Source organism: Artemia sp. Qi Xiang Cuo, chromosome 12 (assembly GCF_049724085.1).
Source record: "Artemia sp. Qi Xiang Cuo chromosome 12, ASM4972408v1, whole genome shotgun sequence".
In the NCBI taxonomy this organism is placed as follows: Eukaryota; Metazoa; Arthropoda; class Branchiopoda; order Anostraca; family Artemiidae; genus Artemia; species Artemia sp. Qi Xiang Cuo.
This window is the reverse complement of record NC_142805.1, coordinates 45,722,532-45,863,338: the sequence shown is the minus strand read 5'-3', so window position 1 is coordinate 45,863,338 and position 140,807 is coordinate 45,722,532. Positions and strand designations below refer to the sequence as shown.

The 140,807-nt window shown below is 35.5% G+C and overlaps 3 protein-coding genes across 5 annotated transcripts in view; 1 reads left to right on the top strand and 2 right to left on the bottom strand.

The window, feature by feature from the left end:
* RFeSP (Rieske iron-sulfur protein) overlaps positions 1–7,509 on the top strand; it is a 23,358-nt gene extending 15,849 nt beyond the window's left edge. Inside the window, exons 3-5 of the mRNA XM_089097846.1 lie at positions 2,268–2,445; positions 3,516–3,664; positions 7,230–7,509. Coding sequence (XP_088953972.1) covers positions 2,268–2,445; positions 3,516–3,664; positions 7,230–7,369 — 467 coding nt within the window. The 3' untranslated portion in view covers positions 7,370–7,509. The remainder of the gene's footprint in view (positions 1–2,267; positions 2,446–3,515; positions 3,665–7,229) is intronic.
* A 13,262-nt stretch (positions 7,510–20,771) lies between these two features.
* Positions 20,772–93,008, bottom strand: LOC148946181 (uncharacterized). Of its 2 annotated transcripts, XM_089098258.1 has the most exons (14): positions 92,982–93,008; positions 75,056–75,231; positions 73,684–73,878; positions 72,356–72,487; positions 63,446–63,607; positions 54,021–54,188; positions 52,142–52,291; positions 48,444–48,561; positions 46,718–46,854; positions 43,236–44,271; positions 39,779–41,179; positions 33,031–33,179; positions 24,160–24,898; positions 20,772–21,342 (listed from the first exon to the last, which is right to left on the bottom strand). In XM_089098258.1, the coding sequence occupies exons 2-14, from the start codon at positions 75,209–75,211 to the stop codon at positions 21,065–21,067; spliced, it is 4,821 nt and encodes a 1,606-aa protein (XP_088954384.1). In that variant the 5' UTR covers positions 75,212–75,231; positions 92,982–93,008; the 3' UTR covers positions 20,772–21,064. The 2 variants fall into 2 exon arrangements, with proteins under 2 accessions (XP_088954384.1, XP_088954385.1); XM_089098259.1 differs by lacking the exon at positions 24,160–24,898 and having other exon boundaries at positions 21,086–21,342.
* A 22,060-nt stretch (positions 93,009–115,068) lies between these two features.
* The window catches only part of LOC148946179 (glucose dehydrogenase [FAD, quinone]-like), a 104,385-nt gene continuing 78,646 nt past the window's right edge, over positions 115,069–140,807 (bottom strand). Inside the window, exons 7-10 of one of the 2 annotated variants that reach the window (XM_089098254.1) lie at positions 135,955–136,260; positions 134,869–135,043; positions 131,712–131,925; positions 115,069–115,377 (exon numbers count right to left, since the gene is read on the bottom strand). In XM_089098254.1, coding sequence (XP_088954380.1) covers positions 115,188–115,377; positions 131,712–131,925; positions 134,869–135,043; positions 135,955–136,260 — 885 coding nt within the window. In that variant the 3' untranslated portion in view covers positions 115,069–115,187. The remainder of the gene's footprint in view (positions 115,378–131,711; positions 131,926–134,868; positions 135,044–135,954; positions 136,261–140,807) is intronic. The other variant, XM_089098255.1, reaches the window with a different exon arrangement.

Genomic DNA, 140,807 nt, shown 5'->3' with positions numbered 1-140,807 from the left:
TCAGTAAAATCAATTTTTCTGACTTCGCCAAAATTCTTTGTTTGGTTAAATAAAGGCCACGAAAATACTGACATGTCATTTGCGGAAATCTCGGACTTGGCTGGTACACGCAGCAGTTTACCGACTCCTGCCGTGATTTTGTAGATGGTGCAAATTTATCAAAATGTCAATCTCGGTTGGGAAATGCGGCAGTTTTACCTTCTCCTGCTGTGATTTTATGTATAGTATTCAAAACAGGCATTATGTTAATTATTGATAAAAAAAAAGAGTCGATAAAAATGACCAGCCAGTCAGTAAAATTTCTTGCCCTGCCCCTCTCCCCAAACATTTGGGCTAGTAACGACCCTGTTGGAGTGATGTATACATTTTCAAAGGAGAAACTCCCAGCCCACTGCAGCTTTGTCACCAGCTAAGCAATTGGTATTTTAATTACTTGAATAGCTATGCACGCTTTTAAAGAAATTCATTAGATAATGCCTTGTTGAGGAAATTTCTAGTTCTAAAATTTTTACAGACAATATCCAACTTATTCTAAATAGCAGCAGTGTAGTAAAGTTTTTCCAAAAGAATACATTTTTATACTTCAGTTTTATTATTAAGTTTATCTTAGATCAGATAAGTTAGTAATACAAGTTATGTAACTGGTGATAATGGTGAGGAAAATGAGGCTAATAATAATGAATGCACGTGCAGATACTGAATTACAGACAAATTATTAAAAAATACAAATAAAAAGAAACCTTAAAACTTAAAATGAGACAAGAATTACTTTGAACGAAGGGAGTTGTTGCCCCTCCTGCTGGGCTATTTTTGCTCCCTTTTTCGGTTTTAATATTGCTCTTTAGCTGCATTAAAAGAAAAGTAATAATTTATATTTATTTTTAACTTTTAAAATTAACATGGTGTTTTGTTTCTGCTGTAAAAGAAAGGAATTACCCTTATCTATTATGACCAATATTTTGCTTTTAATTCTAAATATTTGGCTTTTCTAGAAAGAAGTAACAATCTCCACAAATTACCTATATAATTCATGTTATAATGTTAGGATATACTAGGCAATGAAAACAAGCATATAGGAAATTAAGAACTGATGGTCAAAATTTAGTCTGCTTTATTTTTTTGACATTATAAAAGCAATCTTAACGGTGCATTTTAATCCATTACCCAGTTTGAAATTTTAAGATGTATCTTTAGGAAATCGAATAATAGTTACGCCAGTGTGAAACTACTGGAATAAATTGAAGTAGTGAAAGAGTTTGAAGCCGCATTTAACTTTCAACATTGACAATTACAGCAATCTGGAAAAATAAGAATGTCAAGATATTGTGTCTTATATGCTGTTGCTATAAAAAGCTGAAGTGTTTGTTGAATTACTAGTTGTTTCTGACTGGCAAATCCACTTAGTTCTTAAAAGAGATCAAAGTGGCAGTAAATATCTACCAACAGAGAACGATGTTTCGGCAGGTCCAGATATCATTCGTTGTCATGTCAGTTTTTATGTCTTTTTTCATTTATTTTGTCATCTTATTTATTTTATTCTTCTTGTCTATTGAATTTAAACAGTCAGCCAGTAAAACCGTGGCCCTTCACGCCCTGGTTTTACCAACTTAATTGTTTTACCAACCCACCAATAGTACCAGGGGGTGGGGATCCTGGCAATTATCGACATTAGAAAGATTGAACTTCTCTTGAAGAAGCTTAAAAATGGCCTTCTAGGAAGTACTTTGGCCTAGAGTTAATTTCACATGACAGCATATTGTCAAAGGAATTTCAAGATAAAGATGAGATTTCGAAAAAAATTATTACCTGGAGTCTTAGGAGAGAATTTAAAAGCTTATAAGAAAAAAAGTGTTTTGATTTATTTTGATTAATGTGGTTTCAATTTAATGTTTAGTGTTTCATTTAACATCCACTTACAAAAATTACCAGTAATGCCCTCCTTTTGTTTTTTATCCTCATATTCACTAATAAAGTTTTACAACAATTTCTTATATGAAAATTCCCTCGCCCACCCACAAAACTAAATAGTCTAGCAAAGCCCAGGTTGCCAAGACTTGAAGCTAGGTTCTGAGAGGATTTGAATTTTGCTGTGCTAGCTGCATCTGACTTTTCAATATCAAACCGACATTCTAGTTGGAAATAACAGCGACATTTCTTGGTAGTTTTTGCCAAATAACACTGCAAACTGTCTTCCGTTCGAACTTAACTTTAATGCTAGCACTGCAAATCTTGTACTTTTTTTAATGAGTTATTTATTTATTCTTCAGCTGGCATGGTTGGAACTGCGTACACTGCGAAAACAATGGTCACCGAATTAGTCAGCTCCATGAGTGCTTCTGCTGATGTGTTGGCTTTAGCCAAAATTGAGGTCAAGCTTTCTGAAATCCCAGAAGGAAAAAATATGGTTTTCAAATGGAGAGGGAAGCCGCTTTTTGTTAGACACAGGTTTGTACTTAATGTTTGATTTCTGTCCTTTTTTGTGTTGGTTTCTCTTTGAGATTTCTCTCGTCGACATGTCATATTACTTAAGGTGTGTTCCAGAGTCGCATTAGTATTAACGATCAGACAAATCTGGCTCTAAAAAAGTTTTATAATATTTATCCTTCTTATTAGAAGTAAAGTAATGGTTTGCAATTTTAGCCCCTTCTACTTTTTTAAAGTAACAAGGACAAAAAAAAAATGCTTCATTCGTCATTCTGAGACAACAATACTTGCAAATAATTAGTTATCATGATTAAACAGGCTTCTGGAACAGGCTTTTTCATGGTGATGTGTGTCATGCTTTTACACATCTAAATTCTACCGAAATTTGCATTTTGATTTGTAAAATAGTGGCTGAAAATGACCAGTCTGCTGGTAAGATAGATTAACTGACCATCTTCTGTTACAGAATTGATGCATAGTTTGTATTCTTTAGTGACTGAAGCTAATAATACAAGCTTCAATTAAGTGCTGAACTGCTCCCACTCGTTTTAACATTTGCATTTTGCTTCTGTTTTGCACTTTTGTTCCTATTAATCGCAAGTTCTCTGGAAAATATTAAATGCAGATATCCAACCCCTATGATTCTTTTTCATGTTTAATGAAGATAGCACCTGTCTTTTTTAAGATGGTTTTGATTTGTTCATGATTTGAATTTGCTTTTTAAAAATTTAACATTAGAAAATTGTAGGATGGTCATTGGACATCCTTTACCTAATGTCAGATTGAATAGGACATTTAACAAAATTTTTGTTTTCTTTGAAATTAACTTTCCCACATACAAGATGACACACTTCCCTTTTCCTAGTTTATTTTTGTCTTTTTCTCTCCTCCCCTGCACAAAATCAAATGTTGTTTTTGTCATATCAAATGTTGTTTCTGGTTTGCACTAAATAATTTGTCATATCATATGTCATATCAATGTCATATGTTGTTTTTGTCATATCAAATGTTGTTTCTGGTTTGCACTAAATAATTTGTCATATCAAATGTTGTTTCTGGTTTGCACTAAATAATTTGAGGATATCTTATAGGACGGCTGCCGAAATCCAAGCTGAACAGAGTGTAGATTTATCTACTCTTCGCCATGTCGAGCACGATAATGAACGTGTTCAAAAAGACGAGTGGCTAGTTGTGCTTGGTGTTTGCACCCACTTGGGCTGTGTGCCCATTGCTAACTCTGGTAAGACCTTTTTTTCTTTACTGTTAAATGATTCCTGTGGTTTCAAGAGTTGTATTCAAAAAATTTACTTTTTGAGTGGCTGTTAATCTAGCTGTTTGGTCAATGTACGCACTCACATACGGAAAACTTGTTTTACATTTCGCCGTGGGAGAATGTAAATCGTAAAGAAATTCACCAACAGCTTTCTTTGGAACCTTCTGTCTCCTATGAAATTTTGTGTATTGCGTGTGAATTACAATTAGTCAATTCTGAAGAGTTGGTCTGAATACCCCTGGTGCCTTTTTGAAGATAAAAGCATACAGTCTAATTACCCCTCTCCTTGCTTGTGCAACAATCAAAGAAAAGGCAATAAATATGTAAAATTTAGACCTGTCAGCTTAGTATCGAATTTATTTAACTCCAACCTCCCCCCCCCCAGTTAAAGCTTTGGATCCTCTGTTATTAGGATATGGGCTTAATGTAAAGAAGAGCTTTAAAAGTCTTATTAAAAAAATAGTAAAGAAATAGTAAAAAAATTGAAACTCATTAATTTTTTTCCAAGTATTATTGATAGGTTGTTAAAAATTTAGAGACCCTAGTTACCCGATTAAAAAAGCTGAATTGAAGCATTCAATTGGCTGGCTTTAGAGCTTTTTACTCTTAATTCAATCAAATGAAACATTTGAGCTCTGCCAATAGTATAATCTTGCCAATGCCAAAAAGAGCCTGATGAGCTGCTTGAAATAACATATTTTTTGTTTACTGTGGAGCAAAATAGAAGTTGTAGTGACGTTACGAAAAACATTTTTATGTATTTTTTTTTCTTTTGGTTAGAGGTCTGAATTCCGAACACCTCAGTCCCCTTCTGGCTACGCACTATCTCATTATATAAAAAATGGAGGAAATTATAACCGCAACAGTTAGAAAGAAAGGAGACGCATAACCTGGTGGCTGGTTGGTTGGAATACGAGTAGTGCTTCAGGACTATTTGCCCACTAAAAAGTTGATTAAGTTTCTGGTTTCACTGAATGTTAGATGTAGGCCAAATGGGGACAAAAATTCAATGACGTTAATGAAGTACTACTCCTGAAGTCTTATCTTTTGGTGACCACTTTGGTATTACAATACCAATTCACGATTTTCCACAGACTAATTATTTTGATGCTTCTGCCAATGATGAGGACAGACTGATATAATCAAAATAGGGGATAAAGCATCTTGACAACTATTCGCATAAACAACTACACAATGGTGACCGGCGTTTACCTTCATTGGCCGTTTTTCCTAGTATTAGTACTATTATTAGGTTAATGTAGTGTTTCATTTAAGTGTTTTATGATGATCGCTGATTTAAGTTTATGTTATTTTTGCCTTTCATTTATGTTATTTTGTTGTGTTCATGGCAGTATATTTGGCTTTAAAATACACTGATCTATCTATCTATCTAATATGTAGAATAATTGTACCAAACACATTTTGCATGCAGACTCGCTATACTTTACCCACCCCCCTAATATGTAAATCTGTTGCCCAAATTTATTTTTGAAGTAACGAAAAAACTGGTGTGTTCTAGAATTTTACACAGCGTAAACTTGAGAGAGTGGCGCGTAATACACAAGTACCAAAATTCGTTCCCCCTACGGAAATAAAAAAAAACAGAATTCTAAAATTTGGAAAGCCTTAGTTTACACGGGGGGGGGGGGGGGTAAACGCCTAGAAACTACACAATATATGATAAATGCAGACACATCTGACGAATACAAGACGCTTTAAGATAGAATAGAGATGGATGAAGGGGGAAAGGAATTTTTTTTTAGTAACATTCATATCCGTTTAGTCAGTAACTTTCTCAAAATAAAATATAAACTGTCCGTGTATGAAACACAACCATTAAACTAAAAAACATAGACAATAACATGATGTACAACAGTCTACATAATTTTATGAAACATTTTTTCGCTAACGCTCGTTCAACGCTAACGCTATCCTTTCAGTCAGTAAGTTTAACAAGTATGAAATATAAACCCCAGCATGATATCCAATATATTAGATATGTTTTTTCCTTTGCACCTCTTCATTTATTCTTTGTAAAAAAAATTATTTTAAATATTAATGTAAAATATTTTTTCTTCACTTTTTCTCTTAAACATAACAAATGATTGTTTTTTACCTTTTTTCATCTTCTTTATTGAAATAAAATTATAAAATGTATTGAGGGATGTTGTATAAATCAATTTTTATTAAGTACCAGGGACATCAAAATGAAAATATTCTTTGCACCTGGCTTCATTAATACCTGAAAGTGGGAATTTTCTATAATTTTATTTTGGTTGCTATACAGTATTAAGATTCTCTCGTTGCGCAAATTCTCCTAATAAACAAGTGAAAGTCTTCCTGGCGCATCTGGCCGAATCCATGTGTCCTAAAATAGCTGTATAGAGATTTGTTCAGTGTCATGTGTAATATAATCGTAATACATAAAAGTAACAATGGGTTTATTTAAAAAAAAATATATACATCATCGATTCCCTGAAGCAATGCTTGTGCGGGAGAAAACCCTCCTAATAAATCAAAAAACCAAGAAACCCAAAAAAAGAGAGAAAAAAAAGAAATAGAAATAGAAAAAAAAAAGAAAAAAAAAAAAAAAAAAACATAATTAGAGCTCAACTTACCGGACCCGAAAACCAACGAACCTCCAAACAACACCCAACAAAATTATAATAATTATAATCATATTCAGCTGCAACATATGTGTATTACCATCGGCAACCTGATATGCTATCATAAGCAGTGAATTTTCTTCCACTTAACTAGTATAATTTTAATTCTGGTATAACCTGTCCTAATTCTGAGAATTTTATGTGTAAAAATCAACTAAGATGATAATGATCAGAGGTAGGATCAAACTCTAAAATTGGGTTCGTAGACATATCAGACAGGCTAAGATATTTTCTTCCTCTAGAAATACAATGCCTCAAAATTGCTGTTGCGGTCATTTGTAATATAAATGGTCTGAATGAGTGGTGCCCACTTAGACAGTTAACCATATTCCTCATTACCCTCAACACTAAAATGGGAAGGAACGCAATTTAAACTAATAAGGTAACCAGTAGACTCTAGCCTAGCTAATATAGCTTCAATTGACAGGACTGTACTTCTTTTAAGGAAATTGATATTGACAAGAACTCTAGATGAGGTAGAGCATGAGAACGAAACAAATAACTACCAAAAGAGAAGAAATCAAGAATAAGTTTAAGAGACTCCAAAAAGTTGGTGAGTTAACGATTTTGGGAGCAAAAATATAACGAACAATAATTCACACCAACAAATGCTTTGCTTAGAAGGCAAAAGCTTCAAGGGGAATAATCATTTCCTAACAGCGGCTTTTATATAGAAAATAAATTTCAATGCTAATGGTGTTCGCTTAATCAGTAAGCCAATCTCATTAATAAGCCACTATTGGCGGATATTTGTGATGCTGACGTTGGTGCACTTTGGGGTCCTCATTCACCTTACAATTGATAATGCTTGTTTACTGGGAATCCTGTATGTATGTGTATTTAAAAAATGTTTTCATTTTCTTCAGGTGACTATGGTGGTTATTATTGCCCATGTCATGGATCCCATTATGATGCCGCTGGGAGAATTCGTAAAGGACCTGCCCCACTTAACCTTGAAGTCCCAGCACACACCTTTGTTGATGAAGGCACACTTATCGTTGGTTAATGTCTGGGAGAATGTTTCGTGTTTTCAACTCAGGAAGAAATGTGTACAGATTGGTAAAACTACCAGCTTTTTATGCCAGATTATATGAATCCCCTGAAAGAATTTAAATAAAATCCAAATGTTGTAAACACAATGATTTTCTTATTTTAGGCAACTGAATTATCTTTTGTGAGCAAAGTTACTCCTAATGTTTATAGTCAGCGGTTGGGTTAAGCTCTTTATCTTTCGACTATGGTGTTTTTCTAAAATGACTTTATGTATATCAAAGTATAAACACATACTGAACAAGTACTGACAAAACCTATCCTCTCCACACAAAAAAAGTGACCCTTTGTCCGCGTCTTCGGAGACGATTCCATACCTCTGCGAACCTGGCAACTAAATCACGAGTTCCGTAGGTGATTATACTTGTTTCGTAAAAGCTGTATTAAATTTAATTTATTGGCTCGGAGCGATTAAGTAGTACAACAATTTCCTTCGAGAGGCGCTGAGGCACGTGGGGTCACTTTTGGAGAGTTTTGACTGTACTTGTTCAGTAGATGATTATACTTTGATGTATATAAATACAATTTATTCGCGTGCCAGCTCAGTGGCGATTGAAGGAAATACAAATCAATTGCACAGGTGTTTACAAGAAGAGACTTGATTTAAAGAAACCTTGAAGCACTCGAAAAGAAAGTAAGAAGGCCAGCGAAAAAATAAACTGGTTTAAATTAGCACTCGGTATTTATTAGTAAGTAATATGTAATGTTTGTAAGCCTACATTCACTCATGAACAATATTTACCTGCCATGGCTGTTTAGCTCTTGAGTTCAGGAATTTCATTTGGATTGTCGAGCAATTCTTGAATAAAACATCAAATTTTATGTGGTAGCTAGACAATTTTTCTGAGCAACAGCAACAGCTAGGGAAAACAAAAGAGAGTATTCAACTGTAATCAGCCAAAAAATCCCGCGATAATGGAATACACTCCGTAGAATGGGGAAAACTAATTAGAGAAAGTTCTAAATTATTCTTACTTTCTTTTTATCGGACATGTTCTCAGACTAGAATGAAACATCAGATTTAGAAGATAAGCTCTCTTGTACTCACGGAAATTCTGAATTTTCTTCAAATTTCTTTATGTACAGATTTTTTTGTGATGTTTAAAATAAAGAACACCATCTAGTAGTATCTAGGTTTAATTTAAAGCTGAAATTTCGGAAGGGTAACTACCTCCCGGCAGGTTATGATGTTGGTAGACTCCAGGATGAGAATCTGAGAGAAACATTCCAGGAACAGTCGAATATTAAACTTGAGTTTAGAATTTGACAATGTATAAGATGATTGGAATAATTTTAGAAAAGTAATTTGCGAAGTTGCTGATGGTCTCTTAGGGAAGAAAGTAAGTAATGCAGCTAGGAATGTTAGTGAAAAAGCTTTATGTTTAATTGAGAGAAGGGGCTTGTACAATAATTATCTGAGTGATAGATCGTATAAAAACAAAAGAATGTAAAGAAAGTGGACAAAGCATTTACATGTGGATTAAGGAGCTGTGAAGTGGAGGCCTTGGATAAAATTGCCGAGGATCTGGAAAATGCAGCTAAACGGCATAATAGTTAAATATTGTACTGGCATGTTAATAAATTGAGAGGGAGTCGTAAATCAGGACTTGTCCCAGTTAAAGATTGGAACCGGGCTACAATTAGTGATAAGGAAATAGTTAATGAGAGATTGGCAGAACATTTTGAGAATTTGCATTTTGAGGAAAAATTAACGACAGTACTAAAAGGATTAAAAAATAATAAGGCTCCAGGTGCTGATAGTGTGGTAAATGATTTTCTTAAATATGGTGGTTCTGGGGTTAGAAATAAAATACTGAAGATTATGAATATGATTTTTCAAAAAGGGGAAGTATTTAACGATTTTAGGTAAACCTTAATTAAACCACTGTATAGGAAAGGTAATAAGAGTGAGTGTGGTAATTATCGAGGTATTAGTCTGGTCTCTGTATGTATCAAAGTACTTAGCAATACGATACTTTTTAGACTGAGAGATGCTGTAAACAATGTTTTAAGAGAAGAAGAGTGCGGTTTTAGAAAAGGTAGAGGATGTTTCAACCAAATTCTCACTCTTAGGTTAATAATTAGGAAGTGCAAGAGCTGTCAAAAACCTTTGATCCTCGGTTTTATAGATTATTAGCAAGCGCTTGATTCTGTTGATAAAAGAGCTTTAGCAAGGTCTTATCCTTGTATGTTATACCAGACAAATACATTAAAGTGGTTAGTGCCATATCATAGGCAGCGCGCTAGTGCTGCCTAAGTAAAGAACGATGTGGCCACAATGTGTTTTTTTTTCTTTCTTCGACAGGCACTTCGTATCGAAGGAGTTGTCGTAGAAACTTCGAAAATGGCTCATTAGATTGGAAATTGGGGTGTCTAGTGCCCTTTTTAATAGTCGAAAGAGATTGGAGGGCAACTAGCCCCCCTCCCACGCCCATCATTCCCCCAAACACCTCTCATCAATATTTTGAGATAGCCATTTTGTTCAGCGTAGTTGATTTCCAGATAGAAAATATCTTTTTGAGGAGGACACTCCCCCACAACCCTCGGGGAAAGGGTTTTAAGTTATGCCCTGGGGACATATAAGGTTTTTTGTAGAAAGCGTCATCGTAGAAACTTCAAAACAGGTTCATTCGATTGGAAATTCGAAGGGCTAGTGCCCTTTTTAATAGTCGAAAGTGATTGGAGGGCAACTAGCTCCCCCCCACGCCCATCATTCCCCCAAACACATCCAATCAAAATTTTGAGATAGCCATTTTTTTCAGCTTAGTTGATTTCCAGATAGAAAATATGTTTTTGAGAAGGACACTTCCTCACAACCCTCAGGGCAAGGGTTTTAATTTCTGCCCTGGGGACATATAAGGTTTTTATATAAGGCGTTGTCGTAGAAACTTCGAAAAGGGCTCATTTGATTGGAAATTCAAAGGGTTAGTGCCCTTTTTGATAGTTGAAAGTGATTGGAGGGCAACTAGTCCCCCCCACGCCCCTCATTCCCCCACACCCATCCAATCAAAATTTTGAGATAGTCATTTTGTTCAGCGTAGTTGATTTCCAGATAGAAAATATGTTTTTGAGGAGGACACTACCCTCAGGGCAAGGATTTTACGTTATGCCCTGGGGGCATATGAGGTTTTTATAGAAGATGTTGTCGTAGAAACTTCAAAAAAGGCTCATTGGATTGGAAATTCAAAGGGATAGTGCCCTTTTTAATAGTCGAAAGTGATTGGAGGGCAACTAGCCCCCCCCCACGCCCATCATTTCCCCAAACACATCCAATCAAACTTTTGGGATAGTCATTTTGTTCAGCGTAGTTGATTTCCAGATAAAAAATATATTTTTGAGGAGGATACTCCCCCAAAACCCTCGGGGCAAGAGTTTTAAGTTATGCCCTGAGGGTATATAAGAACGATGTTGGCACAATGTACTATTTTAATTTTTTTTCCTTTAGAGCTGGGCTCTTCATATGGAAGTGGTCGTCGTAGAAACTTCAAAAGGGGTTCATTCGAGTGGAAATCGAGTTATAGTGCCCTTTTTAATAGTCGAAAGTGATTGGAGGGCAACTAGCCCCTTAAAATAATTTATTCAACTAGCCCCCCCAAAAAAATCAAATAATCTACCAAGCGTGAAACTACCACAAATCAGCATCGATAAATAAATGAAACCCAAAACGAACAGAAATTACAATAATTAACCAAGTCAAACTCAAAACGAGCAGAAATTAACATAAGTTGGGCGCAAAACTCCTATGCCTTTCCAAGGCCAGAACAAAATTTGCACTTTACTGAAAAAATACAAATGAATGTGCATTGTCAGTTTAATATACATATACTGATATTTAGTAATCAAAATGTTAATATTATTTGATTTATTCAAGTTATAAAAGTAAAAACATTTTGAGATAGCCATTTTGTTCAGCGTAGTTGATTTCCAGATAGGAAATGTGTTTTTGAGGAGGACATCCCCCACAGCCCTCAGGGCAAGGGTTTTAAGCTATACCCTGGGGGCAGATAAGGTTTTTAAAGAAGGCGTTGTCATAGAAACTTCAAAAAAAGCTCAATCGATTGGAAATTCAAAGGGCTAGTGCCCTTTTTAATAGTCGAAAGTGATTGGAGGGTAACTACCCCCCCCCCCCACGCCCATCATTCCCCCAAACATATCCAATAAAAATTTTGAGATAGCCATTTTGTTCAGCATAGTTGATTTCCAGATAGAAAATATATTTTTGAGGAGGACACTCCCCCACAACCCTCAGGGCAAGGATTATAAGTTATGCCCTGGGGGCATATAAGGTTTTTATTGAAATCTTTGTTGTAGAAACTTGGAAAAGGGCTCATTTGATTTGACATTCAAAGGGATAGTACCCTTTTGCAATAGTCGAAACTGATTTGAGGGCAACTAACCCCCCTTTCACGCCCACCTTTTCCCCAAACACATCAAATCAAAATTTTTAGATAGCCATTTTACTCGACGTAGTTGAAAGTTTTGGAAATTAGGTCTTTAAGGATGACAACCCCTCCCCCACAGTTCTCGGGGCAAGGGTTGTAAGTTATGCCCTGGGGCTTATAAGGTTTTTATTGAAAGCGTTCTCGTAGAAACTTCAAAGGGGCTCATTCAATTGGAAATTGAAAGGGCTAGTGCCTTTTTTAATAGTTGAAATGATTGAATAGCGACTAACGCCCCTCTCACGCCCACCATTTTCCAAAACACACCCAATCAAAATTTTTGAGATATCCATTTTGTTCAACGTAGTTGAACGTTCTGGAAATTAAGTCTTTTAGGATGATACCCCCCTCAGAACCCTCAGTGCAAGGGTTGTAAGTTACGCCCTGAGGGCATACAATGTTTATATAGAAAGTTGTTGTATAAATCATAGGCAGCACAATTGCGCTACCTAAGCAAAGAACGGGGAATCTCAATAGGGAGGCAAGAAACTGGGACTAATAAACTAGGGGGACGTCCCTCCAAAACCCTCAGGGCAAGGGTTTTAAGTTATGCCCTGGGGGTGTATAAGAACGATGTTGGCATAATGTATTATTTATTAAATTTTTCCTTTAGAGCAGGGCACTTCATATCGAAGAAGTTGTCGTAGAAACTTCGAAAAGGGCTCATTCAATTAGAAATTGGAGTGGCTTGTGCCCTTTTTAATAGTCGAAAGTGATTGGAAGGTGACTAACATCCCTCTCACGCCCACCATTTCCCCAAACACATCCCATCAAAATTTTGAGATAGCCATGTTGTTTAACGTAGTTTAAAGTTCTGGAAATTCGGTCTTAGAGGATGACAACCACCATATCAGACCTTAGTGTAATGGTTGTAATTTATGCTGGGGGCATATAAGGTGTTTATAGAAAGCGTTGTCGTTTCCAAAAGGGCTCATTGGATTGGAAAATCGAAAGGCCTAGTGCCCTTTTCAATAGTCGAAATGGATTGGAAGGCTTAACATTTTTATAATAAAGATCGAAGTGGGTATAATGTATTCTTTTTTTGTTGTTGTTGTTGTTTAGACCAGGGCACTTCGTATCGAAGGAGTTGTCGTGGGAACTTTGAAAAGGGTTCATTCGATTGAAAATAAAAAGGGCTGATGCCCTTTTTAATAGTCGAAAGTGATTTGAGGGCAACTTATTCTCCTTCCACTCCCACCCTCCCACACCAACCTCCCCCCCCATTTCTGCTCTTAAAATTTAACCAAATCAAAATACTGTAAGTGTATCCGAGCTATCAAAGAAAGTAAACAGATTTGTTTGCGAATGGTTTCAAGTTTTCCATTTCAGGTCAACTAGAGGAGGTATGAAACTGAATTAAACAGTAATATTTGTGTCCAGATTTTTAAAAGGGTGTATGTTGTTAAAAATTGCTGATAATTTTTTCCAGAATACAATTAGCAGGCCAAACTATAAAGTCTTAAAAAACGAAAAGATTTAAAGTACTATTTTCTTTTTCCCTGAAAAGACTATGTCAATATAAAACGAACAGATATTAATTTAAAAAACCGTTTCCGCAAAATAAGTTTTTCAAAGAAAAATAAAGAACTCTATTAAACAAAAAATGAGCAAAAATAAAATCGAATAATCTACCAAGCGTGAAACTACCACAAATCAGCATCGATAAACAAATGAAACCCAAAACGAACAGAAACTACAATAATTAACCGAGTCAAACTCAAAACGAGCAGAAATTAACATAAGTTGGGTGCAAAACCCCTATGCCTTCCCAAGGCCAGAACAAAATTTGCACTTTACTGAAAAAATACAAAAGAATGTACATTGTCAGTTTAATATACATTTACTGATATTTAGTAATCAAAATGTTAATATTATTTGATTTATTAAAGTTATAAAAGTAAAAACATTTATATTTTTTCAGTAAAGTGCAAATTTTGTATATATATATATATATATATATATATATATATATATATATATATATATATATATATATATATATATATATATATATATATATATATATATATATATATATATATATATATATATATATATATATATATATATATATATATATATATATATATATATATATATATATATATATATATATATTTGGTTTGGTGTTAAATCAGGAGTTAAGCAGGGTTGTGTTCTATCCCCCTTTATATGGATCATTTGATGTTTTGTCTTAAAGAGCACAAGAAATGCAATGGGAGACCATGGATTCAAATCAGGAGAAAAAATCTCCTGGACTTAAATTATTCTGACGATTTAATTATCCTAGATGAAAGTGTGAGCAAAATGAATGAACTTTTAGAGATTTTGCGAGTTCAATGTGCGAGAATAATTTCGAAAATTAATGTTAAGACTAAGTCACTAAGGCTAGGAATAAGTGAAAAGGAAAAGGTGACAACGAAAAGATTAATTAGGTGGGCAGCTTCACTTACCTTGGTACTATTATTAGTAAAGACGGTCGGAGTTGTAAATATATTAAAAGAAGAATCGCCAAGGATCAGGGTGTTTCTTCACGGTTAAAAAAAGTTTGGAAGAGTAGGATAAGTCTGTAAATCAAGATTAAAATATTGGAAGCTACAGTGATGGCAGATGTCAAATATGGCTCTGAAGCATGGGCGCTCCGAAAAGCCAATGAAGATTTTCTAGATGTTTTCCAGATAAATTGGCTACCGATTGTTCTGGGTACCCGGCTGACTGACCGTATTCCAAACGTAGGCTGTACGAAAAATGTGGTTCATTCCCTCTTTCTAGGGCTATAACAAAAGAGAGGTTGAGATGGCTAGGGCACGTTCTGCTGATGAAGGATGACAGATTACCAAAGATTGTCCTTTTGGGTCAACCGTCTAGGGCGAAACATAAAGCAGGCCGTCCTAGTCTGGGGTGGGAGGATGTCATAAAGAAAGATTTAAAGGAAATGGGAACTTCTGTGAGGGGTAAAGAGGGATGTTTTGAATAGATTGGGATGGAGGAAAAGCGTGCGTAGCTGTGTTGGCCTCAGGCGGCTTGGTGCTGCAGTGAGTTGTTAGTAGTAGTAGCAGTAGTTTTAAAGCTAAAGAACATGCGCTGCTTGAATCAGTGTCGCACGGAATATTTTCGCTAGTTAGAAAAATAGTTAAAATTGGTGTTCTTCAAACCGTTGTCATATTTCTATAGGACCATAGGAGTAGAGTACGGGGGGGGGAGGCAGGGGGCTAAGGCCCCCCGGCTAAGCCCCCCTCCCCCCCAATAAATTTTGAATTCTGCCCTGTAAGGTTCAGATTATTAGCACAAGCAGACTTCACAGTTATCTTCTCAGTCTTAAGACTGATTCTTTTGACTGATAATGCAAATCAGTTTCTTTTCCTTCCTGGCGAGCAGAAAAGAAACTTGTCGATTTTGACAGTTACGGCCATAATTAGGATTCAAATTTAATCTTAATTTGTCACGAGCCTCCTTTTCCTGGAAAGTGGAACGAAAGTGAAAATGAAGGGTAGGATCCGCTGGCGAAACTCAGTGATTATTTTAAACTTGAACGGACTGTGAGTGAAAGAAACAGAGGCGAAAACTTTAACAAAGAAAATATTAGAACAATTTTTCTGCTAAGAACTCTAAACAGAACCGAGTTTACGTATGGGAACTCAAATATCGGTATCAAAACAGGACAGATAAACGAACAACCGAGCACTTGTAGTTTTAGTGGTAATGTTCGAGCTAGTGATGTAAGTGAGAAAGCAAATGACCAAGGTTGCCCTAGTAGTTAGCAATGTGTTTAGTGTAGCTCATACAGTCAGTGTCAGCGATGTCGGTAGTAATAGTAGTACTACGAAGGGCAGAACATTTCAAGCTAACTGGACTGAAAAGTACCATTTCTACGACTCGATACAACTAAGAACGGTGATGTGTGTACAGTCTGCACAGAAGCAGTGAATATGAAAATATCAATTCCAAAGACTTCTCGCGATAAAGACTCCTTTTACACATTCTTAAGGAAAGGGTTCAGCAACTGGAACAAGGCGCTCGATCGCTTTAAGTCGCGCGAAGCTTCGGCATTTCACAAATCAGCTATCGCAACCATAGACTCTTTGCACCACGGTAATGACGTGAGTCAACAGCTAAGTGCAAAACATAAACGTGAATCACACGACTCTCAAAGATCAGAAGCTCATATTCTCATCTTTGAAGTACCTTGCCTCCCAAGAAACATCTCTAAAAGGTAAGTAAGAAGAGTCTTCGAACTTCTGATGCCTTCTTGAACTAAGGGCAAATGATGTTCCAGTTTTAGAATAGTGGCTTGTCAGACCAGAAAAGTACAAGTGGTTGTCAACTGACATCCAAAATGAAATATTGGAGGATATGTACCATGCTACGCTTAGACTCCTCATAGATCAAGTGAAAAAGTACAAGTATTTTGGAGTGATGTTTAACGAAACCGCTGATGTTTCCTGTAAAGAATAGATGTCTGTTTGTCTTAGAACTGTTGATGACAAGCTCGACATAAGCGAAACGTTTTTTGGCTTTTATGTAACTGAAAACACAAAGAGTGAAACACTACTTAAGTGCTTGATGGATGTCCTTTGTCGTTTCGGTCTTTCGTTAGTCGTGGACGATTTCGTTAAATTGTCGTGGACAATGCTATGACGGCGCTGCTAACATGTCTGGGAGCGAAAGGGGTCTAAAGTCTTTGGTGAAGGCCCAGGAGGGAAGAGCCTCCCCCTCTTCCCTCCATGTGAAATATGTACATTGCCGTGCTCACAGTCTTAACCTGGTTGCTCAGGATGCGGTGGAAACTAACATCAAGATGAAGAATGTTGTGAACATGGTCCAGAGATTTATCGCTTTTGTTAGAGGTTCCTCGAAACGGTTGTCAAGTTTCAACAGCGTAAAGCTGGATGAAGGGGTGGCACTCCGACCATTCTGTCCAACTAGGTGGATCTTAAGAAAGTCCTCTATCACGGCAATCGCTAGCAATTCCTCCGAAATAATCCACTGGCTTGAGGACTTCAGCAATTACCCAGAAAACCGTAAACAGACAGCCGAAGCTGATGGATTTCTTGAGACCTTTACCAACTTTGGTACATTCTTCAAGCTAGAAATTCTTCGCATTATCTTTACTACATTATAAAACTCCAATACTGCACTTGAAAGAGCGCAGCTCCACTTCAGAGAGGCAGAGGAAATAATTGATTGCCTCCGTAAGGTCTTGGAAGGTATGAGGAACGAACATTGCTTTAAACTGCTATGGGAGGCAGCTGTCTCATGTGCAAACATTTTGGGTCTCAATGAACCAAATCTCCCGAGAAGATGCAAAGTTCCCAGTCGTTTTGATTGAAGCGCTGCTCATTACCATTCGTCTAAGCTTGAAGATACTTATCGCAAAGTTTTCTATGAAGCTATCGATTGCGTTGTGATGGGCTTGACTACAAGATTTGAACCAAGCCAAACAATTCAACATCTGTCTAAAGTAGAAGAGTTCGTCATAGGTCTATCTGACGTTTCGTACGTGCAAAACTTCTATAAAGACGATTTTGAGGACTACGCCCAGTTGCAGCTCCACCCAGACATACTCCTTGATCAAGCTAAAGCGAACAAAAAGGAGATCCAGAAATTTGATGCTGTTCAGTTTTCTGAAAGAAAATGATTCCCTTGCCAAAGTTGCTCACCAGATGGTGAAGTTAATTAGGATACTGTTGTGTATGCCAGCTTCAAACTGTACCTCGGAAAGATCGTTTTCAGACATCCGAAGGCTAAAAACATATCTACGGTCAACCATGTCCCAGGAAAGACTGAATCATTTAGCTGTTTTTTCAGTGCACAGGGAAGTCCTAGAAAGCGTAGACTTCAACAAACTCACAGACGATTTTATCAAGCAAGCTCAAGCTCGGATGAATACGTTTTTACTATCCCATTAGATGTAGCACGCGTTAGAACTTTGAAATGAAGGAACTCTTTGTATTCGACCGACCCGTAACATTGGTGAGTACCAATTATTCACGGCTTAAAGTCGAGGGGAAATTGCGGCACCTTGGGACAGGTTCAGTCTAAACAGAAATATTTCGCAAATTAACGGCGAGATTCTATTCATATAGTAATTTTAATCTTATGCTAAAAGTATCTAGCTATTATCAGAAGAAGCCCAAAGAAGCAAAACAACATTTTTTCTTTACCTCATCTCCGATAAAAAAAAAAAAAAAAAAAAAAATTCCAAGCTTCTAACCCGAAACTCTGTTGTGAATTTAAGAGGCTTACGAGATAAAACTACATGTCAAAATACACGTCCTATCTGACCCACATCTCCCCTAAAGCAAACACAGCTTTTATGTTGCTTTGTTTTTGGTGCAAGGATCCCCCCCCCCCGGAGAAATCGAAATTCTGCGCCTATGTATAGGACATAACTGGGTAAAAATAAAACATGTCGTTATCTAATCCATCCTTGCTGTACTTTCAACTTAACGCCGCATTCGATAACTAAAAGTAAAAACATTAAAACAGTGGTATAGAATTACAAACGGATCATATGAAAGTCTCTGAAAAAATTAAATTCTGTAGTAGAATTCGAAACACTACATTTGGTTCTGAATTCTCCCAATTTCACGAATTTCCTGACCTTTAGAAACCTGGCCGACTTAATAATGATGTATGTCACAACTTTTGGCCTTAAAATAGAGTTTCAGCATGCTTACTGAAGCACATTCTTGCACAAGTCAAGAATGTAGTTAGTTCTTATTCCATCGCCTGCAGTTTTTCGGACTTAGTTGTTCAGAGTTCACTTTTTTCTTGCAAAATTTGTCTTGACTTTTCTAAAAATAAAAGTTTTACAGTTTGAAAAGATACTTTTTTGACGCCAAAATGTTTTGCATGACAATTCTCTGACTTGGTTCCGTTGGAAACACCAATAATTAAATAAGGGATAATATTATCAAAACAGATTCTATTTTTCGCCAATTAAAATAGTCCAGATTTCGCAAGAAAGCTTGAAACTTTTGTCCTTTTAAAAGGGCAATTGAAAATTGAAATTGGGATTTAGGAGAAACTCATTTCTCTACTTCCAAAATGCATTTAATTCGAGTCTATGATCAAAAAATGTCCACGTGTTCTCTTGGTGCTTCAATAGTTTTCCAAGCAGACGTGTTATAGACCCTTCCACAAATTCTAGTTTGTAACTGATGGATGCTTTCAAGAAGAAGCAAAAAAGAAGTTCCTTCACAGAGCATTTGACAGCCCACCTAGTAATTTTACTAATGAGAAGAAATGTTTTATCTTTGCCCCCCCTCCCCTACCGCAGAGGTTGCAGCAAATGCAGACCATGAAAAGGCACAGCTATGAGCCTATCTCTTACTTCCCACCAAGTTTGGTTGGGATTGAATGTCTTCTTCTTCTTATGGAAGTGCTTATGGTAAGGATTAAGGATCCCTCTTCCTCCGTATCATAGGTAGAATCAACCGTATAATCCGAAAAATATATAAACACGACTTTCACTGGTTTAGTTGAGATATAACAATACTTCCAATTATTATTCTGATGACATTGATTTGAGGACCCATGTTTTCCTCTCCCATAGATTTCACATTGAGCCCTGACCCCAAAAGGCATAAGTAAGACAATAGCCAGACTTTCGTTAAGATCCGGCAGTTTAGGCAATCCACCCCCCCCCCCCCTCAAAGAAAAGGTTATTTTATGTACGAAGTCCCAAAAGGTAGAACTAGGACAGTTACTCTCGCCTCTCAGTCAGTTTGGTTAAGTCCTGACAACCCGCTCTAGTATAAGTTCTGGTAAGAAGAATTTAGGGCTCCCCTCTTTCCGCAAAATGTCAAAACAGGTTCCGACCACAAGTAAAAATGAGGGCAGTTACTCTTAATTTCAAACAATTTTGGCTTATTTTTTATAGCCGCTTCTGCTAGTTTTCCTGATCACCAGATTTCGGAAGCCTCTCCTCAACAAATATCTGGTCCCCAAAAGGCATAATCGACTCTAATTGTCCACAATTTCGTTTAGATCCAAAAGCCCCTTCTGATGTCAAAGAGAATTTACGGACCCGTATAACAAATAATAACTATAAACTCTCAACCGAGATTCGACCATTATCTCTCGAAAATATGATCAAAAGAATTGAGGGAGATAATGGATTGTGTTTGGCCACCAAAAAGTCTAACTAAGACACTTCTTGCTTACCGCAAAGGTTCATTGAGGTCCGATAACTCCTTCAGGCAGATATAGTTATGACAAAACCTTAGGGAACTCGCCTCCTCACAGGTATTGGATCATACAGGAAAGTACAAATAGGACGCTTATGCTTACCTTCCACCAGGATTGGTGGGGGCTCGACAACCTTTTCTGTTAGTTGTCCTGATAAAGATCACAAATAAACGAAAGCAAATGTGTTGCATTTTCGTAAAATTATTGCAAAAAGATGGAAACTTGTGATAGTGTTCAATTATAACAAAATTTTTGAAAAGAATAATCTTACAAAAAAGAAGTAACTGACTTTATCTTGGATAAGTCTCACTGAAATATTTGGCTTTGTGGATTAGGCTATTAAGTACAAATCAAGGAGACGTTGGACCTTTGTGTAGGCTGCCATCGTCGTCACAGAGAATGGATTTTGTTTATTAATTTGAACGATCAAAAATCACCGTGGATGCTAAAAAAGAAACGCTATTTGACAAAAAGAAAACTACAGAATGAGAAACTTACAGAATAATATAATTAGGATCCATAGAATAAGTGAAATGGCCAAATTGGCTTCAGAATATTCTCCTCAATATTCGGTTTTTATATCGAATTCTGAGATACCAGGAGTACACTTATTAGGAATTATTTTGCGTATTTTTCATGCACAAGCTCCATAATTGGTAGGCCTACTACTCCTATTTTATTCGTATGGAAAACTGTTCTAGATTTTTATTTAAAAAAAAAAAAAATATCACTTTATTGTCTAATAGAAAGGGGATTTATTTTACATGACTATTTCTAATATACAAGACTACTAATGTAAAAAAAAAAGAAAAAATTCAAACAATTACAAATTGAGGCTACGACTAGCCTCAATTTTCAGTCATAATCAATTATATGTATCTTCAGAATATGAGCTTACATATCAAAAAAACATCGTGTTCTACAATCAAGAAATGGGCTTAACAATTCTTTATATGAATAAACATTTTCGATTAATCCAACAGTTTTGCATTCTTTTTTCTATGCATTTAGAATCTATTCTAAGTACGAGAAAGATTTTCAGCGGGAACAAAACCATTGCTGATAACCTCGGTTGACAGATTGCCCTCAGAGTGGATCAGTTCAGGCCTGATTGACATATCAGTATAATCTTCAACTTCATCACAATGGGTCTCAGGCAGCACGGCAACATAACAATCTTGCGGCATTATTGATTCGTCCCCGTTTGGTCCTGGAGCAATTGCAAATTGAGGTTGCAATTCATTATCTTGTCTTTTATTTTCTTTGTCAGTGAGAAGGTGTAGAGTGTATTCGTTTCCTAAAAGTAGACAATTAGCTTACTTACAATGAAGAACAGAAGAAAGACAAAACATTGGAAAAAGTTTCATATATTTTCTTACTATTTAAATTAATGCTTATTAATAGAAACACATACCAAAGCAAATTGAACACTTTCAACTCGAGTAATTAGTATTTATTAATACCTAAAATAATGTAGGGTCAAAGTTATTAATATATGTCAATCGTGTTATTAATAGATTCTACGTCACTGCAGCTATTATCATAATTTTTATTTTTATAAATGCTATATAATAATGGTGTTTACGCTCAACATAGTAGTGGATTTTCAGGGTCTACTAAAGGCAGAAACAATTAGTTTATCAGGAGTTTTTTTCAAATCCTTATTTCTGAACATTTTGATCAAAACCAAAACTGTTACTGGGGAGTGAGCAATAGTATTCAATAATCATTATTTGGGGATAAATCTCCCATATCTTCCATGCTTTTGCTTCCAGCATGTTCACCAAATAAATACAAGCTCAAAAAGAGGCTTGTAAGTATACTCAATTACTGTCTACCCATTAACTTTTATCTTCAAATAGATACTGGATCCGTTTAGGAAATTTATTGTAAAGAAAGTGGGGTTAATTAGGCAGACATCTTTTAGTAGCAGAGAGGGCAGCTTGTGTGGATATGATTAGGTTTCAGGAGCAGATCTTCTTTGTGGATATGAATAGCCAATATCAGTAATTGCATAATTTAACTTAAATAAATACGCGGGTGGCTGGAGATGTGTTTCAAGATGAAGAGCAAACATACACAATTTTAACAATCCATTATATGACCACACACGGTAAAGAAGCTTGATTAGGAGCAATATGTTACGAGCAGGCATGTACACAGGATTTTCTTTTGGGGGGGGGGATAGGTAAAGAAGATTATTTGATAATCAGGATAAGAAACGCCCATAAACTGGAAACTTTTAAGTTTTTAAGGAGGGGGGGAGTACCGCTAAGATGACTTGCCACTTATGGAGAATTAGGTCCTTTCGACTGCAATTAAATATCGATAAGTTCGTTGGCACATCGCAGTGAAGTTACGATGGCCAACTGTTATCATAAAACAGTATTCCGATATGGCAATCAACATCGACGATCAAATGGAAAGTATAGAATATGAAATGCCTAATTCCGTACACAAGCCTATCACAAGGAAACAAAAACTAAAGAAGTCCGAAAAATAGACCGATACCGATTATTTCTTGGGGCGCCTCCGATTAAATTACTTGGGTGCCCTTGGCCAATCAAAACAGTCCAATCCGCCACCAAGAGCATTTTAGCCACGACTTTGGGGACAATGATCAACAAGGCAAAGCTAATTTTGCTATCAATGGTACATTTGTGGATTTAAATTACATTGATTCAGCAACTTTTATTGTGAAATTTCACAATTTTATGATGGATAGTTTCACCTTTTCTTTCTTAGCATTAACAACAATTATCGGATTTAATACACTAGTTTATACTCCAAAATTATAGAAATATTTGTTTTATTGAGAATACTCAAAGACATAAATCTTGAAACATAGGAACCTTTTACTCGCAATGCGTACAGCAAAATGGCATTTTAGCCTACGAATGCCATTCCTAGTGATTCTTCATGCTCTAACGATATCTAATGTTTGTTTTTAGCAGTAGCTTTTCTTGCCGTCTTGCTTGGTCTTTTCTGTAATGTCCTTATTCTTTTGATATTCAGAAAAGGTAACTTGCATTTGTTCTGGAACGGAAACGTTGCTTTTTTGCAGAAACCGTTCAAAAACTTGTGAATGAGATGGTCTTCTCAGAAAAAAAAGTCCAATAGAAACGCAACTTTAGTAGGTTTATGTTTTTACTGGTTTTCTCTGGTCAATCCATTTTGGACGATATATTTTGTGATTTTTTCCCTAGCTGGAATCCTTTTTCTATTATTAGTATGTTTTTCTTTTAATAAGAAAAATATGCCTCTAATGATTTTGTTTCTCAATCTTAATTAATTGATACATTCCAGAATTCTATTATCGTGTCCCATAATCAACTATTGGTACTGGTGCGTTATATGGTCACTTTTATATATTTTACAAGGAAACCAGTCACGAAAAACCCGCCAGACGGGTTAATTGCAAGAGACCGCTATCGAGAAATGCAATGCAAAGTGTGTTTTTCATTGCCTTTACGATATTTAAACTGTTGTTTTTTGGGGTTTAGGGGGAGGAAAAAGGTACCTAAGTTAGGTTAGGTTACGTATTTAATATATGCTATGTTTTACCCCCTTCCCCCCAATGTGCAAATAAGTAGCCCAAATTTGTTTCTAAACTTATATATTCATCCTATTTTATTTTATTTTATTAGCATTAACCAAACTTGACTTTTTAGATGTGACTATATAATGCACCAGTATTCAACTATTTGTTACATTCACAAAAAAAGAAGCAAATTACAAAACAACCAAAAGGTTCCTCCGAAATGAGATAAGGAGGTACATCCTCCTCCCCCCCCCCTCCCCATAAAAACGGTACAAAAGATATTTTCGCGCGGAAAATGTGAAATTTTAACCTCAGAATACATTTTTTCGTAATTCTAACTTTTACCTCCTGTCCCCTCCAAATGATCAGACCTATGTGCATCCATGATTGTATGATCTGGAAATATAACCTCAGGAAATATGGTTGCATTCATCGGTGCAAATGCCTCCACAAGAAAAAATCCCAATTTATGGCGAACATTTAATTAGACGGGATCGTTCGGACCAATCAGATAATGGGAAGGATAATTTTGTAGCTCCTATCTGTGCACCTGCAGTGTTTCTTTGTACTTACCGTGTCCGTTTTGATGAGCTGGTACGTCAACTGTGTATTGACTCAAATTCATAGGCATTGCATTGTAATCACTAGCTGTATGATGACCCAAGTTAAATTTGTACGGTTGTGCATTTGCGTCTTTATCTGAAATAGCAACTAATTCACCTGGAACTGCAGCAACAGAACTACCAGGCTCTGAAATAGTCTCCAAACTATATGTCTCCAGTTGATTTAATGACTTTTCAGCTCTAAGGGGCTGATAATGATCAGATTCTAAATGAGACAAGCATCTTTCTTGAAATATAGAATCACTTTGCATGTCATGTGATAAAGGTTGAGTAGAATCGATACTGTGAAATGCTAGATGGAGGGAGTAATCTGCAAAATCACTAAATTCAGCACCACAACTGCATTTTCTTGGATACGAACAGTCTTTAGTGTGGGCATTGAAAGTGGCATATGAATAAAAGGCAGCTCCACAATATTTGCACTTAATGTCTGGCGTTCTATGCACATAATTCTTCATATGCTTTAAATAGGAGCTTTTATGACGAAAAGTTCTGCTGCATATTTCACAAAAATAGTCTCTGCCAATGCCGTGCCTCGCCGTATGACGCTCAAGGTCACTCAGCTTCTTGAACGAGGAATTACAAACAGAGCAAATATTTTTCTTCTCACTAGCTAGCGGTAGAGAAAATTGGAGCTGAGCTGGCACAGAGGCAATTTCTTGCTGAGGGATGGATGGTATTTCTACAGTCTGAAAAATAATTCAATGTAATTAGAAAGTGACAAGTATGTAAGAAGTATGTCAGATTAACAGTAATTCTAATTGGTTTTCAAGGAGCATTAACATGTAATGAATAAAAAGCTGCTTAAACTGGGTATTGGCTGATATCAGTTTCAAGAGGAGAGCCTGGAAAGAGAGCAGCCAATTGCCGGTGTTTTAACATATGTCTGATCCATGACAGAACTAAGAAAGCTCAAAAGAAGTTAAATTTCAATTTCTTCTATAGGTGTTTATCTGGATATGACCTTCGATTTACAGGTAGCAGGCTCACTTTTATTTTTTATAGAATAGTTAAGACTACCAGGCCAGGATTTACTAATAGGCCAACTAGGCCCGGACCTAGGGGCGCAGAAAATTATCACAGAGTGATTTTTTTTCTTAACAAAAACTGGATTGCTGTGATTTATCGTCAAGTGCCAGATGCACTCCACCGCCGCGCTGCCTATTCACAGAACAGTGATTTTAAAACGACACAGGAATTCCGTGGACCCTTATAAACTGTTAGATGTTTCCCAAGAATGGCAGCTGAGAATTCAGAATCACTCCTCTCTTTCATTACTTTTGGCTACTCAGTTGCATTCTGTTCAGCGCTTCCACTATCCCCCGAATGTTCGGGGATTTCCCCGAAAATCATATAAACTGTTAGATGTTTCCCAAGAATGGCAGCTGAGAATTCAGAATCACTCCTCTCTTTCATTACTTTTGGCTACTCAGTTGCATTCTGTTCAGCGCTTCCACTATCCCCCGAATGTTCGGGGATTTCCCCGAAAATCATATAAACTGTTAGATGTTTCCCAAGACTGGCAGCTGAGAATTCAGAATCAGTCCTCTCGTTCATTACTTTTGGCTACTCAGTTGCATTCTGTTCAGCGCTTCCACTATCCCCCGAATGTTCGGGGATTTCCCCGAAAATCATATAAACTGTTAGATGTTTCCCAAGAATGGCAGCTGAGAATTCAGAATCACTCCTCTCTTTCATTACTTTTGGCTACTCAGTTGCATTCTGTTCAGCGCTTCCACTATCCCCCCAATGTTCGGGGATTTCCCCGAAAATAATATAAACTGTTAGATGTTTCCCAAGAATGGCAGCTGAGAATTCAGAATCACTCCTCTCTTTCATTACTTTTGGCTACTCAGTTGCATTCTGTTCAGCGCTTCCACTATCCCCCCAATGTTCGGGGATTTCCCCGAAAATCATATAAACTGTTAGATGTTTCCCAAGAATGGCAGCTGAGAATTCAGAATCACTCCTCTCTTTCATGACTTTTGGCTACTCAGTTGCATTCTGTTCAGCGCTTCCACTATCCCCCGAATGTTCGGGGATTTCCCCGAAAATCAGATAAACTGTTAGATGTTTCCCAAGAATGGCAGCTGAGAATTCAGAATCACTCCTCTCTTTCATTACTTTTGGCTACTCAGTTGCATTCTGTTCAGCGCTTCCACTATCCCCCGAATGTTCGGGGATTTCCCCGAAAATCATATAAACTGTTAGAGGTTTCCCAAGAATGGCAGCTGAGAAGTCAGAATCACTCCTCTCTTTCATTACTTTTGGCTACTCAGGTGCATTCTCTTCAGCGCGTCCACTCGCCACCGCATGTTCGGGGATTTCCCCGAAAATCATATAAACTGTTAGATGTTTCCCAAGAATGGCAGCTGAGAATTCAGAATCACTCCTCTCTTTCATTACTTTTGGCTACTCAGTTGCATTCTGTTCAGCGCTTCCACTATCCCCCCAATGTTCGGGGATTTCCCCGAAAATCATATAAACTGTTAGATGTTTCCCAAGAATGGCAGCTGAGAATTCAGAATCACTCCTCTCTTTCATTACTTTTGTCTACTCAGTTGCATTCTGTTCAGCGCTTCCACTATCCCCCGAATGTTCGGGGATTTCCCCGAAAATCATATAAACTGTTAGATGTTTCCCAAGAATGGCAGCTGAGAATTCAGAATCACTCCTCTCTTTCATTACTTTTGGCTACTCAGTTGCATTCTGTTCAGCGCTTCCACTATCCCCCCAATGTTCGGGGATTTCCCCGAAAATCATATAAACTGTTAGATGTTTCCCAAGAATGGCAGCTGAGAATTCAGAATCACTCCTCTCTTTCATTACTTTTGGCTACTCAGTTGCATTCTGTTCAGCGCTTCCACTATCCCCCCAATGTTCGGGGATTTCCCCGAAAATCATATAAACTGGTAGATGTTTCCCAAGAATGGCAGCTGAGAATTCAGAATCACTCCTCTCTTTCATTACTTTTGGCTACTCAGTTGCATTCTGTTCAGCGCTTCCACTATCCCCCCAATGTTCGGGGATTTCCCCGAAAATCATATAAACTGTTAGATGTTTCCCAAGAATGGCAGCTGAGAATTCAGAATCACTCCTCTCTTTCATTACTTTTGGCTACTCAGTTGCATTCTGTTCAGCGCTTCCACTATCCCCCCAATGTTCGGGGATTTCCCCGAATATCATATAAACTGTTAGATGTTTCCCAAGAATGGCAGCTGAGAATTCAGAATCACTCCTCTCTTTCATTACTTTTGGCTACTCAGTTGCATTCTGTTCAGCGCTTCCACTATCCCCCCAATGTTCGGGGATTTCCCCGAAAATCATATAAACTGTTAGATGTGTCCCAAGACTGGCAGCTGAGAATTCAGAATCACTCCTCTCTTTCATTACTTTTGGCTACTCAGTTGCATTCTGTTCAGCGCTTCCCCTATCCCCCCAATGTTCGGGGATTTCCCCGAAAATCATATAAACTGTTAGATGTTTCCCAAGAATGGCAGCTGAGAATTCAGAATCACTCCTCTCTTTCATTACTTTTGGCTACTCAGTTGCATTCTGTTCAGCGCTTCCACTATCCCCCGAATGTTCGGGGATTTCCCCGAAAATCATATAAACTGTTAGATGTTTCCCAAGAATGGCAGCTGAGAATTCAGAATCACTCCTCTCTTTCATTACTTTTGGCTACTCAGTTGCATTCTGTTCAGCGCTTCCACTATCCCCCCAATGTTCGGGGATTTCCCCGAAAATCATATAAACTGTTAGATGTTTCCCAAGAATTGCAGCTGAGAATTCAGAATCACTCCTCTCTTTCATTACTTTTGGCTACTCAGTTGCATTCTGTTCAGCGCTTCCACTATCCCCCCAATGTTCGGGGATTTCCCCGAAAATCATATAAACTGTTAGATGTTTCCCAAGAATGGCAGCTGAGAATTCAGAATCACTCCTCTCTTTCATTACTTTTGGCTACTCAGTTGCATTCTGTTCAGCGCTTCCACTATCCCCCGAATGTTCGGGGATTTCCCCGAAAATCATATAAACTGTTAGATGTTTCCCAAGAATGGCAGCTGAGAATTCAGAATCACTCCTCTCTTTCATTACTGTTGGCTACTCAGTTGCATTCTGTTCAGCGCTTCCACTATCCCCCCAAGGTTCGGGGATTTCCCCGAAAATCATATAATCTGTTAGATGTTTCCCAAGAATGGCAGCTGAGAATTCAGAATCACTCCTCTCTTTCATTACTTTTGGCTACTCAGTTGCATTCTGTTCAGCGCTTCCACTATCCCCCCAATGTTCGGGGATTTCCCCGAAAATCATATAAACTGTTAGATGTTTCCCAAGAATGGCAGCTGAGAATTCAGAATCACTCCTCTCTTTCATTACTTTTGGCTTCTCAGTTGCATTCTGTTCAGCGCTTCCACTATCCCCCCAATGTTCGGGGATTTCCCCGAAAATCATATAAACTGGTAGATGTTTCCCAAGAATGGCAGCTGAGAATTCAGAATCACTCCTCTCTTTCATTACTTTTGGCTACTCAGTTGCATTCTGTTCAGCGCTTCCACTATCCCCCGAATGTTCGGGGATTTCCCCGAAAATCATATAAACTGTTAGATGTTTCCCAAGAATGGCAGCTGAGAATTCAGAATCACTCCTCTCTTTCATTACTTTTGGCTACTCAGTTGCATTCTGTTCAGCGCTTCCACTATCCCCCGAATGTTCGGGGATTTCCCCGAAAATCATATAAACTGTTAGATGTTTCCAAAGAATGGCAGCTGAGAATTCAGAATCACTCCTCTCTTTCATTACTTTTGGCTACTCAGTGGCATTCTGTTCAGCGCTTCCACTATCCCCCCAATGTTCGGGGATTTCCCCGAAAATCATATAAACTGTTAGATGTTTCCCAAGAATGGCAGCTGAGAATTCAGAATCACTCCTCTCTTTCATTACTTTTGGCTACTCAGTTGCATTCTGTTCAGCGCTTCCACTATCCCCCGAATGTTCGGGGATTTCCCCGAAAATCATATAAACTGTTAGATGTTTCCCAAGAATGGCAGCTGAGAATTCAGAATCACTCCTCTCTTTCATTACTTTTGGCTACTCAGTTGCATTCTGTTCAGCGCTTCCACTATCCCCCGAATGTTCGGGGATTTCCCCGAAAATCATATAAACTGTTAGATGTTTCCCAAGAATGGCAGCTGAGAATTCAGAATCACTCCTCTCTTTCAGTACTTTTGGCTACTCCGTTGCATTCTGTTCAGCGCTTCCACTATCCCCCCAATGTTCGGGGATTTCCCCGAAAATCATATAAACTGTTAGATGTTTCCCAAGAATGGCAGCTGAGAATTCAGAATCACTCCTCTCTTTCATTACTTTTGGCTACTCAGTTGCATTCTGTTCAGCGCTTCCACTATCCCCCCACTGTTCGGGGATTTCCCCGAAAATCATATAAACTGTTAGATGTTTCCCAAGAATGGCAGCTGAGAATTCAGAATCACTCCTCTCTTTCATTACTTTTGGCTACTCAGTTGCATTCTGTTCAGCGCTTCCACTATCCCCCCAATGTTCGGGGATTTCCCCGAAAATCTCGCAAAAACGGAGCGGTAAGAACGCTTGGGCAAAGAAGGCCAAAGGTTTAAATCCGGCCCTAAAAGTTACGTTAGTGTTTGAAAAATAGGTCAGCTAAAAAAAACAAACATAAGAAAAACTAATGTTTCTATTTGTGCTTTTATAACTAACTTTGTTATTTTTTTGGTAATGCTAGGTGGCATTGGTTGTACATGTTCTTAGGAACAAAATTAGTTTCCCCTCTTATCAGTTTCTCATACTGTTTGGGTTTCGATCATGAAATCTTAGAAAGGGAATTACGTTTCGTGTCAGAAACAGGGTTATAAAGTTATAAGCGTACAAAAATTAGTGGTTTCAATGTTTATTAGAACAAAATTAAGACTAAATTAAACTTGATACGTAAGTACAACAAGTAATTGCTTACTAATTAATAAAATTATATCTACTTGTTAGACGCTGATCAGGACTACCAGATATTTATGTGCCTCAAAAACTTGAGCTCGAAGATATACTTACAGTTGGAGCAGATTTGAATTAGAATTTTGTTAACTACCACAAGTGCTAATGTAGAGAAATATGTTGGCTACTACACCTAATAGTGCAGAGCATCTTGAGTCAGTTGAATTGTGTTTGAGAATAAGCATTTTTTAAAAACTGATTCCAGCAATTCAATTGTAGCTAAACTCCAAAACAGTAAAAAAAAAAAATTGCTATAAGAAATCTACTTTCGGGTATAGAATCCGGTTTGTCAGAGAAGAAATATCCTTTGGATTAAGATTATTTTAACTTGATACATCCCGTAGATATACCCCAATTTGGTGTATATCCCTTTGAACACTTCTATTTTTAAGTTTTTGGTTTTTTACTTCTTGTTTGCTAAAAATAAAGAGAAAGAGAGCTAGAGAGAGAAAGAGGGGGAGAGAGAGAAAGAGAGAGACAGAGAAGAGAGACAGAGACAAATTCCACACCATTATGGAAAATGCGCTCGGCGTACTTTCGAATTTAAGAAATCAAGAAGACACTAGCTAAACTACAACAAATTGATCCTACCCAGAATGTCCTAGATCCTAAAACAAAAATCAGTACATCAAACCAACGAAACGCTCTGACTAGTTAAACGCCAAAGAAGGAAAAATATATTCATAGGCTATAAAAAAAAAGAAAAAGAAAATATAGCAAAAGCCCCTACGGTTTTCACCGTGACATGAAGCGGAACCAAAGGCTGCGCAGTTTTCCAAGACCTCAAAACCAAATGAGGGAGTTCGAAAAAAATTACAAAGAAAAACAGAACAATATGACATTACTTGTGATAATTTGAAATCCAAGTTGAACAAAATTTATACAACACAACTTGTGCAAACTAATGGAATCAAACATAGGTCTTTATGAAGACAGAATTCACACGATGAAAGGGCATATGAAGTAAACATTCAGCGCAAGTCACAAGATTCAGCAGCACAACTGGATTTGAAAAAGAGGCCGTTTCAAGTAATTGAATTGAAACTAGATTCACAATCAGTAACAATAATTTTCTGCAAAATCTGTGTTATTTATCACAGATAAAATCACTTGTTCATAAAAAATTCTTCTTGTGTCTTAATGTTTTCTCTGCTAGTTTTTGGTATGTTATTTTACTGCCGTTTACGGTTTTTTTCTTTCAATGTAAGACGTCAACTTTGCAATCCTTCAATAGGTATGATTTAGCTTCATCCATCACTGCGTTTTTGAAATTTGCTTTAAAATTCTTTTTGGATTGTGCATTTGGTACAAGTTTCGGCTGTAGGCTTGTCGCAAAATCGCGTGTTTGATGGAGTTTCCTTGACTATTAACAAGGCACTACCTATAGGCATGTCAAGTTATAATAGACTACAGACAGCTTGTGTTCTGACGTCGTTACACTTTTTCTTTCATACCACCAGCCAAGGCCGTACCCAGAGGGGGGATTCGGGGGGTTTGAACCCCCCCCCCCCCGAAATGTTTGTTTGACTTTTAAAAATGTAACAAAATAGGACATAAATACATTTTGTATGTATTTTTTGAGTTTTTTTTTGTGTAAACCCCCCATTGAAAAAAAATCTTTGAGTAAAACCCAATCCGAAAAAAAATCCTGGGTACGGCCTTGCCAACAGGTTCCCAATTAGGTTGGAGCATATTGACAGAGGAGCGAAACCGGTTGCTTCGATCTGAATATCTAATCCGATTTGCTTCTAGCATTTATTTTGTCATTCCTATTAGATGAATGGCGGCTAATTACCTATTCGTGAACTGTAAGGTGTTTCTATACTATATGGGACCTATTCAGGTAATACATCTGTGATATTGTCAAATCTTCTTGGGAGACAATGGGGCCATTCAAATAAATTTTCTTCTCTTGACCCAAACTACATCAAAATATGGCAGAATCTTACAATAAATTCCCGTTCGTTTTTTTCCAGGCCGAAAACCCTTTTTAATTACAATGTTTTCTGTCCTCTGTAATTATCATTAAAACTTAGTGGTTCTTCATTTTTATTATGATTTAATTACGCTAAATGACCATTTGAAACTAACACAATCAAACAATTAGAGTTTACATAATTAATAATTAACTGACTGTCTAATTGGCAATTAGACTCTTTTTTCTACTTTTTGTCCACGGCTAATTTCGATATAAAAATTTGGAAAGTCAAATTATATAAAAAATAAAGGGAAGATTGGAGATTCCGTTAAATCAGGGAGCCTCTTGCCTCCTTCATAGGTACTAAAAATGTTGCGAAAATTAACAAATAAACCATACCTTTCTCACAACTCCAGGCACGTCAAAATAGCATGATTTTTAGCCGGTGCTTTGCATACTTTCATCGCCAAGTTTTACGAAGCTATTGAACCCTCACTAGATGGGATCAACACATACTTTGATGACCCCCCCCCCCAGAAGACAGTTCCAGATAGATTTGCAGTATGAAACAGGGTCAAGCATTATAGACACTAGATAAACATCTATTTTATTCATGACCTCATTCACTGTGACGAGTGACTCATTTACTTGATGGGGAAAAATATACTAGTTTTCCCAAACAGAAGACAGACTTATATCTCCAGACAGGAACAAAAGAAATTATTTGCTTTGTAGACTAAGAGGTATAAAGGTACGAAATATGGTATGAGCTCTTGTAGGGTCATAGATGCACAAGTTAAAATGAAAGGGTTAAAATCTACTAAAGAGAAATAAAGCGAAATACTCACAATCTACTAAAGAGAAATAAAGCGAAATACTCACAACAACCGTAGGTCCCGGTTCTTCTTCTGCAGCATGAACTGTTAAAAAATGTTGAGAAAAGCCTTGGTAGTCCCTAAATGCTTGTTCACAACAAGTAAAAACCTCAGGTCCTTCTTTATGTTGCTCTTGTAGATGTTTCTTAAAGTCACCTAAATTAGTAAATTTGAAATCAAATTGAAAACCAAAGCAAAATAATAGTAATAAAAGAAAGTTACATGAATATGCGCGCGAATATGTTACTGATTTCAGTACGCAAAGCTGATATTACAGGTAGGGGACATATGATTATATATAGACTAATATATATATATATATATATGTATATATATATATATATATATATATATATATATATATATATATATATATATATATATATATATATATATATATATATATATATATATATATATATATATATATATACATATATATATATATATATATATATATATATATATATATATATATACATATACGTATATATATATATATATATATATATATATATATATATATATATATATATATATATATTAAGACCGTATCTAGGGAGGCTTGGAGGGGGGGGAAATGTTTTTCTGACTCGTAAAAACGTAACAAAAATGTATATAAACATTTGTTATGAGTTTTTTTAACCCCGCCCCCCGAAAAAAAAATCCTGGATACGGCCCTGATATTAAAGTTGGGTTAGATTATGTAAGTTTAGATTAGGTTAAATTTGGTTCTAAATATCAGAAATGGGTTGTAAACCTAACTTAAGCTAACCTAAACCAACCTGACCTCGGCTAACCAAATCTAACCTAATTTGTCATAATCAAACCTTGCATTCAATTGGAAAATTGACTGGCAACGCTGACTAAATCCAAGGAGAGAAAAAAAGGTATTTTTGAATATATATATATATATATATATATATATATATATATATATATATATATATATATATATATATATATATATATATATATATATATATATATATACATATCTATACGAGGGACGTTCAATAAGTTCGTAGAGCGGAACACTTAGAAATGAAGAAATAAGGTCTAACCCTGCATGCATGCTTATCTAGGTAAATGATATTCACAGCCTGAAAACTGTTCATTTTGCTTTGTTCTTTCAGATATAAGAAGACTCCAAAGTCATTGCATCACTGTAGAAATGGATTTGTCACTGATCGAGTACAGAGCAGTGATCAAATTCCTTGTCAAAGAAGGTTCTTCGGCTAAATAAATCACAGATCGGTTGGCCAAGGTGTACCAGCAAGATGCTCCCAAGTATTCCACGGTCGCCAAATGGGCCGCAGAGTTCAAGCGGGGCCGTCAATCCCTGGAAGACGACCCAAGGTCCGGTCAATCTTTGGAAGTGACGACCCCGGAGGTCATCCGGCGTGTGGAAGACCTTGTCATAGCTGATCGTCGTTTAAAGGTCAAAGAAGTTGCAACCGAAGTTGGCATTTCCGAAGGGAGCGTTTTCAACATTATTCACGACCATCTTCGTCTTTCCAAAGTGTCCGCCAGTTGGGTGCCTTAAAATCGTCAATTGCAAGATCGACAGCAGCAGATGCAGCTCAGTTCACAACTTCTCAAGCTCTACAGGCGAGACCCAGTAGACTTCTATTTGTGACCTGTAACTGGAGACAAGACATGGGTACACCACTGGGACCCTGAGAGCAAGATCACCTCCAAGCAGTGGAAACACAGTGACTCGCCGCCTCCAAGGAAGTTTCGGACCCAGTCCTTTGCAGGCAAGGTCATGACATCAGTCTTTTGGAATTCGATGCTAATCGACTACTTGCCCAGAAGGTCTACCATCACTGGTGCCTATTACTCGGATCGGATGGTTAAGTTGCGTCAGGCAATCAAGACTAAGAGGTGAGGAATGCTGACTTGTGGTGTTCTCCTTCTTCATAACAATGCGCCGGTGCACAAGAGCCGCGTGGCACAAGCCACAATCAATCATATGGGCTTCGAACAGTTGGCTCACCCACCCTACAGTCCGGATCTGGCCCCAAGCGACTTCCACCTGTTTCGTGCCATGAAGTCCGACCTTCGTCGAAAGCGTTTTGGTGACGATGAGGAGCTGATATCTGCCGTGGATCAGTGGTTCAATTCCCAGTCACAAGACTTCTTCCAAGCTGGAATTGCGGCACTTGAGCACCGGTGATCTAAGTGCGTTGAAGTTAAGGGAGACTATATTGAAAAGTAGTGATGGTTTTGTTTTTATGAAATAAGGTTTTGTATGCAGTTCTACGAACTTTTTGAACGCCCCTCGTATATATATATATATATATATATATATATATATATATATATATATATATATATATATATATATATATATATATATACTACTACTACTACTAACAACTCACCGCAATCTTTCTTTATGACGTCCTCCCACCCCAGACGGGGACAACCTGCTTTCCGTTTAGCCCTAGATGGTTGGCCGAAAAGAACAATCTTTTGCAATCTGTCATCCTTCATCCGCACAACGTGCCCTAACCACCTCAACCTTTTTTTCATTATAGCCCTAGAGAGCGGTATTGAACCACATTTTTCGTATAGCCTATTGTTTGAAATACGGTCAGTCAGCCGGGTACCCAGAACAATCCTTAAGCAATTTATCTGGAAAACATCTAGTAAATGTTCATCCGCTTTTCGGAGCGCCCATGCTTCAGAGCCATATTTGACCACCGTCATCACTGTAGCTTCTAATATTCTAATCTTAGTTTGCAGACTTATCTTCCTATTCTTCCAGATTTTTTTTAACTGTGAAAAAACACCCTGAGCCTTGGCTATTCTATTTTTAACATCTTCACTGCTCCTACCATCTTTACTAATAATACTACCAAGGTAAGTGAAGCTGCCCACCTGATCAATGTTTTCATCACCCAACGTCACCTTTTCATCTTCACTTATTTCTAGCCTTAGTGACTTAGTCTTCTTAGCATTTATTTTTAAACCTATTCTAGCACCCTGAACTCACAAAACCTCTAAAAGTTCATTCATTTTACTCACACTTTTATTTAGGATGCTTAAATCATCAGTATAATCTAAGTCCAGCAGACTGTTTCCTCTCTATTTGATTCCGTGGTCTCCCATTGCCTTTCCTGTGCTCCTTAAAAAAAAGTCCATCAAAATAATCCATATAAAGGGGGATAGAACACAGCCCTGCTTAACTCCTGATTTAATACAAAACCAGCTGCTAACCTCATTTCCTACCTTATTCGCAGCAGTGTTATTCTCGTACATAGCACTAATCACTTTAATGTATTTGTCTGGTATATCATACAAGGATAAAACCTTTAATAAAGCTCTTCTATCAACAGAATCGAACGCTTGCTCGTAATCTATAAAACTGAGGACCAAAGGTGTTTGAAAACTCAGGCACTTCTCAATTATTAACCTAAGAGTGAAAATCTGGTCGTCACATACTCTACCTTTTCTAAAACCGCACTGTTCTTCTCTTAAAACATTGTCTACAGCATCTCTCAGTCTAAAAAGTATCATATTACTAAGCAATTTGCTACTTACAGAGACCAGACTAATGCCTTGATAATTACCACACTCACTTTTATCACCTTTCTTATAAAGTGGCTTAATTAAGGTTTTCCTAAATTCATTAGGTACTTCCCCTTTTTCAAAAATCATATTCAAAATCTTCAATAATTTATTTCTGAGCTCAGAGCCACCATATTTAAGAAACTCATTTACCACCCCATCAGCACCTGGAGCCTTATTATTCTTTAATCCTTTTAGTACTGTTGCTAATTCCTCCTCACAAAACAAATCTTCCTTCACATCCAAAGTATCACGAACTTTATCATTTTCATCTATATTTTTTCCTGCATCTCTAGCTCGGTTAAGCAAGTTCTCAAAATGTTCGGCCCATCTCTCTTTAGTTTTTTCCTTATAGCTAATTGCGACCCCATTCCTATCTTTAACTGGGACAAGTCCGGATTGACTACTCCCTCTGAATTTCTTAACATGCCAGTACAATATTTTACTGTTATGCTGTCTAGCTGCATCTTCCAAATCCTCGGCAATTTTATCCATGGCCTCCACTTCACTCCACCTTACTTCATACTTTACTGCTTTCTCCACTTTCTTTACATTCCCTTTATTTTCATACGATCTATCACTCAGATAATTCTTGTTCAAGTCCTTTCGCCTTTCTATTAAACATAAAGCCTTTTCACTAATATTCTTGGCTGCAGTTCTAGCTTTCTTCCCTAATACACCTTCAGCAACTTCACAAATTATTTTTCTAGAATTATTCCAACCATCTTCTACATTGTCAAATTTGAAAATCGCCAGTTTAGTATTCAACTGCTCCTCGAAAGTTATTGTCAAATTCTCATTCTGGAGTCTACCAACATCATAACTTCCCAGGACGTAGTTACCCTTCCGATATTTCAGTTTTAAATTAACCATTGACACTACTAGATGGTGATCTTTACTTTTAACATCAAAAATAGCACTCCTATATACCCTAGTATCTTGTATTGATCCTGCCAGTCTTCGGTTTACTATAACATAATCAATAAGGTTTGCTGTCTTACCATCACGTGAATACCATGTTAACTTATGAGCCATCTTATGACCAAATACTGCATTTGTTATATCAATATTGTTTTGCTTAAACAATTGCAAAAGTCTGCATCAATTGCTGTTTTCTTTTCCTATCCCAAATTCACCTCGACTTTTATAACATTTATCTCTCTTTCTACCAGCCTGGGCATTAAGATATCTCAGTACAAACATCATATTTCTACCAGGGACCTTGTCTATTTGCTCCTTTAACTGTACGTAAAATTCATCTGAGTCCCTAGTATCTCCGTCAGTCGGTTCTACGGGGACGTATACTACTATAACTGATACCCTGAACTTTTTAGTCACAATATGAGCAATTGGTATTCTATTATTAATACCTCCCCAGCCTAAACAAGACTCCGTAGCTTCCTTATTCATCATGAGCCCTACTCCCTGCCTATGTACCCCATCCTTCCTGCCTGAGTAAACAAATTCTATATCACCTAATGTCATGCTTCCTACCCCTGGGATATGAGTTTCTGAAATTCCTAATAAATCTAGTTCGAATCGTCTGAATTCGTCAGTCAAAATGTCGATACGATAGTCATTTTTTAATGTCATAACATTCCAAGTTCCAATTTTCATGTTCTTTAAATCATTGAAATTATTTTCGCCTCAGGAAAAGCAATGATCCCGGATACCAGTGCAGGACGGGGATCACATATCTTTTCAAGTCTACACCGAAGTGCTTAAGCCGGCTTAGAACCGGACAGCAAAAAGTCCCTGGGACCTCCAGTTGAATGCAGGCTTTGTGTAATCTTGGGCCCATCTTCATCAAGACATGGTCTTCAGCACTTGGCGATGCTCTCCTATAAACAAGATTCGAAATCCTGCACAGACATTCTCAAGCCTATTACCTCCGACTCATTATATATTCATGCCTACAAGTATTATGCTACTACGGGGAGGCAGCCCATAGTAGATGAATTAGCTATGAAGATGTTTTTCAGCCCAAAGATACCCATTGAAACATAACAAGCCCAGAAGAATTGTCCATTAATCAGAATCCCGTCCGAATGTTGTGTCGTTTACAAAGCTGTAATTTCCTCGAGGGGCGCCACTCCTCAAGTGGGAATAGAGTTGACCGCAAGGTCCCTAGTCTTGCAGGTACCCCGAAAAGGTCGAGCCAACCCTTTGCAGAGGCCGTTGTCCATAGATCTGGATCTGTTAAAATGTTTACCTTCCCTTGTAGGAAGAAAACAAGAATAACTGAATCTAATACGATTTTGTATTGGTGCCTGTTTAAAAAAATGAATAATGGAAATAATACATGTCAAATTAATCAACCACAAAATCGTGAAAAGCATTCTAACAATGTAAAACTATCCGGATGATGTTCAGTATGAGCCTGATTATGAATCATAAGGATTACCATTTGTACATTTTTTTAGTTTTCCTTTGAAATAGTTCTAGCTCATAGCACTTGGATAAAAATTCCCTCTTAAGTTTTAGGTTGATTATTCTGCACAAAAAGCAATTTTTAATTTGGCTCATTCAAGATACTGCTACCGATGCTTAGCAATATGCTTGGTGCTCAATACATAAAATATGTGATTTTTTTCAGAATAGCACTTTTTTAACTTGCTAAAGATCATACTCACAATTCTCACTTAAAATCAAATATTGCACTCTTACCGAATTCAACCAGAGGAAGTATATTGATTTTTTAGGAGGCGAGGGAAATTGGACATGATTGGGAAAATAAGTTTCAGAAGCTGCAGCTTAAAAACTATGGGACATATTCCATTGTAAAGCCACATTATTCAGGTACAAACCTGAATCCTTATTTTGCTTTATATCTATAGATACTTGAAAAAAATACAGTCCCCACAAAAAGCTCAAAAACTTCATTTTAGCTGCCCCTTAAAATTTACCAATTACCAGTCACAACCTTTAGTTGGCATAACATTCATCTCATGATTTATTTGGTGGCACCCGGAACACCAAACATTCACGATACGAAATTAGTCCTTTACAAAATTTCATTTTTAGACTTATACAGCAGTCAAATTCTTGCTTGAAGGATTCAACATATTACTTTGATGAAAAAGAACTCCAGGAGATGAGAGATTCCCAAGGGAGATGATTACAAGGGGAATGAGCAATGTCGAGCGAAACTATGCACTATAGAACAAAAGAAAAATTACCAGAATCAAGGAAATCCATGAAACATAAAAGACACTTCTTAGCCGCATGTATTTTATCTTGATGTTTCGTAGCTGCAGCACGTGTCTTGAACGACAATGAACAGAGACTGCATGCAAAAGTACTTTCCAAGGAAACCTCTTTATCCCCTTTAAACCGCTTACTATCAGAGATTTTCTTAGTCTGCTTTGATTTCATTTTACGCGATTTTCTTGACTGAGTGATCGACCAGGTTTCATCTAACTCATCATCTTCAATGCATATTATATGCTTGTCAACTTGAACAGGCTCTAAGTTTTGCTGTACAACAACCAAGCTGTTGTCACGAGTATATATATGTTCTTGAGCATCAGCCTGATCATTATCACAGACAAAAACAATTCTATATCCTTCTTCGCTCTCGGTCGCATTATTTATTGCGTCCCTTGGGTTTGAATGTGATATTTGAAGAAGCTGTTCCCGGGAAATCCACATTAAAGATTCAGCTTCGTTATTTTCATTTGTACTATTTTTATTAGAGCCAACAATTATCAATTCTTCCTCTTCTTCTTCGGTGTTAACTTTATTGTTTCTTAGCTGAAGTCGCTTTTTCAAGGGAAAAGCTCGGAGCAAACTCGGTGAGTCCATTCTTTTCAATCCAGAGCCGAGATTGTCAACCGTTTCTTCTTGATTTTCAATTAGATTTCCAGGATAGTTAATAGTCGGCACATTTACTTTATTAATGGGTGGAACATCAATGTCAGAGTATTCACAATCCTTGAGAAGTTGACCATCACCACAAGACAGATGTCTTGATAAATTACTACCCGAATCCAAGGTGTCATTGCATTTGCTAAAACTATAAGTTGCATTTATCTCAGACTGATCAGTACTATCACGGACACCAACACCTACCCTATCCTGCCGATAGTTGTTATCATTACTCAAACATTGCATTGCATCATGTGTGGACGTTTGTTTCTGATATGTGGCAATAGCCACTTCGTATTTAGCTTCCGAGCAAAGTTTGTCATCATTATCACTGAGAGCACTTTCAAAAGGCCTGCCTTTCTCAATTACTTCACCTAAATGAGTCATTATGTGCTTTCGGCAGCCAGAATAAGTTTTAAACATCTCTTGGCAGTAAGGACATAAGTAGTTTCTCAAATTATGTTTGTCCATATGTTTCCTTAAAGCTGTCTTGGTTCCAAATTTTTCACCACAGCCGTCGTTGGCACACACATAAACTTCATTGGAGTTATGAAACGTAATATGCGCAGTTAATTCAGCCTTCGACAGGAAGAATTTGCCACATTGTTGGCATACAAATATACCTCCGTCTTTAAGTTTCAAATTTGCAGAATCGATAGCGGTCGAGGAAACATTATGCGCAGTTCCAGTCTGAATAGTAGCAGAAATCGACCCTAGAAAAAAAAAATAGAAAGTAAGAAAAAACAATACAGCAAGACCAGTTTTATATCGACAATGGCTGTGTTCCCTCGCTTCGCAATAATTTTCCTTCTTTTATTCGAAAATGAAACTAAGTGTGAATAACATTACTAGATTAAACATTTAAGTGTGTTGAACACTAAAAAAAAAAAAAAAATCCGCATCTCACCAATGGTCTGCGAAGCGCAGGTGCTGCTCTCCTGATTCTCTGCGTTCGACCGGGAGTGCAATGCGTTGCATTTACGAACAATTCGTTTTACGTAAAATTCGTGAAAAGACTTAAACAAATTTACGTAAATATAACGTTGATACTTGCTATGAATCAGTTAGACACTTGAGTTTCTTCCTGAATTCTGGAAAGAGTCGGACTCGTGGCAAATTAGGTAGTTCCCTTACCTGAATTTAGGTAGCAATTTCCTTGTTCTTGCACTAAGTTTTACTTTGGCTGAGTCCACCAAGGGTTTGTTAAACGGTTTATTGAGCATCGTAACTCAATAGATAAGGCTCTAAGGTTTTTGTTCGTTTCGGAAACCTTCGCTTCGAAATTTTCCTGAAACTTTCGTTTCGGCTTTGGCAGAACACATTTTCCACAACCCTGACTACTAAGTACAATTTGATTATGCCACAGCTATTTCTAACGTCAGGGGCTTGACACAATTGGCTAGATAATCCATTAAAATAAAATAAAAAAACACATCTTTACTAGTTTTTCAATACATAGAGATACAGTAATTTAAACATTGACTCGACTTATGACATTCTTCTTAAAAGTGAACCCATAGCTAGTAATGTTAAAAGGTTTTACAAAATCACCAGGAGACTAGTTTAAATATAAGACCAAGGAGACTTGCAGCAGTGGAACCAAACAGAAGGATTATTTCGCAACAAAATAATTAATTTTATATTCATTTTCTTTTGTTTTAGCCAGACTCGCAACATTGAACAAACTCGCAACTGTGCATACAAATTCTTCTGTGGTGCTCAATCGCAGTAGTATCAATTGCATAGATACATATTGGTTTGTTTTATTTCTCGCAATTGTGTATAAAAATACTTCTGTGTTCCTCAACCGCAGTAGTATATATATATATATATATATATATATATATATATATATATATATATATATATATATATATATATATATATATATAGCTATAGATTATTTTAGATTTGATCTTTGTTTTTCGTCTATATTTAGCTTTGAAGACGCCTTGTTCTATACAGGTGAAATACCCGCTTCGTTTTAGTTTGTTTTTTTCTTCAACTGGCCGTAGTCCCGTCTGTTTCTTCATCTTGAGATTTTTGTTTCTCTCTTCGTTTTTGTCATGGCTGACCAGTTCAGCTTTAGATCTTTCTTTCGTTAAGTTAGCTCTATAGAAACTCATATACTATACAGCCTCGTTTAACATCACTGTAGATGTATCATATTTTCACTGAGAATAATTTCAGTTGTTGAGTTTTTCCAATTTACTTCACCCAGACTTTTATTGAATAGCAGAAAATCGTTGAAAAAACAACTTGAATGTATCAGTCCCGCGTTAGACATGCATTGACACTTTTTGAGATTTTAGAATCAAAGCCAATCATTGACTCTTTTCATTGACTCATTGACTCATTCCATGACTCATTGACTCATTGGCCATTCAAAATTTTGTTGTTTTTAATTGAACAGCAAGCCGCTTTTAATTTTTTTTTTTTTTAGCCATGCGTCATTTTAACCCAGCGTTATAGGGAACATTTTCTATGCTCAAGCCAATATAGTACTTTCACAAAAATTATGCATATTTCCCCCCACCATATGCTTCATGATTGTAGTGGTAAATCAAAGCCAGAAATAAATTTTCTTTTCGTATGTTTGAAAAATGTTACCTGAAAAAAAAAGGGAATTAAGAAAGGGAAATCTTTTTCTAACAAATAATCGACTGACAAAACTTTTAGGGATTTGAGAGTAACTTTTTAATCAGGGTTGTTTAAAACCTAATTTGGAAAGTTAGTTCTATGTCAAAGCGCTATTGGAAAAAAACTTACCATTTTCCGAATTATCTTGGATCCTTATGGGATTTTCTAGCATTTCATTCGCTTTGGCTTTATGCTCCGAGACATGATTACAGAATTCAGCTTTATCTGGGAAAGAGACTTTACAGATGGAGCAGGGGAGACTCTTGTTATCGTGTTTCAAACTATGAGACCTCAGAAGCCGCTTATAAGAAAACTTCTTTCCGCAAATATTACATTCGTAACCAGGTTCTTGGTGTATATGTACATGCTCTTTCAACGCACTATTATTCGAAAAAGCAGCATTACATCTATTACAATGAAATGGCTTTTCTTTATTGTGTATTCGAAGATGTCGGACTAAATCATTCACTTTTTTGAATCGCCGGTTACATTTTAAACAAACAGAATATTTGATCCCATCTTCAACTAACAACCCTGCTTCATGAACTTTGTTTGTATGAGTGTCTATCACTGTCCGAATTTCTAGTTTTTTTGACACGGGTCTCAAAGGTAACGTCTCTTTTTCTTGCATTAAACGGTCTAATATAGCTATTTCATCTTTATGGGGTAATGTGAGCATTCTAGTGACATCCGCATTGAGATCAGAAACATCTAAATGTACTTGTTTGGAAGATGGGCCATCGACCTTTTTTTCTGGCGACCATTCAGCAGAAACTGCAGTTCCGTCATGTATTTTGGACTTCTTAGCGATAACATTAATTCCCTTGACTTGAACATTGTCCAGATTCTCAACTTGGTTTACTATTGGTCTATTTTGGGAAACTACCCCAGAATCACCCTCAATAGAAATATTTACACTAATTTGATCCGGGATTTTTCCTTTAGAATTTACCAATGTTTCACTTGCATATGTTTCACTTAAAAGCACGGAAGAAGAATCACCTCGCAAGTTGTTTCTGTTTGCATCATTATGGAACTGGTCAGCGTTTTGAACGTTGCTGGCATTCTTAACTGGCATATTCAAAGAGCCAGGCAAATTGAACGAATCTTCAATACCTTTCATCGATCCCAACATATTTCCTGTTCCCATTGCTCCAAGATGCCGCTAAAAAGAAGAGATAAAGAAACAAACAAAGGAACGCGGTTATCTACAATCCTGACGAAAGCTGAGAGAAAAAGGGGGAATATTCTGGTTTAGTCTACTAAGCAAAAACGTCCTGGGTTCAAAATCTTAAGTAGAGAACAAATGACTTCAAAGTTTTAGCCAAGACTGAACACACCTCCGACGGAGGGACAAAGTTACCGATTCTTGAACGAAAATGAGCAGTTATTGCATTCGCTTTATATCCGTTCCATCGTATTATATCGTAGCCATTTTCTTTCATATTGGCGCATAAACTTTCCCCCTATCTTCAATAAAAAATATTTATTTTGTTCTTTTATAGTTTTCATCTGCAAACAAAAAAGTTTTGGAGGTTTAACATAATAATGTCTGATAGAGCATTTTCCCTTACTAATTGTAACTTTTTCACAGTAGGGCATAGGCACAATATATACACAATCAAATGTAGGTTTTCAATCGAATAGTCATCGCTAAAGATACACTACGCATAAAGGATTTTTCTTTTCAACAACGTGATGCACCATGCTGTATGACTTTTTGCACAGATTTATCGCTCCCGATTTTTTTTCTAATAATCTTTTTGAAAATTTTTACATTTATATTTAAAGTGCTAACTATAAGCAATATACAAACCCGTCCACAATTACATACATAAAACAAACAAAAAAATTTCAAACAAAAATGAAAATCGACATTAGAACTTAAAAGGAACAAAAATTTTCTTGTATATGAGGGGGGACTACCCCTTCTTCCTTCCCCTCACTTGCTGCACCAAAGTTTTATTAGTGCTTTACTCAAAGAATTTTTGAGTGCAACGAGAAACAGGGCAATTAACTGAAGCTTTGACTTTCACCGACGTCTTTGCGTTCATTTTGAAAAATATTCCCTACCTTCTCCCTTCTCATGTACAAGAATTTAGACCCAAACAGCCAGGACGCCCCAAAGAGTTATGTCATACCCAGTTATGTCGACGCTCATATAAAATCCTCTTTTGCGCCCCATTCGATCGCCAACTTTGATATGGGTGGGTAATAGTTTGTCTATACCTTTTTGATCATTTATGATAATCTCCATTGACAAATCCCAACTTATGATCATTTTTAGCATTGAAAAATATTTTTACTCCGTTTTTTCATTCTTTCTATTTATATTTTGATTTTTTTTGTGACGTGCTTATGCCAGCTGCTTGCTATTTTAGCGAATAATTCGGAGTTTTTCGCGAATTTTTTACGTCATTCGTATGTCTAAAAACACCAAGGACAATCAATGTTACTTAGAGGATATGTAATCTTGGTACGCTGATACACAATATTTATATAACTAACAAATGATATAGCTTCACCGACACTCTAGATAGCCAATTTATATCACCAGCCATACATATTTAAAATCTTTGCAGGGTTCCAGCTTTAACAAGGTGTAACATGTCTACCTTTCTACTAAAATATATCAATGAATATATAATTCAATGAATGAATATATAAAATACGTCAATGGTCAATTGCATGTTTCGAAACCCTTGCCCCTGGGGCTGCATAAATCGTTTTACCCACGGAAATTTATTTTCGATCTTTCTGAGTGAAATGAATATCTTGAATTTTGATCTGATGTCATAGGGGATTATCAGGGTGTCTGGGGCCAAAGCAGGACTGGCTGCTCCCAAACCATCTTTGCCTTTAAAAAGAACAATAAAACTTCAGACCGAACAAGCCACCTTTCACGTTTTTACGACTACCTCTTCCATACAAAGCTACGGGGTGAAAGAAACACGGGAGACACATCGCTCTTTCGCTCTTAAAACACTCATCGCTAGTGTTTTAACTCCGATGCGCTTTTTAGGAGGGCTAAAATTTTTAGTTGCAGGTTTTTTTTGGAGTGCACTGCTACAAAGAAAAGTCATATCTTGCTTGAGAGTGATTTAGATAAAATAAAATGTACCACGGTTAAAACAAATTGATAGCTGAAAAAACAGGCGTTTTTTTTTTTTTTTTTTTTTTTTTTTTTTTTTTTTTTTTTTTTTTTTTTTGCTAAGCATGGGAGAATCGACGACAACTTAGTTTTACGACTTCGTGCTTACATCACGAACATCAAGTCAGAGAGTTTCAACAATAACGATGACATTTTTTAGGATCTTCATGCTCTTATTCCAGCCGTCCGCGAGTTTCTTTTCGTAATTACAAATTACTGTCCGGTTGAATATGAAGCTAAATTATTATTTTCAAAAGAGTATTACATGCGAAATATTTGTCACATGACAGTTTCTTTAAAAACCGGTTTTCCTTATTTTGGGCTACTATGGGCTGTGTTTTTTTTTTTTTTTTACCAGGTTTTAGCTACTGTTGCAACCCCAATGTTTTGATTTTGGATGACACATCTTTATTTAACTCATTTATTCGGATTCCCTCCCCATTTTTTCAAAAAGTCTTACCAAATGTGAAGGATGTTCCTTAGTACAGTGGGCAACTAATGAATGTTGAGCCTTGAAAGCCCGCTTACACACATCACAGATCAGGGGCTTAGTCTTGCAATTTAGATGAACACTGTTGATATGAATTATCAAATTAACTGAAAGAAGAAGAAATAAAAGCACAGGTGCACTCACTTCAGGCCTTTCGGGAGGGGGAGTGGGTACCATAAAATCTTCCCTGGGATCCAGCGGGATCGAAAAACAACTACTTTTTCGGCCTCGGATTTATATACATCCTCACATTCTTCTTGATTAAGAGTTAAATGAGGGTCATACAAACTAGACTTAGGAGGATATTCCCTGTTTGGCTAGGTTTCCCAAATTTACTTGTACTTGTGTTTTTTCTTTATTTCATAGCATGTTTTTGCGCTATATTCATATTTTTTTTGTCCGTTGTTGCTGATTTAAATATTATCCATTTTTGCTTTTTTAGTACCGAGTTACCGAAAAGCCCCATTTCAGCATAATAAATTAGACAAATTAACTGTTCATGCAAAAAAACAGCTTTTAATATGCCAAATTATATGAACCAAATAGGGCACTGTCGGAGAGTAAAAAAAGAAGGGATAGCACTGATACGAATATAAGTTAAAGGGTAAAAATGATACTGACAACGGTTATAAATAAAGAATAGAGTAGCTGTAGATTAATAGTCACAAATTCAAAGATGAAATTGAGTGAAAGATAGCACTAAAAATAAAGTGAACATTAAGTAGCCAGCTTTGGTAAAATTGGAAAAATTCTGACGGCAACCCTTTGATTTGTTGATAATTATAAACCTGGAAACTTCCTTAGTCGTTCAATAATTATTTTAGATGGCTTTGCATTTTTCGGTGTACAATCTGACAACTTCCCCACAATGGGGAGGGGGCAATTTTTTTTTTTCATTTTTTTTTATGAAAGTTCCAAAAAAATGCATTTTTCAATGAGAATACCCTCAAAAAAGGAATTTTTCAAAATTTAGAGGAGAGCAAAGAATCTGAGAATGCATACGTGCCGCTTGCGAGCTAATGATTCCTACAGCAATATGCCAGCTTACAATCACCAACTTTGTTTTATCAAATTGGTATAAGAGTATGCTATAACATTTTACTTTTCTTTGGAAAATAAATGATACTGAATTTCTTAAATAAATCTTGATCCAGCTCGAGTTCTTCCCGTTTGTCTATGTTTCACTCCAGCTAGTTTTTAAATGAGCAAAAAGTCATTTTCGCTAAGTTTTTGTTTTAACATAAATTCTGTTTTAATATGTCACAACTAGAGTTGTTGTAATTACTACAAGCTCGATGCTCTGTCAACGGTTATATACTCCTTTTTTTTGATATTTTTGATTTGATTATCCTTCTGATTTATCCTTACTTCCAACGAATTTAAAGCTAGGCGCTTTCCACGATCCAAAAGCGATACCTTTTAATCTAGCAAACAATTCTGCGGTTCCAAAAAATTTGTCTACCTCATTTTCATAAATCAATCCGTGCTTCAGCTGACTAATTAGGGATTTTCTAAGCAGCAAATGAAGCAATGACGAAACGCTATTACCTTCTTACCTACTTCTTGAAGACCAGAACTGCAACAAATAAAAAAAGAAAGCATTTAACCTTTTTCAGAAAGTTAATCAGCTCTATGTAAAAGTGAGTTGATCTTTTATGACAAAAATACACACTGATGGATACAAAACTGAGCTTACCTTTCTGAGCAAAAGCGGAAGGACATTTATCACACTTGTAAGGAAATATTCCAGAATGTAGCCTCATATGAAATATCAAGCTATTTGACTGACTAAATGACTTCCCACATTCAGAGCACTGAAAAAAGCTTAATTTTCAAAAATATTAAGAATACATAAGAATCTTTAACTTAGTAGACCTTCTAATTAATATTTGAACTTTTCTTTGATCTTTACTGCTTCTTAGATAATGGGTTCCACCCAAATTTTCTGTATTATCATCGTTTCTAATTATTAGGGCCTTAAATGTAACTTCTACAATAAATTTGACATAAGCTAAGTAAAAATGAGCCAAAAGTAACTGTCCTACTAACTCATACTTTCCCCTCTATCAAGGTCACTTCTATTCATCTTACCTTATTCACCGCAAACTTGCCCCAAATAATGAGAAGAAAACTAATTATTATTAAAAAACGATTGGCTACTTTCATTTGTCTTTGGTTTTGTTATGTAAAACGTATTTGATTATTGAATATCATTTCGTCTCTTACCTTGGGATTGTGAGCTTAGTATTTTGTGTTCTATCTATTTCATATGAATAAACTTGTAATACATAATTTAGACGTTTTTTTTGACGTTTTATACGTTTTATTCACGCTTTAATTTACTCTGGACTTAGGATACTAAAATCACCAAATTAGAGCATTGATTCTCTTAAGCTCGGCTTGACGCTTGAAGACGAGCTCTAAAACCTCAGCAAAAGTTTGTCAAATTTAAAAGGCCGATCGATGCCGATATTCTCAAATAAACTTGGCTAGTACCGTAATGGTTTTAAAATATAGATTCACTTTCGACAAATTTTTACACTCAAAGTTCTCTTGAAAACAAGACACACTTTATTGAAAAAAATCCATTTATTTTCAAAATCTTTCTGTCGCACGTATTATCCTTCCCACAGCAGTTCCCTTTTCTTCTTTATTTCTCTGAATTTTGTCTCTATATACACTTGTTTTTGAGTCTAGATAGGAAGCACTAATTCAGCTTAAGCATCATGGAAAAAGAGGTTTAAAAATTAACTTAATTTCATCTACCCATTAGAAATGCCTTTCTTTAAAAATTCGTAGCCTGTTACAATTCTTCACTTTCCGTATGTCATCATTGACTCAGTTATAATTTCAATTATTTTAAAGAATTTCTACTTCCCTTTGAGACTGAGATTTAACCCCGTCAAAGAAAACAAATGCATCAATGGAAATATTCATCTCAGAGATTTATAACTAGAAAACATGGTCTTTTCTAACCTCTGGCAGCGTCTACAGCGCGAAATTCCCTTTTTTTTTTTTTTTAGCAAAAGACAGAGTCCTCCTGTGGCAAAGTACCTCATATTGCTGAATTATATTTGTTAAGACTATGCATAAAACTACAACAATAAATGAGATTACTATTAACAAACTAAGATAACAAAAAAAAAGAAACAAAATTATACTCAAATAATTCTCTATTATGTCAGTTTACTTGTATTTTAATTTAATAATTCCATATTCAATAATTCTTCTTCAGAGATGTGACCGATTACTCGGACACAACTACGAAAAGTCCATGCCGTTCAAACTAGACACCTGCGGCAAATAGAAAATAGTATGGCTTCAAATGGTATGACAAGATCCGCAAAACTGACATCCTCCTGACCTTCAAGCTGTAAATCTCTCTACTCAAGCAGAAGCCCGTTACCTGAGGTGGTACTGCCATCTACTCCACTTCCCGCCAAGCACCCCTGCAAGGATCATCACGGATTTCAGCCCATCAGAAAATGGCTGGCGCGGTTCTAGAGGGAGACTGCGCACGAGGTGGGCTGATGTAATAAACAAGCGACTCCTCAGCCGCAATATCAACCCAAACGAGGCCCCATCACTAGTCCGGGACAGGATCACCTGTAGAAGACTGACGGCATCGTCAACTCCTTTCCTCTACGCTAGCGATCCTGCTGAGCAAGAGCGTTAAGTCAATTTAAGTCAATATTCTGAATCTGAGTTTTCTGAATCTGAATCTATTATCAATCTGAGTTTCCTGCCCCTGATCCGATCATAGAGCAATCTTATGAAGTAGCATTGGATGAGTTTCTGGATGCTCAACTCGATGAAGATTTTGTGGTGATTCCGTGTAGACAACTTATCCCAGTCAAGAAAGGGACCCGTCAAGGAGTGTCATCTCTCCCGACCTCTTTAATAACTATATTCTGGAAGCACAAGATTTGTGCCCTCCTTCTCTAATTTTGTCTTCTGTTAACCTTTCCTTAATATACTATGCTGGCGATATCCTAAACCTTATTCGAACTCTTTAACGTATCAACTAAAATCTTGGAATCCTTGAGGCAGAATATCAGAAAAGTGGGCTTGAATTCAAGTCCTTCAATTCTGATATTGTCCTGTTTAACTGGAAAACAGAATTCTCTGCCCCTTCCATCCTGCCTGGATCTAGCTCTGTTCTACCTATAGATCACCTTATGTACTTATGTCTGCCCATTGCTTCTTCTATCCAGCACACCCAAAAACTTCTTCTTCAACAAATCAGACGTATAATCTCAGCAGCTTACGCTTCCATTGTATCTTGTAAACTTCGATTCAACCGCCCTCTTCTAGCAAGTCTATATAGTGCTGTTGCCCTTCCCCATATCCTCTACACCGCATCCTTCTGGAAACTCCTAACTAAAACAGATAAGAGTAAAATCCGATCCACGTTCTTTCGTTTTGTCAAGTATCTGCTTCATCAGCCTCCGTGGTACAGAAATTCGCTCACTATTGCGAAATTCAAGGGTGTTGACCAAGAGGTTGCCGTCGCTAGACGGATAGCGAAACACAATCAAAAAATTGATGGGAATTTAAATGATAGGCCCTACATTCTTAAGTAGTGATGTACTGTCTTTTTTTCCTATGCTCCGTCTTGTTGCCGTTTTTTATTGTGACAGGTTTTTCAATAATTTGTAATAATAATAATAATTTAATTCTTGTATGATTGTTTAACGTTACTGTTCTGCAGCATATATAGTAGGTCACGATATTTTGAAGATTTTTTTTTGCACATATATTATGTAAATTAGATGGTGCTATTATCGTTTCTTAAATTATCGCCTTCGGCTCCCACCTTGGACCCGAAAATCGTTCTTGTTTATTTGTTATAATATAACTGATTCATCTACTGCCGCTTTAACAATTATTTTGAATTTTAACGATTAATTTGTCACATGACTGGAGACACATCTTGCAGTGGCAAGATAATGGGCACATTAGAAAGTAAATGTTCGTGTTTATACTCGTTCGCTTAGAAGTCTTTTTTTATTCTGGTTTCTTTCATTAATTTGCTTGTCTTATGTTTTGCGAAATGTTTAATTGTTGTCTTTATTGTTTTATTATTTTGGTTTCTTTTAGTGCTCTGTCTTCTTGCTTTTGTATGACGGGTTTTCAAATAAATACATAAATAAATTCTGATTTATCAGAAAGATCTTTAAAAAGAATCAAAACAAATCTTGACTGCGGTTAGAGATCTGGACCAATCATAACTGATCAGTCAGCTATAAAAATTACGTTTGAAAGTTGAGTAATGTCCAGACCTTTTGGATGTAACAGAGCAAAATTATTTTTTATCCATAGTTCTAACGATAAAACAATTCTAGAGTTTTAGGCTAACATTCAAACTATTTCCTAACCAGAATTTTTTCATACCTTAAATGGCTTTTCTCCCGTATGAATACGCTCATGGCGTATCAATAAACTTTGTCGTTGAAACTTCTTGGGACAAAATTTACATACCAGATTCTTTTTGGTACCTTTTTTAGCTGGTTTGGGTTTCCTCGCTAGTGCTTCTTTTGCAACCTAAAAGGAATATGAGTTGTATAACCTAATCATGGTTGATTTTCTTTTCTTAAGGATGCATAAAATATCATCACGTCCCTAAGTATTTAAAAAGTGAAGTCAACTGATCTTACTGGTGACCTAAGAAGGCAGCATCCAACTGCAATGCTGAGAGGTATCAAGCTCATATGTTCAGAAAAGAATTTCGTTTCAAAGAATTTCGTTTTAAGTTTCAAAAAGAATTTCGAATTTATTATTATGAATGGACTAACCAAATTGTCCCAAAGCCCAGGCCAAAATGGCCCATTGCTTCAACACAGAAAAAAGAACTGTTTGGGGACTAGGAGCAGATTTCCCCGTCCTTATCATATGTCCTGCCAGCTTTCAGACATTACACTCCACAACGACGTCCTCCAGCTCAACATCCAAAATGTGAAGTAGATCAACCCGGTACCTAGTCTCGTCTGGACTTTTTTTCAATTAGACGCCTTCTTGTTTCCACGTCAATCATTTGACACCTTTGACAAAATGGGAAACCAGCTTTTCTATTTCGAGTGAGGTGACTCCAAAAATTCCCAATCCCTGTAATGGCTTGAATATATTTTAACATTTGAATTATAGCGTTATCGATTTAATTCAGGAATTTATTCCAAGCTCTTTGTAATCCTTCTGAATTTATAGTTAACACAAAGGATAGGCAGATAATAACTTTACAAAATCTACTATTAAAAATCTAAGGGTCAAAGCGTGCAAGTTCAATTTTCCTCAATCTTATGAATCGGACTCGAAATTGAGAGGAGTATATTTAGGTTCGGTTTACATTTGAGCAGGACACCTGCTAATAGACCTTACGGCAAATTCTGATTTATAGTTTCAATTGACGTTGATATTCAAGAAGAAGCGGAAAATTACGAAAACATTCTAAAATTGAACTTATAAAGATGGAAAATACTCATCAGAATGTTTATGTTCAACAGAACTTGAACGACGAGTAACAACCTAACGGAACAGAAATAAATCTTCACAAGTTTTGCTAAGTTTCATTGGAATATTTAATCTTGCCTTTTTCAAAAACGCTTCAGGCTAAGATAAGGAATTGCGGACTAGGATTGTCTGAAATTTGATAAAAATATATAAATGGATCTTCGAGTTTAAATATTGAATTCCGCCGAATAACAAGTTCAATTGTCAACATTCCTAATTTCCCATCAGTTTCTCAAACATCACTCTCTGATCACACCCAAACTCCTTGTCCGATTTATCATTTGATCAATGTAATGTGAATAAGTCTAAAAGTGACAAAATATATATGTAGGCGTCCTTTTGCCTTATTTATACATGATCATGTGTTCAAATAGTCTAGCTTAGAGAGGATTATGAAAAGCTAGAATGCTTTTAAGCTCCTTCAAAGTATGCTGCCTTGAATAAAATATCCAGAATACCCATTCCTTGTTGATGAATCTGAAAAGCAGTTGCACTTGTTGTATCACATTCACCACGATCAGCCTTTTTTTTTTTAGGAATCATGTTGACGTATCTGTGATTCATCATTCTCCCACCCTTCCCAGTTCCCCTTTCGTACCCATTATAATGCTGCCGACAGATAGAAAGTTCAATTTCTTCCTTTTCCTGAAAAATTGGCATTTATCAACGTACGAGATATGCAAATAGTAACTGTAATATTGACATGTTACGTTTAATTACCTGTGGAAATATGTCAAAGTTTTAGAGAAAGGGGTGTAAAATTTACCAAGCTATGTGTGCCAAGATGATCTCGCAGAGCCTTCTGCGTTGAAAACGATTCATTGCATCTGACACAGCCATATCGAGATATCTGATTGAGTTGAGGATTTTCTTCCGCATTATTGCCATGTGACTCTTTGCCGTGTTTCAATTTCTCATGCACCAGTCTATCAAACTTAAACAAAAGGAAATTTTAACTTACCAAAAACAATTACCAACTTACCAAAAGTTGGTAAATTTTAACTTACCAAAAAATTAATATTAATGACGAAGAACTAAATTGAAAGAATGGTTAGATTATAATGGCAATTTGGGACACACTGCAAAACGACCACCCAGCTTGTAAAAAAAAACCGTTTTTGAAATAAGAATTATAATATTATCAAAAAGAAAAATACGGTGGGGTTTGAGAATCAGTAACCATTTTTTCAGAGCAAAATACAAAGCCTTCACCGACTTTTTCGATCTTGCCACTCTACTTCAAAACTTGAGTGGCGTACCATAGCATCCCCTTGAATCGTCAGAGCATTTAAAAATCAAATAATTTAAAAATTAAATAAGAGTGAATATATAAATACATAGTAAGTGCGAGTTCTTCTCTAAAAAAAAAAAAAAAAAAAAAAAAAAAAAAAAAAAAAAAAAAACTTCGCAGTAGCATGTTTTTGCTAGACCCCGTTAGTATAGTATACAACAAAAGCATTGCATCCGGTACAAAGAAATGAGATTAGCAACTTAATCTCCCAAGAAAGTAAAAGTAAAACTAAAATGGGGTCTTACAGTAAACCAAACTTTTTTTCCAAAGATATTTTTTTTTTATTAATCCAGTACCTCTAAAATACAAGAGTTAAAATTACAAAAAACAGCTATTTATTCTCACTACTCACTTTTCTGTGATTTATGCAACGTTTGTGGTGATTATCAATTACATAGCGATTATTTGTGGGACTTCTGATAAATGAAATTTAATCATTAAAAAGTTTTGATGTTCATTAATTTTAACACCAACAAATTAATGTAAACCCAGTTCAAGTAAATATTTTCCCTCCTATTTACCGCCACAGTCCTTTCTTCAAACATAACGACCAAAATGAAAAGAAGGTCTTTTCAAATAAAAAAGTTCAATCCCAACTAACCAGCCAGATGTCCAAATTAAATTCACTACTACAACTAATTTACTGCTTGCTAGTAGTAAGAGGTCAATGCAATTACGCACACTTCACCTCCACCCCATTGAACTCAGAGCTTAACCACAGAGAAACAGAGTTTATTCTTAAGAAATGTTTTGACTAAAACGCTTTCCGTTCTTTTTACTGGCTTCAAATTTCACACAGAAGAACCAACGAGGTTTTGCGTTCTTTCGATCGGCTCAAAATATGACATAGCAGCAAGGGGTATACACAACAGTGGGTATAAAAGGCGAGGTTAAATGCCTTCCTTTCTAACAACCGCTTAAAGAATAATGCGATTGGCTAACGAAAATACGCTACAAAAATAAACCATTGAGCTACACTTTTCAATACAGAATAATACAACAGAATTGTTAATTTGTCTTTTACTTAACTCATTGCTCCCTTTCAGGACTTTCTCCCTTTGCTTAAAATGTTTCATTATAACCTCTTTGTACTACGACTCAAAGACAAATGGACCTTTCCTGAGAACCTACCATTTTTCATTCGTAAACCGTAACCTAAGTATCTTAGTCTTACTTTTATTATTGACAAAGACAGCAAGATTGACCCTTATTTTTCCAACAGCTTCTTATTTGAAGAAGATTCAATGGAACTACTATATAAACCTTGTCTTTGGAAAGTTCTCGTAGAAAGAATCTAGGACATCTTCTTCTACTTCCTGAAGCACCCACGTCTTAGAACAATGCGGAATAGCCGTCACTAATGTGGCTTCTAGTATCCAAATCCAACTTCTGAGATACATCTTCCTTGCCTTACAAACTTTTTACAACATCAGACAACCACTGTGTTCTGGCTATTCTACTTTTTGTGTTTTGCCCTGCAATAGCCTTCTTTGCTAAGGCAGTACAGCTATGTATTTATTATTTATTTGTATTTATGTATTTATTTTGTATAATGAATGTATATATTTATAACCCATCGCACAAAAAGGAAAATGATGGAGTACAATTTAAACAAATAAAAAAAATTAACACTAAAAAACAACAACAAAAATTAGTCCAATGCATCAAAAATGGCATTTTGTCATTCATGGCCAGTTTGCTTACTGGATATTTGAGCGTTAAGCTCACATAGCTTAGCACATGGATCAGACAAACTATATTTTCTCATGAGGTACGTGTTACGGGTCCATGGGGGGGACTCGCAGCAGAAACTTAGCATATCTAAAAAATACACGTTTCATTCTAAGACGATCTGATTCGCTAAATATTCGGTAAAACGACACTAAATAAAAAATATGTGGTATGGCTACACTATCATAAACCCTTGCAATGGGGGCTCTATTCAAATGGAATCTGGAACTTATAATCTTGCCATAAGAACGACGGATTTACGGGTTTACTCTCCACATTTTCCAACAATAGTAACTTAGTTTTCTCAAGATTCTTACCAATGTGAAGACGATGATATGTCAACTTATCACAAGGCTAACTTCAGTACTATTTAAATCAATAGTTATATCATCATCTCTAGTTGTACCTTATTTTTAATTACTAGTATAGTTGACTTTGATTTTTAAACCTACTCTTGCAACATGAACTCTAATGACCTTCAAACCATCACTGATTTTACCAGCACGCTCAGTTAAGATATTCAGATCGTCAGCTCAGTGTAAATCCAAGAAATTTTTACGTTGCCATTAAATACCATATTCTTCCCCTGTCTACTATATTTCCTAGGACAAGATCCATCAAAACAATTAAACCGTTGCTAAAGCTTTTCTACCTACTGAATTAAATGTCTGTTGATAAGTTATAAAACTGAGAAATATAAGGGTCTAATAATTCTGATACTCCATAATTCATAAACTATGCGCAAAAATGTGATCGATATATCCTTTTCCCTCGCTAAAGCGTCGGTTTTCCTTACAACTTTATCTACATTGTCTTTTACTTTCAAACTATCGTTCTGCAAAGCAATTTGACTCCACCCAAAGTCAAGCTGATGCGTCCATAATTACAATATTCCCTCTGGTTATCTTTCATTTGCAATATCTTAATTAAATTTTTACATAAATCACTAAATACTTACCCTTTATCGAAGACTTGTTGATAATTCCAATATCTGATCTCAAACCTTGTATCCGCCATTTTCTAAAAACCCATTTACCATACTGTCAGGATTTGAGGTAATAACATTTTTCAAATCCTTCAATTTCTAGTCTTAATCTTCTAAGCTTTTTATCTCTTTGACAATTTTTAGAATAATTCTTCTTTCCTATCAAGAATTTTGCAATATTTTCTGTCCTGTTTCCTAAAACTCCATCACTATTTACTCTGTTGAAATCTTCAGTCTATCTCCCCTTTACACTTATCGCTGATAGGAAACACCTTTCTATCGTCGATTGGGACTCGCACAGATTGACTTTCTATAAATTTACAAACATGTCATTGCAACATCTAAAATTTATTCAGTCTAGCTACATTTTCCAGAACCTCCGTAATTTTCTGCCCATGATCTTATCTATTTGCTCCTGGAACAGCATATGAAAACGTTCCACTTTATCTCTACCTCCGTCAGCTGGCCCAACAGGAACCGCCATGGCCGAAACTTTGCACTATTTAATCATAAAATATAGGTCTATAAATTATACTTTTGACTCCATCCTAAATAAAAATTTGACTAGGAAAAGCTACCTTATTCATTCCGAGTCCCACTCCCTGTCTAAGAGCTCTATTCTGCTTAACAGGATGAACACACTATTTCGCCTAGTTCTATGCTTTCTAACCGTGCAAATTATGTTTCCGAAGCTCATAATAAGTCTAGTTTTAAATTTGTCAGACAAAATGCCAATATCATGATTGTATTTCAGTCTATTTGCGTTCTGAGTCATAATATACACATTATTTGAATTTCAAAAAAAAATATTGAACACAAGAAAAGTATGACGCCACACTAGTGCAAACAAGGACCTCCTCCTTAAGTCTGCGCAAAGCGCACTAACAAGCTTTCAGTCGCACAGCAAGAAGTCCGAAGTACCCCCATTTGAATGAAAGCTTTGCAGATCAGATAAATGTCCTTTTTTTCTTTTCATACCCCCCCCCCCTCTTTCTTCAACTTTCATTGCCCTTTTTCGTAGTGCATTTTCCTGTCTTTTCACGTAACAGCTAATTTAGTATGGTTTAGAACAATGCACCTGTGTATAATTCATTCTGTATCCAGAGAGATTTTTCATCCTTTTGGGAAGATTTGACTACTCGTATGACAGGGCGAAAGGTGGGAAGCCATAGATTCTTTTTTTGGTGAGGTAACTACCTTTCCTCCACGATTGGTCCGAACGCCAAAACGTACACCCTACAGTAAAAACTATAAAAACAAAAGTATGTTTGACTTTTATTTAGTATGTTTTGTGACTTGGAATCAATAAATAAGCTCTCTGATTGTATTAATGAAGATTCGTTTTTACCCTAATTATAGACTAGAGGAGTGAAATAATGAGATTTATACGTGATATATTTCTCTGGGAGCATTAACCTCCCAAGCCGAGTTAGGTATATCTTGAATAGGAGGGTACCCAGAAGTCGGTCATTGTGGACTGAGGTAGTATCGCCAAATATTTATATTTTCGTTCGGTTACATCCGTGGAGTACGTTCTTCTCCAAGCATGGCAGCCTCAAGTGGCCGAGTCAAAATAGTACCAACTCAAAAGGATTCTGAGTTTGAGTTTCTCAAGACGATTTTAGTAAGGCCGTATCCAGGAGGGGGGGTTACCCGTTTTGAACCCCCCCCCCGAAATGTTTTTCTGACTCATAAAAACGCAACAAAAATGGATATAAACAAATTTTGTATACGTTTATTTTTATTTTTTTTGTGTAACCCCCCCCCCTCCCGAAATTTTGTTTTGTGTAAAACCCCCTCCAAAAAAATAAATTGAGAACGGCCTTGGACTTTAGGCCATAAAAGTAGCCAATGGTTGTAATCTCTATACACAATTTCATTTCGATCATAGCGTGCGCCACAGTAATACTGCTGGCACACTTACATCCTAAAGACACTGTCTTCGGCCCTTGTCGGTGTACTTCAATTAGACCCCGGCGCCGCACCGATGAGGGAAGACCGGCGGCGGCGGGGCAAAACAGCACGCCGCCGCCGCGCCGCCGGTAAGATATCGGCGGCGCGCCACCGGCGCGATCAATGTTGACCGCAAACATTAATGTTTTCATCAGTCTTTCTCAAATCACAGCTTAAATTTACATCAGATTCGAGCCTATTCATGAGTTCAAAAATTCACAAGTCGCTGGCTGGAAACTGGTCTTCTTTGTTATTCATCAAGAGAAGTGGAAATCTGGTAGAAACGAAATGGCTGTGACGTTTCAGAACCCTTGCATAATACGAGTAGTTGAAGTATCTATTAGCTATGTATTCTTAACATAAATAATTATCAAAATTAGTAGTTTTTTTCATCAAGCATTATTGCATACAAAACTTCAAATACCATATCACAAAATTCGTCAGTTATCTGTGTAAAAACTTTGAACTTAGAAGCTTAATTTTTTCATAATGCCCTTTGCCTATATCTGTTCTGTCACCTTTAAAACAGTTGAAATGGGCGACTTTGATATTGGTTGTTCTTTTTTGCTCTTTTGGATTCCTAAAAAGCCTTCTTGTATTAAAAACTGGATTTTAAAAACAGTGTTAAAAAATGCATTTAAAGTTTTTTTTGGCTTCTTTATAGAATATATGTCATGTAGGCTAAGGCTGAACTGCTGCTTTTTTATTGCTTTTGGCTGTTCTTTTGGATATTATTCATTTTTTTCTTTTGGGGATTTATTCCAAATCATAAACTCATAAATACCTAATATCAGTCAAATTATAAACTGCATCTAAAAGGAATAAATTTATCAAATTTAAAAATACATGATGAACACTTCACATGAGAACACTTCAATTACAATGAAACAAACACTTAATGGTTTATTCGGTATGAAGAAAAAATGAAGTGCCAGCTATTTTCTTAGGTAAAAAATGAAAAGCTCATCCGTTTTAAATGTAATTAAATGAAATAATATGCAGACTGAAGTAGCTTCAGGAAGATGTTGAGATTTTCTTCCTAGTTCGTCACTTTTAATCCAAGCAAACTGTTAGGACACTTAGTATCAGTTATTGAGTTTAAGGTTTGATTTCCAAATGCTCACAAAAATTACCAAATTTAAGAAAGTCGCAACAATAAGTCACCTGTGGTCAAAATACTCAAAGAGTCCTTTTTGATCCCCACCCAGGCTCAAAGCTTCTGCTATGGTTATATCCATGGAAATCTGCAAAGAGTTTCTTTTTAAAATAGCTTTCAAGTGTAGTTAGGGGTATTTAGCCTTTTTTTCTTTTCTTCAAAGCTTTGAAAAAAGTGTTATAATATTCCAAACGTTACATTTGTTATATTTGTGCATATTTTTGGTCATCATTTGTGGGGTGATTGAATTTTTTAAACAACTATCGATACGTAAGAACGTTGCAACATCTAGTGCCCTGAGGTCATAAGACTGTCAAAGACTCCTTCTTGAACCTCCCGAATTGAAAGCTTTTATTATGACCCGGCCTTTTAGTGTAACTTGGGCACTGGACCAAAGGCGCCATTGTCACTTGAGCGCAACATTAGGTGGGGATGTCAATATCGCTGTCGTCACACCAATTCGTTTTAGTGTGAATCTGCCTGGTACTTATGAATGAATGTTTTCAAAGTAAACCAGTTTCATCAATAAGAAAAAAAACGGGTTGGACGCATATGCCCCTTTCCGTTTGGACGATAAAACCATACAAGTGCTGTATCAAGTATATCTCACGAAAATCTTGTTAATTTTTGCCAACTTTTCAACTTTTTGGCATCCCTGATTTCAATTAAAAAAAATCAAGGTACTATCACTTAAATATAATACCTCCCTATGCATCCCCCTCTGGATACCATCTTGATAGGATACCGTCTCTGCTTTAAATAAAAAAAAAATTAACTTTTTGGCACCCCTTCTTTCAAAAAAAAAGTCGAGGTATTATCATTTAAATATGATAGCTCACCCCCCCCCCCTCTCTGGATACCACCTTGATAGGATGCCGACTCTGCTTTAAATTTAAAAAAAATTAACTTTTTGGCATCCCTGCTTTCAATAAAACAATTTCGAGATATTATCATTTATATGTAATACCCCCCCCCCCTCCCTCTGGATACCACCTTGATAGGATTCCGTCTCAGCTTTACATTAGAAAAATAATTTACTTAATAATTAACTAGGTCACTATATGGTTCAAACCAAAACGCAAAATAACGTTAAACAGCTTAGTGTTCCTTGAAAAAAAAATTGAGGGTATGTGTAAAGGGGTACAAAGACAACAACAAAAATGTCAAAATTATTCAGATATACCTCAAATTATTGGAAAACTGAGTCATAGATTCGCCATGGCATTCAATAAGATCCAAAGAATCTAATTAAAAGGGAGCACACACAAAAGCCGAATTAGGCCAGTAGCCTATGAGAAATTGCAAAATACCCAAGACAATGAACGAGTCCCAATGAGGGGCCCTGGGTCTATCAAAATATTTCAATGGTTTCATTTTCTTCTGTCTCCACTTTAAATGAAAAAAATAATTATCTTTTTGGCATCCCTGCTTTCAATAAAAAAAATGAGGTATTATCATTTTAAAATGATAGCCCCTATCCCCCCCCCTATAGACAATAATTTACAATTTATTTGTGAATCATATTTTAGGGGTAACTTCCGTTTCAATCTTTAATTCCCCAACCTTGTACATAGCTCAGTCTATAGCTAAATTTTGTCTCAATAGAAGGTTTTTTTTGGGGGGGGGGGGGGGTAAAAATGTTTAAGAAAGAATATTTTATTTTCTATAAGGTGTTAAACAATTGAGTATTAGACATTTAAAAAAATATTATATAAAAACTGCAAAAGAAAAACTAATTCTGCAAACTTACAATTCAGCTGTAGAAACAATGTCAGCTATCAATTCCAAAATCTAACTGAAGGCTGAAGCTGTATAGTAATGAATGCGTTCTATAATTCTATTCAACTTGAAAATAAAATTCTTGACTATGAATGATGTAAGAAATAGTGATTGGAAAACTGCATTCGAAATGATTTAAACTCATTTCATAAAAAAGATACTTTTTTTGTCAACATGTGAAGAACTGTGTATATTGCAATATTTGCAATTGCATATTGCATCTTCCTGGCTTTTATGCAAAGTAACAAAAACACGAAAATTAACGAGCAATAGAGTAATGAAGAACTATGGTGTGCAAAGTAATATTTGGCAGGGAAACTTACTGGTGATAAATCGCTAGGGTTGGCATCGTGATTGCGTGATTTTTGGGGATTCGGGGAACCAAATTTTTTCGGGGTGACGCGTAGATTTTCGGGGAAATACACAAAAATTCGGGGATAGTGCAAGCCCTGCTTGATTTTTAATCAGGAAAATTAAAATACTAAACCACACGAGAAGGAAAAGCTCCGACTTTGCAGTTGACGCAATAAAGAATTGCCGCAAAATTAATTTAAAGTCGACCGAACGCCGCCGCCTCTGCCGGCGGCGGCGCGCCCGCGGCGCGCCGGTGGCGTTACGACACCTCGGCGGCGTTCGACTGGGCCTCTCGTCGGCGGCGTTAGGTCGATCCGCCGGCGCGGCACCGGGGTCTAACTTCAATCATCACAAGTCGATATCCTGCACATACAAATCCTATGCCTACGGTTGCAATTGCAGTTACGACCCCGAAAAGCAGGACTTCCCATTTGAGGATAGGGACACAGAATGGAGTTATTTTTTTCTAACAGAGTAGAGACCTGGAGAAATCCCTACAGCTTCACCAGCTCTTAGACGGATTAAGATTAATTATAGGTTGGGACTTTTTAAATTCCTTTTGGCAGTTATTTTTTCCTAGTAAATAATCATCAAATTAAAGTTCCGATTGAAATAAACTAAAACATAAATAAATATATATATTAAAAATCAAGATATCTGTAAAGATATGTTCAATAAGAGGTTTTTCAAATAAAAGTAAACAGCCATATTAAAACTTAAGAAGATCAGAAATTAAGTCCAATAATAACTGAAGCTTTAAACGACCAGAAATTACTATTGAAAAACAAATGAAACCCAAAAACAATCAGAGCGCATCAAGTTTCTAGTTTGAGCAATTTAGCTGTAAAATGAATGGAAAAAATAACATAATAACATAAGCATACAAGACAGCCTAGTACTGCAAAATTAAGTCCAAGTAAGAAAAATTAGGAATTATCTTACAGGATACAGGAACTCTTCATGACAAGTAGGACATTCAACGGTATCTTCAACCATATGAATTATAAGGTGTGACTTAAAGCCTGCGGTTCTCTTAAATACTTTCAAACATTCTGGGCAATGTTTTGAATTCGAATGCAATATCAAATGTAGATCCATATTTTTCTGAAAAGCAAATAAGAAGTAAGCTAACTACGAAAGGGATCTCGATCCAAGAATCCAGTCTAAGCATCTATGTCCAGAAACGTGCTTTGCCAGGAGACTTAAACTAAACATGGACATAGTACCTTTTTTATGAAAATAAAAATCGAACTTGGATACAACAGCTGATGATTATTTTATAAAACAAAATGTTCAATAAATAGCCCAAGAAATTCCTCATACAATCCATAATTTGCATCACGAGCATTTTACTATGCGGGGTAACTTCAATTTGGCATGCCTTGGGCTCAACGTGGAATCTCCCTCGTCAAGTCAACATACAATTCACACGCCAAACTAGGTAAATCAAGTTGCAGGCTCTTACGACCGGTGTCTACAATTAGATAATAGCTTTCATCTTCCAATGCACTTAAATTTCTACTGTGCTACTGTTTAGTTAGCCACAACCTCAGATATGAGATTGTCTTGATCAAATCTCAGGTTTTCTGAAAGTAGACTGACTTTTTCCTTTCAAACCTTGGCCATTTGGCTAATTTTGATCAAATGAAGTGGCAGCTCAAAGATTTGTTTTCAATTATTTATATTATAATTCGTATAACAGTATGGTATTAACGCATTATCACACAATATATTATTATCATAATCAGGTAATACTTAATCAGCTAAGAAGCGAATAATTGTCTAATACAGCAGGGTGATAATACAGGAACTGATCCGTGGTACAGCATTTACCTTCTACTGCAAACTTTTAGTATTTAACGACTAAGGAGAAGGAATAATTATAATGCTATTAGGGTTATTGCGCAGGTTCAGAGGACAGGATTATTTTCAAAGAGTCAAGAGTGAAAACTAGATTTCATTTACAATTAGCAGAAGTATTTTGACTTAAGATTAGCATAAGTTCAACACCTACGTGGCGTCGGGATGAACCCTAAACAAAGAACCATGAACCATGGCTGCAAACAGAGCAGCAGGGTGACGAGTGGTATCCCTCAAGGAAATTATAGCCTAGTAGACGACACAGCATTGCACTCTCTTAATAATTCACAGCATTGCAGCAACTGAGTTAATGAATAATTCTTCTGGGTTATATTTGTTTTGGCGGGCTTTATTAAACTGAATAACCTCTTCCTAGCTATGTTATTCACTATGGGCTGCCTCCCCACTATAGTATAATAGTCACAGGGTAAGATATATAATGGGTCGGAAGTATTAAGCTCGAGATTGCTTGCGCAGGACGTCGACTCTTGTTGATCGAAGAGCATCACCAAGTGTGGGAAACCATGTAGTGAATAAGATGGCGTACGCTTGTAAAAACTCCCTATTTAACTAGAGGTTGTGGGGACTTACTAGACATCGTCTCTAAGTCGGCATGAGCATTTTGTATAGACTTGAGAAGAAGCAATTAGTTCCTGACCCATACTGGTTGGAACTCTTACTTTTCTTGAGGCCATAACAATTTCAATTAATTCAGTAATATGAAAATTATGATATGGAACGCTACGAGATTGAAAAAGAAGTATATTGACGTTTTCACAGAAGAAATTACACGTTTTAAACTAAACTTGTAAGGGGTTTTAGAAACTCACCTACCCAGGCCAAGTTAAACATAAATGAAATTAGATATGTAGAATTCGGGTATTTAGGCAGGAAGGATGGGATGCATGGACAGGATGTAGGGCCTATGATGAATAAAGAAACTTTTAACCCTTGCTTGGGCTGAGAAGGTATTAATAATAAAATTCTAGTTGCTCAATTTTGGACTAAAAAGTGCAAGGTGTCAGACATAGTGGTATATTTTCCTAAGCTCGTAGGACAGGCTGAGGAAGAAAGTTGTGACTTCTAAGAATTTTAAATATAGGAACGTAAAGACATGATCCCAGGTAGAAAGTTTTATTAAGGATCTTTAAAGCCCAGTTTTGTACAAGTAGGGATAGACGGTATCCTACCTTACAAAAGAAATAGCAACAGTAAAACACAGCTACAGTTCTGTAGGTACAACAATCTAGTTATAACTAATAAAATATTTGGTTATAAAATTGCCCATAATTTAGAACGGTATTCACATGATGGTAAGAGAGCCAAACCTTGCTGATTGTATTATAGCAAATATATGATTGAAAGGATCGACAAAAGGCACCACGGTATAAAGGAGTATCGTTATCGGTGTAATATAAAAATCATCAAGTAGTGTCTAGAGTTAATTTGAAGCTGAAATTTAGGAAGGGTAACTACTTCCAGGTGGTCATAATGATGATATATTTTACGATGAGAATTTCAGAGTAACTCTCCAAGAACAGCTGGATCTCAAACAGGAGAAGAACAAATTGACGAAGAACAAGATGGATTGAATAATCTTAGTAAAATAATTTGCAAAGTAGCAGATATCTTAGGGAGGAAAAACAGAAACTAAGCTAGAAATATTAGCGAAAATGCTTTAAGCTTGGAAGAAGAGAGAAGGGGTTTTCACAAGAAATTCCTGAGTGATAGATCTTAAGAGAATAAGAGCAAAGTAATAAAGAAAAGAAGACATTAAAGTGTGAATTAACGAGGTGTGGAATAGAGACCATGGTCCAATTTGCTCAGGGTCTGGTAGATGCATCTATACGGCAAAACAGTAAGATATTACATTGGTATGTTAAGAAATTCAGAGGAAAACACAGAAGCGGCACCTCAAATAGAGACAAGGAAAGTTTGAACGAAAAATAGGTGGAACATTTTAAGAATAGGGTTAAACCTCATAAACTAGTAGTCAGGAAATGACATAGAAAAGACTGAAAAAATTTCGACAATTTAGAAGTGGATGAATAACTTATTTCTCGAAAAGGAGTAAGGGCCAGTACAAAAAAAAACAAAAATTAATAAGTTCCCGGGTTCTGATAGCTCGGTGAATGATTTGTTTTAATATGGCGAGGGCGAAATTAGAGATAAATTACTGAAGAATGCGAATATGATTTTTGAAAAATGGGAAAACACCTAGTGATTTTAGGAAAACTTTAAACTAAACAACTTTATAAGCTTACTTTTTTTAAACGGAGTTTTTGTGATGAAAGTAAAGAGCGAAATTAAAACTTAAAACGAACAAGAATTACTGCTTCATGGTTTATGCAACATATTTTTGAACAAATGTTTCAAACAAACTGGCTCGTGATATTTCCCTATATTTCCAGAGTTCTGAAAAACTATCGCTTTACTGAATTAAGCTTTCTTGAGTTTTTTTACAGGTAAAAATCGTGTCGTAAAAGCTATTGATTTCATGGTTCAGTAAAAGACGATTGAAAGCTTTATGAATCATTCATTTAGTTTATGTATACCATTTAAAGGTTTTCCTGTTTCTGTTTTGTTGCGTTGATTTTTTTTTTTCCAGTAAAGTGCTACTTTTTCAGAATTCTAAAAATGTAGGAAAATGTCACGAGCCAGTTTTTTCAGGCAGATTTTTGCTGCAATGAGTTGTTAGAAGTAGTAGTAGTAGTAAACGATGATGAGTTTGATAGCATCTATAAAATACAGTTCCAATGTCGACCTTAGACGTTGCCTTTCCAAATTTGGATGCACCGACTTATATAAACAAGAATAAAATCCGGAAGGGAAATAATTTGAAAAACAGAAGAAAAAAGTAAAATTTTATCTCATATCGGGTTTACTGTAATTGACTATTTTTCAAGTAGGTTATAAGCATTTTTATGAAACAGCTAGTAAAATATTCCAGATTGTGCAATAGCTCTATTTCCATTTTTAGATTTGCATACAAGGCAGAACCCGCAGACAAGGCTCACACCACAAGGGTAAAATGCTTTCAGTCCCCCTCCCCTTAAAAAAACAAAAAACTATGAGCCAACCTAATCCAAAAATCTAGGTCGAAGTAACCAGTGGTGGACTTCTTTCCCCAGAAATCGATCATGGAATTAGTTACAGTAAGGGGGCTCACGTATTCTCACACCTTACTTCTGTCTCGGTCATTCCATCCTCAGCCTTGTTTCTCACCACATCATCTACGAGACACAAACATGGATTTTAAAGGTCCAACTATTTGGGGACGACCTACATTTACAGTATGGGGCTCTCAGGTGAGACAGCGACTCGCATTGACAATCTTCCCCTCCCCATTTCGTCACCCCAGTTTCCACAAATATTCGCTACAAGCTTCAGGACACGTCAAGAGCCTCGGCTACGAATTTGTGGAATAGCCCCACACACTAGCGTCTATCCAATGACAGAAAACACTGCCAGTAACTGAAATGTTCGATACTTTCAGAGCACCACGTGGGGGTGGCCATCACTGACCTTGTAACAGCCTTCCAAGTTTCAACTCTTCAATTTTAAAGCCTTTTGAGCATCCTGTTTAGAAAACTTTTAAACAAATGTCAAAGATAGGAAATAAGAAACATATGATGACTTTGAGAAGACTATACTCTTTTGAAATGAAAATACTCTATTCCCGTTACACGTCTGGCAGCTTATTTGTCAGGATAGTAGAGATTTTGAAAACTTTTTTCCCTCCTATTTCAGGAGATATTTGCATCTCATAGTTTTTCTAAGTACTTTACATACTAATTTGAAAGCGCTCAAAAAAATAGAACAAAATTTTCGATAGAAGATCTTTCTTAAAACTTGCTAGTTTCAAAAAACGGGTCAAGGAAAGATAGAACCTTAGTAGGTTTCCGTTTTGGGAAATTTTGTCTATAGTCTAGCAGTTTTTAGACGACGTGTCTAAGGATTTCCTTTTCCTTGGGCAATTTGAGTTTTAGTAACTAAGGAAAAATAAAAACCATTAAATCCACTTTGATAGTACTACTAAAAAACTCACTGTAGCACAAAGCCGTCTGAAGCTAGCATATCTGTGCTTGCTCCTCCTCCATATCACTCTTATCAGAGCATCACACTTAACTCGCTTCCATGGAGAGATATTCGCTCATTTGATCCTAGCTTATTTAAAATTTTTGCTTTTGACGTCTTCCTACCCCACTCGAAGATACCCTGTTTTTCCGCTTGGGCCCAGTTGGACTACCAATTTAACATGTTCTTACTATTCAACTAAAGCTTAAGAATGTGTATTTTAGATGATTTATCTAGAATCCCAAATAATACCAAGTATGGTTAATAGATAAAATTATCGATTAATTATCACATATGTTTGTTATACTGTTCAGTTGAGCGTATTCTTATTATTCGTGATTTAAACCAGGAAAAAGCTTTCTTAACTACCGTAAATTAAGTCCACCTATTTCACCTTTCAAAAGTCACTGAACTTCTATGAAAAATGCCACTGTGGTTTTCCAGATTTATATTAACACTGCAAAAAATTACCGCGGCACGATTTCAGATGCGGAACTTCTGTTAATTAAAATAGCTTGACCCCAGAATTAACGCTCATAAGCAAACGTATTTCAGTGTTCCTTCTTTTTACACTAAATAATTTGAGAAACGGATAACAGGATTGACACTTGACAGCTCTTTAAGAGATATGCCTTTACTTTGTTGGCACTTGAAGTTTTTCCGAATTATGATATTCCGACCTTCTTTTACCAGCATAAAGGTGAATCAACTCCCCACTATTCGTAGGATGAAAAATAAAGAACAAACAGAAAGAAATGATACATCTTTAAGCAAACACATCGGTTGTAGTTATCAAGTGGTCTTCACAGCAAATTTGTCATAAACATTTCTAATCAAGTTTATGGAAAAACTAAAAAAAATTAAATTATAGAAATAGACCAATCTAAAAGTAAGTGACCAACACTTCCAATACTTTCTGTCAAATTCCTGTCTTGGCGTTCATCTACCAGCACATTGAATTTCTAATACTACCAGTTTAGTAAATCTAATACCCTACGATATTTAACGCAAAGCTTACAAATAAAACGAAGAAAAAATTCACATTAAGCAATTCGGAGAACGAAACAGTAGTTGTCAAATTATTATTAATAAAAAAAGTATATTAAGGCTAGTTGGCCATTGACCATTTCTTTATTGTTTCAGTTATATCTTTGTTTTCATTGATTCCTCTTGTTCTTCCTCATCGTTTATGGCCATAGAGTATCGAAACTGATAAGAGAGGCAACTTTGGCACTTTAGCATGGGTTCAACATGCATTACAAACTACCAGTGCCATTAACTAGGTGGCATCACCCAGCAACTTTTAGAAAATTCAAAACGAGCGCAATTTTAACTTTTTAAACTTAAATTTTCATTGAACTCTAACTTTAGATGGATTCAGCATGAGATTATATGGCACCAGCATGAGCATGATCAGCATGAGATGGATAAGCCCCACATTTTTTGACATTTAAAGTACATTTCATTGATGATAACATATTTGGGGCATTTTTGCAGGCTGCATTAGCTGCTAGTTAAACTGATCATAAACATATATATACTATATACATATATAAACATATATAACATATATATACTGATAATATATATATATATATATATATATATATATATATATATATATATATATATATATATATATATATATATATATATATATATATATATATATATATATATATATATATATATATATATATATATATATATATATATATATATATATATATATATATATATATATATATATGTAGCAAAAGCAGTCTTATATTTTAGTCCCACTGTAGATAATCAGTGAAAAAGAAGATATTTTCATTTAGATTTTTATAATTAATTTGTGATTTAGCAATGTAGAGCTAGCTGGCATTTTTTCTTTTCTCTTTTCTCACAAATGATTTTAAGCTTCCCGTTTTGCTCATTTCCCGCACTCTGACTTAGCAAACTAGTCTATTCTAACAAAAATGGCAGGTTTTGTCATGAGTTGTTAAAAATAAGGAACACTTTTTTTTCTTTTTTTTAGTGAACAGTTGAAACACAGTGCAAACACTCACTATACTTGGCAACTATGGTGAGATGCAAACTATGATAACTAGGATAAGACAAATGGGCATTTTTGCAGGCTGCATTAGCTGCTAGTTAAACTGATCATAAACATATATATATATACCGTATACATATATATATATATATATATATATATATATATATATATATATATATATATATATATATATATATATATATATATATATATATATATATATATATATATATATATATATATATATATATATATATATATATATATATATATATATATATATATATGTATATATGTTATATATGTATATATATGTATATATATGTATATATATGTATATATGTATATATATATATATATATATATATATATATATATATATATATATATATATATATATATATATATATATATATATATATATATATATATATATATATATATATATATATATATATATATATATATATATATATATATATATATATATATATATATATATATATATATATATGTGCATATATAAGCAGTCTTATATTTTAGTCCCACTGTAGATAATCAGTGAAAAAGAAAATATTTTCATTTAGATTTTTATAATTAATTTGTGATTTAACAATGTAGAGCTAGCTGGCATTTTTTCTTTTCTCTTTTCTCACAAATGATTTTAAGCTTCCCGTCTTGCTCGTTTCCCGCACTCTGACTTAGCAAACTAGTCTATTCTAACAAAAATGGCAGGTTTTGTCATGAGTTGTTAAAAATAAGGAACACTTTTTTTTTCTTTTTTTTTAGTGAACAGTTGAAACACAGTGCAAATACTCACTATACTTGGCAACTATGGTGAGATGCAAACTATGATAACTAGGATAAGACAAAAATGTTAAGAGACACGTAGGGTGAGTCCTCCCTTCAATACACGAGATCGCTTCTCATTGACCATCTTAACCACCTAACTTCGGCATCTTATGTCTCTATTATCACATGCAAATTCCATTTTAACCGTCATTTACTAGCTAGCCTTTACAATGCAGTAGCTTTCCTTCCTATCTTATACGTTGCCCTATTTTGTAAAATCCTCCCTAAATCAGACCGATCAAAAACCCGTTTGTTATGTTCCCGTTTTGCCAATTATTTATTATGTTTACCAACTTGGCACAGGAAGACACTAATACTTCGAAAATATATGAGTGCGGAACCAGTTTACGGGGACCCAAATTGCAGATTTTGTTCTTTAGTCCCCTGAGACTTCATAACACCTCATCTTTAGCTGCAATAGTACTGCAAAGTCGGTAAAAAAACAGGGAATATTTTTTCAAGACTGAAAATAAAGCCTGACACAAGTGAACTACTTAACATCAAGCTGCCAGGAAACGACGAAATGGTATTATTACGGGAGATTATTCGTTTTATTTAAAGGTGGAATAATATGGTTTAGCATGGTTGACATGACCCTGAAACCTGCGTTAGTTTGGTTAATTGGAAATATAATTCGAAAGAGATATAATAATTTTTGAAGCAAATAAACCAGCGAAAATTTTTGTATGAAGCTGAAAGGAGACTGTTTTCAGACTCCAGATGCAATTTTTCCGAAGAAGAAGATGTTTTAGCTATTTGTTAGGTTATTGTAAAACATAACAGAAAGCAACTGGCCACGAATTAGGCCCACTCCTAGTGCAACGATTATGCATATGTAAAAGTTAAGATGATCTGTGTGTATTAATGTGGGGATTTACCTGTGTTTTAAGAATCTATGAATATGTTTGATAGTGTTTGTTTTTATTTGCTTTCGATTTTCTTTTGTCAGCGCTCCCTCCCTTTTTATTTTGACGGGTTTTCAATATATATTACCGATTAAGTAAATATAATTTGTAACTCACCTCATTATTGTACATTACTGGACACTGTGGGCATTTGAGAAATTTCTCTTTAGCATGAACTTTCAACATATGCTTGTCACATGCAGCGACACTTTCAAGCTCTGTGCCACATACTAGACAAGTAATACTATCCTGAAAAACGAGAGGAAATTGAAAAATTACCATTCACTTAAGTTCAATGGAACAAAAATGAATATACAGTCTTAAACAAAATTAATATCACAAATCCAATTCAATCGAATGCGAATCTTATATTGATAGACAGTAACTAAACTATAATAAAGACATTTTCCAAGACGTCAACACATCAATACATCCTCCATGAAGAGAACCTGAGGAGTAAGATCAAACAAGTCAATGATGTACGACAGATAGAGAGGAGAGCAAAATCAAAGACCAACCAAAGACGCAAGTCTAACGTAAAGAAAATGGATTAGACTATATGAGATTTAAGGAAAGAGCAATTTTATAGAAAAATCCCACAATTTATCCAGAAAGAGGCCTATTCGCCAAAGAATCACAATGCATAAAACTGTAGAAATAAGATAAATTCATCAAACACACGTTCCCAGCTTAATTCACTTACCAGTCATCACAAAATTTTCTTGGCAATAATTCTCACCCATAATAGGAAGCTTTGTCATGACAGTTTTCGATTTTAATCCCAAATGTGGTAAACAATATTGATAAACAATGTCATCCTTTGTTTTGAATTCAGCCTATAACTTTCATCAACGATCTTTATAGGACAAGAAAAAAGTTTACGAATTCAAATTTGTTAGTAGATAATCTCTAACTATATAATCGGTAATTGTCCGTAACTCCCGGCCAATCACTGATCTTCAGTCCTAAAAACAAACATGTAAAGTTATGCGACAGATCGCTGAAACGACTATTTCCCATTACGCAGATATAGTCAGTAGGTTTACAATACTCACAAGTATTTTTTATACCTGTCGTCCAACAAGTTCTGGTGATACTCCTGCACAGCATCTCCATACTGGTCAAATCTAAATAGTCTGTCATCTCCTCACCATTTTTACTGGTTTGTGTAACTTTCATAGCTATTGTGCTTGATCAGAGAGTAATTGTATTTACAAAAATTGAAAGTGTTCTTTCTTAAATGAAAAAATATGCTTCTTGGAATTATTTGCTGTTGATATAAATTATTATTTAACAAATTTCGCAATAATTGACGACGATGAGGATACAAGAAGATTCATTCAGACGGGTGGCACTGCGGAGCGTCAGTTTTTCGTTGAATAGCGGAACAACACCTTTAAAAAATACATTGTTTCATAAACTTCTGAAAAAAAAAAGAATCTTACATTTGCCAAGGCCTTAAGAGTTCTTTGGTCTGCATTGCTTCTACTCGTTTTGGGTCTTTTTCTCAACGCCAACAGGTCTGGCTTTTTAATTACGAGTTTTTTCTTGACAGCTATAGATTTAGTTGGCAGCTCATTTTGAGTCGGCGATGTTGCAATCAATAATGAATTCAACTGACCTTGGCCATCAACAAAATCCTAAAAAAAATTTAATTACTTACTGTATGGGCCTTTTAAGTTCGTTTAAAAATCAGAACCAGCCATAAATCTTCCTTTTGAATTTTCTTCACTATCGATTTCATGGATTTGGTCAAATTGATCCCTAAGAGGTTCATCATGATCACACAACCACTGCAATCTAGTAAAGAACAAACTACGCCAAAAATAACTGAAACCTAAGGAAAGGTGTTTAAAGAGATTGTTTAGTTATAAATAATTTCTATTTAACACTGCTTAGGAATAGCAATTTCCTTTCAGATTCAACTGTACAATTTTTGTAGTTAAGAGAAAGTTTGATGAAACTTGTTAAAAGAATGGAGATTTTCTACAAGATATACGTCATTATTGAGACTTGGAAGCAAGATGATGCAGCTGGTCTTGGAAACAAAAATGTCAAAAATACTCTGCATTAAAAGTTAAAATATAGATTCAGTAATTATAACTGCAAGCTGATTTATGTTATATTCGCAGAAAGATATTTGGCTCAAGTCAAAGTTCTCAGAGCTTGTAATTTAACTGCAATGAAAATAAAAAGAATTTTATAATCCAACATTAATGTGTTATTTAGATAATTGTTGCGTCTGTTGTTTTTTTTACAACCATTTTACATGAATCAATGAAGAAAGACAAAAAATTGTTAATGATAGCTTTCAAATAGTTAAATAAATTAGAAATAGTGAAAAATTTTTAGGACATAATATTAGATCCATTGCTATACTATTTGGTAATAAATTTCAATCAGTTATTTTTTAAATAAATTGTTTTCATGCAAAAGAGAATAAAAAAGTGAATAATATTTTTTGTCATGGGCAAATAACAGGCATTAGAGGAGAAATTGGGATGTTCCAACTATTCTACATGAACTAAAAGAAGAGAGAATTTTCAAATGTCATTCATCAATAAATAAAACATATTAAGATAGGATTGCTGCTTTTTTTATGTTCGATATCCGATGCATACCAAAGTCTGATATATTTTATGTTTCTTCCTGAAAACACATTCTAGAATCTCGTGAGTCCAGAAAGCAGCATAAGTTGCAACTCCAAAAAGCGACAAAAAATATTTATTCAGCAATCCTGTCTTCAGAGGCAGAAATTGTTGATTATTATCAGATCTCTCTAAAAGACAGTTATATTAAAAGTGAAAGCAAATTTACAAATTGTCCATCATCAACAAACAGGAAGCCTTCAGAGGCAGCTATTGCTTCAAAAACTGGAAAATTATCATCATTTTCTTCTGACAAGTCAACAGCACTGAACTCATCAGGCATGACACCACTTGTCATCATCTGATACTCTTCGGTAGCTTCCATATCTTGAGGAAGTATGAATACTACAAAAAAAAACACTTGTTACGGAGCATTATAAACAAAATAAAAGGAAGAACAGACAGCAAATATTTTGGGAATGAACGTTGTAAGATTTTTTTTTCTTGAGGGAATGCAAGATAGAAAAACTTGCAGGAACTATATTAAAGTTTACCAGAAAGTGGGTCCATCAGACCAAGCTTAGAAACTTATTCTGAAATTTTTATCCCTTCCGGTTATGGCAGTTTTGCACTATGTGCTAGCCAAAAATGGCAAAAGGGATTCAGGATAGAAGAAAATAAGACATCACCTTTGATCACACTTGTCAGCAATAAGGGAAAATTCTTTGGATGCTGGTCAATGAAGATGATGAAAGACAATAGAAGGGGTGAAACTAGACTAGAACAGAGAATGATAAAAGAAAATGTGTACAGAGGTTAAAAAGTGTTTCTAGAATGATACAAGAAAACTCAACTATAAAAGACTTAGTTGACTGAGAAAATACAGAAAAAGCTGCAAAACCTAGCTAGAATCTAAGCTAAGAACAATTTGTTTTAGGCATTAGAAACCTAAAAAATTTATATAGGCTAGAGAGGAAATTCAAGGTTACATTAAGGGAGAGGAATTATTGCCTTGTAACATAGATTTTTTATCCCAATCATACACCATATATACCCTACCAAAACATTCATCAGACAGCAGGGCTTCCCCCACCAGCAAGAATTATTTTGCTTAATTTGTAATAATAATTTTGAAAGATTCTTTAAAATCCAGCGTTATTAGTTTCAAGCCAAATAATCCACAACTAAAATATTAGGACAGCTGGGTCATGACATTTGAAAAGCTAATCTTCCTTACAAATTACTAAATCTTGGAATTAGTTCTATGTGGTTTTTTTTTGCTGAATTCACTTTTGGGTTTTAAAATTCATTTTTTTTTTTAGTTTTCTAGAATACTAAGAATAAAATCCAACCTTACATTAACCTCAGATATCTTGCATCCTATTTACAACGGTTGATTACAGGTTGGAAAAATTAGATTGCTCAGACTGCACATCCTTCTATTGTCAGAAAAATTTACTAATAAAACATTTCTTTTAATTCACTGTCAGTTCTCTTTCTGTACAATGTAATGAATATGACCAATGGTTATATGCATGCACAGTGCCTCTTGATGTCCCCTACTGAATATGATATCTTTGTGAAAATGAACAACTGGCTTGGTAGTACCTCGGTATTCCCCATATGTAAATCTAGAGTTTCAACCCAGTAGGCTCTTCCCCAGTTGCTGGAGTCAGCTCAGAATGCCATTATGATGAAATAAAAGATATGTTTATTGCATTTCAAGATGACATGCATACCTCTCTTAAAGATATCAATGCTAAAGTGCAGGGCCTAGAAAACTCCCTTTTATGTTAAGTGTCTGTTGCTAATGTTGAGAGGATAGTGAGTCAAGTGATTGATGATAAGTTGCAAACACTGATGTTCAAAAGATGGTTCAAGACAAGTAGGGCAGACAGAAAAGACACTTTAACATAGTTGCATATGGCATCCTGCCTCAAGCCAATGACTTGAAGTTCAGATAAAATACTCTGAAAAACAATCTCCGAATTGACGTTGGTGTAGTGACTAATTTGCAACAACTGCCAAGCACAAGCCCCAACCACAATGCTGCCAGTTCATCTAATCAGCCTGATCCATTGATCTTTTCAGTTAGCTTGTATAAACTGTAAACTGACATTCTAATGCAATTCCACATCAGAAACAGACATCTGTTTCTATGCAGATACTTCAAAAAAAGACCAACTGCACAGATGAGAGCCAATGCTGGTAAACAAAACTTAAAAACTAGAAACTGTCCAAAATTGAGAGCCAAAAATGAGATGAAGCTGTAAACGCCTGTCCTCTTCCTGTGCATACCGTAGTAAACGAAGATTAAATAAGAGTAGTGCAAAAGAACGAGGTTGTGCTATTGTAATCTGGATTGGAAGCACTAATGAGGATGCAGCTTTATACAAAACTGTGATGTGTCATTTTGGTCTTGAGTTATTTATATTGGGTTTTATATAATAGTCCTTCTACCCCTGATCTAACTGTTGAACATCTTGCCATATATGATATCATTTCGAAAACAAATAATATGAAGCATTCTACCATGTTCGTTTTTGGCAACTTTAATATGCCTGAGGTTAGTTGGGTGGATGGCTTAGGGTTTTCCCGACAGAATAGTCCTTTTCTATTACAAAAGATATTCTTGCCGACTTTCTGTCAGCAAGGTCTATCAGAAAGATGTACTTTCTAACCCAGATTGTAAAGCTACCAACATGTTTAAAAGCTGCCATTTAAACATTTGCCTCTCAATTATTTGGACTATCTGTCTTGGCTTTTTCTCTTTCTACAATTAGCCATGTCTTGTTATTGCTTGCAACCCTGAGCAAATCCTCTCAAAATCATATCTCCCGGGAGTTGGTAGTAGCGACTACATCTGCATTTTAACCAAAATATAAGTCAATCCCAAAGTAAATAGTAAGGTCGAAAAGACATTATGAATTATCGTAATACAAGATCTTGCAAGAGTTGATTAGACATGCTTATCAATGGTAAAAAAAAATTGAAATAAGATGGAACTATTTAGAAACCACTCTGATTGATGCTGAAAAGAGATGCACTAAGAATATTCTTCAGTCACCCCTAAGACCCTCCACCAGCTGCCAAACAAAGTAAAGAAAGCATCTAGACAAAAAAAGGGTGTGGCGACAGCATACACAATGCAAATTTGATAGTCATTAAAACAGTTTCATAAGTGCCAGAATAAGTTGAGAAACCTCACCAGAAAGGCAATTAAAGAAAAAGTTAATTGCTGCTGAATCATATAAAAATCCTGAGAAGTTTTGGCGTTATGCCTCTTCTGCAAACCCTTCAAGGCAGGGCATTCGTCATCTCAACAAAGAGGATGGCACTAAAGTGACTAACCCTAAAGACATTGCTAGTATTCCTTAAAATTACCTTAAATAGCATTGTCCAGCGAAATAAGGATTAAATCCTGTAGAATCGCTGTTTAGTTATGATGACGATTGGACATCTCAATGGCATCCCAATCAGTTTGCCACAGCTTTGATGACCATTCTCCATCAACGGCTCTTTTAAGATAGCAGTACTGGGGGTAGTGATTGCTTCTTTGGTGAGCAAATTCCAGAAACTCACTATTCTATTAGTGAAGAAGTTATTGTGCAGTCTATTGGCAGCCCTCTTCTGATATAGTTTCCGACTGTGTCCCCTAGTTCTGGCAGATTGGTCAAGTTGAAATGGCTTATTTAATGGAGTTAGAATTCAGGAGCTAATGCGTCATAATAATGTTACCCCTTTTACATTTATAAACAAGAGTGGAGAGTTTCAGTCTCTTCCAATGGGATGAATAGTTTAAATTTTTGCATCTGTCAGTTGCTTTTGTAGCCCATCTCTGAACTGATTCTGACTTCTGCTGGTCACCTTTGTTGAGGGGGTTAGCAGCACTCATGCCAAACTCTAAATTAGGCCTGACGAATGCCTTATATAATTTAGTCATCACCATAGATGACCTACTAGTGACTGTTCTTTTTATAATGCCAGGAGTTTGGAGTGCTTTGGCTACAGCTGTCTGTGTGTGCATAGTGAATTTTAATTATTTGTCAACTATGACCCCCAAGTATCTTTCCACTTCAGACAAGATAATAGTCTGTCTTGATCCGTCCATCCCTAACATGTGATAAGGGCATTTTTCATTTTTCTCTCCAAAGTGGATTATTTGACATTTGTTTACATTGAATTCAAGCCTTCACAAAGTTGCCCACTAGGAAAGTGGGCTACCCATAGGTCATTCTGGATATAGGCTCTCATATCGGGTGTATCAACAGGTCCAATGAGTTTGGAGTCATCAGCATAAAGACTTATTTTATTTTTGACTGTGGTTGGTGCCTCATTAATATAAATGTTGAATAGTGTTGGTCCCAAGATGGTTCTCTGAGGCACTCCACTTAATATTTCCACTTCTTCTAAAATGAATATCTGTCCATTTTTTTCCAAATATTTTCACCATTTGCTTTCTTCAGGAAAGAAACTTAAGCACCCACTCTACAATTTCATTATGTATTTCAATTACAAATAACTTGGGCCTTAGTAGATGGTGACATACTTTATTGAAGGCTTTTGCAAAATCCAACAGAACCAAGTTAACAGGGATTGCTTGATCTAAATGCTCTGTAATATAAGCATACGCATCAATCAAATTAGTCTCAATTCAGAATGATAGTTTCAGTACAGCTGCTGGGTAAGATTTGTCCATGATTACTCAAAGAAACAGCCCAATCTGTAGCAGAACCTATTGTTAAGCATCTCCAGATGAAATTGAATTCAAAATCCTCCCTAGCAACAGAAAACTTGCCTATACTGAGCCCAGACATTCATGGTAACATATATATACTATCCAAGGCAACGCTATAGCGTTGCCTGTAATAAAGGCCATACAGCTCCAATGTTTTATTATTATTTTTTTTTCCCAGACAAACTTCACATGGAAGGGGCCGTCGTAAAAACTTCAAAGCGGGCTCATTCGGTTGGAAATCGAAAGTTCTAGTGCCTTTTTAAAGGGTCAAAAGTGATTAGAAGGCAACAAACACTCCTTCCACTCCCACCATTTCCCCAAACACATCCAATCAAAATGTTGAGATAGCCATTTTGTTCAATGTGTTTGAAAATTCTGGAAGTTAGGTCTTTGAGGATGACAACCCCACACAGCCCTCAGAGCAAGGGTTGTAAATTATGCCCTGGGGGCATATAAGGTTTTTATAGAAAGTGTTGTTGTAGATACTTCAAAATGGCTCATTCAATTAGAAATTTAAATGGCTAGTGCCCTTTTTAACAGTCGAAAGTGATTGGAAGGCTACTAACATCCCTTCCACGCCCACCATTTCCCGAAACACATCCAATCAAAATTTTGAGATAGCGATTTTGTTCAACGTAGTTGAAAGTCTTATATCTTTGAGCATGACCCCCCCCCCCCAAGGTCTTCAATGAAAGGGTTTTAAGTTATGCCCTGGGGGCATATATGGTTCTTATGGAAGGAATGCTCATATAAACTTCAGAGAGGGCTCATTTGATTGGAAATTGAAAGTTCTAGTTCACTTTGCAAGCATCAAAAGATATTGGAGGGTAACCAACCCCCCCCCCCCTTCCCCACGCCCCTTTGTCCCAAATGCATCCAATAAAAATTTGGGATAGCTATTTTGTTAAAAATAGTTCAAAGATCATATAACAAAAACTCCAGTATTGACACAACCCCCCAGGGCCTGGGGGCAGGTTTTTTAAGTTATGCCCTGGGAGCATATATGGTTCTCATGGCAGGGATGATTGTATAAACTTCAAAGAGGGCTCATTTGATTGGAAATTGAAAGTTCTAGTTCACTTTTGCAGAGTCAAAAGAGATTAGAGGGCGCCTAGCCTCCCCCCCCCCCAACACGCCCTTTTTTCTCAAACCCATCTGATAAGAACTTTGAGATAGCCATTTTTTTTTAAATAGTTCAAAGACCATATAACAAAAACTCTGGGGTCAACACAGCCCCCCGGGGCCCAAAGGCATGCATTGTAAGTTATGCCCTGGGGTAATATATGGGTCTTATGGAAGGGATGCTCGTAAAATCTTCAAAGAGGGCTAATTTGATTGGAAATTGAAAGTTGTAGTTCAGTTTTTGAGAGTCAAAAGAGATTAGAGGACAACTAGCCCCCTCTCACGTCCTTTTTTCCCCAAATGCTTCCGACAAACATTTTGAGATAGCCATAAGTTAAAAATTGTTCAAAAGTCAGATAACAAAAACTCACGTGTCGACTCAACCCCCCAGGGCCTGGGGGCAGGAATTGTAAGTTATGCCATGAGGCATATATGGTTCTTATGAAAGGGATGCTCGTAAAAACTTCAGAGAGGGCTCATTTGATGGGAAATTGAAAGTTCAAGTTCACTTTTTAAAAGTCAAAAGAGATCCAAGGGCAACTAGACCCCCCCCCACGCCTTCTTTTTCCAAACCAATCTGATGAAAATTTTGAGAGACGTTTTGGTAAAAAAAAAAATAGTTCAAAGGTCTGATAAGAAAAACTCTGGTGTCAATGCAGACCCCAGGACCCAGGAAAAGGCATTCTAAGTTATGCCATAAGGGCATGTATGGTTCTTATGAAAGGGATGCTTGTATAAACTTCATAGAGGGCTCATTTGATTGAAAATTGAAAGTTCTAGTTCACTTTTTAAGAGTCAAGGGATTTAAGGGCACTCCCCCCCCCCGCCATGCCATTTTTTCCCCCAACTCCTCTGCTACAAATTTTGAGAGAGCCAGTTTTTTTTCAAATTGTTCAAGAATTATATAACAAAAACTCTGGTGTCAACACAACCCCCCAGGGCCCAGGGAGTAGGCGTTGTAAGTGTTGTCCTGGGGGCGTGTATGGTTCATATGAAAGAGATGCTCGCATAAAATTCAGAGAGGGCTCATTTGGTTGGAAATTGAAAGATCTAGTTCACTTTTTAAGAGTAAAAAGATGTCCAAGGGCAAATAGCCTGCACACCCTTTTTCCCCAAGCCTATCCAATAAAGTTTTTAAAATAGCCATTTCATTAAAAATAATTCAAAGGTCAGATAAGAAAAATTCCTGTGTCAACACAACCTCCAATAGCCCAGAGGCAGGCATTATAAGTAATGCTCTGGGGGCATATATTGTTTTCATGGAAAGGATGCTTGTATAAACTTTGGAGAGGGTTCATTTGATTGGAAATTGAAAGTTCTTGTTTACTTTTTAAGAGTCAAAAGAGATTGGAGGGCAACTAGTCCCCCCCCTCCACGCCAAAATGCATCAGATAAAAATTTTGAGGTAGACATTTTGTTAAAAATAGTTCAAAGTTCAGATAACAAAAACTCCAGTGTTGACACAGGCCTCCAGGGCTCAATGGTAGACGTTGTAAGTTATGCCCTGGGGGCATATATGGTTGTCATGGAAGGGATGCTTGTATAACCTTCATAGAGGGATCACTTGATTGGAAATTGAAAGTTGTAATTCACTTTTTAAGAGTAAAAAGTATCAGAGGGCAGCTAGCCTCCCCCCACACTCCATTTATTTTTTTTTTCAGAGGCACTTTACATAGAAGGCGTCTTTGTATTAACTTCAAAGATGGCAAACTTTTTTCACTTTGATATTGTTACTTTGATACCAGTTTTGATACTTTGGTGAAGATTTGTTGTTGTTTTTTAAAGTTTGATTTTGAAATAAGAAATTTTTAAAAACTTGAAAGTTTTTGCAATCAAAAACAAACAACAATTAATTAACAAAAAAAAACTTACCAAAAAATAAGTATTTCAAAGAAAAGTAAAGGCCATTTTAAAATTAAGCTCAGCAGATACAAATATCATTTAAAATTAAAACTCAAAACGACCAGAAATTACTATTAAAGAATAAATGAAACCCAAAAACGAACAGAAATCAAATAAACAATCATAGGAAAAAACATACAACAAGTAATAATATAAATGAATAAATAGATCTTAAAGTGAGTAATGCTTGGATTGAATATGAAAATCAAACTAAAAACGAAAAACATATTTTGCTATTGAAGTATAAATGAAACTTAAAACAAACAGAAATTAGATAAACAATCAATGCAAACAAACATACGATAGATATAAATATAAATGAATAAATGCATATTAAAACGAGTAAAACTTAAATTGAATATGCAAATCAAGCGTAAAACGAACAAAAATCACTACATACAAGAGTCTGCGTATTGCCTCTTTCTCTCACTATAAAAGTCTAAGACCTACTGCGTCATTCTTTACTGAAGACTATATGCGTCTTGAACAGTCTTGGAAAGTATAAACAACATCAAATTGAATATTTGATATATAATGATATAGTTTAAAGATCCATCAGTTGAATAATTCATTTAATTCTAATTTTATTTTTATTTTCAATTGTGAAAGAACTGGAAAAGAAAATATTTGTAATACAATTCGTTTTCAGTGAAGCACCAATGACGCAGTAGGCTTTTGGTTTTTATTTACAGTTAAGGAAGGGGGCAGTATCCAAATTCTTGTATGTAGTGAAACTATATTCGTCTTGAACAACTTTAAAAAGAACTAATAAATTAAACTGAATATTTGATGTATAATGATATTAATTGCTGATAGCTAATCACTTCAAAATTTTACTATAATTTTAATTTTTATTTTCAATATTAGGTACAAAAGCAAATATTTTTTATAAAATTGGTTTTCAGTAAAGCGCCAATGATGCAGTAAGTTTTAGACTTTTACAGTGAGAGAAGAAGGCAATACCCAAACTCTTGTTTGTAGTGATTTTTGTTTGTTTTTTGTTTGTTTGTTAGTGAATTTCTGGTCGTTTTGAGTTTTATTTTTCACAGGTATTCTATCTGTAAATAAGCTAAATGAACTAATATCTTTTATGAATAATAAATCCATTAATATTGCTTGCCTCCAGGAAACTCATTTAACCCAAAATCAACAAATTAAGTCTCTGGGATATACTATCCTCAGAAAGGATAGATCTTCAGAGAGAAAAGGAGGTGGGGTAGCTTTATTAGTGAATTTATAATATAAAATTTGGTGGCATCAATTTTCCAGATTTTGCAAATGATGTTGACGCAATTGGTATCAGTGTTTGGCTGAATAATTTAAAAACCTACATAATAAGCTTTTATAACCCTAATATCCAAACTACAAATGCCATGGATTTCTTTAAATATATAAATAATTCTAATATTTTAAAAAAGATAATTATTTTTGGTGACTTCAATGCCCACAGCCTCGTGTGGGGGAATAAACCAGTAAATGAGTCTGGTAAATTGCTTAAGCACATAATTTCAAACAATTCTGAATCAGCTTTTGTTACCCCTCAGACCTTGAATGCTTATCTCAACCCCACAAGTGGCAGATTTTCCACAATTGACCTACAAATCGTTTCATTAAATTTTTTGAATAAAATTTACATAAATAAAATTGATAGTCTATGTACTGACCACTTTGCTATAGTTTGCTCCCTAAATCAACCTGCTGAAACTATATCTCATACCTCCAAATATATCAACACTAAAGGAAATTGGTCAATGTTCCAAAATAAGCTAAATGATGAAATTACAAGTTTCACCCAAATTTCATGCATTTCTAACACAACAGTTGACACACATGCTGAAGCCTTGACATCTTTACTAATAAATACAGCTAATCATGCTAGCCCTAGGACAACACCTAGGAAAACTTTCCCTAGAAACATTCCTATGGCATGGTGGACAAATGAGTGCCTAAATAAATGGAGAATAAAAAAGGCAGCTAGGACCTAAATCATAAAAAAAACCATCAACTACTACATATTTAAAAAAAATTACAATCACATTCTAATCTAAAAAGGACTATAATAGATGCTAAATATAACTCCTGGAATAATTTTGCAAATAATCTCTTCAGAGAAACACATGATCCAATTATACACAGAGTTATAAGCCACATCTGTGGGAAAAAGACTTCCCACAACCCACTCCTGTATGACCTTATACATAATAATACCCATTATGACAATGATAATGAAAAAGCTAACCTATTTGCAACTCTTTTTGTTAATAAGCTAACTTCAAATAATCAAAGCAAACTTTCCCCAATTCATATGAACCCAAGTTACCAACCACGCCCAGGATCCGAGTACATAACTAATCCATTCTCAATCCAGGAATTGAATAATGCAATACATCATATTAGGACCAAAACTAGCAGCAGCTATGACAATATACACCCTACATGGATAAAGAATCTCACGCCTTTATACATACAAGAACCGCCAAATTGTTATAATCACGCTTGGGCATCTTCTATGTTCCCCAATATATGGAAATGTTTGTCCCTCCTACCAATCCTAAAGAAAAATAAACCCAAAAATAACCCTGTGTCTTATAGGCCCATAATGATTACTCCTGTGCTGGGGAAAATAATGGAGAAAATGATCTATCACAGACTCCTCTGGTTTGTTGGGAAAAATAATATGACCCCTCACTAAATTTCCTTGCATTCTCATATAAGTCTTCTAATTCAAGTGGTTCAATTCCCCTGTCCCCTCTTTGCAGGCATTGTAATATGAATAATGAAACAATTGACCATTGCCTATTTGAATGTAATATGCTAACGTCTGCACAACTTTCCTTGCTTTGTAAACTGTTAAAGTGCTTCAAACACCACAAAATCTCACTATCAGCCAAGAGCCTAGCCAACTATACCTGCAAACAGAGCAGATACATTTAAATATATGATTTTATATTTAAAGTCCTTGAGTCGAAGGATCTAATTGAAGATATCTGACGCTATCTAACTAATAAGAGGCAACCAAGCCCGTAGCTCTGTGTCCTCCCGCGTAAATCGCAACGGAAACGACTCAATAGTATTAACTGAATAGCCCACCTGCTGTGAATTAGAAGAAGAAGAATCTGCTGAGCTTAAATTTAAAATGGCCTGTACTTTTATTTGAAAAACTTATTTTTTGGAAAGTTTTTTTTAATTAATCTTATAAATAAGCAATAATTGTATATATATATATATATATATATATATATATATATATATATATATATATATATATATATATATATATATATATATATATATATATATATATATTTATGTATGTATTTATATTTTCTTAAAAACACCTCCATACTTTTTTGAGAAAACTGGTATGTTGGGATATTTTTGCATAGAAAAATGATCTAAAGAGGTCAAAAGTCTGAGAAAAAAATTATTAAGAGCCTCTGGAACTGTGGAATAGTGTCTTAGACAGCACTGTTCAATACAAAGGTATTTTGGATATTCATGGTAACATATATATACTATCTTATAAATCAGCAATAATTGTATATATATTTGTGTACATATTTATTTTTTCTCAAAAACAGCTCCATACATTCTTGGAAAAACTGGTATCTTCAGATATTCTTGAATAGAAAAATGATCTAAATACATCACACATCATTTATTTATATTTCAATCCCAAAAATCTCACCTGATGATCAAATTGATTTAATAAATGAACAAATTACAAATGTGCAAGTGAAAACTGGTGAAGATATTTTTTAGTTTATCTAAGCCTAAGAAAAAAAAACTGCATTCCAGGCTGGAATGCTCATTGTGAAAAAGCTTGGCTGAAAAAAAAGAAGCCAATATGCAAGAAATCCAACAATAAGTAATAGAATAGACAGGAATAGGACTACTACAGTCCTAAAAATAACTATCCTCCAAGAAACAAGAGAAGGACAGAGGAAACTAATCGAGGAAAAATTTTCAAATAATATAACTATAAAAGATATGTGGTGAAATCTCAAAATGTATAATGGCCGAAAATCCTCCAAAAATTCCTATTCTCCTCATTAAGGATAGCATGGAGTCCACAGCTCCAGAAGATAAAATGAGGACCCTCCTAGAATTTTTTTTTTCACTAGAAAAAAAAATAGAAACCAAAATGCAAGAAACCCAACAATAAGTAATAAAGCAGAGATGGATAGGGCCACTGCAGTCCTAAAAAAAAACTATGCTCCAAAAAACAAGAGAAGGATGGAGGAAACTAATTGAGGAAAGTTTCAAATAATACAACTATAAAAGATATGTGGCGAAATTTCAAAATCTATACTGGCCAAAAAAATCCTCCAAAAATTCCTGTTCTCCTTAAAAGGATAGCATGGAGTTCACAGGTCCAGAAGACAAAATGTGGATCCTTCTAAAATATATTTTTTTTTAAATAATCATGGATATCCTCATCAAACACCGAGTAATGCAAATATTGACAAAATAAACCAACCTCCAATGGAAGACATCACTCTTGAAGTGCTTGAAAATGCTTTAAAGAAAATAAAACCATGAGCAACTGGTCCTGACTAAATACACAACCTAATGTTAAAAAATTAACCAGAGGAGGCCAAAAATATACTTCTGATTCTTTTTAACAAGTCTCTTAAAGAGGGGTATACTCCCTAAGAGTGGAGAGACATCCATTATCCTAATACCTACAACAGAAAAGGATTCATCTTCTGGCCCAGATTCATTAAGACCCATTTCTCTAACATCCTGTCTCTGTAAATTAATAGATCACTTGATAAAAAAACATAATTCTTGGGCTTGTAATAAAATCTGCTTAGAAAGAGCAGTTTGGTTTTCTTCCAAACTGCAGCACTACTGACAGTGGTGTAATTTTGTCAAAACCCTGGGGGGGGGGCAAATTTTGAACCAATTTTCCCAAATCAAGTGAAAATGATAGTAGAAACTAAAAAATAAGTAATTTGGTACCATAAAGGTACCAAATGACCATCCCAGGCCAAGGTCTGGGAGGGGCAGTTGCCCCCTTGCCCCATAGAAAACTACACCCCTGACAACTGACTGCCTAGTTAGACTTGAGAACCATATAAAACAGGGTTTCATATGCAGGAAGGATACATTTGCTGTTTTCTTAGACATGGAGTCTGCATTTGACCAAGTTGATGTGGTCAAGCGGTTGAAGAAAGCAGTAGAGATTGGTGTTCCTATAAATTATGTAAATTGGATTTCTAGCTTTTTGAGGAATCTTGAGGTTAAATTATCTGCTGGTGGATATAGTACAAATTTTCAGATTAAAAATGATATAGGACCACCTCAGGGGGGTGTTTTAAGCCCCATATTATTTATTATATATTGCAGTGACTTGGACCTCTCAACTGTCCTTGGTTGCAAAGCAAAATATATATGCAGATGATATTGCACTAGCAACAATTGGAAAAACATCCTATTATCAACAGTTGGTGATGCAAAAAGCATTGAATAATGTACAACAGTGGTGAAGTGAGAACAATATGATATTATCACCTGAGAAGACAGTTAGTATGGTTTTCTAAAAAAAGTAATAATACTGCAATACCACACTTGAATGTTTTGAATCACATTATTAGGGTGGATGATTCTTTTTTTTACCTAGGCCTCATTTTGAATAGTACAATGACTTGTTTGAGACATATAGAGTATTTGTTAGGTAATACAAGGACATGGGAATAGGGAGGGGAGGCAGGGGGGGAGGCAACTGCCCCCACCCCTAGACCTTCAAATTTACATTAGATATGACTGAAAAAGCAGATGGTTGGAAAAGCAGTTGATAAAAGGCCCTCCATCACACTATCAACTGCCCCCCCCTAAACAATATGCTGCCTACGCCCATGTATAAGGAGTAGATTAAACCTTATAAATATAATGTGCAAAATGTAATTATACATGTATGGTAGCTTTATATATAGATACTAGTCAGAAGAATCAAAAAAAGTTAGATATAGTTTATCATAGTGTTCTTAGGCAGTCCTTAGGTTGCCTACATAGTACCCATAGTCCTGTAATGGTGATTGAATTGAGGGCAGCACCCTTAAGTTACAACATGATAAGTTACTTGTGAAGTACTTCACCAAGAATGCTAGTTTAGATGAGGATCTAATTAACATAGAAATAATAAGTAATTACAATGGAGATATTAGATTTAAGAATAGGAACATTCCTGCTTTTTAGAAGTACTGATTTACTTTCTAGTGAGTGCCCAAATATAACACTAATTAATGAGATTGTCTTTGAGGATAGTGTATTAAAGAAACCATGTGCAATAAAGGATAATGTCTTTTTCTCTATGCCTGACTGTGGTAGTGATAATAATATGACTTTAAAACATGACTGGTTTAGACAAACTGACCATTTAAGAGACAGTATGCAAATTTTTACTGATGGATCTAAGTCACATAAGGGTGCTGATTATGCAGTAGTCATCCCAAGTATGTCAATTTCATGCAGTTTCAAGTTACCAAGTGGCCTATCTATTTTTTTAATTGAGACAATAGCATTATATAAGGCATTAAAATATATCAAGTCATATGGACAAGCACAGAGTCAGATGATTTGTTCTGACTCTGCATCCACCCTTTAGTACCTCACAAATAAAAATGACCCTAGTCATGAAATAGTTTACAGTATTCACCAAATTGTTAGTTTATTAGTGTATGAGGAATGATATACTTCTGGTATGGGTCCCAGCACATGTTGGAATTGCTGGAAATGAATCTGCTGATAATATAGCTAAGTGGGGTATTCTAAATGGCCAAAATTATAAAACCCACACAAAGCAAACATATAACATGTATTTATAATGTATTATGTGATAAGGAGACTAATGCATACATTAGAAATGGTGCAAATCCAGGGATGGATCTAGAGCAAAATCTTGGGGGAGGCCCAATGGGACAAGGGTGCCAATGAGCAAAATCTTGGAGGGAAGACTAATGTGACAAAGGTGCCAATAATTGACCAAATTGATTCTAAAAAAGAGTAAAAACAGGATGAGAGGGCACCAGAAAAAATCTTGGGGGCCTGGGGTCCCCCATCCCCCCTGGATCTGCCAGTGTGCAAACCCAAATTTGGAGCTTTATGATTATAGGTCATCACCTGATTGACTGGTACATGTTATTAGATCTGTTGCTGCTACAATTTCCAGATTGAGGACAGATCATGCTAAAACCTATTCAGTTTTGCATAAATGGGGCAGAGTTAGCTCTCCTTACTGTGATATTTGTAATGAGTATGATGGTGTTAGACATATCCTAATGAACTGTAGGAAATATGCTTTACAAAGAAATGTATTTAGAGACTTAATTTTAAAATATTTTAGTGCTTTTACAATTACAGCAATCCTAGGTCATACAAGTTGGTCCCTAGGAAGGTTATATCAATATTGACTAAGTATATAAAAATTGTAATCTGCATAATGTTCTATAATTTTTGTGTCTTTATTGTATTTATGTATGATTTATTTGATTTATATATATATATATATATATATATATATATATATATATATATATATATATATATATATATATATACCATATATATATATGTTACCTTAAATTGCACTTGCTAGCAATAGGACGAATCCTGTGTCCGCCAGCTTCAGTGATGATAGTTAATCATCATCTGTGGCGTCCTAAATGGTGCACCACGGTTAGTTGAGTCACTCCCTATCCACTGATGACTTGAATGCATTCACGCTGGTAGAGGTTACTGTTTTTTCGCTAAGGGAGTTCCACAAGCTGACAACTCTCTTTGAGAAGAACTTGTTCCTTAGTCTGGTGTTGGCTTGTTTCTGGAAAAGCTTTTGAGAATGACCACGAGTTCTGTTTGAATTGTCCGGTTGGAAAAGGCCAGGAATGGTATCCTCAGCATTTAGGAGCTTGTATACTGTTATCACATTGCCTCGTTTGCAACAATATGTTAGAGATGGTATTCTAAGCTTACAGAGACGGGATGGATAAGGGACATCATAGAGGTCCCTAATACATTCCATTGCCCTCCTCTGGACTGATTCTAGAGCTGCTTGGTCTGTCTTATTGATTGGGCATGCGATACACATTCCAAACTCTAGCCTTGGTCAAACTAGACTCTTGTATAGCTTGGTCATAACAGTTGGAGATCTGCTAGTGAACATTCTTTAGATTAAGCCAAGAGTCTGATTAGCCTTCACAATAGTTGCTTGTGCATGAATATGAAATTTCAATTTGTTGTCTACCAGGACACCAAGATCTCTCTCCGCGTGGCTGCTGGAAATGGCATTTCGGGACCCATCCCTACAATCCATATGGTACTGAGTGTGTGGGTTTTTCTTCCCAAGGTGGAGTCTTGCATTTTGATGCATTGAATTCAAGCCTCCAAATATTAGTCCAGTGAGTGAATGTATTGAGGTCCAGTTGGATCGACTTAATATTCTCTGCTGTGTCTGCACAACCGATAAGTTTCAAGTCATCAGCATAGAGGCTTACTTTGTTGTTTAGGATTTTTGGCATGTCATTTATATATATATATTAAATAAAGTTGGACCCAAAACTGTGCCCTGGGGGACACCACTTCCAACAGTGGCCACCTCAGAGAAAAACGTCCTTCCATCCTCGCCAAATACTTTAACCGTCTGTTTCCTATCTGTTAAGAACTGCATCACCCACTCAACCACACCACCACTCACCCCAATAGCTTGGAGCTTGATTTGAAGTCTTTTATGGCAGACTTTGTCAAACACCTTTGCCAAATCGAGTAGTATGATGTCGACTGGGAACCCCTGGTCTAGAAGATTGGTGATATAATTATAATAATCAATCAAGTTTGTTTCAACCGACCACCCCAGACCTAAAGCCATGCTGACATGATGAGAATAGTTTATTTGTTGTCAAGTGTTTCAGGATTGCAGTGTTAACAATCGCTTCTAGTAGCTTCCCGACTGCAGAGGTGACACTGATTGGCCAGTAATTGCTTGCATCCTCTTTGCTGCCACCCTTATGTATGTGGGTAATGTGGGCTGTATATACATATTAACTGTTTTAAATGTTATCTTATATATTATAAATGTTATCTAGGCATATTATGTGATCATAGCAGGATGTGATATGCAGAATAATGCTAGTGATTTAAGCAATAGCACTTGGTACAATGTCTTAGTACAACACTATGATATTTCAAGAGTTGATGTGGCCTGTGCCAAATAGGTACATATCTGTGTGATATTCAAAGTGGCATGGCTCTTTTAAAGCCCAAGATTTAATAGAGGATAATATGTATATGAGTAGTTGAATTGCTCAAAACTCAATTAAACAAGAACAACAAGAGAAATTGAAAACTCAAAGTTAAGGCAAAAAGTTTTTTGTCACATTTTAGATAGGCTAGGTCATGTAGGCCTATACGGACATCCACCATATGGCTAATGTGGGAATAAAGTTCATTTTTTATTCAATTGTATGTTATATTTAGATTGAAGATACAAGTTTTTTTATATATTTGTACCTGCGGGGGGAGGGGGTATATATTCTGGAAATAGCCTAGGCTATATAGCTCCTAAAAAATTTAGAAAAACAAGGAAAGAAGTGAAAATAAAGGCTATCCCCCTGCAAAATGTGTTAACTAGGATTATTCTGCAAATTATGGAGAAAGAATTGTTTTCTTAATATGTTTCCTTATGTCCAGCTAGACTCTTAGGCTTAAAATACTTGTTGGCTGGTTGGCTAATTTAAAAGATTTGTAGGCTATAGGCCTATACATTGTCAAATTAGCCATCTGGTGGTATCCTGGCCTATACAGTCCTCTAAGACCTAGAAATAAGAAAAGAATAGACGTAGCTTGGCAATACCTTCCCATAGTACATTTTAGGTGCTGAATTCAGTCTTGAAAGTGTTTACCTATCTCAACTACTTTCAAAGATGGCAAGAAGCCCCTAAACATTTTGACAATAGCTCTACTATACTCTTCCCTCAACCTCCCCTACTGTGCTAATATAGCCTAGGCCTATAAAAAAATTATATATTTCCTAGCTATGCATTGTGCCAATGCATCTCACTTGTTTCAGCTTATGTACTCAAAAATTGATTTAATTGTGACAAAATAAAAACCAGAAAAACAAATGTGACAGGTTGCAGAAAGTAGCCTATTTGATACATAATATTTGGGCTATATAGTACAGTGCAACATTAGTCAAAATGCAATAACTACAATTATAATGCATATTAAGAAGTAAGAATTGTTTTCTTGACATGGTTCCTTCAACAAACCAGCAGTTTACCACCGTAAAGTAATCATCTATGACACATTACAAAAGTTTAATACTGTCATTTTCCATATTCTACAGCCTGAAATAAATGAAAAATAACTTGAATTGAAGAAATATGGTTACAACCTAGTCAATCAACATGTGCACTTTTTAAAAATATTGGCAGCTTCGGGATGTTGTTTAGTCAAAAAATTTCTCACTAGTTAAAAGAGCCGAATTAAAATCATGAAAGTAAAAATTACTAATCAATGGAAGAGCTAATGAACATACTTTTTAATTATTATTGAATAAGCTAATGTAAAATATATTTTTACGATAAATATTCTGCTCAAAAGTTTAGTCTAACTCCAAAACTTCAATAAAAACAAAATTTGAAACTGTTTGGTTTCAACAAACATTTTTCAAAAAGGTTTGTTTTCCTTCATAGTATTATAAAAATCATTTCTTTTTTCTACTTCAACAAAATTTCATATCCTGGTTAAGATTCATAGGACACAGCATGGTCCATAAAATTTTCCCCTCATTTTATCCTAATGCATTAAATATTTTGGATTGCAGCTACAACGGCTGGAAAAGGAGCGGGGGTTATAGGCTTTGTGACTGGAAAAGGGTCATGGGTCACAAAATGATCAACACAATTGCACTCTTAGTTTTAATATTTTAAAGTGATTTCAAAGGTAAGATGTCAAAAGAGCTTGCGACCGGTGTAATGTTAGCACGCTTTAAGCAATAAGCCCCAACGCAGCGCCAATTTACCGGCGGTGTGCCGCCGTTGACAGACGTGCCGACGTGAATACAAATTTTGGTAGCGCACCGGCATGCCACCGGTACCATTAGCACATAGTATGCGGCCGGTATGCCTATATTTCGCCTCGTCATTTTGCAGTGGATCTGTTGATTTCGGTGTGCTAAGTAAAGGGCTGGGCATACGTAGCTGATTTCGGGAACTGATTTCTAAATCAGTGACGATTTTAAAAGAAATCGACGTCGATTTGAGCTTGAAAAATTTTCTAGTATTCGGCGCCGATTTACGAAATCAGCCCCGATTTTCATCATGATCATCACAAAAAATAAGGATACAAATAAATAGTCAGCCAGAGATGTCTGTGGCGAAAGACCCCGCTACTGAGCTGAGAACTAAGCTGATATCAATCATGCAACTATTAATAAACTCCAGTTGACTATTTGTGTTCATAATTTTTTGTTTTGAAAATCTCGGGCAATAAATTTTTCTTTCAACAAATTTTTCTTACCGCTACCATTTTTCAACTGATGCTGAAATCGGTTCCCGAAATCAGCTACGTGTGCTGAGCCCTTAAGCTAGCGCGCTAAGTAATTTTGTAAATGTCTATGGCTATGGATTTCTAACCAAAAAATGAACTTACAGACAGAGTAGACAGTGGCGTATTAAAAATGAAATTCCCCCCTTCTACAGAAATTTTACAAGGTTTTCTTAAAAAAAAAATATGCTCTCACCTACAGCAACACTTTTGATTTCTTACAGCATAATTTAATAATTTATTTGAATTGGCTCACAATAAGGAAAATTTCCCTTTTATAGATCTTATTTTGCTTTTATACAACTAATAAGATTATTCACTCTTAAGATCTGTCTCATGTCATCAGCTGTGATTAGTTTTTGTATCGGTCATTCCACCCATGTGCTCTTTTTTTCCAATGTATTTCATTGCATTTTTGTTTTAATGTTAATTTCTGGATTAAGGATCATCAGTTTCCAAATTTTCAAGTGCCTCAGTATGCCGTCAAGCTTTAAAATATTTGGAATTGGATGATTGGCGTCCTATTCCGTAAGTTTTCTTCCTTAATAGAACAACCTCAGGAGCACACCGAAATGCCACCGGTACCATTAGCATAACGGTGTGCCGCCTATCTGTCTATTTTTGGCCTTGTGATTTTGCAGTGGATGTCTTGATTTCGGTGTGCTAAGTAAGCTAGCGTGCTAATTACTTTCGTAAATGTCTATGGCTATGGGTTTCTAATTAGAAAATGAGAATGAGAACTTCAGACAGAGTAGATGGTGGTATCTTTAAAGAGAAATCCCCCCCCCCCAAAAAAAAAATACAAGGTTTTTTTAAAGAGCTTATATTCTTACTTACAGCAGTCCTTTTGATTTCTTGCAGCATAATTTAATCATTTATTTGAATTGGCTCACATTAAGTGAAATTTCCCTTTTATAGATCTTATTTTGCTTTTATATATTTATTAAGATTATTCATTTTTAAGATCTGTCTCATGTTATGAGCTGTAATTACTCTTTTTCTCTGTCATTTCACCTCTGTGCTATAGTTTTCCAACATATTTCATGGCATTTTTTTAATTTTAATTTTGGGATTAAGGATTATCAGTTTCTGTTTTTCAAGTGACTCAGTATGCCGTCAAGCTGTAAAATATTTGGAATCAGACGATTGATGTCCTTTTCCGTGAATGTTTCTTCCTTAATAGAACGACCTTGCAATATAATGTATTAAACAAAAGATTAGAACTAACTTGATCTATGATAGTATTAATCAAAAAACCTTTCTGCACAAAATAAGTTGTTTTTTTTTAATGTAAAGAACTCCATCAAACCACAAATGAACAAAAATATAATCAAATAATCTACCAAGCATACAACTACCACAAATCAGTATCAATAATTAAATGAAACCAAAAACAAACAAAAATTAAAATAAGTCAAACTTAAAAAGAGCAGAAATTAATTATCTAAACCCTATGCTTTCTAAAACCCAGAATATAATTTGTACTTTACTGAAAAAAAATTTAAATGAATTTACCGGAAAAATGCGCATTGTCAGTTTAATGTACATATGCTGATTATTAAAAAGGGCACTAGCCTTTTTAATTTCTAATCGAATGCACCCTTTTTCAAGTTTCTACGACTAAGCTTTCAATAAAAACCTTATATGCCCCTAGGATATAACTTATAACCCTTCCCTTGAGGGCTCTGAGGGGGTTATCATCCTAAAAGACATAATTTCCAGAACCTTCATCTACGTTGAAAAAATGGCTATCTCAAAATTTTCATTTTATGTGTTTGGGAAAATGGTGGGAGTGAGAGGGGGGCTAGTTGCCCTCCAATAACTTTTGACTATGAAAAAGACCACTAGCCATTTCAGTTTCCAATGGACTGAGTCCTTTTTGAAGTTTCTATGACAACGCTCTCTATAAAACCTTATGTACCCCCAGGGCATGACTTACAATCCTTGCCCTGAGGGCTGTTGGGGGGGGGGGCATTGTCATCCATAAGGACCTAATTTCCTAAACTTTCAACTACGTTGAACCAAATGGCTATCTAAAAATTTGATTGTATATGTTTGGGGAAAAGGTGATTGTGAGAGGGGTTTAATTGCCTTTAAATCACTTTAGACTATTAGTAAGGGCAATAGCCCTTTTAATTTCCAATCGAATGCGCCCTTTTTCGTGTTTCTACAACAAAGCTTTCAATCAAAACCTTAAATGCCCCCAGGGTATAACTTATAACACATGCCCTGAGGGCTCTGAGAGGGTTATCATCCTCAAAGACCTAATTTCCGGAACTTTCAACTACATTGAACAAAATGGCTATCTCAAAATTTTGATTGGATGTGTTTGGATAAATGGTGGGCATTTGACGGGTGTTAGTTGCCGTCCAATCACTTTCAACTATTAAAAATGGCACTAGCCATTTCAATTTCAAATCGAATGAGCCCCTTTTGAAGTTTCTACGACAACGCTTTCTATAAAAACCTTATATGCCCCGAGGGGATAACTTATAACCCTTTCCCTGAGGGCTGTGTGTGGGGGGCGGGTTGTCATCCACAAAGACTTAATTTTCAGAACTTTCAACTACGTTGAACAAAATGGTTATCTCAAAATTTTGATTCGATGTGTTTGGGGAAAAGGTGGGCCTGCGAGGGGGGTTAGTTGCCCTCCAATCACTTTCGACTGTTAAAAAGGCACTAGCCCGTTGAAGCAATCAAATGAGGCTTCTTTGAAGTTTCTACGACAACAGTTTCTATAAAAATATTATGTGCCCCCAGGGCATAACTTATAACCCTTGCCATGAGGACTGTGGGGGAGTGTCCTCCTCAAAAATATAATTTATATCTGGAAATCCTCTGCACTGAACAAAATGGTTATCTGAAAATTTTTATTGGACGTGCTTGGGCAAATGGTGGGCGTGGAAGGGGTGTTAGTTGTCCTCCAATCACTTTCGACTATTAAAAAGGGTACTAGCCACTCAAATTTCCAATCGAATGAGCTCTTTTCGAAGTTTCTGCGACAACTCCTTCAATGCGAAGTGTCCTGGTCTAAGACCAAGAAAAACATAAATAATGCATTGTGCCAAAATCGTTCTTTACTTATGATTGAAAACGTCAATTATCAATCAATTTATTTAAAAGAAACACAGAAAAAAAATACAGAACTTTAGACCCCCACAAAGGCTCTTTGGCCTGTGAGAGTGGGAGACTAAACATAACATTAAATAATAGCACTAAAATCAAACAGAAGGACAAGAAGAAAAAAACTGAACTACACCAAAATCTACCATACCAATCAAAATAAATGAATTAAACATATTGACAAGGAAAGATAGAGGGGGAAAAGGGAGGAGAGAACTAAATGTCTAGGCATAAGAGGTGTTTAGTTAGCTGTTTTTCAAATTGTCCATAGGAATAACTTAGCCAAATTTTATCTGGTAGGGAATTCCAGATGGAGGCACAACATAAAACTGGATTGAAGTCTGATCTAATGGTTTTGGTTTTATGAATCAAAAATATCCATATGATATCTGAGAGAAAAAGAAACACAAGATTCAATGCGCAATTCAGAATTTAAAAGGTATAATTATTTGAAGAAACTAAGGACGAATCCATGAAAATGCTTAAGAATGAAACAAGAGGAAAGAAGATGTAAGTTGATTGACCATCCAATAGATTCATGCTGAGCTGGTCTGTCACCTCAAACACTAATTTAATTGCTTTGTCATAAGTTTTGAAAACAGGAAAGGTAAAAGAAAAGAATGTTGATAGCCACACTGTTGGACAGTAGTATATATAAGACTGAATGAGAGAGTGAAATAGGATCTTTATTATTGATCAATGGAAGCAATGACGAAGCTTTTAAAGAACTCCCAGGTGTATGAAGAACTTAGGTCTTAGGAGAGCACAATGATGTTGGCAAGAGAGAGTTTTGTCAAGTAAAACAATCGGTAATCGAACAATTCTTTCAGGAGGAAGCGTTATATCACCTTGAGTGGTAAAAATAGTTTGAACCAAAGGACAAGAAGTAGCTGATCTGGAAAAAATAAGTAGACTGGATTTAGCTATATTTAGGGCAAGACGATTTTCATCAAACCAAGCAAAGGTTCTTTCTAGAACAGAATACACTTTCTTGATAAGGGAAGAATCATTAAATTTCTGAACACTCAAGAGTACTATCATCTGCAAATGCCAATAGTACTGGATCTAGAGCTGCGTCACTAGGTGGAACAAAATTGTGACCAAAAATACAACAGCAACTTCGTTTAGTTTGTTCGGATACAGTAATAAGAAGATCATTGATAAATATAAGGAATAAAACAGGTCCTAGGGTAGGCCCTTGAGAGACACCAAAATCAACACGGAATTGATCTTGAAGCTTGGGATTAATACTGATAGACCTTTCAGATAAATAAGTTTTAAACCAATGATAAATGATTCCCCGTATTCCTATGTGTTTCATTTTGGATAGTACTATAGTATGTGATATGCTGTCAAACGCTTTTCTGACATCAAGGAAGATTACAGCTGGAATGCTACCCTCATTAAGTACCTTGTGGATGAAATTCAGCATGGTCATGCAAGCTTGTTCTGATGAGTGTTTAGGGCCAAAACCAAACTGATTGTAATGGAAAAATTGTTTTTTATCAAGAAACGACAGAAGTCTAGAGTACATACATTTTTCAAAAATTTTACTAAAGGCTGATAAAGGAGAAATTGGTTGGTAATTAGAAGAATCATCTCTAGAACCACCCTTATGGAGAACAACTAATCTGGCAGATTTTAGGGCACCAGGAAAAGTTCCTTTCAAAAATGATAAGTTAACAAGAATGGTGAGATGAAATAGAATAAAGGGTACAATAAACTTTAAAGCCTTGGCATGAATTTGGTCAGGTCCACAAGAGGAAGATTCTATTAGCTCAGAGACAATTCTCTTGACTTCAAACTCGGAAACCAAATCCAAAGCCATTGATTTTTGACAAGAAGGACCAAGGTGCATTCTAAAGTCACTGGTAGAAGAAGCACTCACCAAAATATCTTCCGAAATTTATTTCCCAATGGATGCAAAGTAAGAGCAAAATTCATCCATTATGATCTTACTCTTAGTTATCTCTACCCCCTTAGAAATGAATTTATTTGGCAAGTTATTTCTTTTAGAATTTGGATGAAGAACTGTATTTATAAATCGCCAGGCTTTTCTCATATTCATGCCGAATTTAGAGACCATCTGGGAGTACCAAATATGCTTGGCTTTACGAATTAAGGAATTCAGTAAATTTCTATATTTTTTATAACTTTCAAGATGATGATGAGAGTTAGGGGATTTAGATGCCTCCCACAAGTAATTCTTTCTTTTAGTGCTCTTAAGAAGAGCTGAAGTGATCCAAGGGGCACGAGGAACTGAACGCGTGGAGATTTTAGCAGTTGAGGTTACACAGTCACTATCAACAAATGCCTGTTTGACCAGTTTATAGAATCGATTAAAAGACTTGAATCGGTGAGAAACTCCCAGGAGGTGTCAGACAATCGAAATTTAAACTGTTCAAGTTGATGCTGTTGGTAACGGCCTGGTAAATTAAAAGGAGTGGAAGGAAATGAAGGTAGGCCAGAGATTGAATAATTTGTAATACATGGAAAGTGGTCAGAGGTGTCAGATATGATAACAAAGCTAAAATTAGACATTAAAGTTGAAAAATATTGTCGATTAATGTGGCAGATGTTTCAGAAACTCTAGTAGGATTAGTGATACAAGGAAACATATTAAAGGATAAAAAGTCATAAGAAGTTGTAAGTGAAGTTTTTAACAGGTCAATATTGAAGTCTCCTAAAAGGATAATTTCATAATTACTTCTGCATATTTCAAACATAACCTTGTCAAAAATTCCTTGGAAAGAAGATATCGACCCATTTGGTGGGTGGTAAATTTCTCCAATGATAGTTTTCTTGTTGTCAATCAAAATTTCAATGAAAACAGATTCAAAAACACCATCCAAGTGCTTACACAGATCACTACGCAAAGTATAATCCAGGTAATCAGCAATATAAAATGCTAAGCCACCTTTTTTTCTCTCCAATCTATTTACAAACTCCAAGGTACACCCGGAAGTATCTAAAAGTATATCATTGCCCTTGTGTAGAAATGTTTCACAAAGTCCACTAATCTGATGAGAAGAATTAGCTATGAGAGACTTCAAATTATTTAGAGAAGAACATAGTCCTTGAATGTTTAAATGAAGAACTGAGAAATTAATACCAGAATTTACATTTTTGGTCATGTCATATCTATAGACACAATTAGCAGCAGAATTGCTAGTCAAAGAAGAGGTATTAAGTGGGGTCCCAGATAAGTCATCAATCAGATTTAAAACATTTAGAGGAGTCATCTCAAGAAATTTAAATTGAATAGGAATAGACTCATCAAAACTAGAGTGATCATCATCAACAGCTGTCATTTATAAGAAGCGGATGTAATAAAATTCTGGACATAGTTAAAGAGTAATGCGCAGAAAAAGAAATAATGAACAGGTAATTGCTTGAAAAATTATTTGTGCAATGATCAGAAAGTAGAATCATCGTATGAAAGAAAAACAAAAAGTTATTAGCAATGTAAGACACAGTGAGGTAGCCAAGAAGTTTGGAAGAAAAACATAGAAAATGAAAAGATAAAAAGAAAGAGAGAGAATTTAGTAGCCTATAGTTAGTACATTGTATACAGAAAAAGAATTCAAACAGAAGATAAAAAAAAAAGAAAACTGGTTGGGAGGCAGGTAGAAGGGAAAATAGTGAAATTTTGGGGAAAATACTGAAAAGAAAGAGACAATGAAGTAAAAGCAAGATTAAACATATGAGTAACATATAAGGAACATATAGCAAACATGCAAAGAGCACACAGAAAGCATTCAAAAGATAGGGCAAAAACTGACCAATTAAAGTAGTGGGCAGAAAAATAACCAGAAATATACTAATAATACAACGTAGCTGCGTGAATAAAATGAAATATAGACAGACAAATGACGAGCAAACAACAAGAAGAATGACAAAATAAAGCACTGAGAACTGCACTAAGCATGATTAGCGTTGGGACTGGCAGGAACAGATGCTCGAGCACGATCAATATCACCTTTAGTCAACATCTTACAGGGACTGGTATGATCAGTTTTGATAAATATGTTGCCGTCTACTGTCCATGCATTTCTCAAGTCTAGATTACTCTTAGCTAGGGGTGAAGATTGAGTTTGTTCTTTATTAGGGACTCATTTAATGAAATTTGCGTACCGTTCAAGTTCTTTCTGTTTTTCAAAATGGTTGATCGAAGCTTGAGGTTGGAGAAAGTAACGACGATTGGACGAACGGTAGTGTTAGTTTTCCGACCAATCCGGCGGGCTGAGATAATGTCATCAGCTACTAGTGGGATTCCCGAGAATTTCGAGCTACAAAACTAAAAAATTTATTTTCTATATTTTCCGGGATCGAAACGTCCTCGTCAAGTCGAAACACCATAATCTGATTATTTAGAGAGCTCTGTTCAATAGTGTCGTTCTGAAAAATTAATTTGTACTCAAGGTTCACCATAGTAGTCTGAACTTCTTTACTCGTCGAAATTACGTTAATTTCGCTACGTGAAGACTTTTGAGCTGGCTTTCTATTTCAGCTAACTTTGTTTTAACCATTTTTTCTAAATCCAGAGACAGGCTGCTATAGATTTCATTCTTAATGCCTTCAATGATCATGCCTTCATCACTTAATACTGCCTGGGTGGGACTGCAAAGAGATACCTTTCGAAACTTCGTCGCTAATTCTCAGTTCCATGTCTTTTTTAATACGTGCGAACCAAAGATCAGACTTTCCTTTTAGTGCGTCCAGGTGGTTTGTGATTACAATAATCTGATCATCTATACTCTCTTCAGAGAACTTAATTTCACTGTCTGAGTGTGTTTTGCGAGAAGGCACTAGCCCTCTTTTCTCTCTACTGGCCATCTGGGACAATAACCACTATACTGTGGTTAATTACTTACAGAGTAGGCACGAACACGGCCACTGGAGTCAACTAAAAATTATGCAGCATCAGAGAAGAAGGATTTATATGACACTAATAGATGCTGAGTTTGATGTGGAAAAGGGGAATAAAAACCAAAAAAGATTGGGCGGCTCAATTCCGTTAAATAGTGGTATCACACAATTAGCGAGGATTATCAAAATTTTCTGTAAATAATTCACAAACTTTCAATACATTCAATTGATTAATTTTTTTTTTTAGCTTTTCATAGTTTCAAGTTTAACTGATGATACTATATTTTTTTACTGTCCACTGCATTCACTGGATAATTTTGAACAACAGCTCCCTGTGTATTAAGAGACCAGAGATGACTCAAAATCTAGTAATATTCAACACCTCTGACAACTTGTGAAGCACTAAATGTACTGCAGTACAATTTATCTGACAAGAATTGTAATAATAGTATTTGCTTACTGTTCACTCAGTCATTCATTCAGTTATTGACTAGTTAACAGTAAACACAAGAGATTCATATTGTACTTTTTTGGATATTTTAACTTGGATACTTGGTAAATTTTCCATTGGCTGTTTTCAGGTCTACCTTTTTTTCATCCCGCCCACTGTCATCAGTCGCTGGCTCGCTGCTAGACATTCATACACACAAGGTGTGCGGACGTATTGAGCGAGAGAGATTTTGCTCTTTTCATTCTGTTATTTGCCGAAGCTATGCAAGTGGGAAACCGGGCGTTTGCTCAATTTAAATATTACAAGCTGTGGCCTTGCAAAATTACGCGGGTCATACCTGTCAAAAATGATGGAAGTAATTATGAAGTTTGCTGTTACGGAACTGACGAAATTGAGATAGTAACGTCAGAGAATATATGGGCCTACGCGGAGAAATATGAAGAAGCGTTGAGAGATGGCAGAAAAAATGTTCAGCGAGCGATAAGGCTGTGTACGGAGGACTCGGAAGGTTTAGCCGGGGATTTATCGGAGTCGGTTAACTTGATGCAGTCAGAAATTGTAAACCTTCGGGACGGCATACAGGATGAAATTCGTAGGATAGTGGAAGACTAGTGCAGTAGATTAGGAAGTTCTTCGGTGAGACGGATTAAGTCAGATTTTCTTGATACTGTTACGCAAGCTGTCTATGAGGAGATTGATCTACAATTCAAGGGTAAATTTGAACTGATTGAGAAATCACTTGGCGATTTGCGAGCAAGAATTGCTCAAAATTGTGTAAAGCTCCAAAAGCTTGAAACTAACCTGGATGATATAAACCAGTCTTCTCTTCTGACTAAGGTCATTGTATCTGGGATAGACTCTCACACGCGTGATTTGCCTCACCTTGGTGAGAAAGTATTGGCTCGTCTTAACAGTGAAATGAGACTCAATCTTGATAAATCCGTTGTCAAGGGTGCAAGGCGTTTGGGAGGTGCCTCGGAAATAAAAAACTCTGATTAAACTTACATTTTTAACTCAGGCATCTGCAGTTGAGATCCTGCGCAATCGCAAGAAATTGAAAGGTTCCCGAAAATACGTAAATGAGGCTCTAACCAGGAAAAGGCAAGAAATTTACAAGCTTGCGCGCAATAAGTTTGAATTGAAAAATGTATGGACTTTGCGAGGTGTGGTTTATGTCAAGTGCGGTTCGCAAATCCTTCCGTGTAAAACGATTTCCGACGTAGTACAGATTCGCAATGTGTCATATGAACCTGTCGTAGAAACTAAGAAGCGGGGAATTTTTTTTTTTTTTTTGGTTTATGGATCGTTTTCAGTGTTTTCTTGATATCTCGTTTGAAATTAAGATGTTATCCTAAATTCAGCTACCGGAAGTGATAGAGATATGTCTTATGTAAATAATCTACCTGAATGTGATTATTCTTCAGGCGACTTTCTATCTGACAATACTAAAAACTATGATTTTCCGATCTGATCGTTACATGTAAATGCCCAGCGGTTACAAAGTTCATTCAATGATATGAAGCTCTTGCTTGCATCTAGTCCTATAGACATTATTGGAGTTTGCGAAACTTTTTCATCTGCTATTACACCCCTTACAATGTTAGATCTGCCCGGAATGAAGTGTATTTCTCGTACAAGGTGTCAGAATGCGAGAGGAGGTCAGATGCTGTATATTCGTGATGACTGGTCTTTTAGTATTCTCAGTGATTTATCTGTATTTGATGAAGGGTTATGTGAGACTATTTTTGTTGAAGTTGTACCTTTGGGCTGTAATCCATTTATTTTCGGGTCTGCTTATCGATCTCCGTCGGGTAACCCAAAAAGAATTTTTTGAAATTTTTGAACCGCTGTTGAAAAATCTGGAAGCGTTGAAAAAATCGATTATTATTTCGGGTGATTTTAACTTTGATCTTTTGAATCTCGATGTTGGAAATAATAAGGAGTTTTTAAGTATGATGTTGTGTTCTAATTTTCTTCCCAAGTATTTCTCTGCCGACAAGAGTTACAGCTAACACAGCTACATTACTAGATAATATATTTTTCTCTTCTGTTTTATTTGATGCTGAAAAATCGTCAGTAATTTTTTCTGATATGCCGGATCATTTTCCGGCGAGTGTTCTTTTAAATTTAAATAATAGTAATAAACAACATCGAGATTCAACAATAGATAATTCAAAAAAGCGATATACATGTATTGATTGTAAAGTTCTACGTCAGTTAATTGGTGACTATGATTAGAGTTCGGTTTATGGCTCAGATGACGCAAATGCTGCGTTTTCAGATTTTATTGATCAAATGATGCGACTGCGGGATCGGGCTTCTTCAACACGAGTTTCGCATGGAAAGTTCGCGCAGAAGTTTGACCCATGGATTACTGAAGGTATTTTGACATCGTTAAAACATAAAAATAGAAAATTTAAGAATTATTTAAAATTACAGACACCTGAGTCGTTTGAAGAATTCAGAGTTTGTAGGAATAAGCTAAATTCAATTATCAGACATGAGAAAAGAAAATATTATAAAGAGAAATTTTTGGAGTATAAATCGGATATGAGAAAAACATGGCTATTGATAAATGAAAAGATACGTCCTCATAGTCGTAAAAGTACTAGTGTTAATTGCACTTTATTAAATGGAGAAAATGTTACAGAGCCCAATGAAATTTTAAATGCTTTTTGAGATTATTTCAGTAATATTGGTTCTAGACTTGCATCGACTATGAATATGCAATGGAATTTTCCTTCTGTTCCAGTTAATGAGCAACATAAAGAAAATTCGTTTTCTTTTTCTGATATTGAGGCTCATGAGATTGAAAAAGTTATTCTGAAGCTTAAACGGAGTTTTTCTAAGGACGAATTTGGATTTTCGGCCCAAACCATAAAGCAAATAGCGTCGAGCATTTCACCTTTGTTAGCACATATCTTTAATCTATCACTTATGCATCGAGATTTTTCCTGAACTGTTAAAAAAGCAAATGTTATAGCATTACCTAAAGCTGGGAGTTCAACCAAACCTTCAGATTATAGAGGCATTTCTCTACTTTTGATTTTCAGCCAAATTTTGGAAAAACTTGCAAATAGTCAATTACAAAAATATTTATTTGATAGTAAGATTTTACACACGTCTCAGTATGATTTTATAAAAGGAAAGTCAACTGAACTGGCAATTCATGAGCTTTTACTAAATATTAATGATTCACTAGATGATGGTCAACACGCGTTGGTGATTTTTCTTGATGTCGCCAAGGCGTTTGACACCGTAAATCATTCGTTGCTTATTTTTAAACTCAAGTCTTATGGGTTTTCAACACAAGCTGTTAAATTTTTTGCATCTTACCTTTCTGGGAGACGACTAGATTGTGTTGATAGATCTCGTGATCTCCGTTCCGAAACTTCTCTGATTAATTACGGAGTGCTTCAGGGCTGTCCTTGGGCCTATTCTATTTCTTCTTTTTATAAATAATTTGCCAGAAGTTTTGCCTTTTTATAAAATTATAGTGTTTCCTGATGAAGTAGTAATTTTTGCTTCTTACTGGGACCTATCAGTTCTTTTCCAGAACCTCGAAAGTACGTTACTAACTGTATCTGATTTGTATTCAAGGAATATACTAGCTCTTAATGAAAAAAATTCCAATATATGTTATTTTCGCGAACTGGATCAGTAATAACAATAGCTTCTCTTTTTTCTTGAATAGTCTTGACTTAAAACGGGTAGATCAGTTCAAATATCTTGGGATTATTTTAGATGAAAATTTGTCGTTTCATAAATGTGTAAAAACACTGTCGCTAAAAATTTCGCGAAATATTGGCATGCTAACTCGTCTTCGTCATTTATTTCCCAAAGCTATTCTAAAATCTATTTAATATTCTTTCGTCCACACATATTTTCTCTATTGCATTTCGGTTTCGGCATCTACGTTTTCGTCTGTTTTTACATCTCTCCAAATACTTCAGAATAAAGCAATGAGGACTCTTTTTAATGTTGATTGCAGATCTTCAGTTAGACACCTACACGGGACTTCAGGAATTTTTTCTTTGGACCAACTTCATTTAATTTCTATCTCTAGTATTTGTCACGATTATCAATATAGTAATTTACCTGTAAATTTCTCCAGCATTTTTCCAACCAATTCTCAATTTCATAATTATCCTACGCATTGTTCAGACTTTTCGTGCGAAATTCACCCGACATCGAGAGCGGGATTCAGCATCCGTCACACTGGGCCAAAAATCTGGAACTCAATTCCAGCATCAGTTCGGGAATGCAGCAACAAGCGACATTTTCTAAGACTGGTGAAGAAATATCTTATGACATGCTAAGCATTTTGTTCATTAGGGTTTTCTTTTTCGTTGTTATAAAATTTAGTTAGAAAATGGCTGTGTATTTTCGTTGGCAATATTTTCAGCTCTAAAGTATGCCACCAGGCATGTGCGCTGTTTTGTGACATTTATTGATGTATGTTTTATAAATAAAAATATTCTACTCTACTCTACTTCGCAGGATAACAGTATCCAGATTGATCATAAACTTAAATTTGACTTATATCCACCTTAGTAATTTATTAGCTTCCACTTCTTAGAAAGTTACTAGTTGTTGTCAGAACAGTTTGGATTTGTTTCAAATTTCCATACTAAAAACTGGGGGGATAATATCTTCAATCGTCAGTTTTGTTTTAAAACACTAATGAAAACTTAAGCTCAGATAAATGATTGTAAGTTAAGAATATTTCTAAGAAGCCCCAAGTGGAAAATATTTTCTTGAACTCTTGCAGCCAAGGCCATATTTTGCTTCTTTTTTTGTTAATTAATTAAAAAACTTTTTCCACTAAATAAGTTTTTCAAAGAAAAGTAAAGAACTCCATTAAACAAAAAATCAGCAAAAATAAAATCAAATAATATACCAAGCTCGAAACTACCACAAATCAGCATCGATAAATAAATGAAAGCCAAAACGAACAGAAATTACAATAAATAACTGACTCAAACTCAAAAAGAGCAGAAATTAACAAAAGTTGGGCGCCAAACCCCTATGCCTTCCCAAGGCCAGAAAATATAAATGTTTTTACTTTTATAACTTTAATACATAAAATAATTTTAATATCTTGATTACTAAATATCAGTATATGTATATTAAACTGACAATGCACATTCATTTGTATTTTTTCAGTAAAGTGCAAATTTTGTTCTGGCCTTGGGAATGCATAGGGGTTTTGCGCCCAACTTATGTTAATTTCTGCTCGTTTTGAGTTTGACTTGGTTATTTATTATAATTTCTGTTTGTTTCGGGTTTCATTTATTTATCGATGCTGATTTATGGTAGTTTCGAGCTTGGTAGATTATTTGATTTAATTTTTGCTCATTTTTTGTTTAATGGAGTTCTTTACTTTTCTTTGAAAATTTTATTTTGTGGAAAAAGTTTTTTTAATTAATTTCTGTTCGTTTTATATTGCCATAGTCTTTTCAGGGAAAAAGAAAATAACACTTTAAATCTTTCGTTTTTTAAGACTTTATTGTTTGGCCTGCTATTTGTATGCTGGAGAAAAATTTTCAGCAATTTTTAACAGCATACACCATTTTAAAAATCTGGAAACAAATAGTGCTGTTTAACTTAGTTTCATATTAAGTCCTCCTCAAAAACATATTTTCTATCTGTAAATCAACTACCCTGAACAAAATGGCTATCTCAAAATTTTGATTGGATGTGTTTGGGGGAATGAAGGGCGTGGGGGGGGGGGCTAGTTGCCCTCCAATCTCTTTTGACTATTAGAAAGGGCACTAGCCCTTTGAAGTACCATTCAAATGAGCCTGTTTTGAAGTTTCTATGAAAACGCCTTCTTTTAACACCTTATATGCCCCCAGGGCATAACTTAAACCTTTTGCCCTGAGGGCTGTGTGGGAGTATCCTCCTCAAAAACATAATTTTTATCCGCAAATCAACTAAGCTGAAAAAAATGGCTATCTCAAAATATGGATGGCAGGTGTTTGGGGAAAGGCTGGGCGGGGGGGGGGGGCTAGTTGCCTTCCAATCACTTTCGACTATTAAAAAGGGTACTAGCCCTTTGAATTTCCAATCGAATGAGCTTGTTTTGCAGTTTCTACGACAACTCCTTCTATGAAAACCTTATATGCCCCCAGGGCATAACTTAAGACCCTTGCCCTGAGGGTTGTGGGGGAGTGTCCTCCTCAAAAACATATTTTCTAAATGGAAATCAACTACGCTGAACAAAATAGCTATGTTAAAATTTTGATTGGATGTGTTTGGGGGAATGATGGGCGTGGGGGGGGACTAGTTGCCCTCCGATCACTTTTGAATATGAAAAAAGGCATTAGAGCTTTAAACTTCCAATCAAATGAACCTTTTTTGAAGTTTTTAATGCAACGGCTTCTATAAAAACCTTATATACCCAAGGATATAACTTAAAACCCCTGCCCTGAGGGTTGTGAGGAAGTGTCTTCCTAAAAAACATATTTTCTATCTGGAAATCAACAACGCTGAACAAAATGGCTATCTCAAAATTTTGATTGGATGTGTTTGGGGGAATGATGGGGGTGGGGGGGGGCTAGTTGCCCTCCAGTCACTTTCGACAATTAAAAAGGGTACTAGCCCTTAGAATTTCAAATCGAATGAGCCCTTTGAAGTTTCTACGACCACGCTTTCAATAAAAACTTTATATGCCCCCAGGGCATAGCTTACAACCCTTGCACTGAGGGCTCTGAGGGGGTTATCATCGTAAAAAGACAAAATTTCCAGAACTTTCAACTACAGAGAACAAAATGTATATCTCAAAATTTTACTTCGATGTGTTTGGGAAAATGGTGGGCGTGAGAGGGGCGTTAGTCGCTATCCAATCACTTTCAACTATTAAAAAAGGCACTCTTCCTTTCAATTTCCAAGTGAATGAGCCCTTTTGAAGTTTCTACGACATGGCTTTCAATAACAACTTTATATGCCCCCAGGGCATAACTTACAACCCTTGCCCTGAGGGCTGTGGGGGGAACGGTTGTCATCCTTAAAGACCTAATTTCCAAAACTTTCAACTACGTTGAATAAAATGGCTATCTAAAAATTTTGATTGGATGTGTTTGGGGAAAAGGTGGGCGTGAGAGGGGGGTTGTGGGGGAGTGTTCCCCAGTTCTCTTAAGCGAGCTAGAGTAATTGTTTTATATAAAGGTGGACCAAGAAGTGACCCAGCCAATTATCGTCCTATATCTTTGCTGTCTGTTTTTAGCGAAATTTTTGAAAAGACCATAATTTCCCGTCTACTTACTTTTCTAGAGGCTAAAAGATTTTTTCATGATTTTCCGTTTGGCTTCCGAGGTAAACATTCTACGGAGCATGCGTGTGTAACTCTTTTCAATTTTCTCCACACCGCGCTTGACTCTGGTTTGATACCTGCAGCTATATTCTTAGATGTCCGTAAGGCTTTTGACTCTTTAACTCATGAGATTCTGCTGTATAAGCTATCACACAATGGTGTAAGAGGACAGGCTCATGCTTGGTTTGATGCCTATTTGTCAGGTAGAACTATCTCCGTAGATTCCCTTTCCCACTTTTCCTCTGAAGTTGAGTTTGGTGTTCCTCAAACTTCTGTTCTGGGACCTTTTCTGTTTTTGATTTATGTTAATGACCTTATAGTTGCGGTTATGAATAAAAAACCTACAGTTTGCTGTCGCCTATGTCATCCTGAATCTTTCAATGAAAAAAACCGATTGTTTTTGCGGGTTGTAGACACTCTCGTTGCTTTCCCTGGTGACAGTACGACTGGTACTGAAGTAGGAACTGAGTATGCGATGCTTCCTGAAGTAGCTGAGCTTTTTTAGAAAGTCGTTCTTTGGTTTGATGCAAATTGCCTTGCCCTAAATGTTGCTAAGTCAAGCTTTTTAATTTTTTCCCGCATTTCTCTGGCGTGCCCTGAGTTATCTAATATCCAGCTTTCAAGGGGCCGCTCAGTAGACCTAAGGAACGATATGTCCGATTTCTCGGTATTCCTCTCGATGAAAACCTTTCATTCAAGCATCATATTGGACTAATTAATAGGAAGATCTCAAGGAGTCTTGGAATTTTGAGGAAGCTAAAACACATTTTTCCTGGAACAGTTTTTAAAATTCTGTTCCATTGCTTAATTCAGGCCTACGTCTCTTATTGCCCTACAATATGGATGTCAACTTTCTCTTCTTTTTTGAAACCGCTTTCTAAGTTATATGATAAGGCAAGAAGGCTTATACAGGAAACAAACTGTTCTACAACTAACCCAACTAGCCTATTACTTGATTTGCAGTCTCTCTACATTCTTTTGTGTGCGTCTTTCACTTTTCATCAAATTCATGGTGATGTTCCCACAGCCCTTCAAACTACTCCTTCTTTCGTCACTGATAGGTCTTTGCATCATCTTCGCAATTCCAGGAATATTAATATTTTATTTACTCAATCGGTGAGGTCTGACTTTAATCCATTAACTGCTTGTCATATCGTTTGGAATAGCCAACCTGAGTCAGCTCAAGAATGTCACTCGTTTGGTATTTTCAAAAGAATCTTAAGAAATTTTTTAATGTCTTGATTTTTCATGTTTAAATATATTTTTGTTAATTTTATTATTATTATTTGGGGGGGGGGGCGGGTGACACTAGCCTGGGTTGGAAACATTTGATATCTATAATCTATTGGAGCAGGTGGTAACTTAAATAACTTAGTTCCGTATTTTACGAGGGAGAATATGGAAAGGAAAAATAAACTATGCTATTCTCGTCTTGACGAGCTTATTTTGGTTGTTTCAATTTTGGATGAAGTAATAACGTTACATTTATTTTCCTTAACTGAATGTAGCTTGTTAATTTTATTGTTTTAAGGTTTTGTCTAGATTGAAATACTTGCGGAGTGATAATTTGTTGAGTGCATGCTGTTTTCGTATAGGTAAGGTGACTTTCCTCTTTGTGAGTTTTTTGTTTTGGTTCGATAGTGTGGAAATCCGCCATATTCAGCACAAATCGTTTTCTGTCTTTCATTTTTTAGTTGGTTCAAAGTCTGAAAATAAGTAGTGACCATCTTCTACAATTGTCCTATTCGTTTGTATAATTGGGAAGCTGGTCGTGCAGAAATGGCAAGTGTTTTTTTGTGCAATAAACGTAAGTTTGTGCTTCTCATGCCAGAGGGTATTTATGCTCAAATTGCCGTTATGCTAAATATGAGCAATGACAAAACATTTATCCTATCTTGATTTAAAAAATCCCGCACAAGGTTTTTGTTTGTCCTTAAGAGTAAATTCAAGTTGATATGGGAAGAAAAACATGAGCCCCCTCCGAACTTTCCAAGGCCACCCCTTCCGTAAGAGGTGGTTGGAAAATAAAAACAAACAAATAATACACTGAATGCATATGACTCTTAACTAAAAGTAAGGCTAGAGCGTTGCCTCGAAGACACTTGTTTTCTTTCCGATATCCTTGATTAGTATTCTAATTTTCGTCTTTTTCTATTGATCTTTTGACAAATAAAATTGACTGTTCAAAATATCGCTTTCATTAAAATGCAAATTACACTAGCCTTTTAGAAGATTTAAGGGGGTAGCAGCTCCCTCAAATCCTCTAAATGTACAGAGGTCATTGCACATTCTGCAGAATGTTGCATAGTCAAATTCATCAAGAAAAACAAAACATACTTTGTTTCAAAAAGGATTTTTCAAAACCATCGCATAAAAAGCTACATTTCACTGAAACGTGAAAATAGGTTTGACAACTCAAAGAGCGCTTAAAAGCCTCACTTCTTCTGTCAGTTGTAAATACTTGCAGCTTTCAACAGGAGTATTTTCCAAAAAAATCACTTTTCACAAAAACCGTGCCTGGTCTTTATCGAAGAATTTAATTATCAAAAGAATTTACGAAATTGTCATTAAAATTTGGATTTGTTATGTCATCCGTATGAAAGAGACACCCAGGAATCCCTAGAGTTTTAGTCGGCACCCCCTAGCGCCAATATTTTCAGAAAGAAATTCTGCATTAAGCTCTACTAATATATGTATATATTTAAATATATATGTTACGGTGAAGGTCCGAAATCTTGCTAATGTCGTCATTCACCGGTGAATGTTCGAAATTCCTTTTCTCTGCTTCGATTCAATTGGCTTCGCGAGTCAACTTTTTTCGTCTTATGCAACCTATGATGGTAAAACTAAATGTTAGGTTAGATTATGCTAGTTTAGATTAGGTTCGGTTAAATTTGGTTCTAAATATCAGAATTGGGTTAAAAACTTAACTTAAAAAAAGACAACCTAACCTCGTCTAACCAAATCTAATCTAACCAAACCTCCCATCATCAAACCTTGCATGAAATTAAAAAAATGACTGGCAATGGTGACTAAATCCAAGGAGAAAAAAAAAAGGTATTTCGTACTTCACCGTAACATATACATGCACATTCTGCAAATATTCGATATATAAATCTTTTTTAGTGAAAAGAAAATGACACTTTAGCTTTGAGATGATTTAAGGAGAGTGGTAGCCCCAGGCATACACTTGTCTATTTTCAATTGCTATTCGTTTTAAGTTTGAACTCGTTATTCATTCTAAACTCTCTTTGTTTTAGGTTTTTATTAATCCATCCTAGTGATATCCGTTATTTTTAAGTTTCACAGGGTTTTACATTTTAGTTCCTCTTAGTTTTAGTTTCATTTAATCATTAATAATATTTTCTGTTGGTCTTGGGATTAATAAATTATAACTTACGACTTTATTTCTGCTCATTTTATATTTTTGAATTCTTTTTTCTAATTCTTTTGTTCTTTTTTTATTTCAGATAATTTATCGTTCGTATCTCTCTAAGTTGCTTTATTTACGCTTGTGGCCAATGTATTAAAGTTTTCTTTTCGTGATCGTTTTGGAAAAAAGCGTGAATTCGGAATAACAGGGTTTGTGATAGTTCACTTTATGCAATAAATTTTCTATACTTAGGAAATATTCCCCCGAAAAATCAGGGTGCTTAAGGCAAATTTTCTTGCAATTGCAAGGCACAGCATCAAAGCTTAACCGCCACTTCGCAATTGAACTTCAACTCACCAAGTTGCAACACCAGCCTTTTCCCGCCACTTCAAATCCAACTTACTTTATGGAGCTTTAATTGTGGAAGATTGTGTTAGATTGGTGATTAAGTTTCAATACGTCAATCACAAACACTTTAAATGCTTACTATGAACAAACATGCTCTAGTCTAGTAAATTAAGAAGAGCAGCGTGAATGGGTCAAACAGCTAATATAAATCCAGCTATTCTGTTAATTAAGATTTGCGAAATTTCAAAATTAGGAACTCCAGATGATCCCCCAGATGATTTTTTTTAAAATAAGTAGTACGAAAATACTCAACAAAATTGAAGTTAGTAAGGACACTCGATAGAAAGGAACGTCGTAGAAAAGTCAAAACCGAGATTTCGACCATGTCTTTAGTAATTTAGATTTCGAAAAGTTATTTACTGTCCTAGATTATGAAGAACATCTTTTTTTTTGTATTTTCACTGAAAATATCTTTTTTAGGGGGCGTTTTTTATTGACTTACTTGACTTAGGGCTCCTGTCGCGTTGGGGGCGGCGTAGAGAGCGTCAGAACTCTGCTCCTCCAGGCTGACCGATTTAGTGCTAAGATTGGAGCCTCGTCGACACTAATATTGGCCATTTCTAGGAATTTTTGGAGACTATCCTTCCACCTGGTCCACGGTGTGCCTCTCGGGTGGGACCGGCCATGAGCTTCTGTGTCGAAATCATAAATCATTATGGCTGGGTTTTTCTTCGGCATGCGTAGCAGGTGTCCAAACCACCTGAGAGTGCACTATGCTATCTGGATTGAGAACGGCACTTGGGAGGTGAGCGTAAGTAACCTTGCGTTGCTCACAAAATCATGCCACCGAAGTCCTTCAACCTGACAGAGCTGTTTCGTCTGGCAGACATCTATCATATTGAGGGTTGTCAACTTAAGGGGCCATGTTCTGCTGCATAGAGTAGAACCGAGCATACGGATGCGTTTTGAATTCGCATCTTCGTGCGCCTAGATATGTGTGGCGTTCCCCAGAGAGCGCTGAGCCTTCCGGCGATAGACCCGACTTTTGACATTCGACTGCGTACCTCCTCATCTCTGGAACTATCACTAGGCAGCAAGGCGTCAAGATAAATAAAGTTTCTTACTACTTCAACAGGAGCTCCGCAGACAGTGATTTTTAATAAAAATACCTTTTTTTTGTATATTAGTTTAAGAAATTACGAAAAACAAACGAATTTACTCCCCAATACATTTTCATAAATTGGCACTGGCATGGTGGTATGAAGGGGAAATCAGTCTTCAGATCTCCCACTCTAATCTTGTAACTAGATAAACACATAACTTATGAACCCAAAATGGCAGCATAAACACCTTTTACCCTATTAACCCACTCCCAGAAATAAAATTCTGCTAACAACCTCCAAAAACCTAATGTCCACACTTAATCGCTAAAAAATACAGTTCGCAAATCGGTTTCCTCTTTTTATATTTTGATCTAGCTATTAGCGTTAAAAAGTAACAATAAAAAGGACAATAATCATTTATATTTGTGATCAGGAATGTTTTACTGCCATATTTTGCTACACATTAGCAATTAAAGCTCTGATTTTGCTGGAGTATCTGTTATAACGTGTCCAGACTTGGTTGGGATACCAGTCCAGTCTTCAAGTATCATTGAGGCACCTTTTTCTGCGATCATAATGGTTGGGGCGTTGGTATTTCCATTCACAATAGTAGGCATTATGGAAGCATCAATTACACGAAGACCAGCTACTCCATACACCCTAAAAAGAAAAAAGCCACATGTTAGTTTAACTTTACTGTATTATTCATTACTTATATTTACAACTTGACTTTTCTTTCTAGATTTTAATATTGACTTCTTAGTATGATTTTCACAGATGAACTCGTACCAGCAGATGGGCCTGAGTGTGAAATGATATACAGAAGAGGGGAGGCGTAAAAACAATACTATGTCAAGAATCATTTGTCCCTATCTATAGGGCATGTAAGCTTCAAGCCGATCAACTAAACTTACCGACCGGAAGACTAACTATATTCACCATTTTTCCATTATAAAAACTAGCAGCAAACAATGGGCAATTTGCCCATTGTTTGCAAATTGCAAACTCTCATTCATGAAAGGGAAATTTATTGGACCTTTATGCTACTTTGAGAGAAACGTCTATCTGAGAATTACAGTCCCATACCATAAGGAGGGGGGATAAAGGGGCGTCCATGGTAAAAAGGCTATGAAGGGGAAGTAGTTATCTTCCAATCACTTTTGGCCTTTAAAAAGCACTAGGACTTTCAATTTCCGATTAAATAAATCCTTCTCAAGTTTCCATAATCACTTCTACAATACCAAGCCCCCCTCCCCCCCCCCCCCAGAAAAAAATACACACAGACACAGGCAGAAATTCTCTAACAAAAAAAAGAAATTTTCACATGCCGACCAATGATCTGCGTAGCGCAGTTACCGATCTCCTGATTCATTGCCTTCGACCGGGAAAGCAATGCGTAGGTGGGGGCAAATCATCTGACGCTTCCCGGGATTTCCCCCAAGATTTCTTCAAGCACCAATTTGGAGCTGGGTCGACTCTGCCTGAGCTTACAGACTCACACCGCTGACCCCCGTTCCAAACCAAATAACCAGTGACACCAGGACCCGAACGCCTGTCCTCACCGGACAAAGGATTTCAAGTCAAGCACGCTAACCACTCAACTAGGACGACTCATAGCACTAAGTCACTTAGACTAGAAATAAATGAAAATGTAGAGGTGATGTTGGGTAATAAGAAGACCGATCAAACGGACATCTTCACTAACTGGGTAGAATTAGTATTAGTAAGGATGGTGAACGCGGTGAAGATGTAAAATGTACAATAGCCAAGGCCCAGGGTGTTTTTTCATAGTTGAAAAACCTTGGAAGAACAGGGAAGATAAGTCTACAAGCCAAGATTAGAATATTGGAAGCTATAGTGATGACAATGGTCAATTATGGTTCTGAAAGATTGGCGCTTAGGAAGACCGAAGAGAATTTGTTTGATGTTTTCCAGAAAAATTGTCTACCGACAGTTTTGGGGATTCTTTGACTGACCATGTATAAAAAAAAAACAAGCAGTGCGAAAATGTGGTTCTATCCTCCTTTCTATGGCTATAATGAAGGAAATAAGGTTGCCTTTATAAGGCAATATAATGAGGTTGAGGTGACTAAGACAGGTTTTGCAGATGAAGGATGACAGATTGCCAAAGATCGTGCGTTTTAGCCATCCATCTAGGGCAAACCAAAAGCACGTCGTTACCAAATGGGGTGGGAAAAGGTCGCAAGGAAGGATTTTGAGGAAACTTGAACTTCTTGGGAGGGGGTAAAGGGGAGAGCTTCAGAGATTGGCGGAGGAGGAGCGCGCACAGCTGTGGTGCTACAGTGAGTTGTTAGGAGTAGCATTATTAGATTTTTCTCTGTTAAAAATAAATTGAAAATTGGTAATATTATAGTTCCAGATATTTTTATCCTTTAGAAAGGAGATTATCAATATTGCTCAGCCTGTTAATGCACGTTTTGAACCCAGACCTTGGCAAGCGTTCGTGTATGCTTATATTACCATTGAATTTGCTTATTCTAGCAGAGGAACCCTATAATTTTTTACTTTTTTTTCTTTAGATTACAAATCCACTCTACTGTTTCATCTTTTTATAGATTATTACAATAGTTTCGAAAAGATTTCAAAGCTGGTGATATTATATCATTATATCCTATATACTTCTGCGTAATTTTGAAAAGTACCAGTGAGATTTTTTTTTCACTTCTAACGTATCAGTATCTGAAACTTTTAAAATGTCTGAATAATTGCAAGCATATTTCCAGTTGTCATAATCCCAAGAATATTATTGAAACATGCTGAGTGGAAAGTTTTCGTCCATATTTTCATATAATTTTAATTTCCATCGCTTTTTTGCTGTCTCGACAAATTTACCCCTCATCCTATTCCTGCGCAAGCAGCTGACTTGATGGAATCCGGAACTTAGCACATACACTAGGGATTCTACCCGTTAGCAGCTATGTCTTAGGATAACAAAAGGCAGGTTGAACATGAACGCACCACCTGGATTTTTAAAAGGCCATTTGAGTAGGTCCATACTAAACAATATTAGAAAGTGTTTCTTCTTACGATTAGACTCGCAAAGAAGCCACCTCATCCGATAAAATTGAAATAACTCTTAAATAGAAAACTGGTATATTGGTATATTTACCAACGTACCAATACTAGCGTATTATTGTACATCCGATATATCAATAATGGTATATTGATATAGCCTATTATTGAGAAATGGTAAATTATAATCCAAACTAAAAATATAAGTTCTCAGTCATTTCCCTCCGTTGTTTATTATAAGGAGTAAATCAACTTGGCAGCTGAGTCAGCTCTTAAATTTATCTTTAGAGATAAACAGTGCCAGTTTTCTATTTAGGGACAAGCAAAAATATTTTTTTAGAACCTTTTAATATTTATTTCGACAGGGTTTCATCCAAACAAATTTAACCGTCAAATTAACAGTGCCAAATATATAGGTCTTAACGTAAAATTTCAAAGAAGTACATTTCTGTTTCCTATAATACGTTCAAGTAAACTACATACTTTTAATGGGCTGTACTAATATTTTATAGATACTTTCTCTTCTATCATTTATACAATTTTTTGATGAACTACTTTGACTGGAGGCCAATGGAAAAAAAGAAAATCAGGATTAGTGAAGAAATATCTCTTATGGACTTTGAGCCTTTTGGTAGATTATTATATAAATGATACTACCATTAACCTTCTAATTAACAGTACCCAATCCGTAGCTCTTAACGTAAAATTTGAAAGAATTACATTTTTCTTTCCTATGATACATTCAAGTAAACTACATACTTTTAATGGGCTTCACTAAAATTTCATAGATACTTTCTCCTCTATTATTTATAGGATTTGTGGTTGAACTACTTTGACTGGAGGTCAATGGAAAAAAAATCAGGATTTGTGTAGAAATATCTGTTTTGGACTTTGAGCCTTTTAGTAGATTATTATATAAATGACACTACCGTCAAATTAACAGTACTCAATCCATAGGTCTTAACGTAAAATTTGAAAGAAGTACATTTCTGTTTCCTATAACACATTCAAGTGAACTACATACTTTTAATGGGCTGCAGTAAAATTTTATAGATACTTTCTCCTCTATTATTTACAGGAATTTTGGGTGGACTACTTTGACTGGAGGTCAATGGAAAAAAAAAGGATTTGTGTAGAAAATCTTTTTTGGACTTTGAGCCTTTAAGAAGATTATTATGTAAATGACCCTACTGTCAGCCGTCAAATTAACAGTACCCAATCCATAGGTCTTAACGTAAAATTTAAAAGAAGCACATTTTTGTTTCCTATAACAGGTTCAAGTAAACTACATACTTTTAATGGACTGCACTAAAATTTTATAGATACTTTCTCCTCTATTATTTACAGGACTTTTGGCTGGACTACTTTGACTGGAGGTCAATGGAAAAAAAAGTATTTGTGTAGAATATCTGTTTTAGACTTTGAGCCTTTAAGAAGATTATTATGAAAATGACCCTACTGTCAGCCGTCAAATTAACAGTACCCAATCCATAGGTCTTAACGTAAAATTTAAAAGAAGCACATTTTTGTTTGTTATAACAGGTTCAAGGAAACTACATAATTTTAATGGACTGCACTAAAATTTTATAGATACTTTCTTCTCTATTATTTACAAGATTTTTGGGTGGACTACTTTGACTGGAGATCAATGGAAAAAAAAGGATTTGTGTAGAATATCTGTTTTGGACTTTGAGCCTTTAAGAAGATTATTATATAAATGACTCTACTGTCAGCCGTCAAATTAACAGTACCAGATCCATAGGTCTTAACGTAAAATTTAAAAGAAGCACATTTTTATTTCCTATAACAGGTTCAAGTAAACTACATACTTTTAATGGACTGCACTAAAATTTTATAGATACTTTCTCCTCTATTATTTACAGGATTTTTGGGTGGACTACTTTGACTGGAGGTCAATGGAAAAAAAAGGATTTGTGTAGAATATCTGTTTTGGACTTTGAGCCTTTAAGAAGATTATTATGTAAATGACCCTACTGTCAGCCGTCAAATTAACAGTACCCAATCCATAGGTCTTAACGTAAAATTTAAAAGAAGCACATTTTTATTTCCTATAACAGGTTCAAGTAAACTACATACTTTTAATGGACTGCACTAAAATTTTATAGATACTTTCTCCTCTATTATTTACAAGATTTTTGGGTGGACTACTTTGACTGGAGATCAATGGAAAAAAAAGGATTTGTGTAGAATATCTGTTTTGGACTGTGAGCCTTTAAGAAGATTATTATATAAATGACCCTACTGTCAGCCGTCAAATTAACAGTACCCAATCCATAGGTCTTAACGTAAAATTTAAAAGAAGCACATTTTTGTTTCCTATAACAGGTTCAAGTAAACTACATACTTTTAATGGACTGCACTAAAATTTTATAGATACTTTCTCCTTTATTATTTACAGGATTTTTGGGTGGACTACTTTGACTAGAGGTCAATGGAAAAAAAAGATTTGTGTAGAATATCTGTTTTGGACTTTGAGCCTTTAAGAAGATTATTATATAAATGACCCTACTGTCAGCCGTCAAATTAACAGTACCCAATCCATAGGTCTTAACGTAAAATTTAAAAGAAGCACATTTTTGTTTCCTATAACAGGTTCAAGTAAACTACATACTTTTAATGGACTGCACTATAATTTTATAGATACTTTCTCCTCTATTATTTACAGGATTTTTGGGTGGACTACTTTGACTGGAGGTCAATGGAAAAAAAAAGGATTTGTGTAGAATATCTGTTTTGGACTTTGAGCCTTTAAGAAGATTATTATGTAAATGACCCTACTGTCTAGACCCCTAAGCCGCGCCGAAAATCGGCGGCGCGCCGCCGAAAAAAAAAACGGCGGCGCGCCGCCGAACTTGCATCAGCGCGCTGACGTCGCCGCTGATTCTTTCGGCGGCGGTGTCACTAAAACACCGACGTTTTTTTTTTCTCTTTTTTGGTTATAAAGGTAGACCTCCGGGCTTCAACCGTCCTCCCGGATAATATGGGTTTAAAAACAAATACTGTCATATTGGGCTTGCCATGTATCTTGGTTCATAGAAAGGAGAAGAAGAAATTTTTCTTGAAACAAAAATTCTACCTTCCACTTTAAAATTCTGTTCATTTTTCTTTCTGATTTTTCGGATGAAAAGAGGTAGGTAAAAGAGCATTAGGCAATTCAGGATGTTGTCATAGGCAGCGCAATCGAGATGTCTAAGTAAAGAACAATGTTGGCACAATTTATTATTATTATTATTTTTGTTTTTCTTTTTGTTTTCCATACCAGGGCAATTCGTATCGAAGGAGTTGTCGTAGAAACTTCAAAAAGGGCTCATTTGATTGGAAATTAGAATAACTAGTGCTCTTTTTAATAGTCGAAAGTGATTGGAAGGAAGCTAACACCCCTTCCACGCCCACCATTTCCCCAAACACATCCAATCAAAATTTTAAGATAGCCATTTTGTTCTGAGTATCTGATTTCCAGAGAAAAAATATGTTTTTTGAGGAGGTTACTCCCCCACAACCCTCAGGGCAAGGGCTTTGTATTTATGCCCTGGAGGTATATAAGAACGATGTTGGCAAAATTTCTTATTTATCATTTTTTGCTTTATACCAGGGCACTTCATATCGAAGAAGTTGTGGTAGAAACTTCGAAAAGGGCCAATTCAATTAGAAATTGGAGTAGCTTGTGCCCTTTTTAATAGTCGAAAATGATTGGAAGGCAACTAACACCCCTTCCACGGCCACCATTTCCCGAAACATATACAATCAAAATCTTGAGATAGCCATTTTGTTTAACGTAGTTGAAAGTTCCGGAAATTAGGTCTTAGAGGATGACAACCACCCTCACAGCCCTTAGGGTAAGGGTTGAAATTTATGCCCTGGGAGCATATACGGTGTTTATAGAAAGTGTTGTCGTATAAACTCAAAAAGGGATCATTAGTTTGGAAATCGAAAAGCCTAGTGCCCTTTTTAATAATCGAAAGTGATTGGAAGGCTTGACATTTTTATAGTAGAGATCGATGTGGGTATAATGTATCATTTTTTCGTTGTTGTTGTTGTTTAGACCAGGGCACCTCGTATCGAAGTTGTCGTAGGAACTTCGAAAAGGGCTCATTCGATTCAAAATAGAAAGGGCTAATGCCCTTTTTAGTAGTCGAAAGTGATTGTAGGGCAACTAATCCCCCTCCCCCGCCCACCCTCCCAATTTCCTTTATGTTTAAAAAGTAAATGTTTCCTTAAGATTAAATCAAAATGCACGGTGTTTATGCTAATTACCAATAAGGCATCTCAGCAGTATCCCAAGAACGACTGTGGGTATTATGTTCAAACTTTCAGGGCTTCTTCTGCTCTTAAAATTTGACCAAATCAAAATAGCGTAAGTGTATCCAAGCTATCAAAGAAAGTAAAGAAATTTTTTTGCGAATGTTATCAAGTTTTCCCTTTCTGGTCAACTAGAGGAGGTATGAAACTAAATTAAACACTATTATTTGTGTCCAGATTTTTATAAGAGTCTATGTTGTTAAATTTGCTGAAAATTGTTTTCCAGCATACAAATAGCAGGCCAAACTATAAATTCTTAAAAAAACGAAAAGATTTGAAGTATGATTTTCTTTTTCCCTGAAAAGACTATGTAAATACAAAACAAACAGAAATTAATTAAAAAAACTGTTTCCAAAAAATAAGTTTTTTCAAAGAAAAGTAAAGAACTCCGTTAAACCAAAAATAAGCAAAATTAAAATCAAATAATCTTTCAAGCGTGAAACTACCACAAATCAGCATCGATAAATAAATGAAACCCAAAACGAACAGAAATTACAATAAATAACAGAGTCAAACTCAAAACGAGCAGAAATTAACATAAGTTGGGCTCAAAACTTTTATGCCTTCCCAAGCCCAGAACATAATTTGCACTTTACTGACAAAAAAACAAATGAATATGCATTGTCAGTTCAATATACATATACTTACATTTAGTAATAAAAATTTTAATATTATTTGATTTATTAAATTTATAAAAGTGAAAACTTTTTTATTTTTTCAGTAAAGTGCAAATTATGTTCTGGCCTTGGGAAGGCATAGGGTTTTTGAGCCCAACTTATGTTAATTTCTGCTCGTTTTGAGTTTGACTCAGTTATTTATTGTTATTTTTGTTCGTTTTGGGTTTCATTTATTTATCGATGCTGATTTGCGGTAGTTTCCTGCTTGGTAGGTTATCTAGAGCTAGTATAGAAATATATCTATAGAAATGAATTACAATTTTTTGCACAGTTAGCAGAGCACACTGAAGTTGAAGTAGCCTTAAACTTTGACTTGAAACGTTATATATTGACCACTTCTTTCAGAAAAGAATTTTGGAGGGTTATTCCGTGTTGATAAGAAAAGAGGGCAAAGTTGCAGTTTAGTTCCTCCTGTAGTGTAGTAAGCAGGAGCCCTATGGTGAAGGTGTAGGTTTGTTCTCCCTTATAAAACAACTTATTTCAGCAGATACAAAGAAGAAGCCCATTTGAGGCATTCCGTGAGACCCCAAGGTTCAGTGCTCGTATCAGATCCTGCGAGTGGCAGTTTATGCTCGTCAAGTTCTGGCTGTAACGGCCACATGTGCTCCAGCTAAACCGCTTTTTAGCACGACCGGACTGATAGTGACTGCATTGGCTCCAGGCAGAGTGAACAAACTGACTTTTGTTACATCAATTGTAACTGATGTGATGTAACCGCTGATTTAAAATTGTTGGTGTTGTTAAGCCATGGTATCTTATTTGTTTACAGTGTTTTTTCGATGTTTTTATTTTTTTTTTTTTTCACTTCCTTTTCGTATGTATTTGATGAACATGAGAATTTTGAACCTCAAACTTTGAAATTTATAAACACATTATCCAAAATCATTAACAAGAATGTGATGTTAAACATAAACACAACATAGGTTTCCCTGGGTCTAGTGGCTAAAAATGAGAATTCTACTTGGTCTGATCGACGGTGAACATAAACACTTTCCGCACGGCCCAAAAAATTCCTGTTTTGTCACATTGTTCTTGTATGTTTTTCGCCAACCATTTAAAAATCCTTACTAAAATCGAGGTTGAACGTGCTTGGTGAAGTGGAATTTTTATTATTATTTTGAATCAGAAAAATCGGCGCGCCGTGGGGCGCCCCCGGTCAAAAAAAGGCGGCGCGCCCCCCAAAAAAATTCGGCGCGCCGGGCGGCGCGCCGCCGCAGGGTACTGAATCACACATTCGCCGCCGTCATTTCGGCGTGGCGCGGCTTCGGGGACTACTACTGTCAGCCGTCAAATTAACAGTACCCAATCCATAGGTCTTAACGTAAAATTTAAAAGAAGCACATTTTTGTTTCCTATAACAGGTTCAAGTAAACTACATACTTTTAATGGACTGCACTAAAATTTTATAGATACTTTCTCCTCTATTATTTACAGGATTTTTGGGTGGACTACTTTGACTGGAGGTCAATGGAAAAAAAAAGGATTTGTGTAGAATATCTGTTTTGGACTTTGAGCCTTTAAGAAGATTATTATATAAATGACCCTACTTTCAGCCGTCAAATTAACAGTACCCAATCCATAGGTCTTAACGTAAAATTTAAAAGAAGCACATTTTTGTTTGCTATAACAGGTTCAAGTAAACTACATACTTTTAATGGACTGCACTAAAATTTTATAGATACTTTCTCCTCTATTATTTACAGGATTTTTGGGTGGACTACTTTGACTGGAGATCAATGGAAAAAAAAGGATTTGTGTAGAATATCTGTTTTGGACTTTGAGCCTTTAAGAAGATTATTATATAAATGACCCTACTTTCAGCCGTCAAATTAACAGTACCCAATCCATAGGTCTTAACGTAAAATTTAAAAGAAGCACATTTTTATTTCCTATAACAGGTTCAAGTAAACTACATACTTTTAATGGACTGCACTAAAATTTTATAGATACTTTCTTCTCTATTATTTACAGGATTTTTGGGTGGACTACTTTGACTGGAGGTCAATGGAAAAAAAAGGATTTGTGTAGAATATCTGTTTTGGACTTTGAGCCTTTAAGAAGATTATTATATAAATGACCCTACTGTCAGCCGTCAAATTAACAGTACCCAATCCATAGGTCTTAACGTAAACTGTAAAAGAAGCACATTTTTGTTTCCTATAACATGTTCAAGTAAACTAAATACTTTTAATGGACTGCACTAAAATTTTATAGATACTTTCTCCTCTATTATTTACAGGATTTTTGGGTGGACTACTTTGACTGGAGGTCAATGGAAAAAAAGGATTTGTGTAGAATATCTGTTTTGGACTTTGAGCCTTTAAGAAGATTATTATGTAAATGACCCTACTGTCAGCCGTCAAATTAACAGTACCCAATCCATAGGTCTTAACTTAAAATTTAAAAGAAGCACATTTTTGTTTCCTATAACAGGTTCAAGTAAACTACATACTTTTAATGGACTGCACTAAAATTTTATAGATATTTTCTCCTCTATTATTTACAGGATTTTTGGGTGGACTACTTTGACTGGAGGTCAATGGAAAAAAAGGATTTGTGTAGAATATCTGTTTTGGACTTTGAGCCTTTAAGAAGATTATTATGTAAATGACCCTACTGTCAGCCGTCAAATTAACAGTACCCAATCCATAGGTCTTAACGTAAAATTTAAAAGAAGCACATTTTTGTTTCCTATAACAGGTTCAAGTAAACGACATACTTTTAATGGACTGCACTAAAATTTTATAGATACTTTCTCCTCTATTATTTACAGGATTTTTGGGTGGACTACTTTGACTGGAGGTCAATGGAAAAAAAAGGATTTGTGTAGAATATCTGTTTTGGACTTTGAGCCTTTAAGAAGATTATTATGTAAATGACCCTACTGTCAGCCGTCAAATTAACAGTACCCAATCCATAGGTCTTAACGTAAAATTTAAAAGAAGCACATTTTTATTTCCTATAACAGGTTCAAGTAAACTACATACTTTTAATGGACTGCACTAAAATTTTATAGATACTTTCTCCTCTATTATTTACAGGATTTTTGGGTGGACTACTTTGACTGGAGGTCAATGGAAAAAAAAGGATTTGTGTAGAATATCTGTTTTGGACTTTGAGCCTTTAAGAAGATTATTATGTAAATGACCCTACTGTCAGCCGTCAAATTAACAGTACCCAATCCATAGGTCTTAACGTAAAATTTAAAAGAAGCACATTTTTGTTTCCTATAACAGGTTCAAGTAAACTACATACTTTTAATGGACTGCACTAAAATTTTATAGATACTTTCTTCTCTATTATTTACAGGATTTTTGGGTGGACTACTTTGACTGGAGGTCAATGGAAAAAAAAGGATTTGTGTAGAATATCTGTTTTGGACTTTGAGCCTTTAAGAAGATTATTATGTAAATGACCCTACTGTCAGCCGTCAAATTAACAGTACCCAATCCATAGGTCTTAACGTAAAATTTAAAAGAAGCACATTTTTGTTCCCTATAACATGTTCAAGTAAACTAAATACTTTTAATGGACTGCACTAAAATTTTGTAGATACTTTCTCCTCTATTATTTACAGGATTTTTGGGTGGACTACTTTGACTGGAGGTCAATGAAAAAAAAAGGATTTGTGTAGAATATCTGTTTTGGACTTTGAGCCTTTAAGAAGATTATTATGTAAATGACCCTACTGTCAGCCGTCAAATTAACAGTACCCAATCCATAGGTCTTAACGTAAAATTTAAAAGAAGCACATTTTTATTTCCTATAACAGGTTCAAGTAAACTACATACTTTTAATGGACTGCACTAAAATTTTATAGATACTTTCTCCTCTATTATTTACAGGATTTTTGGGTGGACTACTTTGACTGGAGGTCAATAGAAAAAAAGGATTTGTGTAGAATATCTGTTTTGGACTTTGAGCCTTTAAGAAGATTATTATGTAAATGACCCTACTGTCAGCCATCAAATTAACAGTACCCAATCCATAGGTCTTAACGTAAAATTTAAAAGAAGCACATTTTTGTTTCCTATAACAGGTTCAAGTAAACTACATACTTTTATTGGACTGCACTAAAATTTTATAGATACTTTCTCCTCTATTATTTACAGGATTTTTGGGTGGACTACTTTGACTGGAGGTCAATGGAAAAAAAAGGATTTGTGTAGAATATCTGTTTTGGACTTTGAGCCTTTAAGAAGATTATTATGTAAATGACCCTACTGTCAGCCGTCAAATTAACAGTACCCAATCCATAGGTCTTAACGTAAAATTTAAAAGAAGCACATTTTTATTTCCTATAACAGGTTCAAGTAAACTACATACTTTTAATGGACTGCACTAAAATTTTATAGATACTTTCTCCTCTATTATTTACAGGATTTTTGGGTGGACTACTTTGACTGGAGATCAATGGAAAAAAAGGATTTGTGTAGAATATCTGTTTCTGACTTTGAGCCTTTAAGAAGATTATTATGTAAATGACCCTACTGTCAGCCGTCAAATTAACAGTACCCAATCCATAGGTCTTAACGTAAAATTTAAAAGAAGCACATTTTTGTTTCCTATAACAGGTTCAAGTAAACTACATACTTTTAATGGACTGCACTAAAATTTTATAGATACTTTCTCCTCTATTATTTACAGGATTTTTGGGTGGACTACTTTGACTGGAGATCAATGAAAAAAAAGTATTTGTGTAGAATATCTGTTTTAGACTTTGAGCCTTTAAGAAGATTATTATGAAAATGACCCTACTGTCAGCCGTCAAATTAACAGTACCCAATCCATAGGTCTTAACGTAAAATTTAAAAGAAGCACATTTTTGTTTCCTATAACAGGTTCCAGTAAACTACATACTTTTAATGGACTGCAATAAAATTTTATAGATACTTTCTCCTCTATTATTTACAGGATTTATGGGTGGACTACTTTGACTGGAGGTCAAAGGAAAAAAAAGGATTTGTGTAGAATATCTGTTTTGGACTTTGAGCCTTTAATAAGATTATTATGTAAATGACCTTACTGTCAGCCGTCAAATTAACAGTACCCAATCCATAGGTATTAACGTAAAATTTAAAAGAAGCACATTTTTGTTTCCTATAACAGGTTCAAGTAAACTACATACTTTTAATGGACTGCACTAAAATTTTATAGATACTTTTTCCTCTATTATTTACAGGATTTTTGGGTGGACTACTTTGACTGGAGATCAATGAAAAAAAAAGGATTTGTGTAGAATATCTGTTTTGGACTTTGAGCCTTTAATAAGATTATTATGTAAATGACACTACTGTCAGCCGTCAAATTAACAGTACCCAATCCATAGGTCTTAACGTAAAATTTAAAAGAAGCACATTTTTGTTTCCTATAACAGGTTCAAGTAAACTACATACTTTTAATGGACTGCACTAAAATTTTATAGATACTTTCTCCTCTATTATTTACAGGATTTTTGGGTGGACTACTTTGACTGGAGGTCAATGGAAAAAAAAGGATTTGTGTAGAATATCTGTTTTGGACTTTGAGCCTTTAAGAAGATTATTATGTAAATGACCCTACTGTCAGCCGTCAAATTAACAGTACCCAATCCATAGGTCTTAACGTAAAATTTAAAAGAAGCACATTTTTGTGTCCTATAACAGGTTCAAGTAAACTACATACTTTTAATGGACTGCACTATAATTTTATAGATACTTTCTCCTCTATTATTTACAGGATTTTTGGGTGGACTACTTTGACTGGAGGTCAATGGAAAAAAAAGGATTTGTGTAGAATATCTGTTTTGGACTTTGAGCCTTTAAGAAGATTATTATGAAAATGACCCTACTGTCAGCCGTCAAATTAACAGTACCCAATCCATAGGTCTTAACTTAAAATTTAAAAGAAGCACATTTTTATTTCTTATAACAGGTTCAAGTAAACTACATACTTTTAATGGACTGCACTAAAATTTTATAGATACTTTCTCCTCTATTATTTACAGGATTTTTGGGTGGACTACTTTGACTGGAGGTCAATGGAAAAAAAAGGATTTGTGTAGAATATCTGTTTTGGACTTTGAGCCTTTAAGAAGATTATTATGTAAATGACCCTACTGTCAGCCGTCAAATTAACAGTACCCAATCCATAGGTCTTAACGTAAAATTTAAAAGAAGCACATTTTTGTTTCCTATAACAGGTTCAAGTAAACTACATACTTTTATTGGACTGCACTAAAATTTTATAGATACTTTCTCCTCTATTATTTACAGGATTTTTGGGTGGACTACTTTGACTGGAGGTCAATGGAAAAAAAAGGATTTGTGTAGAATATCTGTTTTGGACTTTGAGCCTTTAAGAAGATTATTATGTAAATGACCCTACTGTCAGCCGTCAAATTAACAGTACCCAATCCATAGGTCTTAACGTAAAATTTAAAAGAAGCACATTTTTGTTTCCTATAACAGGTTCAAGTAAACTACATACTTTTAATGGACTGCACTATAATTTTATAGATACTTTCTCCTCTATTATTTACAGGATTTTTGGGTGGACTACTTTGACTGGAGGTCAATGGAAAAAAAGGATTTGTGTAGAATATCTGTTTTGGACTTTGAGCCTTTAAGAAGATTATTATGTAAATGACCCTACTGTCAGCCGTCAAATTAACAGTACCCAATCCATAGGTCTTAACGTAAAATTTAAAAGAAGCACATTTTTGTTTCCTATAACATGTTCAAGTAAACTACATACTTTTAATGGACTGCACTAAAATTTTATAGTTACTTTCTCCTCTATTATTTACAGGATTTTTGGGTGGACTACTTTGACTGGAGATCAATGGAAAAAAAGGATTTGTGTAGAATATCTGTTTTGGACTTTGAGCCTTTAAGAAGATTATTATATAAATGACCCTACTGTCAGCCGTCAAATTAACAGTACCCAATCCATAGGTCTTAACGTAAACTGTAAAAGAAGCACATTTTTGTTTCCTATAACATGTTCAAGTAAACTAAATACTTTTAATGGACTGCACTAAAATTTTATAGATACTTTCTCCTCTATTATTTACAGGATTTTTGGGTGGACTACTTTGACTGGAGGTCAATGGAAAAAAAAGGATTTGTGTAGAATATCTGTTTTGGACTTTGAGCCTTTAAGAAGAGTATTATGTAAATGACCCTACTGTCAGCCGTCAAATTAACAGTACCCAATCCATAGGTCTTAACGTAAAATTTAAAATAAGCACATTTTTGTTTCCTATAACATGTTCAAGTAAACTACATACTTTTAATGGACTGCACTAACATTTTATAGTTACTTTCTCCTCTATTATTTACAGGATTTTTGGGTGGACTGCTTTGACTGGAGATCAATGGAAAAAAAGGATTTGTGTAGAATATCTGTTTTGGACTTTGAGCCTTTAAGAAGATTATTATATAAATGACCCTACTGTCAGCCGTCAAATTAACAGTACCCAATCCATAGGTCTTAACGTAAACTGTAAAAGAAGCACATTTTTGTTTCCTATAACATGTTCAAGTAAACTAAATACTTTTAATGGGCTGCAGTAAAATTTTATGGATACTTTCTCCTCTATTATTTACAGGATTTTTTGGTGGAATACTTTGACTGGAGGTCAATAGAAAAAAATGTAGAACATCTGTTTTGGACTTTGAGTCTTTAAGAAGATTATTATATAAATGACCCTACTGTCAGCCGTCAAATTAACAGTACCCAATCCATAGGTCTTAACATAAAATTTAATAGAAGCACATTTTTGTTTCCTATAACACGTTCAAGTAAACTACATACTTTTATTGGACTGCAATAAAATTTTATAGATACTTTCTCCTCTATTATCTACAGGATTTTTGGGTGGACTATTTGACTGGAGGTAAATGAAAAAAAAAAAGGATTTGTGTATAATATCTGTTTTGGACTTTGAGCCTTTAAGAAGATTATTATATAAATGACCCTATTGTCAGTCGTCAAATTAACAGTACCCAATCCATAGGTCTTAACGTAAAATTTAAAAGAAGCACATTTTTGTTTCCTATAACACGTTCAAGTAAACTACATACTTTTATTGGACTGCACTAAAATTTTATATATACTTTCTCCTCAATTATTTACAGAATTTTTGGGTGGACTACTTTGACTGGAGGTCAATGGAAAAAAATAATCAGGATTTGTGTAGAAATATCTGTTTTGGACTTTGAGCCTTTAAGTAGATTATTATATAAATGACCCTATTGTCAGCCGTCAAATTAACAGTACCCAATCCATAGGTCTTAACGTAAAATTTGAAAGAAGCACATTTTTGTTTCCTATAACACGTTCAGGTAAACTACATACTTTTAATGGGCTGCACTAAAACTTTTTAGATAATTTCTCCTCTACTATTCATACGATTTTTGGTTGAACTACTTTGACTGGAGGTCAATGGAAAAAAATAATCAGGATTTGTGAAGAAATGTCTCTTTTGGACTTTGAGCCTTTAGGTAAATTATTATATAAATGACACCAAGGAAAGTCAAAATACCGTGCTAAGCCTAAAAGACGTGCATCGACTTTCGGAGATTTAGTTTCTCTATCTTAGAAATGTCACAGAGCCAATCGACCTTACTCTTCAATAAAAAAAGCCTCATGTCACTGAAAAATGATATAAAATCACTAATATTTTAAGAAGTATCTTAAGTGGCAAAGATAAAGTGCTTCAGTAGATACTCAGGGTCTAAAAATACGATTTTCTCAAGCATAATTTTTATATTAAAGAATACAATTGAGGATTTAATTGATCTATTTTTTTACCAATGGGCAAAATTTTACTTAGTAAAATTTACCCAAAATAAGAAGGATCTGAATTAAGTAAAACAGACCTCTTTGTTAGAATGCTCCCTAGCCAGAATTCATTTTTTTTTTTAGATCTTTTACACATAGTAAGGAAACACAGTAGGAGGGAAGGTTCTAAGGAATCACCTTAGTCGACTATCCACCACCGCGTCTGGATCTGTCTCAGGCCCCATTTTGCACGTCCCAACTGGATGGTAGATAGTAAACGGGAGGTAACGGGCATGACACTCCCAAAATTCGTCAGTTTCAGCTTCGAAACTACCACAAGGAGTCAAGACTGGAGTTATATTTTGCTTCTGAAATGCCTCTGTTCGCGAAATGGAAATAGCAAATTTATAACCTGTAATGAGACACTGAAAGTGATTAAAAAAACAACTAAAAAGAAAAAAAACTACGGGGCATCCAGTGGACGTAGAAAACATCCCTGTACCTGTAATAGGGTACACATTAGATAAACCACGTAATATATGCTGTGTCTTAAGTAAAAAATTGACTTTTATAAAACTTGCATAAACCAAGCAAATTAGACTGCATCTAAAACTTATAAAAAGTCCAGGTTGGAAGTACTAATAAAGAGTAATTCACCAACACACAAAAACAGCAGATGTAAGAGGTAAGCTAAAGAATAATTTTTGAAATGATGTAGCAATGCAGAGGAAAAAGTTTTCAATTGTAACTGTAAGACTGATTTAGAGCAATATTATTGTTTAAAAACAAAATTACAGATGAATTGAACTTCAAATATGTCCCAACACGGTAAAAAAGTTGAAAATTTTAACCTGTAGCAAGTAACACCAGAAAACGAAAAAAAAAAACAAACAAAAAAAAAACGGGACAAGATGAAAAATAAACTTCAACTTTGAATCGAGCAAAACCAAACAAGATTTGAGGGGACTTGAAAGTAGTAAAACAAAGTATCCAACTCAATTCACTAAATTAAAAAAAAATTGGGAAGCTGATAGAATTTGGCCCTGTTTTTGGTTAGAATATGGCCTGTGCCTATTCACAAGCCCCTTCAACCACCAGAACCAGATACAATTTTAATCTTATATTACCACCTAAGAAGCATAAGTTTGATTTTTTGATATCTTTAGGCTACGTTTTGAAAAAAAAAATGTCAGAAGACATGAGAATTTCATTTTGCTCTTGCACTTCAGCACCACTACAGGCATGAATTCCTACCAATAGATTTCCACATATTTTTACCCTTGCCTTTTTCCTCAATAATTCTATAAGAAAATAACCAAAAACCATGCCCACAAAAGTTAGCCCTTCCTCCAAACGAAACTTTTAGTCTTAGTTTTCATCAAGGGAGTCAGAACGGAGGAAGAGGAGGTCAGTTTGGGGATTCGCCATTACCCTATAGAAAAATTAATATACATAAAATATTTTTTTTTGTTTGGAAAATAATATAGTGTCTGTCTGGCAAAAAAAAAAAGATTATTCCCTTGGTAAATTTTGCAGTCCAGCCAGAAACTCCCACTTTATCCAGCCATCACCAATACCACCATAATAAAAAAGAAGAAGAAAATAGAAACTTTACAGCTGGATAATAAAAGCTAAATCATAGGAAGATTAACTGACCTAAAAAAAAGAAAGCTAACATTACAATGCATTTTTATGCAAAAAACTCAAATCAGTAAAAAAAAAATTAGCTAAAGAGATTCACATGCTTTCTAAACCTTCCGCATAAGTGGAAGGTATAGGACTAGCCGACGTAAAAAAAAACATTGAAAAAACTTCAATTATAAAAAAATATCAAGAAGCTTGAAAAATCCTATTTGAAGTTTTCCATAATGTTGAAGATCTTTAATACCTTACATATACACTAACTGGTAATATACATATACCTTAGTATCTATACACAAAATTTCAAATAATATCTGTCATAATCACTTTTTATGAAACATACAGGTCTTAGAAAAAAGTTTCCAACACATACATAGCTGCGAGTTGTTAACTATATCCTGGGAACTTCGGTTAATTTCACCCGAGACTACGATTATGGAAAGTTCCGCTAACCTTTTTGAACTGTAACATGAAGGAGAACTACCGTCAAATGATTTGTTCACATAATATGCAGTGAAATGTCTCTGTTTTCTATCCTTGCTACCTGTTTTTAGTCACCACTGATTATATAGATAGCTTCACAAGACTTGCTTTAGTCATTAATATTTACATACACATAAAAAATAAGTCACAACAACCATATATCGCCAAAAGCTAACTCCGAAAGATTAATATACAAAAAATGAGGATAATGCAAAAGAATTGGATTCATCGTTAAAAGCTTCATTGGAGTCAGGTATTTAGGTATTTTCCTCAGGGCGATAAAGACTAAAAATTTGAGAGGATACGAACTGCAAAAAATAACACGAATATATAATCGCGAAAAATCAACCAGGATCGCATGAAACTTATCCTCGGAAAATGTGGTTAGGCTATAGACTTGGTCTTTTTTAAATCGAATACATAACTACTCCGCACTTTTTCGCCTTCTATATTAAAGAATGAGGTAAAGTTCCTGCCCCCCCCCCCTCAGATGGACACTCCCGTAAATGTCATTAAGTAATTGCAAGTGAATAAATACATAGGAAAGCTCACATTTGTAACTAATTGCTTCTGCATCAAATATCACAAATTAAACATTAAAGCGTACTGCACTGTAGAATAGCTTAAAAGCAGCAAAATATGTTAAAGCGATGAAATAGAAGACATTTAGTTTGAGTTGTCTGTAGTTCAGTAGCGGTAGCAGTCATATTCTGATAATTTGTAAATTATTTTGTGACTCTCATTTCCATCTCCAATTATATTTTTACTTCACTTTCATTTTGAGGTGTGTTTTTGCTGTTGTTGGTTTCTTTCTAGTGATGAAGGAGACAAATCGAGCGTTGCTTCACTGTCTTCCTTTGTTAAAAGTTTGTGTTTTGCTTACGGTGTCGATTGAATAAAAAGTTCAAGTTTGGAGTTTAGATTCTAGACAAGCTATAAATATTGAATACAAGCTGTCCGAATTATTTCCACAGAAAAAGTCCTGGCTTTTTTTGCAGAGGGGATTCGTCATAACAGAGCAAAACTTACAGATTATTTCACGGCAGGGACCGGAATGTACGAGAACATGTGTATGTGCCCTGTATACATGCCTGACTCCAGCCACGTCCCAAGTGAAGTTCTGAACAATAGGACAATATGAAGTTGATATTTTAGTTTCATAAACTGGTCACTTTTAGCCAATACCATAAACTTTGACATGCATAAGACATAGAATTAAGGTTTTGAATACCTTCTCTAAAAACTTTGATGTCGTCGGGATGGGATAAATACTTGGGGTCTATAATTGGAGGGGCAAAAGGGTCAGCACTCCTTAAGCTTACACGACCTCGAGACTTAGGCCTTACCAAAGTTACATCAGCCAAGGCTGTTTCTACTCCACAGAGCTCCGACATTTGTTTCCAAGCCTAGAAAAGAAAACTTGTCAGCAATGTGAAAAATGACAGACTTTTCAAACCTCCAAAGATATATTGAGAACGAAACACGTAAGAATTTTTCTCAATTTCACCAGAATTTGTATTGAAAAATATACAGACATTATGGAAAAATTTAACTTTGACCAATTTTCTTCTAGACAAAGCCTATAAATTGCAAAAAAAAAACAAAAAAAAAAACAACAACAAAAAACAAAAAAAAAAAAAAACGAAACAAGAGTTGAAGCTCGAAAAAGTGCTAATAATATTAAGGGCCGAATTCTATCGAAAACCCCACAGTTACCAGACAAAATATCGCTTTGAACTCCTTAACCATAGAAATAATCTTGATTTTAAAGTTAAACGGGGTCAACTAATCGATCCGTGCGCTAGCGTTGACTAAGCAACGAGCGATATGCCTCACTACATTATTATTTTGTTTAGCATAAATTTATTTTAACAGTTTGTTTTATTATTTAATTTTATATTATATTATTTTAACATGCGTTATTTATTTAATTCTTCTTGGTCATTTATGTAGAAGGGGTAGTTGTTAAAACTTGAAACATATATCAATTAAACGTAAATACAGCCAGCTGTCAAACGACTACGATGTGCGGTTTCATTTTTTAGAAATCGAAAGAAAATGATGTTGGTAAGAGTCTGAAAAAAATAACTCTCCAAATTCTTTTTCTACATGGCTTTAAAGTTGAAAAAAGTTGAATAAGTGTTTTCTGAAAAAAATCCACCCTAGGATTCCAACCTACTTTGGGCTTCAACCGGTCAAAATGAAAGCAACGGAAAGAGGTAACGCAGTGTAAAAACGATTTAAGTTCCAATTCACTCAGACCACGTGTCTTCTAGGATTCAATACCTGATTCAAATACCTAACACACATAGCTTACCTCATCTGATATCCCTATGCTAGGCTTTATTACAATTCCATAATCAGCAGTTAAAGAAAGGCCAAAGAAGTGTATCTGAATATCCGGCCAATTAGGATTTTCTGAGTATTTCGACGCAGTAAAGGACATTCCCTCCACATTGTTGGATGTATATGGACCTTTTCCGTTAAATAAGAAGTCAAGATGTGCCATGAAATTTAGCGGATGAGGGGGAGCGACAGCATTGTCTTTATGTAGCAACGTTATCCCATTCCCTATATGGTCTTGAAGATTATGGCCGACTTGAAGATCTTTTACAATTTCGATCTGAAAAATAATTAAAAAAAGTCTGAGTCCTTTGAAGGGAAAGAGATAACAGAACCATGAATTGTTGTCTTAAATGCTTGGGACTATGTACCCTGTTCCCTACCATGCCGACTAAGCAGCCAAAATTGTGAAGCAGTAATTATTTTTCAGCAAAAGGTACTATGCAAAAGGAAATTATAACTTAAAAAAAAAGAAAAGACTTCAACGAATTAGAACAAATATTCATTAATTAGATGCAAACGAAAAAAGGAGACAGGAATATTTCCTCGATTTGTATTTTAACATACTATAATGGACTAAAAACGAAAATTTTAATAATGGCCCCCCCCCCCCCACAAAAAAAATATTTTCGGATGAAATATTAATTTTTATTAGATTATTTTCCATACCTTCTTCGATATTAAATTATAAAAACAGAGGCATCTGATAAATGATTGTTTTATAATTTTTCACTCAAATTCGACTGTTTACGCCCCCAGTGTATCAGTATTTCTGTCAAGCAAGAATAAGACACATCATTTTGATGGAATTGGTCATGTGTAGGACTAGACCAATATATCTAGACAAATATACACTGGAATTTCACGTGTAACTGAAATAATTTTTTCGAAAAATACGACTATATTTCCTTGTATAAACAATAGAAACCTATTCATGGTATAAAAAAACTTCGAAATTCTACTTTAACAGTATTTCTTCTACCGGATTCACACTCTAGCTTTGAATACCTTTTCATTCAAGTTTATCAAGTTAAAAGTAAAAATCTGCTTGACAAATTTTGAGACAAATTTTAATTTTTGACTTATCATGTTTCTTTTAAAGATGATTGGCTATTCCATTTAAAGAAAATGAACACAACGAATATTAAACATACAGATGTTTTCAGCATATATCCATATTATTGAGAAAGATTTAAAGATAGTCACTGCACCACAAAATATATGGCTTTGGCGACCTTCAATCGTAAGATAACAATCTTACTTGTGACTGGAACAGAACTTCTTTAATCTAAATAGCTAGTAAAATCATTAGTTTCACGATTGAGATGATTAGTTCGTATCCGGATTGTCGTTGGAAGACACAGCGACAGTTTCATTCAGTTCCAGTCGTGTCTGTAATTATAATTAAAAAAAAAAAAACGAGTTTTTTTTAACTGAAAGTAAGGATCGACGTTAAAACTTAAAACGAACAGAAATTATTCCGTATATGAAAGGGGCTGTCCCCTCCTCAACGCCTCGCTCTTTAAGCTACAGTTTTTTGTTGTAAAAAAAAAAAAAAAAAAAAAATTTGACACAAAAACAGAGTTGTGAGAAAGTCAAACTTTAGCGTAAAGAGCAAGGCGTTGAGGAGGGGACAGCCCTTACATATACGGAATAATTTCTGCTTGTTTTAAGTTTTAACGTAGTTCCTTACTTTCAGTTAAAAAAACTTGTTTTTTTTATTAATACATTTTTGTATTAATGCAGGTTTTGATTTTGGCTCACCGTAAATAAATAATTAAAACAAAATTTGCATATTAATTTTACTTTGATTTGGTTTAATGGCTTTCTCGAAACTTGTTTAATTTTATTTACCAACGTTTTATTAGTAATAAATATACGTAACTTACGAATTAACTTACGTAACGAACTTCTATATTCATATTTTTTTATTACGTATATTAGGGGGTTCGCCCTAATATACGGGTTAATTCGGTTAATTGGGGGTTCGGTTAATTGATAAACCTGCAAAAATGTGTTTTTTTTTTATTTCTAATGCTTCAAGAGACCATTGTGTGAAACCTTTATCAGAAGCTTCAGCATAGTTGATTTCCAGATATAAAATATGTTTTTGAGGAGGACACCCCCCACCAACCCTCAGGGAAAGGATTTTCAGTTATGAGCTGGGGGCAGATAATTTTTTTACAGAAGCCGTTGTCGTAGAAACTTCAAAATAGACTCATTCGATTAGGAATTAAAGGGCTAGTGCCCTTTTTAATAGTCAAAAGTGATTGAAGGGCAATTATCCCCCCCCCACGCCCATCATTCCCCCAAACACATCCAATAAAAATTTTGAGATAGCCATTTTGTTCAACGTAGTTGATTTCCAAACAGAAAATACATTTTTGAGGAGGATACTCCCCCACAACCCTCAGGGCAAGGGTTTTAAGTTATGCCCTGGGGGCGTATAAGGTTTTTATAGAAGGCGTTGTCGTAGAAACTTCAAAACATTCTCATTCGATTGGAAATTGAATGGCTAGTGCCATTTTTAATACTTTAATGTTATTGGAGTGCTTCGTGCCCCCTCCCCCCCCCCCACGCCCATCCTTTCTAGAAACACCTCCCATCAAAATTTTGAGAGAACTGTTGTGTTCATCATAGTGTATTTCCAAATATGATCTATATTTTTGAGGAGGGCACTGCCCCGCAGCACTCAGAGCAAGGGTTGTATGTTGTGCCCTAGGGATATACAAGGTTTTTATAGAACGCGTTGTCATATAAACTTCAAAAAAGGCTCATTCAATTGGAAATTAAAGGGATAGTGCCCTTTTTAATAGTCTAAAGTGACTGGAGTGAGACTAGCCCCCCCATCATTTCCCCAAACACATCCAATCAAAATTTTGAAATAACCATTTTGTTCAGCGTAGTAGATTTCCAGATAGAAAAGATATTTTTGAGGAGGACACTCCCCCACAACCCTCAGGGAAAGGGTTTCAAGATATGCCCTGGGGGCATATGATGTTTTTATAGAAGATGTTGTCATAGAAGCTTCAAAAAGGCTAATTAGATTAGAAGGTCAAAGGGATAGTTTCCTTTTTAATAGTCGAAAGTGATTGGAGGGCAACTAGCCCCCCCACGCCCATCATTCCCCCAAACACATCCAATCAAAATTTTGAGATAGCCATTTTGTTCAGCGTAGTTGATTTTCAGATAGAAAACATATTTTTGAGGAGGACAATCCCCCACAACCCTCAGGGCAAGGGTTTTAAGTTATGCCCTGGGGGCATATAAGGTTTTTTATAGAAGGCGTTGTCGTAGAAACTTCAAAAAAGGCTCATTCGATTGGAAATTCAAAGGGATAGTGCCCTTTTTAATAGTCAAAAGTGATTGGAGGGCAACTAGCCCCCCCCCCCTACGCCCATCATTCCCCCAAACACATCCAATCAAACTTTTGAGATAGCCATTTTGTTCAATGTAGTTGATTTCCAGATAGAAAATATGTTTTTGAGGAGGACACTCCCCTACAACCCTCAGGGCAAGGGTTTTAAGTTATGCCCTGGGGGCATGTACGGTTTTTATAGAAGGCGTTGTCGTAGAAACTTCAAATCAGGCACATTCAATTGGAAATTCAAAGGGCTAGTGCCTTTTTTAATAGTCGAAAGTGGTTGGAGTGCAACTAGCCCCCCCCACGCCCATCATTCCCCAAAACACGTCCAATCAAAATTTTGAGATAGCCATTTTGTTCAGCATAGTTGATTTCCAGATAGAAAATATGTTTTTGAGGAGGACACTCCCCCACAACCCTCAGGGCAAGGGTTTTAAGTTATGCCCTGGGGGCATATAAGGTTTTTATAGAAGGCGTTGTTGTACAAACTTCAAAACCGGCTCATTCGATTGGAAATTAAAGGGCTAGTACCTTTTTTAATAGTCGAAAGTGATTGGAGGGTAACTAGCCCCCCATCCACGCCCATCATTTCCCCAAACACATCCAATCAAACTTTTGAGATAGCCATTTTGTTCAATGTAGTTGATTTCCAGATAGAAACTATGTTTTTGAGGAGGACACTCCCCCACAACCCTCAGGGCAAGAATTTTAAGTTATGCCCTGGGGGCATATAAGGTTTTTATAGACGGCGTTGTCATAGAAACTTCAAAACAGGCTAATTCAATTGTAAATTGAAAGGGCTTGTGCCCTTTTTAATAGTTGAAAGTGATAGTAGGGCAACTACCCCCCCCACGCCCCTCATTCCCCAAAACACATCCAATCAAAATTTAAAATATTTCAAAGAATTGTTTTCAGTAAAGCGCCAATGACACAGTAGGTTTTAGGCTTCTGCAGTGAGACGATACCCAAACTCTTGTTTGTAGTTATTTTTATTCGATTCAAACTTGATTTGCATATTCAATTTAAATTTCGATCGTTTTAAGATTTATTTATTCATTTACATTAATATATATAATATGTTTGTTGGCATTGATTGTTTATTTAATTTCTGTTCGTTTTAAGTTTCATTTATACTTTAATAGCAAAATAATTGTTTTCGTTTTAAGCTTGATTTTCATATTCAATCTAAGCATTACTCGCTTTAAGATCTATTTATTCATTTATATTATTATTTGTTGTATGTATTTTCCTATGAGTGTTTATTTGATTTCTGTTCGTTTTGGGTTTCATTTATTCTTTAATAATAATTTCTGGTCGTTTTGAGTTTGAATTTTAACAGGTGTTTGTATCGCCTGAGCTTAAGTCTATAATGGCCTTTACTTTTCTTTGAAAAACTTATTTTTCGGAAAGTTTTTTTTAATTAATCATTAGAAATGGCTGTGACCTATTCAAACTACACAAAA

Bases quoted from the DNA above. Each gene is read 5' to 3' on its own strand.
- LOC148946181 (XM_089098258.1), bottom strand. From the start codon at position 75,211: ATGGAAGCTACCGAAGAGTATCAGATGATGACAAGTGGTGTCATGCCT. The intron at 72,488-73,683 runs GTAAGATTCTTT...CTCGTTTTTCAG, and splicing joins CTCTTAAGGCCTTGGCAAAT to GATAGTATTACTTGTCTAGT. The intron at 24,899-33,030 runs GTGAGTATTTCG...ATTATTTTTCAG, and splicing joins AACCGGGACCTACGGTTGTT to ACTGTAGAAATACCATCCAT.